Source organism: Xenopus tropicalis, chromosome 5 (genome assembly GCF_000004195.4).
Source record: "Xenopus tropicalis strain Nigerian chromosome 5, UCB_Xtro_10.0, whole genome shotgun sequence".
NCBI classification, from domain to species: Eukaryota; Metazoa; Chordata; class Amphibia; order Anura; family Pipidae; genus Xenopus; species Xenopus tropicalis.
In genome coordinates, this window is record NC_030681.2 from 153650637 (window position 1) to 153794815 (window position 144179).

The 144179-nt window shown below is 47.8% G+C and overlaps 1 protein-coding gene and 1 long non-coding RNA gene across 2 annotated transcripts; one reads left to right on the forward strand and one right to left on the reverse strand.

Annotated features, from left to right (window-relative positions):
• The first annotated feature begins 13126 nt into the window (after window positions 1–13126).
• LOC101733882 (L-gulonolactone oxidase) lies at window positions 13127–88225 on the forward strand. Its single transcript, XM_031903103.1, has 12 exons — window positions 13127–13233; window positions 19976–20077; window positions 23003–23128; window positions 25416–25510; window positions 51709–51799; window positions 55329–55514; window positions 59405–59512; window positions 61222–61298; window positions 85802–85951; window positions 87202–87366; window positions 87625–87715; window positions 87991–88225. Exons 1-12 carry the CDS (start codon window positions 13231–13233, stop codon window positions 88117–88119), a joined length of 1323 nt encoding a protein of 440 aa, XP_031758963.1. The 5' UTR covers window positions 13127–13230; the 3' UTR covers window positions 88120–88225.
• Window positions 88226–117215: 28990 nt separating this feature from the next.
• Window positions 117216–125642, reverse strand: LOC101732065. Its single transcript, XR_004222867.1, has 3 exons — window positions 124395–125642; window positions 123811–123907; window positions 117216–117365 (listed from the first exon to the last, which is right to left on the reverse strand). It is a non-coding gene; the product is annotated as an uncharacterized LOC101732065 (long non-coding RNA).
• Window positions 125643–144179: the final 18537 nt, after the last annotated feature.

Here is a 144179-nt window from a genome sequence, read left to right on the forward strand (position 1 = left end):
TCAAAAAAGGGTAACAAATAAATAATGAAGACCAAATGAAAAGTTGCTTGGAATGGCCATTCTATAACATGCTAAAAGTTAGCTTAAACCCCCCATTAATTCCATGCTCAGTTTGGCCATCTTGATGATTAAACTCCACCCCTGTGTTGTCATGCTCCACCCATTTATGTCACAATCCGCCCCCTTCTGTACCTACCCCCTGCCCGGCCTCCAGAAAAACATGGCCCCCTAGACACAAGGTGCAGGCAACACCCAGGTTGTGGGTGCTCTCTGCATAAACACTAAGGGGCGCACTCTGGCACCCTAAATGCCCCTGCCCTTCTCTCCAGTGTATGGGGCAGATATTTACATATGGATATAATTATCTCTCTGTAAATCTGCAGAAATAAACATTAGTGTGCATAGGTACCTTGGGTCGGACTGGGCCAATGGGACACCAGGAAAAAACCCGGTGGGCCCCGCAGGCCCAGAGCCGATCCCTACTGGGTGCTCCAGGGCCAGCACTTGGGGGAGGGGTGTGGGTGTGTGGGGACCACGGTGGGTGTGTGGGGACCATGGTGGGGGTCCCTTGGGGGGGTGTGTGGGGACCACGGTGGGGGTCCCTTGGGGGGGTGTGTGTGTGGGGACCATGGTGGGGGTCCCTTGGGGGGGTGTGTGTGGGCCCCTTGGGGGGGGGTGTGGGGACCACAGCGGGGGTCCCTTGGGGGGGTGCAGGGCCCCTGCGATGGCAGCCCCAGTGGGACCCGCACCCCCCAACCCCACCCTGTATGTACCATTCCCTAGTCCCTTTCTGTGCCATTTTTGGCTGTAAATTCCCATGACTTTGCTCTATTAGAATAAAAGTTCAAGCAGACAAATAGTGAGCTCCGCTCCCTCCCCAATATCCCAGGAGAAATCAGACAGCGACTCCGCTTCCCCATGTGGTTCTACAGTACCGAGCTCATTTATAGGAAATTAAACTCTTATCTGCCCAACCCCAGAATGAGTGCGGCGCCCGAGCAGCTTGGCAGCCGCTATACATAAATACGGGATACAAACTAATTCAATTTTTTAGGCTGAATTCCATCCATTTCAGCCATTTGGCCGGCACAGCGAGCGTCTCCGGCAACGTTACAGCTCCTGCCCCTAAGAGAGACTTTTCTTGTCTCTTCTCGTTATCCCGACGCTGAGATGTTCCACTTAAATGCGAACCAGGCGCTCGGCGCTGGCATCGTTTAAGGCTTGTCTGCATTTATCAGCGTTTTATTAAGTGAAGGGCCCAATGTGGGCGACATTTCCCAGTGTTTATATACAAACGTGGGAAATATAAGTGTTGGGAAGCGGCTGTCAGTACAGGGAATTTGTAATGCCTGGAATAGGTGCCCCAGGAGCAGCCCAACTCCCTGCATCCTCTGTCACTCACGGCCTCAAGAGTAATTACTATGTATTTATAGATACTTACCCCCTCGTACACTGATTGCTTAGACCAGCGGGAAGGATGCGGCCCTCCGCGGCTATTTACCCGGCCCCCCGGCCCCACTCCCTTCTCCCTAGTTAGTACCTGTGTTGGCGTTCTTCCCCAGCAAGTCACCGCGTCGCTGCGTAACGCCAACACAGGTACTAACTAGGGAGGAGGGAGTGGGACGGGTTTGCCTTGGAGGCTAAGGTGTTAAAGTAATTCCCCAGCCATTAATAATGTATATACTGTATATACTCGAGTATAAGCCTAGTTTTTCAGTACCCAAAATGTGCTGAAAAAGTCACCCTCGGCTTATACTTGAGTCGGGTGCCATGGGTCCCTCCAGGCTAGCACCCTCTGTCCTTGTGTGCAAATTAGGCCCCCCGCAACCAGACCCTCCAGTGCCCTGGCCCACTCCCAAATTCATCTTTATCTACTATCCTCATCTGTCCTGTTCTGCACTAGACATTGCACTTTATATTCTACATAAACCATAGTTTTGAAGGATTTTAACTGAGCTAAGGGGGTAGTACTCTTAAGGTATCATAGCATGTTGTTTTTGTTGACCCTCTTCTCCACTTACAAAGATAGTTTACTATTTTTCTTTGAAATAAATCATTAAAAACTTACACCCCACTGATGCCTCAATTAATATAATTTTATTGGTATTTATTTTGATGAAACTTAGCAGTAGCGGCTGCATTTCCCACCCTAGGCTTATACTCGAGTCAATAAGTTTTTCCAGTTTTCTTAGAGAAAATTAGGTACCTCGGCTTATATTCGGATCGGCTTATACTCGAGTATTTAATGAGTATGACTTTGCTATTGAGAGAAAATAATTATCTAGAGAAGAGAAAAAAAAAGTGCAAAAGATTGTGAAGTGTAACTGAACTGTCATAGGTAGTAATCTGCACATAGGTCACACTTAACAACAAGGGGCTGGAAGATATTTTATAGGTTATATGAATTTCAAAAATGGCACACACATCCTTACTCGCAAGAGATTAATAGCTATAGCCTTAAGGCCTTATTCCATCTAGAGTTCTATGCATGTTAAATTATAGTCTGGTTGGAGCAAAGCAATCAGGGGATTGGATCTGACTACATATTGTGAGCAGATTCTGGTTCTTACAAAAATTAGTTTGGCATCTAAGTAGCTGGGCTTCTAAAAAGAACTGGAGGCTGTGTTACTAAAGGGGGCCATACACGGGCAGATTGAAGCTGCCGATTTGAGACCTTTAGACCAATTTAGCAGCTAATTTGCCCCCTTGACAGGCCTCCCCAAAAATCAGCCAGGTGTTTATCGAGCAGTTTTGATTTTCCCATCAAGGACCACTATTGGCTCATTGACGCAGTCCTCGGTTCATTGGCTCCTATACCCGTTGCTATGAGGTTGCCAAATGGCCACAGTAAGGCAGAGCAGAAGAAAGTAATCTCCAGTTCATTAAAAGGAATTCTCTAATAAAGGTAATTTGTTGAATTTTTTTTTTCCAACCTATAGTCTGGCCCCCCAACAGTCTAAGTGACCATGAACAGGCCCCCTGTTTAAAAAGTTTGAGGACCCCTGGCTTAGAGAGTAAGCTCTTGTGAGCGAGCTCTGTAATGTGCATCCGCTTTAGTGGGATGTTACTGTCTGTATGTGCAACTTCTATGCCTGGAGTCTGTATCCTTAGCTCTTGCACCCAAGAGTGAAAGCCACCATATTGAATCCTCAGAGGGTGCCCAATGGGATGTATGTATTGTATGTGGAGATAACTCTTTCAGAATAATAACATCTGTTTGATTCATGTTAACATGGAGGAAGGAAATGGCTACAATAAGTTGAATATGATTTGATTGTTAGTAGACATTTTGTAGTGAATGGGGGGCTAACCAATGGCTTTATAACAAGTTACAGTTATTACACATGTTCTTCCCAAAATAATGAAACAAATATCTGATATATTCATTGATAATGGTCTAAAATGCCTTCCAAGGTCCATGGTCCATGGTACCAACTAATGGTTCATTTTTAGCTGCCGATCTGACTGAGAATTGAGGCAGTTTTATTAAATAATGGAACAAATATCTGATATATTCATTGATAATGGTCTAAAATGCCATCCAAGGTCCCTTAGTACCAACTAATGGTTCATTTTTAGCTGCCGATCTGGCTGAGAATTGAGGCAGTTTTATTAAATAATGGAACAAATATCTGATATATTCATTGATAATGGTCTAAAATGCCATCCAAGGCCCCTTAGTACCAACTAATGGTTCATTTTTAGCTGCCGACTTGGCTTTTTCAACTGGGCACTTAGACCATATCTGGCTAAGGGTCGAGGCAGGTTTAATAGTTTTATTAAATAATGAAATAAATATCTGATATATTCATTAATAATGGTCTAAAATGCCCTCCAAGGGCCCATGGTACCAACTAATAGTTCATGTTTGGCTGCCGACTTGGCTTTTCCAACTGGGCATTTAGACCAAACCAATGGGCTATTCAACCAATATCCGGCTGAGAATTGGGGCAGTTTTATTAAATAATGGAACAAATATCTGATTTATTCATTGATAATGGTCTAAAATACCCTCCAAGGGCCCACGGTACCAACTAATGGTTCATTTTTAGCTGCCAAATTGCCTTTTCCAAAAGGGCACTTGGAGCATTTATGGAGCAAAATTGATGGGCTATTCAACCAATATCTGACTGAGGATCGGGGCAGGTTTATTAGCCACTGGCCTCTCCTGATGGGCCTGCAAAAGTCCTGTTATAACCCAATCATTAGCCCCGGAACCAAATGGGTCGGATCTGATATGATTTGTCCCAGCGAGAGGCCCAAACCAGGCACAATGGACCCTACCAGAGATGGGTTTATCCCTATTTCAGTACTTATATATAAGATGCCCAACGGCTCGGCTGTGTCTCTTATACTGAATATAAAAAGTCTCTCCCACAAGTGGAAAGATTTCTGGATCTGAACATTTATTTTGTTAAGAAATAGGGATTGGCCGGGGGCCCCTATCAGTGCGTGACACAGATCTGCCATTCATCTGGGTGTGTGTTTAGCGCAGCCCCCAGCAACCTCAGCTGTAACTGGGGGGGTATAGGGAATGAATTATTAATGCACAGTGAATATTTGGTTTATATTGACAATTCCTGCTAATTACTGCTGAGCACAACAATACATACAGGTTATTTCTATATGAGTCTGTACCAGTATCTATATTTGTCTGTGCGTGGCTGCAAGAAATGGAAAGTAAAGCTCCGTCCATGCAGGAGTAATGGGGGTTTTGACTACACTTCATTGCGCTCTTACTCGCGGCACTTCTGGGTGAATGTGCCGTGCTGGCCCCCCGGGGGCGCTAAAACTTACTTTGTGCATTAAAACCCTTTTTGTATTGAGCGGTCAGATAATAATAGAGAGATACAGGGAGTATACTCTGCATTACTGGTCACTTCATTTGCCCACAATAACACTGGGGTTGGCAGTGACACATTTATTCTGTCACAATAATTACACACATTTGCCTGGGAACTCATTAGGGACATTGAAAGAGTCAAATTGATGCTCATATAATTTAGATGCATTGTGATTAATCCCTATGTTTCTTTATTTCTGCAATTGTTGCTAATTACTGGCCACTACTGCTACCACCATAGGTATCCTAGGTTCTTATATCATACCCTGACTTTTGGGGTAGAAAAGAAATGTTTGCCAGCCCAATAATAAGCCAAAAATCTCCCCCTAACTGGCACCCCCACCCTGGCTGGGCCCCTTAGCCCATAACAAGGTTACAATTATATAGAAACATTGGGGTAACCGTCACCCTGCTATAGTTCCAGGGGCACCCAGGGCACAAATAAGCACTCACCCCAAATCCCCCCTAACTGGCCTTCAGGCTGGGCCCCCTTAGCCCATAACAAGGTTACAGATATATAGAAACATTGGGGTAACAGTCACCCTGCTATAGTTCCAGGGGTACCCAGGGCACAAATAAGCACTCACCCCAAATCCCCCCCTAACTGGCCTTCAGGCTGGGCCCCCTTAGCCCATAACAAGGTTACAGATATTTGGAAACATTGGGGTAACAGTCACCCTGCTATAGTTCCAGGGGTACCCAGGGCACAAATAAGCACTCACCCCAAATCCCCCCTAACTGGCCTTCAGGCTGGGCCCCCTTAGCCCATAACAAGGTTACAGATATATAGAAACATTGGGGTAACAGTCACCCTGCTATAGTTCCAGGGGTACCCAGGGCACAAATAAGCACTCACCCCAAATCCCCCCTAACTGGCCTTCAGGCTGGGCCCCCTTAGCCCATAACAAGGTTACAGATATATAGAAACATTGGGGTAACAGTCACCCCGCTATAGTTCCAGGGGTACCCAGGGCACAAATAAGCACTCACCCCAAATCCCCCCCTAACTGGCCTTCAGGCTGGGCCCCCTTAGCCCACAACAAGGTTACAGATATATAGAAACATTGGGGTAACAGTCACCCCGCTATAGTTCCAGGGGTACCCAGGGCACAAATAAGCACTCACCCCAAATCCCCCCCTAACTGGCCTTCAGGCTGGGCCCCTTAGCCCATAACAAGGTTACAGATATATAGAAACATTGGGGTAACAGTCACCCTGCTATAGTTCCAGGGGTACCCAGGGCACAAATAAGCACTCACCCCAAATCCCCCCCTAACTGGCCTTCAGGCTGGGCCCCCTTAGCCCACAACAAGGTTACAGATATATAGAAACATTGGGGTAACAGTCACCCCGCTATAGTTCCAGGGGTACCCAGGCACAAATAAGCACTCACCCCAAATCCCCCCCCTAACTGGCCTTCAGGCTGGGCCCCCTTAGCCCATAACAAGGTTACAGATATATAGAAACATTGGGGTAACAGTCACCCCGCTATAGTTCCAGGGGTACCCAGGGCACAAATAAGCACTCACCCCAAATCCCCCCCTAACTGGCCTTCAGGCTGGGCCCCCTTAGCCCATAACAAGGTTACAGATATATAGAAACATTGGGGTAACAGTCACCCTGCTATAGTTCCAGGGGTACCCAGGGCACAAATAAGCACCCAGTGGGGGCCACTATGGGATATTCCCTGGGACGTTGCCCCCTCTGGATTTTGTGAGCCATAACCACGACTGTATGATGCTGAAAGGAGGCTTCATTGTATCTGAGCCAGTAATGGTATTGGCAACGCGTTTCCAGCCCCAGGCTGTGAGTAGGGCCCAAGGGAACTATAAGTTGCACAACATTTATGCCCACAGTGACCTGGATTTATTGAGCGCAATGTACAGTCGGACTGATGTTAATAAATCTTTTTCCTTGTCAAACTGAAAGGGGATCCGGCAGTTTAAGCTGATTGAAAAGACCTTTGGTTCAATCGATGTGACGCATGGGCTATTCTTTCCATTTACACTCAGTGTTATACAGACTCCGGCTCAGCCTGACGCTCACTTCTATGGGTTCAATATCAAGAGCAGAATTTCTTTTCATCCTTTCAGCAAAACAACTCTAAAGCTTGTTACTCATGTGAAAGTTGTGTATTAAAGGCCCCTCAGTCCCAGAAGCACAAAGGATTCACATCACTAGTAAACTACTTACGGTACCACTTTCCCTTTGCTCCTGTAAATGGTTTATAGGTAAATGGGGTTTCTTGTAAAGAAAGATTTAATTAAGACCAAAAACAGATTGGGTCCCTAGGAACCATCTCTCCCTACTATACCTGCTATCCCACAGCCCCAGTCCCTTCCCAGAGGCTATTATCCCCCCACTGCTACTATAGGCACCATCTCTCCCTACTATACCTGCTATCCCACAGCCCCAGTCCCTTCCCAGAGGCTATTATCCCCCCACTGCTACTATAGGCACCATCTCTCCCTACTATACCTGCTATCCACAGCCCCAGTCCCTTCCCAGAGGCTATTATCCCCCACTGCTACTATAGGCACCATCTCTCCCTACTATACCTGCTATCCCACAGCCCCAGTCCCTTCCCAGAGGCTATTATCCCCCCACTGTTACTATAGGCACCATCTCTCCCTACTATACCTGCTATCCCACAGCCCCAGTCCCTTCCCAGAGGCTATTATCCCCCACTGTTACTATAGGCACCATCTCTCCCTACTATACCTGCTATCCCACAGCCCCAGTCCCTTCCCAGAGGCTATTATCCCCCCACTGCTACTATAGGCACCATCTCTCCCTACTATACCTGCTATCCCACAGCCCCAGTCCCTTCCCAGAGGCTATTATCCCCCCACTGCTACTATAGGCACCATCTCTCCCTACTATACCTGCTATCCCACAGCCCCAGTCCCTTCCCAGAGGCTATTATCCCCCCACTGCTACTATAGGCACCATCTCTCCCTACTATACCTGCTATCCCACAGCCCCAGTCCCTTCCCAGAGGCTATTATCCCCCCACTGCTACTATAGGCACCATCTCTCCCTACTATACCTGCTATCCCACAGCCCCAGTCCCTTCCCAGAGGCTATTATCCCCCCCCACTGCTACTATAGGCACCATCTCTCCCTACTATACCTGCTATCCCACAGCCCCAGTCCCTTCCCAGAGGCTATTATCCCCCCACTGCTACTATAGGCACCATCTCTCCCTACTATACCTGCTATCCCACAGCCCCAGTCCCTTCCCAGAGGCTATTATCCCCCCACTGCTACTATAGGCACCATCTCTCCCTACTATACCTGCTATCCACAGCCCCAGTCCCTTCCCAGAGGCTATTATCCCCCCACTGCTACTATAGGCACCATCTCTCCCTACTATACCTGCTATCCACAGCCCCAGTCCCTTCCCAGAGGCTATTATCCCCCCACTGCTACTATAGGCACCATCTCTCCCTACTATACCTGCTATCCCACAGCCCCAGTCCCTTCCCAGAGGCTATTATCCCCCCACTGCTACTATAGGCACCATCTCTCCCTACTTTACCTGCTATCCCACAGCCCCAGTCCCTTCCCAGAGGCTATTATCCCCCCACTGCTACTATAGGCACCATCTCTCCCTACTATACCTGCTATCCCACAGCCCCAGTCCCTTCCCAGAGGCTATTATCCCCCCACTGCTACTATAGGCACCATCTCTCCCTACTATACCTGCTATCCCACAGCCCCAGTCCCTTCCCAGAGGCTATTATCCCCCCACTGCTACTATAGGCACCATCTCTCCCTACTATACCTGCTATCCCACAGCCCCAGTCCCTTCCCAGAGGCTATTATCCCCCCACTGCTACTATAGGCACCATCTCTCCCTACTGTACCTACTATCCTACAGCCCCAGTCCCTTCCCAGAGGCTATTATCCCCCCACTGCTACTATAGGCACCATCTCTCCCTACTATACCTGCTATCCCACAGCCCCAGTCCCTTCCCAGAGGCTATTATCCCCCACTGCTCCTATAGGCACCATCTCTCCCTACTATACCTGCTATCCCACAGCCCCAGTCCCTTCCCAGTGGCTATTATCCCCCACTGCTACTATAGGCACCATCTCTCCCTACTGTACCTACTATCCTACAGCCCCAGTCCCTTCCCAGAGGCTATTATCCCCCCACTGCTACTATAGGCACCATCTCTCCCTACTATACCTGCTATCCCACAGCCCCAGTCCCTTCCCAGAGGCTATTATCCCCCACTGCTACTATAGGCACCATCTCTCCCTACTATACCTGCTATCCCACAGCCCCAGTCCCTTCCCAGAGGCTATTATCCCCCCACTGCTACTATAGGCACCATCTCTCCCTACTATACCTGCTATCCCACAGCCCCAGTCCCTTCCAGAGGCTATTATCCCCCCACTGCTACTATAGGCACCATCTCTCCCTACTATACCTGCTATCCCACAACCCCAGTCCCTTCCCAGAGGCTATTATCCCCCCACTGCTACTATAGGCACCATCTCTCCCTACTATTACCTGCTATCCCACAGCCCCAGTCCCTTCCCAGAGACTATTATCCCCCCCACTGCTACTATAGGCACCATCTCTCCCTACTATACCTGCTATCCCACAGCCCCAGTCCCTTCCCAGAGGCTATTATCCCCCCACTGCTACTATAGGCACCATCTCTCCCCTACTATACCTGCTATCCCACAGCCCCAGTCCCTTCCCAGAGGCTATTATCCCCCCACTGCTACTATAGGCACCATCTCTCCCTACTATACCTGCTATCCCACAGCCCCAGTCCCTTCCCAGAGGCTATTATCCCCCCACTGCTACTATAGGCACCATCTCTCCCTACTGTACCTACTATCCTAAAGCCACTACAGGGTGTAGTGAGGAAGCACATACTTAAGACAAGTTTGAGACATTTTGTGCTTTTTCCCAGCAGCAGAGTTTTTTATCTATAAAAACAGAAGGAAGAATATTGCAATATGATTGTCCATTTTGGAATGAACACGGGATCAGTCTGTGCCACAGATTATTTCTGTTTAAGATGCTAAATCCCATCTATTTTTGGCTGTGGAATTACCGCTCGTGCCGCGGGGAAATGTTCTATTTTGCATTATCAAATCCATCAAAACAGCGAGCGAGACCAGTCGCCAATCAGATCCGCGTTTCCTTATTATCTCTGTTACCCAACGACGCTCTTTGGATTGAACCCAAGTGGATTATAACAAGGTCTGATTGTGCCATTTTAGGAATGGCCGTAACCAAATGTTGGACCTCAGAATCCAAAAACCAATGGCCAGAACACTAGTTACGGCACTATAAAGGCAATTACCAGTTAGTTGGTGATACCCTAAGGCCTAAGCCATTCAGGTTGGTACCACTGGTAGCAGGTTAGTCCCTATGAGGGTTTATTGCATCTTCATTCCATCTGTCTAATAAATGTCAGATTCCCACCATGGTTTCCTTCTTCTCAGTCACGATCCCTATCCAATTACAGAAGACATATGGGTCCTACAGCCAATCCCAGGTAGGGGTCTCTGGGGGGGGATGGGTTGCCAATACTGTAATGAAACATTAAAGGGCAAGTTCAGGACAAATCAAGGCAGTAATATCCCCAATATTATTTTATTGTGTATCTGGAGTTTCTCGGCACAAACCATGTAGGAAAGTGGCGTGGGAGGGTCGGTTTGGGGCGGCAGATGCAGGAAGCCAATTGGAATTAATTCAAGTTTCCAGCACAGCGATTACATACCCAGCGCTGCTTTATTGCCTATGACAGCTAGAAAATATACCCAGCCCTAAATGTAAATGTTGTGTATTCGCGGCACTTCCATCCTGAATTGGATTCATAGGCAGAGGGCAGTCAATCAAAATAACAGGCTTCTCTCGTCGCTGGAAGTGGCCTCGTTTTTTTGTTTCTGGGTTAAACTGAAGGATTAACGGGAGACTTTCCCCATAAGCAGCAGTCAGTGTGTGAGTGTTAGTTGCACTACAGCGTCTGTGTGTCCTTATGAGCACAGAGACCACCACCTTCTTGGTTTAGATGATAATAAAACCCACCGAACGTTGGCCAGGGTATCAGAAAGCTTGAACTATCCTAGAACATCCTAGAACTAACCTAGACTAGAAATGTTGTGCATTATATTTTGGGTTTCTGTACCAGCCCAAGGCAACCACAACCTTTAAGTAGGGAAGATCAGTGGCCCCCAAGTGCCCATGTAGCCCCCCCATTTTCTTTTCCAGCACATACTGTGTTTGTCAACAGCTGCCCAGAGCCCACTGAGCATGTGCAGTGCCACAGACACTTTCCAAGATGGTGACCCCCTGTGACAAGTTTGAAGTCCTGAATCATTGCTACTATTGCGGGGCAGAAACTTTAGGCTGGTGCAATAGGTTCAGTATATAAAATATGACATTTTTAGGGTTTAGTTCTCCTTTAAAGCCGAGGGAACCCTGACATTCCCAAGACAAATACTCAACTACCAATGAAATAGCTCCAACTCCCAAAAAAAATATGCCCAACACTTATCTGGCCAAAACCCTCCCGGGGGTCTGCCTGAGCTAATAGTTGGGAAAACCTTTACCCTCCTACATTCCTCATCAATAGTCTCACCGGCACCTTCTTTGGGCCCTTGGTTTTGTGCTGAGGTTTATAGGATAATTTGACCCACCTTAGGGTTCCGAGGGTACTAGGTTGCTATAACTGATGGCCAGCTATGGCTATGGGAGGTTTCTAGAATACCATGTATATAGAAGATATTTAGTCAAGGGCAGGCAGTAATCAGGAGATACAAGAGCGTTAACCTACCAAGGTCATCCATGGAACATATATATACAAATAATGGGTCACAAGTAGGCTCAGAGAACCGACACCGCACCAAAACCAAGTCTAAGATCTTTGGGCTCATTGGACTTCACCAACACTGTCCCACCTGAGGAAGATCATGGGTATTGGGGAGATGAAGCTCATAATCCTGGCCAAGTACAGCTCCAGAAGGATTAATGAATGCCATGAATATAGATACAGGTATGGGACCCGTTATCCAGAATGCGGGGGACCTGGGGTTTTCTGGATAAGGGGTCTCTCCGTAATTCGGATCTCCTACCTTAAGTCTGCTAATAAAATTATTTAAACAGTAATTAAACCCAATAGGATTGTTTTGGCTCCAATAAGGATTAATTATATCTTAGTTGGGATCAAGTACAGGTACTGTTTTATTATTACAGAGAAAAGGGAATCATTTAACCATTAAATAAACCCAATAGGGCTGTTCTGCCCCAATAAGGGGTAATTATATCTTAGTTGGGATCAAGTACAGGAACTGTTTTATTATTACAGAGAAAAGGGAATCATTTAACCATGAAATAAACCCAATAGGGCTGTTCTGCCCCCAATAAGGGGTAATTATATCTTAGTTGGGATCAAGTACAGGTACTGTTTTATTATTACAGAGAAAAGGGAATCATTTAACCATTAAATAAACCCAATAGGGCTGTTCTGCCCCCAATAAGGGGTAATTATATCTTAGTTGGGATCAAGTACAGGTACTGTTTTATTATTACAGAGAAAAGGGAATCATTTAACCATGAAATAAACCCAATAGGATTGTTTGCCCCCAATAAGGGGTAATTATATCTTAGTTGGGATCAAGTACAGGTACTGTTTTATTATTACAGAGAAAAGGGAATCATTTAACCATTAAATAAACCCAATAGGGCTGTTCTGCCCCCAATAAGGGGTAATTATATCTTAGTTGGGATCAAGTACAGGTACTGTTTTATTATTACAGAGAAAAGGGAATCATTTAACCATTAAATAAACCCAATAGGACTGTTCTGCCCCAATAAGGGGTAATTATATCTTAGTTGGGATCAAGTACAGGTACTGTTTTATTATTACAGAGAAAAAGGAAACCATTTTTAAAAATGTGAATTATTTCATTAAAATGGAGTCTATGGGAGATGACCTTTCCATAATTTGGAACTTTCTGGATAATGGGTTTCCGGATAAAGGGTCCGATACCTGTAATATAATTATTTATCCCATTTTCTACAGACAAAACTACTAAAAGGCCATTGCAGACCATTTATAAAGGGTCCATTTCATGTCCCTAAGGGGCCCCTACATAACAGCCTGGTAGGGAATCCCTGGGGCTCTGGGTGAGTAGAAGTCGGACAGTTACATATTATCCATGTCCAACATGAATCTCTAACTAACGTCCCCTGACCAGGCACTTAGTCATCAGCTTTCTCTTCCCCCCGTTAAAAGATCCAAGGAGAAAACATTTGATCTCTTGTTCCTCTGTGCGGCTCTGGGAATATCATCACCATCATCATCATCATCATCATCAACGTATTTCAGCTTAAGGGCCGAGGAGCAGAACATACAATGGTAAGTGCAATAGGATTACAAACCCGGCAACGTTTTACTCCTCTGGGCCATTTGGTTTGGGAAAATAGAATGTTCTCTACATTATAAAGTGAGATATTCCTGAAACAAAAGCCAGCACTGGGCATCGCACAGTAGATTGTAAGCTCTTCAGGTCAGGGGAGCAGTGTGTGTATAGGTATAGTTTAACCAACTACTTATTTATTTAATAACAGGGTCTGCTTTATCTGTGGGCAGGTACAGCATCCCTATGGTTCTAGTAGTTCTCGAGAAAGCTAACATTTAGTTATATACATATATGTATATAGGATAGAGCAGTGATCCCCAACCAGTGGCTCGGGGGGAACATGTTGCTCTCAGTGCCCCCAAACCAGGGAGTTATTTTTGAATTCCTGACTTGGGGGCAAGTTTTGGTTGAATAAAAACAAGATTTCCTACCAAATAAAGCCCCTGTAAGCTGATAGGGTGCATAGAGGCCCCTAATAGCCAATCACAGCCCTTATTTGGCTCCTCCGTGAACTTTTATGGTGCTTGTGTTGCTCCCCAAGTCTTTTTATATTTGACTGTGGCTCCCGAGTAAGAAAGGTTGGGGTCCCCTGGGATAGAATATAGCAGCGCTATGTAATACAAAGTAGAGATAAGTGAGAGATAAGAGCAGGGAAAAATGTCCCCCGGGGAATTAACTCCAAGCTGTTCGGCCGCACATTTGCCATTAATAACAGCAGAGAGCGAAGGGCAACGGCACCACTAGAATTTGTCAGTCGCACAACTGCCATCTGTCTATTTGCCTAACAAGTTAGATGGTATTTTCTAAATATGCTGATATTTACTCCCGTGTCATTGCCAATATATTCATTAATATCTGTGCTTATTGGACCTGAGCGCCATTACCTGCATTTCATTCAGACTTTGTTTAATCACCGTTGATGGGAATGTGATAGGGACCTTAGATTGTAAGCTCACTGGGGCAGGGACTGATGGGAATGTGATAGGGACCTTAGATTGTAAGCTCACTGGGGCAGGGACTGATGGGAATGGGATAGGGACATTAGATTGTAAGCTCACTGGGGCAGGGACTGATGGGAATGTGATAGGGACCTTAGATTGTAAGCTCACTGGGGCAGGGACTGATGGGAATGTGATAGGGACCTTAGATTGTAAGCTCACTGGGGCAGGGACTGATGGGAATGTGATAGGGACCTTAGATTGTAAGCTCACTGGGGCAGGGACTGATGGGAATGTGATAGGGACCTTAGATTGTAAGCTCACTGGGGCAGGGACTGATGGGAATGTGATAGGGCCCTTAGATTGTAAGCTCACTGGGGCAGGGACTGATGGGAATGTGATAGGAACCTTAGATTGTAAGCTCACTGGGGCAGGGACTGATGGGAATGGGATAGGGACCTTAGATTGTAAGCTCACTGGGGCAGGGACTGATGGGAATGGGATAGGGACCTTAGATTGTAAGCTCACTGGGGCAGGGGCTGATGGGAATGTGATAGGGACCTTAGATTGTAAGCTCACTGGGGCAGGGACTGATGGGAATGTGATAGGAACCTTAGATTGTAAGCTCACTGGGGCAGGGGCTGATGGGAATGGGATAGGGACCTTAGATTGTAAGCTCACTGGGGCAGGGACTGATGGGAATGATGTATAATCTCTGTAAGGTGCTATATAAATAAAGGATGATTTATACATAGGTTCCGCCATGGTAACAGCCTCCCCCCCCCTCCCCACCATCTCCAGCCATAAAGCAATCCCATCCTCAGAAATTGATCAAATAGTCTCTTCCTGGAAAATGATTCTGCCCCCCCCCCCCCCGCCCCAATTATTTATTATTTCTGCTGAATCCACTGGAAATGAACATTGGGTAATTGAAGCGGCAGTAAAACATCGCTCGTTATCTCGGGGGGCAGCGCTGGGGGGAGCGCTCCCCGTTATGGATTCCGTGTGTGTGAGGGATATCACTTAATAAAATGAAGCCGCGCGTTCCCCGTGTGTAAATCATACGGCCGGATACGCACTAAATATTGACGCGGCCGTAGGGGCGACGCCGGCAGCCATATATCTCGGGGTAATTGCTCCGCCTCCATTACATCTGCTGCTTCAATTCATTTTGGAACTTGAAACTGAAAAATTGATTAAGAACATTATACATTTGGTCAGTACTTCCTTTCAGATAACAACGTACAACTCAGCTTTGCTTTATGGCCGGGATTCTAGAGAGACACTTAGGCAATAGTCTCTGAATTACTGAATTACCCTTTATCTGCCGGGTTTATTTACATTTACTACACCCTCCCCTGGCGGGGTCTTTCTTTCATTTCGCTATGAGTAGTGGGAGTGGCTAAGGCAGGGCAAATGAACCAATTATCTTTAAGAATAAATAAGCATATTACATCTGAACACAGATGTGATCACCCATGGAATGGGGTGCCCATAGCTCCATATGGAAAGGGGGTGCCCATAGCTCCATATGGAATGGGGTGCCCATAGCTCCATATGGAATGGGGTGCCCATAGCTCCATATGGAAGGGGGTGCCCATAGCTCCATATGGAAGGGGGTGCCCATAGCTCCATATGGAAGGGGGTGCCCATAGCTCCATATGGAATGGGGTGCCCATAGCTCCATATGGAAGGGGGTGCCCATAGCTCCATATGGAAGGGGGTGCCCATAGCTCCATATGGAAGGGGGTGCCCATAGCTCCATATGGAAGGGGGTGCCCATAGCTCCATATGGAAGGGGGTGCCCATAGCTCCATATGGAAGGGGGTGCCCATAGCTCCATATGGAAGGGGGTGCCCATAGCTCCATATGGAAGGGGGTGCCCATAGCTCCAAATGGAATGGGGTGCCCATAGCTCCATATGGAAAGGGATGCCCATAGCTCCATATGGAAAGGGGTGCCCATAGCTCCATATGGAACGGGGTGCCCATAGCTCCATATGGAAAGGGATGCCCATAGCTCCATATGGAACGGGGTGCCCATAGCTCCATATGGAAAGGGGTGCCCACAGCTCCATGTGGAAAGGGGTGCCCATAGCTCCATATGGAAAGGGATGCCCACAGCTCCATATGGAAGGGGGTGCCCATAGCTCCATATGGAAAGGGATGCCCACAGCTCCATATGGAAAGGGATGCCCACAGCTCCATATGGAAAGGGGTGCCCAGAGCTCCATATGGAAAGGGATGCCCATAGCTCCATATGGAAAGGGGTGCCCATAGCTCCATATGGAAAGGGATGCCCACAGCTCCATATGGAAAGGGGTGCCCAGAGCTCCATATGGAAAGGGATGCCCATAGCTCCATATGGAAAGGGGTGCCCATAGCTCCATATGGAAAGGGATGCCCATAGCTCCATATGGAAAGGGGTGCCCATAGCTCCATATGGAAAGGGATGCCCACAGCTCCATATGGAAAGGGGTGCCCACAGCTCCATATGGAAAGGGATGCCCATAGCTCCATATGGAAAGGGGTGCCCATATCTCGGGGTAATTGCTCCGCCTCCATTACATAACTCTTCTTGGAATGGGGTGCCCATAGCTCCATGTGGAAAGGGATGCCCATAACTCTTCTTGGAAAGGGATGCCCATATCTCCATGTGGAAAGGGATGCCCATAACTCTTCTTGGAATGGGGTGCCCATAGCTCCATGTGGAAAGGGATGCCCATAACTCTTCTTGGAATGGGGTGCCCATAGCTCCATGTGGAAAGGGATGCCCATAACTCTTCTTGGAAGCGGGTGCCCATAGCTCCATGTGGAAAGGGATGCCCATAACTCTTCTTGGAATGGGGTGCCCATAACTCTTCTTGGAATGGGGTGCCCATAGCTCCATGTGGAAACGGATGCCCATAACTCTTCTTGGAAAGGGATGCCCATATCTCCATGTGGAAAGGGATGCCCATAACTCTTCTTGGAATGGGGTGCCCATATCTCCATGTGGAAAGGGATGCCCATAACTCTTCTTGGAAAGGGATGCCCATATCTCCTTGTGGAAAGGGATGCCCATAACTCTTCTTGGAATGGGGTGCCCATAACTCTTCTTGGAATGGGGTGCCCATAGCTCCATGTGGAAACGGATGCCCATAACTCTTCTTGGAAAGGGATGCCCATATCTCCATGTGGAAAGGGATGCCCATAACTCTTCTTGGAATGGGGTGCCCATATCTCCATGTGGAAAGGGATGCCCATAACTCTTCTTGGAAAGGGATGCCCATATCTCCAAGTGGAAAGGGATGCCCATAACTCTTCTTGGAATGGGGTGCCCATAGCTCCATGTGGAAAGGGATGCCCATAACTCTTCTTGGAAGCGGGTGCCCATAGCTCCATGTGGAAAGGGATGCCCATAACTCTTCTTGGAAGCGGGTGCCTAGAGCTCCACATAGAAGGGTTACCTATAACTTTTGATTGAAAGGTTTAACCAAAGTTCCCAATAGAAGTGCAAGCCCATAATTCATAATTGAATGGGATGCCCATAGCCCCATGTGGAAGGGGATGCCCATATGCCCATAAATCTTTATCGAACATGGTGCCTGTAGCTCCACATTAAACGGTGCCCATTACTAGGGCAATTGGTTTTGGCTCCCAGAAGGTTTTTGAGTCAGAAGAAGAAGGCAAACAATTCAAACACTATAAAAAGCACCCCTTTAATATCTGTCTGCACAGTAAGGATATTCAGCACAAAGCTGCTCCCATTGGAGTTGAGTGAATACGACTCGGCAGAAGCAGAATGGGGCGGGGGGGGCTTATTATCCGCCAGCTCTCGGGGGATCAGTCTGGATTCCACGTCATTTCGAATACAATTTCCATTCTATCAGCGCTTATCATGTTGTGCAAATCCTCGCTGAAATAAGGCGCTTAACTGCCTCCAACACGGAGCGTTCGCTAAGTGATTGAAAGTTCTCCAGTCAACAGCAGCTTTGTTCCTATTACAGTGAGAATGAGCGCGTGGCGGGGCCAATGGGCTCGCCTGTCAGCCGCCTTTGATTTATGGCAGCGTTTGTGCTTTGTCACCGAATACTCGGCTGTTTCTGTAACAAAGGGTTTCATGGAAATTCCATTCTATCCGGGCATAAAAGTGTGAGCGCCAAGCTGTTAGGGACGTATCTCCCTCTCTGTAGATACGCGGCGCATTAAATGCGCAGAAAGGGATACGTATAATCATCTCTCGCCGGCTGGGAAATTCAATTTCCATTCTTATGTGACTGGAGCAAAGGTTGGCGCCGGATCCTACGGCGCGGTGATGGGAAACAAGCGGGAGTCGTATTTACAAGCAAATCCAAATGTTTCACTAGAGGAATACATCTCTGCAACTGTCACCGGCAGACGGGGACACATTTTTTCGTCAGGCATGGATTCGCAGCGAATTTCCACATTTCCCCATTGGCGAATTGTTTTGTTAAACATCCGTGAAAATTTGCCACAGAAAAATTCTTTGCGCATCGAAAAATTTCGATTTAGAAAAATTTCTAATTGGGCGCGGTCGCGACAAAAAAATATACGCGGGCGACAAAAAAATATACGCGGGCAACAAAAAATATACACGGATGACAAAAAATATAGGCGGGCGACAAAAAATATAGGCAGGCGACAAAAAAATATACGCGGGCAACAAAAAATATATGCGGGCGACAAAAATTTTTTTCACTGTTTTGAGAATTTTATTGCCATTTGGTTCGCCATAAAATTCACGAAACGGCGATAACTTTTCGGACAGATTTGCTCATCACTACTCATCACTACTATAGTCTATAAAGCAAAGAGAAAAGGAACAGTTTGTACCTTGTGGGGCGGCACCCAACCCACTATTTTGGGACCCCAAATGCTTCATGGAACATTCGGCTGAATACCGAACCAAATATGCAAACAGGGCTGTGGAAGGGTTAATAATAAGCAAGCGCTAAGCACGGGGTGAAAAAACCTGCCAACAATTGGGTTTCCAGCTCTCCAGTTTGGAATTTTAGCAGCTATCTGGTTGCTAGGGTCTTCTTTACCTTAGCAACCAGGCAGTAGTATAAAATAACAATAATAATAATAATAAAGATCACAGAGCAATCGTTTTTTGGCTGCCGGGGTCAGTGACCCCTATTTGAAAGCTGGAAAGACATATAAAGGAAATAATTGAGAAAAACTATAATAAATAAACAATGAAGACCAATTGCAAAGTTGCTAGGAATAGGACATTCTATGGCATGACTATGTCCTGTGTCCCGAGTCCTATTTGCTATACCCCGGGCTCCATTGGAGTTATGGCGCCTACAACAGAAAGGTCCCTACTCCCTTGACTGTAGCTCACAGGACAAGCACATAAGCTTTGAGACTTGTGGCCCCTGTTGTCCCCAGGAACAGGGTCGGACTGGGCCCCGGTGGGCCCAGGCAGCCCAGACCCCACCCTTGCATCGCTCCCCCCACCCGACCGCTCCTGCCCCGATGCATTCAATTTCCGCACTCGGGTGGGGGGCCCTGTAAGGGGGGTTAGGGGGGCCCCTCCAGGGGGGAAGAGGCTATGGGTGCGGGCCATATGTGCGGGCTATGGGTGCGGGCCCCGGTGGGCCCTTCACCCCCCAGTCCGACCCTGCCTAGGAATGCAGGTTAGCAAGGGGCCCCAGGGGTAATTACCTGGGATAGAGGGTCCCTTTGGAATATTGTATCTAAACCAATAGTTCAATCAGTTGGGGAATAATGCAATAAAGCTCTCTGCCCAGGGCACGGAACGTTCCGCTCAGTTTCAATGGGATTTATTTCAGGTGGTCGGACGCGGAGGCTACAAGTTCCAGAACTGGGCCCAGACCTACGGATCCAGCCCGGAGCTCTACTTCCAGCCCACGTGTGTCGAGGAAATAAAGGAAGTGAGTATAAATATTATATATATATTGACTTATACCTCCCCTGTACATGTCAAACCTTCCCCAGGGCCATAGATTCCAAATCTTAGACATTTTGGCCCAGATTCAATTCCATGAGAAAAAGTTATTTTATGGTTTTTCACGTGAAAACTTCTTGTCCAATATTCTTATGTTATTGGTTAGGAGCTTCTTTATTGCAGCACCTATTAAACCCATGATATTTAAGATTTAATGACATATTATACTGTATTATGATTCTATTGCCCCACCCATTACTTGTCTATATAAAAATGCCTCTTCTGGAGCCAAAGTGTTACTCTTATTGCCTGTGTTTATCTCCCCTGGGGTCTGCAGGCATCATTGACGTGGTCCATAATACAGGTATAGGACCCGTTATCCAGAATACTCGGGACCAAGGGTATTCCGGATAAGGGGTCTTTCCGTTATTTGGATCTCCATACCTTAAGTTTACTAAACAATCAATTAAACATTAATTAAACCCAATAGGATTGTTTTGCATCCAATAAGGGGTAATTATATCTTAGTTGGGATCAAGTACAGGTACTGTTTTATTATCACAGAGAAAAGGGAATCATTTAACCATGAAATAAACCCAATAGGGCTGTTCTGCCCCCAATAAGGGGTAATTATATCTTAGTTGGGATCAAGTACAGGTACTGTTTTATTATTACAGAGAAAAGGGAATCATTTAACCATGAAATAAACCCAATAGGGCTGTTCTGCCCCCAATAAGGGGTAATTATATCTTAGTTGGGATCAAGTACAGGTACTGTTTTATTATTACAGAGAAAAGGGAATCATTTAACCATTAAATAAACCCAATAGGGCTGTTCTGCCCCCAATAAGGGGTAATTATATCTTAGTTGGGATCAAGTACAGGTACTGTTTTATTATTACAGAGAAAAGGGAATCATTTAACCATTAAATAAACCCAATAGGACTGTTCTGCCCCAATAAGGGGTAATTATATCTTAGTTGGGATCAAGTACAGGTACTGTTTTATTATTACAGAGAAAAGGGAATCATTTAACCATTAAATAAACCCAATAGGGCTGTTCTGCCCCAATAAGGGGTAATTATATCTTAGTTGGGATCAAGTACAGGTACTGTTTTATTATTACAGAGAAAAGGGAATCATTTAACCATTAAATAAACCCAATAGGGCTGTTCTGCCCCAATAAGGGGTAATTATATCTTAGTTGGGATCAAGTACAGGTACTGTTTTATTATTACAGAGAAAAGGGAATCATTTAACCATGAAATAAACCCAATAAGGCTGTTCTGCCCCAATAAGGGGTAATTATATCTTAGTTGGGATCAAGTACAGGTACTGTTTTATTATTACAGAGAAAAGGGAATCATTTAACCATGAAATAAACCCAATAGGGCTGTTCTGCCCCAATAAGGGGTAATTATATCTTAGTTGGGATCATTTATAAGGTATTGTATTATTATTACAGAGAAAAGGGAATCATTTTTAAAATTCTGAATTATTTGATTAAAATGGAGTCTATGGGAGACGGGCTTTCCTTAATTCGGAGCTTTCTGGATTACAAATTTCCGGATTAAGGATCCCATACCTGTACCTGAATTATAATTCCTATTAGCACCTTGGTTCCCAGAGCCTGGAGAGACCAGTAGCCTAAAGTGACCAATCAGGGGTTTGCTTTTGGGATTCTAACTGCAATAGTCCAGTAACCCCGAGCAACCAATCAGATATCTGCAATGCATCAAATGTACTTTGTGGGTATTATGGGACTGCTGACGTCTGTTTTGCCATAGGTGACCCCATTCTAAGCAACTCTTCAGTTGGTCTTCATTTTTTTTCTTTTTTTTGTCTTCCTGCTCTTCATCTTCCTTGCAACTAAATATGCAATGATGGACTCCTTGTCTGAAGAGCTGACCCTAAGTTCCAGGCCCCCATCCAAAGACTCTCCTCCCCCATCCCAAGCTGCCATGGGGGGCACCTCTTTCTATGGAGGGGCCCTGGGGTTGTTAGTAGGCTTTAGTTCTCCTTTAATACTTAGTTGGGGGGTTCCCCATTTACAGCTCAGTACAGACCTCACTACACTATTGCACTTTATTGTCCTTGATGGGGGATCCAAGGGTCGTTTGAGCGGTGTTTGCTCTAGAACTGATATATGTTAGAACACTGGGCGCCCCACTAGCGCCAAAAAATCTGCAGAACATTCATTTAAAGAAAAATGGTGTCAAAATATTCAATTATCAGTGCCTATAAAAATCATTTATTAGCCAACATTTAATGAATGAACTTTCTGCTGCGATTATATTGGCTTCATAAGAGAATAATTGTCTTCGTCATCAATTACCCATCCGATTAGGTGAGCGCAACTGTATAACTGTTACCCACAATCCTCCATGTGGCTCAGTAACTCACACAGTATATAGTTAGAGTATTAAAAGACCAGGGAAATCTATTCCATTAACCAGAAACCCTTTTTTAATTAGAGTAGTGCGATTGGATTCAGCTCAGCAGTGTTCCGCCATCTTGGATTTGTTATCTAGGCCCAGCCCAAAGACATAGCTCCCACCCACGGGCCAGTAACTTGTCCACATCCAACCTATCCACCCCAAATCCAAAGCCAATGATTAGATAAAGTTCTGCCCTTTACTCCCACACTACTTCCTGTTACGGTTAGAGCTGCGTCACTTCCTGTCAGGTGATCTCACAGCCCATCACTAAATGGCGGCTCAAGGGAAAGGATGTAAAAGGGCAATATTTACTGATATATATATTCCAGTTTGGGGAGATTCTTTAATAGGTCACTTAACATCATATAAACTGTCTGTTGGTTACGTATTCATTCTGGGGGTGTAGTTTCCCTTTAAAGGCACTGCTGGCCAGCTGATTGGACGCTGATTAACCAGTTTCTGTCTGTATTTCAGATTCTAGATCTGGCTCGTCAGCGAAGCAAAAGAGTCAAGGTGGTGGGAGGAGGTCACTCTCCCTCGGACATCGCCTGCACCGACGACTTTATGATCCGAATGGATAAGATGAACAGAATCCTCAAGGTACAGTCACCGGCAGATAAACTTCAGTCTCACTTTACTGCTGCGCTGCAAGTTGCAGTTCTAATGTGAAGCACCGGCTCCTTCTGAAAGCTCAGACTCAGGCACACTTTACTGCTGCGCTGCAAGTTGGAGTGATATCCCCCCCCCCCCTCACCCCCAGCAGCCGATCAGCAGAACAATGGGAAGGGAGCAAGATAGCAGCTCCCAGTAGGTATCAGAATAGCACTCAATAGTAAGAAATCCAAGTCCGGCTTGGGACTCCTCCAGTTACATGGGAGTAGGAGAAACAATAGGTTAGCTGAAAGCAGTTCTAATGTGTAGCGCTGGCTGAAAGCTCAGACTCAGGCACACTTTACTGCTGCGCTGCAAGTTGGAGTGATATCCCCCCCCCTCACCCCCAGCAGCCGATCAGCAGAACAATGGGAAGGGAGCAAGATAGCAGCTCCCAGTAGGTATCAGAATAGCACTCAATAGTAAGAAATCCAAGTCCGGCTTGGGACTCCTCCAGTTACATGGGAGTAGGAGAAACAATAGGTTAGCTGAAAGCAGTTCTAATGTGTAGCGCTGGCTGAAAGCTCAGACTCAGGCACACTTTACTGCTGCGCTGCAAGTTGGAGTGATATCCCCCCCCTCACCCCCAGCAGCCGATCAGCAGAACAATGGGAAGGGAGCAAGATAGCAGCTCCCAGTAGGTATCAGAATAGCACTCAATAGTAAGAAATCCAAGTCCGGCTTGGGACTCCTCCAGTTACATGGGAGTAGGAGAAACAATAGGTTAGCTGAAAGCAGTTCTAATGTGTAGCGCTGGCTGAAAGCTCAGACTCAGGCACAATGCACTGAGATGGCGCCTACACACCAATATTACAGCTACAAATACATTTGTTGGTTCAAGAATAAAAGGTTAACTGAGCCCAATCCCTTCTATGCAAACAATTATAATTTATAAATGTCATTGCCCAAGAAGCGCTTTGATTTAATGGGAGTGAATGAATCCCATCATTGCTCTACTGAGCCCCCCTGTCCCCCTGTGATTGGTCCGTAAGTAAGGGGTGGGACAGGTGCAGCACTGCGGTGTATAAGCCAATCAGTGCCCGTCGGAGCCATAGAACATCTCGGCAGTAGGAAAGGGAACATTAAGGAGCCGTAATTGGCCGGATGCCCCCTGATGAGTTACATATTCCTGTATCAGCTGCAGGCTAAAGTCCCTCTGTACAGTAACGATGGCAGATAATTCCTCCTTTCAGCTCGTTAGGAGCCAGGTGTAGCTCATTAACTAATTACTCATTCAGATTACAGAAGTCTGTACTGATTCCTGGAGTTAATAAGGAAAGGGGTTTCTTCCGAGGGTCAAACTCTTAAGGCGGCCATACACGGTAAGATCTGAGGGGTCACCAAACGAGCCTCCCCCGATGTGCCCAACTTGGGTGGCCAATATCTGGCTAATGCGATTGTTTGGCCCCAGAGCCAAATAACCCTATTACAATGGAGGGGATATGAAAAGTCAGAGCGAAGACTACGTCAGTGAGCTTAATGGGCTTATGTGGCCCCCAATGTGGCCAAGTTTACACCAGATATGGGTTGGGGAGGATGTCGAAGGGTCACATATACTGCCCGTGTATGGCCGCCTTTGGGTTTCCATGGGATTTGCTTCTAAGAGCAGGAAGGGTGGGATTGAAGGAGGGACAAGGGTTGGTAAGGGGCAAAGTTTGGCAAATAGCCATTTATTATGGTGCTTCCCTAAGCTTGGAACCACGGGGCCCCTTACTACTGAGTTGGCACGTTCCTTCCCACTATGGGGCCCATGGGTACTTGGGCAATGTTCCCAAACAAAAATGGTAGGACATACACATCATGCCCCTAATGTACCCAAAACTTGCCCCATTATACCAAACCTCACCCACAATCCACCCAAACCCTTCACCAGGAATCCCACCTTTACTTCTCTTGGGGCCCCATCTGCCAAGAGGCCCCTGACTGCAGCACCTCTTGCCCCCCCCCTCCGATGGCAGCCCTGGTTGCTATCGGTAACTGCAGGGAACAGATTTGCCCAGTGTTAATAAATGAGCCCAGTTGTGTTTATCTATGAATGTGTCACGAGATTCCTAATAATCCAGAATATGGGAGATAATCAGTCTGCTTACGGCTACACCAGCATTCATTCACTGCTCGTTAGTTATTTTAATTAATTGTAAATGATTCCACTTAACTCGAAGTCATTATAGTAATTAGTGTAGGGTTATTGTATGAAACACAAGTGCAACTGGGTCTGTTTGTTCTGGTTCCGCAGGTGGATAAGGAGAAGAAACAGGTGACAGTGGAAGGGGGGATGCTCCTCACCGATCTGAACAAGGAGCTGGATAAGCGCGGCCTGGCTCTGTCCAAGTGAGTACGGTGGGAATATTGGCAGCTATATACATATATACATGTTGGTTGCTTGAGTGGCCCATAAGGCCAGCAGTTCCAATAGGCTATTACAGGATGATGTTTGAGACTATTCCTGGTTTTCAATTCCACCCAACACCCTTACACCTAGTACAAGAGTTACTGTAGTAGAACATGGACTGGGTCTCAAATCTTCCCCGTCTGTAGGGAACCCAACCATGATGTTCCTTCAGCAGTTTCTTACCTTCATATCAGCAGGACCGGCTGATCTTGTAGAGTGTAAGCTCTTTTGGGCAGGGCTCCCTTCCCCTCCTGTATCGGTTACTGATTGCTTTATATGTTACTCCTTGTAGAGTGTAAGCTCTTTTGGGCAGGGCTCTCTTCCCCTCCTGTATCGGTTATTGGTTGCTTTATATGTTACTCCTTGTAGAGTGTAAGCTCTTTTGGGCAGGGCTCTCTTCCCCTCCTGTATCGGTTATTGGTTGCTTTATATGTTACTCCTTGTAGAGTGTAAGCTCTTTTGGGCAGGGCTCCCTTCCCCTCCTGTATCGGTTATTGATTGCTTTATATGTTACTCCTTGTAGAGTGTAAGCTCTTTTGGGCAGGGCTCTCTTCCCCTCCTGTATCGGTTATTGGTTGCTTTATATGTTACTCCTTGTAGAGTGTAAGCTCTTTTGGGCAGGGCTCCCTTCCCCTCCTGTATCGGTTATTGATTGCTTTATATGTTACTCTGTATGCCCAATGTATGAAACCCACTTATTGTACAGCGCTGCGGGATATGTTGGCGCTTTATAAATAAATGTTAATAATAATAATAATCTTAAACAGAACTGAGCGCTACAAGCCCCAGGCAGGCAGGATGAAGCTCAGTTATCAATCTTAGGGTCACAGAGTTGAGGGGCTCCCAGCAATTTAGAACCAACAAAACTGGGGGACTGAAGGTTAGACATGTACCTGATATATTCAGTACAGTTATAGGACCTGTTATCCAGAATGCTCAGGACCAAGGGTATTCTGGATAAGGGGTCTTTCTGTAAGTTGGATCTCCATACCTTAAGTCTACTAAAAAATCAATAAAACATTAAATAAACCCAATAAGGCTGTTCTGCCCCCAATAAGGGGTAATTATATCTTAGTTGGGATCAAGTACAGGTACTGTTTTATTATTACAGAGAAAAGGGAATCATTTAACCATGAAATAAACCCAATAGGGCTGTTCTGCCCCAATAAGGGGTAATTATATCTTAGTTGGGATCAAGTACAGGTACTGTTTTATTATTACAGAGAAAAGGGAATCATTTAACCATTAAATAAACCCAATAGGGCTGTTCTGCCCCAATAAGGGGTAATTATATCTTAGTTGGGATCAAGTACAGGTACTGTTTTATTATTACAGAGAAAAGGGAATCATTTAACCATGAAATAAACCCAATAGGGCTGTTCTGCCCCAATAAGGGGTAATTATATCTTAGTTGGGATCAAGTACAGGTACTGTTTTATTATTACAGAGAAAAGGGAATCATTTAACCATGAAATAAACCCAATAGGGCTGTTCTGCCCCCAATAAGGGGTAATTATATCTTAGTTGGGATCAAGTACAGGTACTGTTTTATTATTACAGAGAAAAGGGAATCATTTAACCATTAAATAAACCCAATAGGACTGTTCTGCCCCAATAAGGGGTAATTATATCTTAGTTGGGATCAAGTACAGGTACTGTTTTATTATTACAGAGAAAAGGGAATCATTTAACCATGAAATAAACCCAATAGGGCTGTTCTGCCCCAATAAGGGGTAATTATATATTAGTTGGGATCAAGTACAGGTACTGTTTTATTATTACAGAGAAAAAGGAAATCAGTTTTTAAAATCTGAATTATTTGATTAAAATTGAGTCTATGGGAGATGGCCTGTCCGTAATTCAGAGCTTTCTGGATAACGGGTTTCTGGATAAGGGATCCCATACCTGTACTATATATTTTGTTTAGTTACCTGTATGGGTAACCTGGGGTGCCAAGGTCAATAGAACACATGCCATACGCTATAACTGACCCTTCCCATTCTGGGGACCCCAAGCTGAGTCGGGGGGCGCTCACACAGCTCTTTTTCACCCCTTTCTGTCTTTATAGAGAACTGATTCATTTTACACCAGATTTTATGCATGAGTTTGGCATAAATACCTTTATACGTCCCCTTTATCTGACGGGCCGTTCCCATAGGGAAGGGTGACGGGGGGAGAAGCCCAAGGTGACTGAGTCCCCTTATCTAATGGGTTTCGATCTCCAGAAGCCTCTCCGGCACTAAGGGCTCGTCTCTCAGCCTTCAAACCCCCTCTCGGATATAAAAGCACGAACTGTAAAGAAATCAATGATAAAAAAGCAGAGGGCAGAGTAATAAAAAGTGATTGAAAGCCCAGTGAGAATTCCCAGTAAGGGTTCCCAGCAGTGATACCTACTGGGCGGTGCAACTCACAGGATCCCAAGCACATCTAAGGGCAGTGGCCCAAGGATATATCTGAGGGGACTGGAGCCATAACTGGGTTCTGCAAGGCCAATATGGGTTCCTGCCATTCAGCTTAGGCAGTTAGACTGGGAGCTGGAACCAATACGGAACCAGTATGCCAGCTGCCTATTCAGCCTCACAGGGTAAAACATGTTAATGACCCATAAAAACGGAGATCCCCTCTCCACCCCACCCCCAATGTATCACTCATTCCCTCTCTCTGGGTAGGGAACCCCATAACCTGACTGCCCTTACAGTAAGGAACCCCTTCCTATGCTGATGGTGAGATCCCCTTTCCTCCCCACCCCCAATGTATCACTCATTCCCCCTCTCTGGGTAGGGAACCCCATAACCTGACTGCCCTTACAGTAAGGAACCCCTTCCTATGCTGATGGTGAGATCCCCTTTCCACCCCACCCCCAATGTATCACTCATTCCCCCTCTCTTGGTAGGGAATCCCATAACCTGACTGCCCTTACAGTAAGGAACCCCTTCCTATGCTGATGGTGAGATCCCCTCTCCTCCCCACCCCCAATGTATCACTCATTCCCCCTCTCTTGGTAGGGAATCCCATAACCTGACTGCCCTTACAGTAAGGAACCCCTTCCTATGCTGATGGTGAGATCCCCTTTCCTCCCCACCCCCAATGTATCACACATTCCCCCTCTCTGGGTAGGGAATCCCATAACCTGACTGCCCTTACAGTAAGGAACCCCTTCCTATGCTGATGGTGAGATCCCCTCTCCTCCCCACCCCCAATGTATCACACATTCCCCCTCTCTTGGTAGGGAATCCCATAACCTGACTGCCCTTACAGTAAGGAACCCCTTCCTATGCTGATGGTGAGATCCCCTTTCCTCCCCACCCCCAATGTATCACACATTCCCCCTCTCTTGGTAGGGAATCCCATAACCTGACTGCCCTTACAGTAAGGAACCCCTTCCTATGCTGATGGTGAGATCCCCTTTCCTCCCCACCCCCAATGTATCACACATTCCCCCTCTCTGGGTAGGGAACCCCATAACCTGACTGCCCTTACAGTAAGGAACCCCTTCCTATGCTGATGGTGAGATCCCCTTTCCTCCCCACCCCCAATGTATCACTCATTCCCCCTCTCTTGGTAGGGAATCCCATAACCTGACTGCCCTTACAGTAAGGAACCCCTTCCTATGCTGATGGTGAGATCCCCTTTCCTCCCCACCCCCAATGAATCACTCATTCCCCCTCTCTGGGTAGGGAATCCCATAACCTGACTTCCCTTACAGTAAGGAACCCCTTCCTATGCTGATGGTGAGATCCCCTTTCCTCCCCACCCCCAATGTATCACACATTCCCCCTCTCTTGGTAGGGAATCCCATAACCTGACTGCCCTTACAGTAAGGAACCCCTTCCTATGCTGATGGTGAGATCCCCTTTCCTCCCCACCCCCAATGTATCACTCATTCCCTCTCGCTGGGTAGGGAACCCCATAACCTGACTGCCCTTACAGTAAGGAACCCCTTCCTATGCTGATGTTGAGATCTCCTTTCCTCCCCACCCCCAATGTATCACTCATTCCCCCTCTCTTGGTAGGGAATCCCATAACCTGACTGCCCTTACAGTAAGGAACCCCTTCCTATGCTGATGGTGAGATCCCCTTTCCTCCCCACCCCCAATGTATCACTCATTCCCTCTCGCTGGGTAGGGAACCCCATAACCTGACTGCCCTTACAGTAAGGAACCCCTTCCTATGCTGATGTTGAGATCTCCTTTCCTCCCCACCCCCAATGTATCACTCATTCCCCCTCTCTGGGTAGGGAACCCCATAACCTGACTGCCCTTACAGTAAGGAACCCCTTCCTATGCTGATGGTGAGATCCCCTTTCCTCCCCACTCCCAATGTATCACACATTACCCCTCTCTGGGTAGGGAACCCCATAACCTGACTGCCCTTACAGTAAGGAACCCCTTCCTATGCTGATGGTGAGATCCCCTTTCCTCCCCACCCCCAATGTATCACTCATTCCCCCTCTCTTGGTAGGGAATCCCATAACCTGACTGCCCTTACAGTAAGGAACCCCTTCCTATGCTGATGGTGAGATCCCCTTTCCTCCCCACCCCCAATGTATCACACATTACCCCTCTCTGGGTAGGGAACCCCATAACCTGACTGCCCTTACAGTAAGGAACCCCTTCCTATGCTGATGGTGAGATCCCCTTTCCTCCCCACCCCCAATGAATCACTCATTCCCCCTCTCTGGGTAGGGAACCCCATAACCTGACTGCCCTTACAGTAAGGAACCCCTTCCTATGCTGATGGTGAGATCCCCTTTCCTCCCCACCCCCAATGAATCACTCATTCCCCCTCTCTTGGTAGGGAATCCCATAACCTGACTGCCCTTACAGTAAGGAACCCCTTCCTATGCTGATGGTGAGATCCCCTTTCCTCCCCACCCCCAATGTATCACTCATTCCCCCTCTCTGGGTAGGGAATCCCATAACCTGACTGCCCTTACAGTAAAGAACCCCTTCCTATGCTGATGGTGAGATCCCCTTTCCTCCCCACCCCCAATGAATCACTCATTCCCCCTCTCTGGGTAGGGAACCCCATAACCTGACTTCCCTTACAGTAAGGAACCCCTTCCTATGCTGATGGTGAGATCCCCTCTCCTCCCCACCCCCAATGAATCACTCATTCCCCCTCTCTGGGTAGGGAACCCCATAACCTGACTGCCCTTACAGTAAAGAACCCCTTCCTATGCTGATGGTGAGATCCCCTCTCCTCCCCACCCCCAATGAATCACTCATTCCCCCTCTCTGGGTAGGGAACCCCATAACCTGACTTCCCTTACAGTAAAGAACCCCTTCCTATGCTGATGGTGAGATCCCCTTTCCTCCCCACCCCCAATGAATCACTCATTCCCCCTCTCTGGGTAGGGAACCCCATAACCTGACTGCCCTTACAGTAAGGAACCCCTTCCTATGCTGATGGTGAGATCCCCTTTCCTCCCCACCCCCAATGTATCACTCATTCCCCCTCTCTGGGTAGGGAATCCCATAACCTGACTGCCCTTACAGTAAAGAACCCCTTCCTATGCTGATGGTGAGATCCCCTTTCCTCCCCACCCCCAATGAATCACTCATTCCCCCTCTCTGGGTAGGGAACCCCATAACCTGACTTTCCTTACAGTAAGGAACCCCTTCCTATGCTGATGGTGAGATCCCCTCTCCTCCCCACCCCCAATGAATCACTCATTCCCCCTCTCTGGGTAGGGAACCCCATAACCTGACTGCCCTTACAGTAAGGAACCCCTTCCTATGCTGATGGTGAGATGCCCTCTCCTCCCCACCCCCAATGAATCACTCATTCCCCCTCTCTGGGTAGGGAACCCCATAACCTGACTTCCCTTACAGTAAAGAACCCCTTCCTATGCTGATGGTGAGATCCCCTTTCCTCCCCACCCCCAATGAATCACTCATTCCCCCTCTCTGGGTAGGGAACCCCATAACCTGACTGCCCTTACAGTAAGGAACCCCTTCCTATGCTGATGGTGAGATCCCCTTTCCTCCCCACCCCCAATGAATCACTCATTCCCCCTCTCTGGGTAGGGAACCCCATAACCTGACTGCTCTTACAGTAAGGAACCCCTTCCTATGCTGATGGTGAGATCCCCTTTCCTCCCCACCCCCAATGTATCACTCATTCCCCCTCTCTGGGTAGGGAACCCCATAACCTGACTGCTCTTACAGTAAGGAACCCCTTCCTATGCTGATGGTGAGATCCCCTTTCCTCCCCACCCCCAATGTATCACTCATTCCCCCTCTCTGGGTAGGGAACCCCATAACCTGACTTTCCTTACAGTAAGGAACCCCTTCCTATGCTGATGGTGAGATCCCCTTTCCTCCCCACCCCCAATGTATCACTCATTCCCCCTCTCTGGGTAGGGAACCCCATAACCTGACTGCCCTTACAGTAAGGAACCCCTTCCTATGCTGATGGTGAGATCCCCTCTCCTCCCCACCCCCAATGAATCACTCATTCCCCCTCTCTGGGTAGGGAACCCCATAACCTGACTTCCCTTACAGTAAAGAACCCCTTCCTATGCTGATGGTGAGATCCCCTTTCCTCCCCACCCCCAATGAATCACTCATTCCCCCTCTCTGGGTAGGGAACCCCATAACCTGACTGCCCTTACAGTAAGGAACCCCTTCCTATGCTGATGGTGAGATCCCCTTTCCTCCCCACCCCCAATGAATCACTCATTCCCCCTCTCTTGGTAGGGAATCCCATAACCTGACTGCCCTTACAGTAAGGAACCCCTTCCTATGCTGATGGTGAGATCCCCTTTCCTCCCCACCCCCAATGTATCACTCATTCCCCCTCTCTGGGTAGGGAACCCCATAACCTGACTGCCCTTACAGTAAGGAACCCCTTCCTATGCTGATGGTGAGATCCCCTTTCCTCCCCACCCCCAATGTATCACTCATTCCCCCTCTCTGGGTAGGGAATCCCATAACCTGACTGCCCTTACAGTAAAGAACCCCTTCCTATGCTGATGGTGAGATCCCCTTTCCTCCCCACCCCCAATGTATCACTCATTCCCCCTCTCTTGGTAGGGAATCCCATAACCTGACTGCCCTTACAGTAAAGAACCCCTTCCTATGCTGATGGTGAGATCCCCTTTCCTCCCCACCCCCAATGTATCACTCATTCCCCCTCTCTGGGTAGGGAATCCCATAACCTGACTGCCCTTACAGTAAAGAACCCCTTCCTATGCTGATGGTGAGATCCCCTTTCCTCCCCACCCCCAATGAATCACTCATTCCCCCTCTCTGGGTAGGGAACCCCATAACCTGACTTTCCTTACAGTAAGGAACCCCTTCCTATGCTGATGGTGAGATCCCCTTTCCTCCCCACCCCCAATGTATCACTCATTCCCCCTCTCTGGGTAGGGAACCCCATAACCTGACTTTCCTTACAGTAAGGAACCCCTTCCTATGCTGATGGTGAGATCCCCTTTCCTCCCCACCCCCAATGAATCACTCATTCCCCCTCTCTTGGTAGGGAACCCCATAACCTGACTGCCCTTACAGTAAGGAACCCCTTCCTATGCTGATGGTGAGATCCCCTCTCCTCCCCACCCCCAATGAATCACTCATTCCCCCTCTCTGGGTAGGGAACCCCATAACCTGACTGCCCTTACAGTAAAGAACCCCTTCCTATGCTGATGGTGAGATCCCCTCTCCTCCCCACCCCCAATGAATCACTCATTCCCCCTCTCTGGGTAGGGAACCCCATAACCTGACTTCCCTTACAGTAAAGAACCCCTTCCTATGCTGATGGTGAGATCCCCTTTCCTCCCCACCCCCAATGAATCACTCATTCCCCCTCTCTGGGTAGGGAACCCCATAACCTGACTGCCCTTACAGTAAGGAACCCCTTCCTATGCTGATGGTGAGATCCCCTTTCCTCCCCACCCCCAATGAATCACTCATTCCCCCTCTCTGGGTAGGGAACCCCATAACCTGACTGCCCTTACAGTAAGGAACCCCTTCCTATGCTGATGGTGAGATCCCCTTTCCACCCCACCCCCAATGTATCACTCATTCCCCCTCTCTTGGTAGGGAACCCCATAACCTGACTGCCCTTACAGTAAGGAACCCCTTCCTATGCTGATGGTGAGATCCCCTTTCCTCCCCACCCCCAATGAATCACTCATTCCCCCTCTCTGGGTAGGGAATCCCATAACCTGACTGCCCTTACAGTAAGGAACCCCTTCCTATGCTGATGGTGAGATCCCCTTTCCTCCCCACCCCCAATGAATCACTCATTCCCCCTCTCTGGGTAGGGAACCCCATAACCTGACTGCCCTTACAGTAAGGAGAAGCAATTAGAGGACAGGGAATAAAAGTGAAAGCTTTGATACAGAAGCCGCTGAAGGATTCCGATTCCCTTGGAAGGCTCCGGAGTTATAAGCAGAGTTTTCTATCAATCTGCGGGCGAATATGACAGGCCGGGCAGCAGCAGCCATGATAGCTTTATTGCCGTTCCCGGCGAGCTGTCAGCGCAACATGTCAATTTATTGCAGCAACTCGACTCCCCTGGAATTGCGCTGTCCCCGGCGCTCAGGCTTCTCTCCATTGATCTCCTGTCACTTCCCGGGGGCAGTTAAACTGACATATGGGTCACACGTGGGGGCACCTTTCCAGGAAAAGGCGTCAGGGCCCTAACGAAGTGGCCTATTGCACATGTATAAAAGGGCAATTAATGAATTGCTGGGTGGGCGCTAGGCCGGGGGATTTTTTTTGTTCCCTAGATGAATAACACTGATTCAATTAACTAAATACTAACACTCCTGGTTTTATTTACCCACAATGCAGTGTTTTAACCCAGAATTCCACCATAAAGCACCCACAAAATAGCAACACAGAAATTGGCATATAAAATATCCATGTTTCTCCCTAAGGCTTGCACTTGCATTCATGAATGAGCCCCACGCCCCAGACGTAGCCTTAGGGAGGCTCATTAAATGAGTCTGTTTCAGTGGTGGAACCCCGGAACTACCATAACCCCCAAGCTGGCAACGAGTCTCAGGGGGCCCCCCGGCACAGTATTCATCAGAGCAGGTTGTTCCCTGGTGCAAGGGGCATGTATGGGGGCAAGTATCTTTCATGAATGGTGATAATGCAACTCATGGGTCCATTTCATCTCTCTTCATTTGTGGGTGCATTTGTACCTGAGCCCCATTATGGCCGAGGCAAAGAATGAGCTTAGAAGGCTTTGTCCTCCATCCTTTATCCATCCTTTGACCATGTTCTTCTGATTTTTCACACCCACGATCAAACAACATCTCCTTGTTGACATCAAGATTCACCCTCAGAGAGGTTCCTCAGACCTTGAGGTCTGAGGAACCTTGAGGAGAATGAAAACCTTGACTAAAGGTCTCTGAGGGGGTCGCTGAGCGCGTTGCTGTGTTGTTATGGTCTCCTCACAAGCTACAAACAAAGATATTGTCCATTCTACAAACTAGGTCCAATAGCAAGTGGCCACCATGGAACATGGACCCTGCCAACATGAGTTGAGCCATGCTGAGATCATGGATCCTCAACCTACAGGGATCCCCAATCTTTTATATTCATGAGCCACGCTCAGACGTAAAAAGTGTTGGTGAGCCACACAAGCATGAAAAAAGTTCTTTGGGGATACCAATAAGGACTGTAATTGGCTATTTGGTAGCCCCATGTGACTGCTGGCCTTCAGGAGGCTCTGCTTGTAGCAAACCTGTCTCTGTATTTTCACAACTTGCCTTCAAGCAAGGCATTTAAAAATGGCAACTTGCTTTGAGGCCACTACAACATCAAAGGGGGTGGTGAGCAACATGTTCTCCTGAGCCGCTGGTTGGGGGTCACTGGTCTAGATGGCCTATTTGGGCTACTAAATCCTGAACCCCATTTCTCTCCATCTTGCCTAAGGATTTCAAATTTATTCCTGACTCCTAAAGGGCATTTGGACCAGTTCCTGTCCCAGCATTGCAGTAATAACATCAGTAGTCAGTATTCATAAAAACTTTTATAGCTACTGGAGAAAGACCTGCAAAAGGAATATCCTTCCACATTGACCCCTTCCCTGTACATTGGCCTCGTACGCACTCCCATAGGCAAAACATGAACCCAAATTGCACGGGATTCCCCAAGGATTCTAATTGGTCAACGGTTTATCATTTGTGGCACATTATACTAAGCAGGTAGCTGGAATTCTGGGAAATAGCGCTACATTGTGTGTAGTGATGGGCAAAATGTTTCGGCAGGCATGGATTCGCGGCTGAAAAAATTCACAGAGCGTCCAAAAATTGTCACCCGCGTCTTGCGTCAAAATAAATAGTTGTGGGCAGGGCCAGAGCTATGGGTAGGCAGAAGAGGCAGCTGCCTAGGGCGCAATGATTGAGGGGACCAGGCAGGAGCCTCTCCTACCTACCCCTAGTGCTACTTTGTCATTGCCTCCGCCGCTTGTCATTAGCGGCGGAGTCAATGACCAATCTAATCGCACCGCCGGTGCAATTAGATTGGTCATTGCCTCTGCCGCTAATGAGGGGAGGTGGGCGGAGTTGGCCGACCGTGTTGCCTAGGGCGCCCGGTCGGCTTGGACCGCCCCTGGTTGCGGGCATCAAAAGAATAGTCTTGCGTCAAAATAAATAGTCGCGGGCATCAAAAGAATAGTCTTGCGTCAAAAAAAATAGTCGCGAGCATCAAAAAAATAGTCGCGGGCGCCAAAAGAATAGTCTCGCGTCAAAATAAATAGTCGCACGTTAAAAGAATTTTTGGGCGAAGCGAAATGGGACAGATTTGCTCATCACCAATTGTGTGTTTATTAGCACTTGCGCTAGTTAATGAGCCCTGTATATACCACAATAAACTTATATACAGATGGCTGGTACCCGCTATGTATTATATAGATAATTACTGTACGGCATAAAAATAAAAGCACTTTTTTTGCAGAAATTTCGCATTTTGTCTCGTGCTCCCCCCTATATATATGTTTCAATTAATGTACGGCACCCAGACCCGTGCTATTGGGAAGGCGCCACTCACAGTAGGAGATAAACCTGAGATCGACTGTAAATAAACAGACATCAGGCGGGATTTATTAATAGGAGATATCACGTTTTATCGAGAAGGTGTCACGTCTCCCAGCGGGTCCCACCTCTCACCTGCGGAGCTGAACATCTATAAATGTCAGTGTCTGACAGCGATAACATGGAACCGGCAGAGAGAATTCTAAGCTAAACCCCCTGAGTGACAGGGGAAAAAGGCTTAATACTTATAGTATATGTAGGGGGGTACAAGTGTCTCTGTCATATACATGCACTGGTACCAGATCTGTTATCCAGAAGGCTTGGCCATACATACGGCTAAAGCCTGTCCCTATTATATATATATGTATATATTGTATTCTGGGCAGCTAGCAGTCATTGCTGGGAAACTGCCCATTGGGCCATTGGCTTTGCCTCCCTGTGTGACTGTCGGTTCCTACTGAAATACACCGAGAGCCGTGTTCTCCCCGGGCTTCAGGCTGCGAATGTTCTATAGAAAATGTCACCTCTCTGTTTCCTTCTGTGACAAGTTCCCTCGCTAAATATCACACTGGGAATTAAGCCTAAAGCCGAGGGTTCCAGCGCTTGTCAGGTTATTGCCGGAATGAAAAGGTTTCGTTTGAACATAAAAAGTATAGGTTTCTGCAGAGAAATCAGAATGTTTGGAGCCAGGGGGGGGGACAGATTTCTTATATGAACATGGGGGGGGGGTTAAATGTGACCTGGGGGGTATTGTGGGCTATAGGGCATAGTAGGGCAGAAGACATTACAGTATTTCATGACTGTGAGTTCATCGTTGGTCCATCGTTGGGGTATAATGCTGCGCCAATCCTTATCATATGTGCCAGGGGGTAATGAAACACAGTTTTGGCTTCCTATATAATTTGGAACTAGTCCAGCTAAGCCAGTTGGAGGAAGTTGTAGCCCAAACATATTCATATTATTAAGTTGTTCATTTATAGAATGTAAGCTCTTGCGAGCAGGGCCCTCCCCCCAGTGTCTCCTATCCTCATCCAATGTAACTGCTAAGCAATTTTGTGAATTGTATCTGTTATGTCTTTTGTACCCCCCTATTCTGTAAAGCGCTGCGTAAATTGATGGCGCTATATAAATAATAATAATAATAATAATAATTTATCCCAATCTCCAATATTTGCACGGTAGAGTCCGGTTGGCCAGACCCATACCAAACCTGACTGCAAATAGGTAAATTACCTTCCAACCCAGGACCCACAACTACCACAAATCCGGAAGTGATGTCATTGTATACAGGAAGTGATGTCTTTACATAGCCAGTAGGGAAATCAGTAGGGTAAGGGGAAAAAAACTTACGGGGAGTTTCTGCCCAAAACCCGACGGATATTCTGGGGGTACCTGACCCAATTAAGACATCACTCATTGCAAGTGTGGATGGTTGGGGGTAACAGGACCCACAAATACCAATCCGGAAGTGATGTCATTGTATACAGGAAGTGACGTCACTCCATAGCCAGTAGGGAAATCAGTAGGGTAAGGGGAAAAAAACTTACGGGGAGTTTCTGCCCAAAACCCGACGGATATTCTGGGGGTACCTGACCCAATTAAGACATCACTCATTGCAAGTGTGGATGGTTGGGGGTAACAGGACCCACAAATACCAATCCGGAAGTGATGTCATTGTATACAGGAAGTGACGTCACTCCATAGCCAGTAGGGAAATCAGTAGGGTAAGGGGAAAAAAACTTACGGGGAGTTTCTGCCCAAAACCCGACGGATATTCTGGGGGTACCTGACCCGATTAAGACATCAATCATTGCAAGTGTGGATGGTTGGGGGTAACAGGACCCACAAATACCAATCCGGAAGTGATGTCATCGTACACAGGAAGTGACATCACTCCATAGCCAGTAGGGAAACCAGTAGGGTAAAGGGAAAAAAACTTATACGGATATTCTGGGGGTACCTGACCCGATTAAGACATCACACATTGCGGGTGTGAATGGTTGGGGGTAACAGGGTTCCCAATGTCTATGAGACATCACAAAAGAGCAGCTGTGGCCCCTGACTACACATTTGGGGGGCCATACAATAGGCCCAATAAGGCAGCAGAGTTTAGGGGGGCAGTGGGAGAGACTATAATGAAATAACTCATCAATGGGGGGATCCAATATCAACCCTTACGAGACATTGGTATTAATGATATCAGAGCTGCATTATTTCATATTCTCGCTGTATTTTGCCTTTCCGTTCTCTCTGTTTCCGCGGATTTCTCACCCGACTCCTGTTGTTCTCTTATCCCTTTAGCTTATAATTAAAATTTGACATTTGAATTACGGCTGGAGAATTGCACAAAACCTAGCATAGAACATAATTATCTCTCCTCGTTTGGCCAGCAGCTGTTTAACCCCTTGAACATCATTATCACATTGAGCAGCGCAGTTTTGGCCTCCGGTTTTTAAAGGAGAAGTAAAGCTTTATGAGAAAGGTCTGTGTAAATACAGCCATAAGCACTCACAGAAACGCTGCACTGAGTCCTCTGTCAAAAGAAACACAGGATTTCTTGTCTCCTTTTGTGTAAACATGTTGTTGTGTGTCAGACTTCCTTTTCCCAGAAAAATAGTTCAGGGAATGGGCACGAGTCTGCTCAGTTTGTTCCCTGTTAGACAACCCCCATAGCAATTATAATTACTTACCAGATACCTCACACCCCATATTCTGCCGGTGCCCCCGCCGCTGCGTACCCCTAATCCCTCCCCCGCAAGGGCCCCTGTCCAATGTCCTCCCCTGAACGTGTGTATGTGAAACGTGTCAGGAGAGGACATTGGAGGTCAGAGGAAGCGGCAATAGGGTCAGGTCTGAGCCACTGGGGCTCACCAAGTATTTTCCCGGTGTCCCGGCGGCCCAGTCTGACCCTGCAGGTGTTTAAATGATATAGATGTGAAGTGGGGCGCAGAAAGGCAGGAGGGGAGAGAAGGCCAGAGAAAGCATCATACGGGCCATTCTACTTCTTTTCATTTTCAAGCAGGCCGGCAGGGGAGGCCCCACGGGGGGCGCCAAACTTTGGTTGAGAAAGGGGAAAACAATGAATGTTACATAGTTACATAGTTACATAGTTACATAGGGTTGAAAAAAGACCATTGTCCATCAAGTTCAACCCATCCGAGTAAACCCAGCACACAACCTATACTAACCAATCTATACACTCACATACATAAACTATATATATACAACCACTAATACTAACTGTAGATATTAGTATCACAATAGCCTTGGATATGTAACATAAAACAAGTAACAAACAGGAGGGAAAATTAGGCATCCTATATATATATATTTATATGTAATTTAGGCCGGCAACTCATTGTACATCTGGCTACAAACAATTTATTTGCCCACTAAAATCTGGGCTATTGTTTGTACAGGGTTGGACTGGGCCGCCGGGACACCCGGAAAAATCCCGGTGGGCCTCGGTGGCCCAGACCCGACTGTTGCAGCGCTCCCCCTGCCCGACCGCTCCTCCCCTGACGCGTTAAATTTATGTGCTTGGGGTAGGACGTTGGATGGGGGGCCCTTCGAGGGGGGTTAGGGGGGCCCCTGCAAAGGGGGGTTAAGGGACACCTGCAGGGCCCCTGGGACAGGAGCCCCGGTGGGCCCTTCACCCCCCAGTCCGACCCTGTGTTTGTATGTTACTACATAGCATCATGGGTGCAACGAGAGAATAGTAGGGGGCAACGAGAGAATAGTAGGGGGCAACGAGAGAATAGTAGGGCGCAACGAGAGAATAGTAGGGTGCAATGAGAGAATAGTAGGGTGCAACGAGAGAATAGTAGGGCGCAACGAGAGAATAGTAGGGCGCAACGAGAGAATAGTAGGGTGCAATGAGAGAATAGTAGGGTGCAACGAGAGAATAGTAGTGTGCAACGAGAGAATAGTAGGGGGCAACGAGAGAATAGTAGGGGGCAACGAGAGAATAGTAGGGTGCAACGAGAGAATAGTAGGGGGCAACGAGAGAATAGTAGGGGGCAACGAGAGAATAGTAGGGGGCAACGAGAGAATAGTAGGGGGCAACGAGAGAATAGTAGGGTGCAACGAGAGAATAGTAGGGGGCAACGAGAGAATAGTAGGGGGCAACGAGAGAATAGTAGGGGCAACGAGGAGAATAGTAGGGGCAACGAGAGAATAGTAGGGGGCAACGAGAGAATAGTAAGGGGGCAACGAGAGAATAGTAGGGGGCAACGAGAGAATAGTAGGGGGCAACGAGAGAATAGTAGGGTGCAAAGAGAGAATAGTAGGGGGCAACGAGAAAATAGTAGGGCGCAACGAGAGAATAGTAGGGCGCAACGAGAGAATAGTAGGGCGAAACGAGAGAATAGTAGGGCGCAACGAGAGAATAGTAGGGCGCAACGAGAGGATAGTAGGGGGCAACGAGAGAATAGTAGGGTGCAACGAGAGGATAGTAGGGGGCAACGAGAGGATAGTAGGGTGCAACGAGAGGATAGTAGGGGGCAACGAGAGGATAGTAGGGGGCAACGAGAGGATAGTAGGGGGCAACGAGAGGATAGTAGGGTGCAACGAGAGGATAGTAGGGGGCAACGAGAGGATAGTAGGGGGCAACGAGAGAATAGTAGGGTGCAACGAGAGAATAGTAGGGGGCAACGAGAGGATAGTAGGGTGCAACGAGAGAATAGTAGGGTGCAACGAGAGGATAGTAGGGGGCAACGAGAGGATAGTAGGGTGCAACGAGAGAATAGTAGGGTGCAACGAGAGGATAGTAGGGTGCAACGAGAGGATAGTAGGGGGCAACGAGAGAATAGTAGGGGGCAACGAGAGAATAGTAGGGGGCAACGAGAGAATAGTAGGGTGCAATGAGAGAATAGTAGGGCGCAATGAGAGAATAGTAGGGCGCAACGAGAGAATAGTAGGGCGCAACGAGAGAATAGTAGGGCGCAACGAGAGAATAGTAGGGCGCAACGAGAGAATAGTAGGGCGCAACGAGAGAATAGTAGGGCGCAACGAGAGAATAGTAGGGCGCAACGAGAGAATAGTAGGGCGCAACGAGAGAATAGTAGGGTGCAATGAGAGAATAGTAGGGTGCAACGAGAGAATAGTAGTGTGCAACGAGAGAATAGTAGGGGGCAACGAGAGAATAGTAGGGGGCAACGAGAGAATAGTAGGGTGCAACGAGAGAATAGTAGGGGGCAACGAGAGAATAGTAGGGGGCAACGAGAGATAGTAGGGGGCAACGAGAGAATAGTAGGGTGCAACGAGAGAATAGTAGGGGGCAACGAGAGAATAGTAGGGGGCAACGAGAGAATAGTAGGGGGCAACGAGAGAATAGTAGGGGGCAACGAGAGAATAGTAGGGGGCAACGAGAGAATAGTAGGGGCAACGAGAGAATAGTAGGGGGCAACGAGAGAATAGTAGGGTGCAAAGAGAGAATAGTAGGGGCAACGAGAAAATAGTAGGGCGCAACGAGAGAATAGTAGGGCGCAACGAGAGAATAGTAGGGCGAAACGAGAGAATAGTAGGGCGCAACGAGAGAATAGTAGGGCGCAACGAGAGGATAGTAGGGGGCAACGAGAGAATAGTAGGGTGGCAACGAGAGGATAGTAGGGGGCAACGAGAGGATAGTAGGGTGCAACGAGAGGATAGTAGGGGCAACGAGAGGATAGTAGGGGGCAACGAGAGGATAGTAGGGTGCAACGAGAGGATAGTAGGGGCAACGAGAGGATAGTAGGGGGCAACGAGAGAATAGTAGGGTGCAACGAGAGAATAGTAGGGGGGCAACGAGAGGATAGTAGGGTGCAACGAGAGAATAGTAGGGTGCAACGAGAGGATAGTAGGGGGCAACGAGAGGATAGTAGGGCGCAACGAGAGAATAGTAGGGGCGCAATGAGAGAATAGTAGGGGCGCAACGAGAGAATAGTAGGGCGCAACGAGAGAATAGTAGGGTGCAATGAGAGAATAGTAGGGCGCAACGAGAGAATAGTAGGGCGCAACGAGAGAATAGTAGGGGCGCAACGAAGAGAATAGTAGGGTGCAATGAGAGAATAGTAGGGTGCAACGAGAGAATAGTAGTGGGAACGAGAGAATAGTAGGGGGCAACGAGAGAATAGTAGGGGGCAACGAGAGAATAGTAGGGTGCAACGAGAGAATAGTAGGGGGCAACGAGAGAATAGTAGGGGGCAACGAGAGAATAGTAGGGGGCAACGAGAGAATAGTAGGGTGCAACGAGAGAATAGTAGGGGGCAACGAGAGAATAGTAGGGGGCAACGAGAGAATAGTAGGGGGCAACGAGAGAATAGTAGGGGGCAACGAGAGAATAGTAGGGGGCAACGAGAGAATAGTAGGGGGCAACGAGAGAATAGTAGGGGGCAACGAGAGAATAGTAGGGGGCAATGAGAGAATAGTAGGGTGCAAAGAGAGAATAGTAGGGGGCAACGAGAAAATAGTAGGGCGCAACGAGAGAATAGTAGGGCGCAACGAGAGAATAGTAGGGCGAAACGAGAGAATAGTAGGGCGCAACGAGAGAATAGTAGGGCGCAACGAGAGGATAGTAGGGGGCAACGAGAGAATAGTAGGGTGCAACGAGAGGATAGTAGGGGGCAACGAGAGGATAGTAGGGTGCAACGAGAGGATAGTAGGGGGCAACGAGAGGATAGTAGGGGGCAACGAGAGGATAGTAGGGTGCAACGAGAGGATAGTAGGGGGCAACGAGAGGATAGTAGGGGGCAACGAGAGAATAGTAGGGGTGCAACGAGAGAATAGTAGGGGGCAACGAGAGGATAGTAGGGTGGCAACGAGAGAATAGTAGGGTGGCAACGAGAGGATAGTAGGGGGCAACGAGAGGATAGTAGGGTGCAACGAGAGAATCAGTAGGGTGCAACGAGAGGATAGTAGGGTGCAACGAGAGGATAGTAGGGGGCAACGAGAGAATAGTAGGGGGCAACGAGAGAATAGTAGGGGGCAACGAGAGAATAGTAGGGTGCAACGAGAGAATAGTAGGGTGCAACGGAGATAGTAGGGGCAACGAGAGAATAGTAGGGTGCAACGAGAGAATAGTAGGTGCAACGAGAGAATAAGGGTGCAACGAGAGAATAGTAGGGGGCAACGAGAGAATAGTAGGGGGCAACGAGAGAATAGTAGGGTGCAACGAGAGAATAGTAGGGGGCAACGAGAGAATAGTAGGGTGCAACGAGAGAATAGTAGGGTGCAACGAGAGAATAGTAGGGTGCAACGAGAGAATAGTAGGGGGCAACGAGAGAATAGTAGGGGGCAACGAGAGAATAGTAGGGTGCAACGAGAGAATAGTAGGGGGCAACGAGAGAATAGTAGGGTGCAACGAGAGGATAGTAGGGGGCAACGAGAGGATAGTAGGGGGCAACGAGAGAATAGTAGGGTGCAACGAGAGAATAGTAGGGTGCAACGAGAGGATAGTAGGGTGCAACGAGAGGATAGTAGGGGGCAACGAGAGGATAGTAGGGCGAAACGAGAGAATAGTAGGGTGCGACGAGAGAATAGTAGGGTGCAACGAGAGGATAGTAGGGTGCAACGAGAGGATAGTAGGGGGCAACGAGAGAATAGTAGGGCGCAACGAGAGAATAGTAGGGCGCAACGAGAGAATAGTAGGGCGCAACGAGAGAATAGTAGGGTGCAACGAGAGAATAGTAGGGTGCAACGAGAGGATAGTAGGGGGCAACGAGAAAATAGTAGGGCGCAACGAGAGAATAGTAGGGCGCAACGAGAGAATAGTAGGGCGAAACGAGAGAATAGTAGGGCGCAACGAGAGAATAGTAGGGCGCAACGAGAGGATAGTAGGGGGCAACGAGAGGATAGTAGGGGGCAACGAGAGGATAGTAGGGGGCAACGAGAGAATAGTAGGGCGAAACGAGAGAATAGTAGGGCGAAACGAGAGAATAGTAGGGGGCAACGAGAGGATAGTAGGGGGCAACGAGAGGATAGTAGGGTGCAACGAGAGAATAGTAGGGTGCAACGAGAGGATAGTAGGGGGCAACGAGAGAATAGTAGGGTGCAACGAGAGAATAGTAGGGTGCAACGAGAGGATAGTAGGGGGCAACGAGAGGATAGTAGGGGGCAACGAGAGAATAGTAGGGCGCAACGAGAGAATAGTAGGGCGCAACGAGAGAATAGTAGGGCGCAACGAGAGGATAGTAGGGGGCAACGAGAGGATAGTAGGGGGCAACGAGAGAATAGTAGGGTGCAACGAGAGAATAGTAGGGTGCAACGAGAGGATAGTAGGGTGCAACGAGAGGATAGTAGGGGGCAACGAGAGGATAGTAGGGGGCAACGAGAGGATAGTAGGGGGCAACGAGAGGATAGTAGGGTGCAACGAGAGGATAGTAGGGGGCAACGAGAGGATAGTAGGGTGCAACGAGAGGATAGTAGGGGGCAACGAGAGGATAGTAGGGGGCAACGAGAGAATAGTAGGGTGCAACGAGAGGATAGTAGGGTGAAACGAGAGAATAGTAGGGGGCAACGAGAGGATAGTAGGGGGCAACGAGAGGATAGTAGGGGGCAACGAGAGAATAGTAGGGTGCAACGAGAGAATAGTAGGGTGCAACGAGAGGATAGTAGGGTGAAACGAGAGAATAGTAGGGTGCAACGAGAGGATAGTAGGGTGCAACGAGAGGATAGTAGGGGGCAACGAGAGAATAGTAGGGGGCAATGAGAGAATAGTAGGGGGCAACAAGGAGACCCTTTCTATGTTGGTGACGGTAATGCCCTTCCTCAGCGGCTGCAGATCTACTGCTCTATGTGATGTGACCTCTTCTATAGGGTTGTGACCTCTCTCCCCTACTGGAATATTCCCCAATTAGCCGATTGTTCCCAAGGGCCCGGTCTCATCTGCATTATGCAAAGTAGGAACTAATTGCCACTAACACGTACTAATTCCACTGTGCGACCGTGAAGGGCACCAACGGGGAGAAGGGATGGGGCCCAATGAGCAGCGCCACCTGGTTGTACATCAAATAGTCAAGTAAAAGTGAGGTCAAACGTATTTAACGTATTTATTTCATATACAAGTCGTTTGGGAACAGAGTTCTCCGGGGAGAGCTGTATAAATGAATGGAGAGCAGAATACAATGGGTATGTGTATATACAGTATATATATATAAATATAGTGCTATTATATGATTATATATATATAGTGCTATTATATGATTATATATATATAGTGCTATTATATGATTATATATATATAGTGCTATTATACAATTACATTCATATACACAAGAAATGAGCGCAGAGCTTCCCATCTAATCATCGCTATGAATGTTCCCCGTAAGGCACGGAATGTTTTATCCACAAATCTATTATAACATATATATCTGTGTGCGTTATAATAATAACCTGTATATATATATATATATTCACTCTGAATGATATCTTGTTCCTGGGGGAGATGAAGTCGTATTGAATAAACTGACCGACCAGAACAATGCGACATTTCAATAAAGGGAAAATAAATTTCTTTACAAAGCGACATGATGAATAGTTTGCACTCAACATCCCTATTTACATTTAAAGGGCAACTAAAGCCTTGGGCAAGCAAACCCTTGGATTTATAGAGTTGCTTAGATTGTACAACAGCCCAATGGAGTTTATTCAGGGTCGGACTGGGGGGTGCAGCACCAACTGGGACTGCTGCCCCAGGGGCCCGGCATCCCCCAGTCCAACCCTGACTGCTGCCCCAGGGGCCCGGCATCCCCCAGTCCAACCCTGACTGCTGCCCCAGGGGCCCGGCATCCCCCAGTCAAACCCTGACTGCTGCCCCAGGGGCCCGGCATTCCCCCAGTCCAACCCTGACTGCTGCCCCAGGGGCCCGGCATTCCCCCAGTCCGACCCTGACTGCTGCCCCAGGGGCCCGGCATTCCCCCAGTCCGACCCTGACTGCTGCCCCAGGGGCCCGGCATCCCCCAGTCCGACCCTGACTGCTGCCCCAGGGGCCCGGAATCCCCCAGTCCAACCCTGACTGCTGCCCCAGGGGCCCGGCATCCCCCAGTCCAACCCTGACTGCTGCCCCAGGGGCCCGGCATCCCCCAGTCCAACCCTGACTGCTGCCCCAGGGGCCCAGTATCCCCCAGTCCAACCCTGACTGCTGCCCCAGGGGCCCAGAATCCCCCAGTCCAACCCTGACTGCCGCCCCAGGGGCCCAGAATCCCCCAGTCCAACCCTGACTGCTGCCCCAGGGGCCCAGAATCCCCCAGTCCAACCCTGACTGCCGCCCCAGGGGCCCGGCATCCCCCAGTCCGACCCTGACTGCCGCCCCAGGGGCCCAGAATCCCCCAGTCCGACCCTGACTGCTGCCCCAGGGGCCCGGCATCCCCCAGTCCAACCCTGACTGCCGCCCCAGGGGCCCGGCATCCCCCAGTCCAACCCTGACTGCTGCCCCAGGGGCCCATAATCCCCCAGTCCAACCCTGACTGCCGCCCCAGGGGCCCGGCATCCCCCAGTCCAACCCTGACTGCTGCCCCAGGGGCCCTGCATCCCCCAGTCCAACCCTGACTGCTGCCCCAGGGGCCCTGCATCCCCCAGTCCGACCCTGACTGCTGCCACCGGGGCCCAGCATCCCCCAGTCCGACCCTGACTGCTGCCCCAGGGGCCCGGCATTCCCCTAGTCCAACCCTGACTGCTGCCCCAGGGGCCCGGCATCCCCCAGTCCAACCCTGACTGCTGCCCCAGGGGCCCAGTATCCCCCAGTCCAACCCTGACTGCTGCCCCAGGGGCCCAGAATCCCCCAGTCCAACCCTGACTGCCGCCCCAGGGGCCCAGAATCCCCCAGTCCAACCCTGACTGCTGCCCCAGGGGCCCAGAATCCCCCAGTCCAACCCTGACTGCCGCCCCAGGGGCCCGGCATCCCCCAGTCCAACCCTGACTGCTGCCCCAGGGGCCCGGCATCCCCCAGTCCAACCCTGACTGCTGCCCCAGGGGCCCAGTATCCCCCAGTCCAACCCTGACTGCTGCCCCAGGGGCCCAGAATCCCCCAGTCCAACCCTGACTGCCGCCCCAGGGGCCCAGAATCCCCCAGTCCAACCCTGACTGCTGCCCCAGGGGCCCAGAATCCCCCAGTCCAACCCTGACTGCCGCCCCAGGGGCCCTGCATCCCCCAGTCCAACCCTGACTGCTGCCCCAGGGGCCCGGCATCCCCCAGTCCAACCCTGACTGCTGCCCCAGGGGCCCAGTATCCCCCAGTCCAACCCTGACTGCTGCCCCAGGGGCCCAGAATCCCCCAGTCCAACCCTGACTGCCGCCCCAGGGGCCCAGAATCCCCCAGTCCAACCCTGACTGCTGCCCCAGGGGCCCAGAATCCCCCAGTCCAACCCTGACTGCCGCCCCAGGGGCCCGGCATCCCCCAGTCCGACCCTGACTGCCGCCCCAGGGGCCCAGAATCCCCCAGTCCGACCCTGACTGCTGCCCCAGGGGCCCGGCATCCCCCAGTCCAACCCTGACTGCCGCCCCAGGGGCCCGGCATCCCCCAGTCCAACCCTGACTGCTGCCCCAGGGGCCCATAATCCCCCAGTCCAACCCTGACTGCCGCCCCAGGGGCCCGGCATCCCCCAGTCCAACCCTGACTGCTGCCCCAGGGGCCCTGCATCCCCCAGTCCAACCCTGACTGCTGCCCCAGGGGCCCTGCATCCCCCAGTCCGACCCTGACTGCTGCCACCGGGGCCCGGCATCCCCCAGTCCGACCCTGACTGCTGCCCCAGGGGCCCGGCATTCCCCTAGTCCAACCCTGACTGCTGCCCCAGGGGCCCGGCATCCCCCAGTCCGACCCTGACTGCTGCCCCAGGGGCCCAGAATCCCCCAGTCCAACCCTGACTGCCGCCCCAGGGGCCCGGCATCCCCCAGTCCAACCCTGACTGCTGCCCCAGGGGCCCAGAATCCCCCAGTCCAACCCTGACTGCCGCCCCAGGGGCCCGGCATCCCCCAGTCCAACCCTGACTGCTGCCCCAGGGGCCCTGCATCCCCCAGTCCGACCCTGACTGCTGCCACCGGGGCCCGGCATCCCCCAGTCCGACCCTGACTGCTGCCCCAGGGGCCCGGCATTCCCCTAGTCCAACCCTGACTGCTGCCCCAGGGGCCCGGCATCCCCCAGTCCGACCCTGACTGCTGCCCCAGGGGCCCAGAATCCCCCAGTCCAACCCTGACTGCCGCCCCAGGGGCCCAGAATCCCCCAGTCCAACCCTGACTGCTGCCCCAGGGGCCCAGTATCCCCCAGTCCAACCCTGACTGCTGTCCCAGGGGCCCGGCATCCCCCAGTCCGACCCTGACTGCTGCCCCAGGGGCCCGGCATCCCCCAGTCCAACCCTGACTGCCGCCCCAGGGGCCCAGAATCCCCCAGTCCAACCCTGACTGCTGCCCCAGGGGCCCAGAATCCCCCAGTCCAACCCTGACTGCTGCCGCAGGGGCCCGGCATCCCCCAGTCCGACCCTGACTGCTGCCCCAGGGGCCCGGCATCCCCAGTCCAACCCTGACTGCTGCCCCAGGGGCCCAGAATCCCCCAGTCCAACCCTGACTGCCGCCCCAGGGGCCCAGAATCCCCCAGTCCAACCCTGACTGCTGCCCCAGGGGCCCAGTATCCCCCAGTCCGACCCTGACTGCCGCCCCAGGGGCCCAGAATCCCCCAGTCCGACCCTGACTGCTGTCCCAGGGGCCCGGCATCCCCCAGTCCGACCCTGACTGCCGCCCCAGGGGCCCAGAATCCCCCAGTCCAACCCTGACTGCCGCCCCAGGGGCCCAGAATCCCCCAGTCCAACCCTGACTGCTGCCCCAGGGGCCCAGTATCCCCCAGTCCGACCCTGACTGCCGCCCCAGGGGCCCAGAATCCCCCAGTCCGACCCTGACTGCTGTCCCAGGGGCCCGGCATCCCCCAGTCCGACCCTGACTGCTGCCCCAGGGGCCCAGAATCCCCCAGTCCAACCCTGACTGCCGCCCCAGGGGCCCAGAATCCCCCAGTCCAACCCTGACTGCTGCCCCAGGGGCCCAGAATCCCCCAGTCCAACCCTGACTGCCGCCCCAGGGGCCCAGAATCCCCCAGTCCAACCCTGACTGCTGCCGCAGGGGCCCGGCATCCCCCAGTCCAACCCTGACTGCTGCCCCAGGGGCCCAGAATCCCCCAGTCAAACCCTGACTGCCGCCCCAGGGGCCCAGAATCCCCCAGTCCAACCCTGACTGCTGCCCCAGGGGCCCGGCATCCCCCAGTCCAACCCTGACTGCTGCCCCAGGGGCCCTGCATCCCCCAGTCCGACCCTGACTGCTGCCACCGGGGCCCGGCATCCCCCAGTCCAACCCTGACTGCTGCCCCAGGGGCCCGGCATCCCCCAGTCCGACCCTGGACTGCTGCCACCGGGGCCCGGCATCCCCCAGTCCAACCCTGACTGCTGCCCCAGGGGCCCGGCATTCCCCTAGTCCAACCCTGACTGCTGCCCCAGGGGCCCGGCATCCCCCAGTCCAACCCTGACTGCTGCCCCAGGGGCCCGGCATCCCCCAGTCCAACCCTGACTGCTGCCCCAGGGGCCCTGCATCCCCAGTCCAACCCTGACTGCTGCCCAGGGGCCCGGCATCCCCCAGTCCAACCCTGACTGCTGCCCCAGGGGCCCGGCATCCCCCAGTCCAACCCTGACTGCTGCCCCAGGGGCCCTGCATCCCCCAGTCCAACCCTGACTGCTGCCCCAGGGCCCGGCATCCCCCAGTCCAACCCTGACTGCTGCCCCAGGGGCCCGGCATCCCCCAGTCCAACCCTGACTGCTGCCCCAGGGGCCCTGCATCCCCCAGTCCAACCCTGACTGCTGCCCCAGGGGCCCGGCATCCCCCAGTCCAACCCTGACTGCTGCCCCAGGGGCCCGGCATCCCCCAGTCCAACCCTGACTGCCGCCCCAGGGGCCCGGCATCCCCCAGTCCAACCCTGACTGCTGCCCCAGGGGCCCGGCATCCCCCAGTCCAACCCTGACTGCCGCCCCAGGGGCCCTGCAGTTGCCCCCACCAGCTGTGTCCCCCGCACCCCCTAAGGGCCCCTGCTGAGCCTCCCTAACCCCCTGCAGGGGCCCCCACCCAATGTACTCCCCTGTGCACATGTAAGTTTAATGAGTCAGAGGAGGAGCACCATCGGGCAGGAACGCCGGCAAGGGTTGGGTCTGGGCCGTTGGGCCCCCCCAGGTTTTTTCCCGGTGTCCCGGCGGCCCAGTCCGACCCTGAGTTTATTGGGTTTCTTGAAACAACACTAAAGGGGCAATTTACTAACCGTTGGATTTTCTCCCCAATTCAGATTTTTAGCGATAAAAGTTGGCGGAAAAAAAGTCGCAACTTTTTCAACATCTACTAGGGGGCCCATGTACTAAACAATTTTGAGATCATTTCGTTTTTTTTTTTAATTTATAGAACATTTTGGAATGCATGGGAAAAGTGACAAACAAAACCCAGTGGGGGAGCTTTAGCCTATAGGATAAACCCATGGAAATGGCATTTTCTTGGAGCTTGTTTGGGATTCATTCCCAGAATTCCTTTAGTTTAAAAAAAAACTGGAAATGTCAGCGTTTTAGCAAATGTGCCCCTTAGAGGTGAATTTATTAAACTATATCGGTATTACTGGAACTATTGCCAAAAGGCCCTGAGAAATGGGGACTTGAGCCAATCCAACAGCCTCCTTGTATAGAGGGATAAAACCCAAACTGTAATTGGCCAGGAGCCAGGAAGTCATTGTGTATCTAAGACAGTGATCCCCAACCAGTGGCTCGGGGGGAACATGTTGCTCCCCAACCCCTTGGATGTTGCTCTCAGTGCCCCCAAACCAGGGAGTTATTTTTGAATTCCTGACTTGGGGGCAAGTTTTGGTTGAATAAAAACAAGATTTCCTACCAAATAAAGCCCCTGTAAGCTGATAGGGTGCATAGAGGCCCCTAATAGCCAATCACAGCCCTTATTTGGCTCCTCCATGAACTTTTATGGTGCTTGTGTTGCTCTCCAAGTCTTTTTATATTTGACTGTGGCTCCCGAGTAAGAAAGGTTGGGGGCCCCTGGTCTAAGAACTCTGCCCCGGGGCAGTTATATGTGGGCAAGTGGGGCACATAATGGAGGTGAGACTGTGGGCACAACACTGGGGTAAAACCTGATCTTTTGTTTCTGCAGTTTAGGAGCCGTGTCGGAAGTTGCTGCCGCCGGTGTCATTGGGACCGGAACCCACAATACGGGAATCACTCATGGAATATTAGCCACCCAGGTACCAACTCATTCATACACTGTTACTGTTACTATTAAAGAATCTCCCCAAACTGGAATATATATATCAGTAAATATTGCCCTTTTACATCCTTTCCCTTGAGCCGCCATTTAGTGATGGGCTGTGTGCGCCCTCAGAGATCAGCTGACAGGAAGTGATGCAGCTCTAACTGTAACAGGAAGTAGTGTGGGAGCAAAAGGCAGAACTCTGTCCATTCATTGGCTGATGGGGCCTAGCATGTATGTGTGCCTTGGCTTGTTTGTGTGCACTGTGACTCCTATGATCCCAGGGGGCGGCCCTTAGTACATAAAATGGCAGTTTCCTATTTAGGATTACCCAATGGCACATACTGCTAAACAAGTATATTTATATGAAAATGGTTTATTTAGATGAAGCCGGGTTTGTGCAATATATTTTTATAGAGACCTACCTTAAGGTATAAACTATACCCTGGTTTGAAGCTGAGGACTGAGTGGGGGGCCGGTGTAGGTTTAGAGGCAGGGGAACTGACCCAGTAGCACAGTATCACTAACAGCTCAGTTTTAGGCTTTACTTGCCCTTTCATTTCAACTCACATTTTTTGTAATTGGCTCTTTTTTATGCGAAGTCAAAGAATCCATTTGTGTGAAGTGAGAGCCACGTAACGTGCAGAACATACCAATGAGCAGTGAGACCAGGGACGCTCTCAGTAAAACAGCCCCCCCCCCCCGGCGCTGACGCACGCGCTCGCTTACACCGGCTTTACTTTCCCATAAAAGCAGGATATTTCTGCCTTTGAGTGTTAATAAATGGAAACGTATAAAGGCTAAGTGCAAACAGGAGGTAATTCAGAGCCATTAGCATGAAATTCATTGGCTTCCCACGAAAGCGGGTAATTGATGGCGCCGGCGTCACGAAAACAGAAAATTGTTCATTGAAATTTCATTTTCTATCAAATCAGAAACATTTTGAAACGAGTTGGATCCGAGATTTGGGAGAAAAAACTAGAGACTGATTCCAAAAACAATAGAATTAAATTGGGTCGGTGCCAGGGGGGAATGTTTGGTCCCATCGCAGTCACTTGTACTGATGAACGAATCCGGCCCATTTTGCCGAAAAATTCACCAAACCGTGAAAAATTCCCTAACTATGGCTACCGTACGACTTTTTTGACACATGCAACTTTTTTTTGACGTGACTGCGACTCATTTGACGCGACTTTTCCCTTGCGTGTCTTATTTTTGTAGCAGTTCCACAGAAAATTCACCAATGGCGAAATGAGGAATTTCTCAGCGGATCCATGCCTGGCGATTGGCTTATCACTAGTGATAGGGAATCTGTCCCTTTTCGCTTTGCCATAAAAACGACAAGAAAATTCGCAAAACAGCGAAAAATCCCACGTCTTTTTTTTTTGCCGTCCGCGTCTTTTTTTTTACGCAACCACACCCAATTTTGAGGCGCCCGCGATTTTCTTTTGACACGCAATGAATTTTCCAACGGAAGATTCCTAATGGCCAATGGCGAAATGCGGAAATTCCATGGCTGCCGAAAAGATTCGCTCATCACTACTGAGCCCCCCACCAAGCACTTCATCAGGAAATAATGGGGCGCACATCTAACAGCCCAGAACCTTATGGACTCACAAATAGTGATTAGAATAGAATAGAATCTGGCCCATTTCACTTCACCCAAAAATTCACAAATGGTGGAAAATTCCTGAAAAATTATGCGTGTCAAAAAGAATTGTTGCGTGCGTAATTTTTTTTTTTGGCACCAGTGCCAAGCCCAGTTGGTATCACCGGGTAAGACAGGGAACCGTATGCGGAGAGAAACCCACCGACACTCGCTGACTGCATCACATGTAGTTTAATGCTCGGCTCATGTGACTCGCGGCTCCGATCGTTACCAGATTGATGTCCGTCACGCTGGCTGAGCCCCCATTAGACACATTGCCATTTAGCGTGGGAGATCTTTAAATCCTTCATCAATGTGGATTAACTTTTCCCTCCGCTGGTCTCGAACATTCTCCGAGCTGCGCTGACACCCAGCGATTCCGTGCGTTCTGAGATCTCATAGGGGGGATGTATATTTACCATTATTATGGCTTATTTATATTCTATACCAATCTCTGGGTGCTAATTATTAGCAAAGTATAGTGAATTTATATATACCGGTATATACTGTATAGAAATATGGCTAAATGATTCCCTTTTCTCTGTAATAATAAAACAGTACCTGTACTTGATCCCAACTAAGATATAATTACCCCTTATTGGGGGCAGAACAGCCCTATTGGGTTTATTTAATGGTTAAATGATTCCCTTTTCTCTGTAATAATAAAACAGTACCTGTACTTGATCCCAACTAAGATATAATTACCCCTTATTGGGGCAGAACAGCCCTATTGGGTTTATTTAATGGTTAAATGATTCCCTTTTTCTCTGTAATAATAAAACAGTACCTGTACTTGATCCCAACTAAGATATAATTACCCCTTATTGGGGCAGAACAGCCCTATTGGGTTTATTTAATGGTTAAATGATTCCCTTTTCTCTGTAATAATAAAACAGTACCTGTACTTGATCCCAACTAAGATATAATTACCCCTTATTGGGGCAGAACAGCCCTATTGGGTTTATTTAATGGTTAAATGATTCCCTTTTCTCTGTAATAATAAAACAGTACCTGTACTTGATCCCAACTAAGATATAATTACCCCTTATTGGGGCAGAACAGCCCTATTGGGTTTATTTAATGGTTAAATGATTTCCCTTTTCTCTGTAATAATAAAACAGTACCTGTACTTGATCCCAACTAAGATATAATTACCCCTTATTGGGGCAGAACAGCCCTATTGGGTTTATTTAATGGTTAAATGATTCCCTTTTCTCTGTAATAATAAAACAGTACATGTACTTGATCCCAACTAAGATATAATTACCCCTTATTGGGGCAGAACAGCCCTATTGGGTTTATTTCATGGTTAAATGATTCCCTTTTCTCTGTAATAATAAAACAGTACCTGTACTTGATCCCAACTAAGATATAATTACCCCTTATTGGGGCAGAACAGCCCTATTGGGTTTATTTAATGGTTAAATGATTCTCTTTTCTCTGTAATAATAAAACAGTACCTGTACTTGATCCCAACTAAGATATAATTACCCCTTATTGGGGCAGAACAACCCTATTGGGTTTATTTAATGGTTAAATGATTCTCTTTTCTCTGTAATAATAAAACAGTACCTGTACTTGATCCCAACTAAGATATAATTACCCCTTATTGGGGCAGAACAGCCCTATTGGGTTTATTTAATGGTTAAATGATTCCCTTTTCTCTGTAATAATAAAACAGTACCTGTACTTGATCCCAACTAAGATATAATTACCCCTTATTGGGGGCAGAACAGCCCTATTGGGTTTCATGAATGTTTAAATGATTTTTCAGTATACATACAGGGGTTGTCATAGTAAATAGTCCCCTCACTGTATAAAGACCTCATGTCATTATAGAAAAAGCCCATTTATCAGAAATACAATATTCCCCCAGGTGGTAGCCCTGGCGCTGATGACGGCATCGGGGGAGATCCTGGAATGCTCGGAGGCTACAAACCCAGAAATATTCCAGGCAGCGCGGCTCCATCTGGGCTCCCTGGGAGTGATACTCAGCGTCACTATTCAGTGCAGATCTGCCTTCCGCCTGAAGGAGATTCAGTTCTCATCATCTCTCCAAGAGGTAAATACACTGCCCATAACTTCACATTGAGTTTAGCCTTTTCTGTAGGGCAAGGAAAGTAACACTGTCACGTGAAAACCTGTTTGTTACAAACCCATCAGTTAATAGAGCTTCTCCAGCAGAATCCTGCATTGTAATCTGTTTTTCCCATGGGGCTAGCCATATTCTTCATTTCCCAGGGTGCCACAGCCATGTGACCTGTGCTCTGATAAACTTCACTCACACTTTACTGCTGCGCTGCAAGTTGGAGTGATATCCCCCCTCCCCCCCAGCAGCCGATCAGCAGAACAATGGGAAGGGAGCAAGATAGCAGCTCCCAGTAGGTATCAGAATAGCACTCAATAGTAAGAAATCCAAGTCCGGCTTGGGACTCCTCCAGTTACATGGGAGTAGGAGAAACAATAGGTTAGCTGAAAGCAGTTCTAATGTGTAGCGCTGGCTGAAAGCTCAGACTCAGGCACACTTTACTGCTGCGCTGCAAGTTGGAGTGATATCCCCCCTCCCCCCCAACAGCCGATCAGCAGAACAATGGGAAGGGAGCAAGATAGCAGCTCCCAGTAGGTATCAGAATAGCACTCAATAGTAAGAAATCCAAGTCCGGCTTGGGACTCCTCCAGTTACATGGGAGTAGGAGAAACAATAGGTTAGCTGAAAGCAGTTCTAATGTGTAGCGCTGGCTGAAAGCTCAGACTCAGGAACACTTTACTGCTGCGCTGCAAGTTGGAGTGATATCCCCCCCCCCCCTCCCCCCCAGCAGCCGATCAGCAGAACAATGGGAAGGGAGCAAGATAGCAGCTCCCAGTAGGTATCAGAATAGCACTCAATAGTAAGAAATCCAAGTCCGGCTTGGGACTCCTCCAGTTAAATGGGAGTAGGAGAAACAATAGGTTAGCTGAAAGCAGTTCTAATGTGTAGCGCTGGCTGAAAGCTCAGACTCAGGCACAATGCACTAGGTAGTTGTATTAGTGTTTGGATATTGCTGGAACCATAGAGTATCAGGGGACTCTCACTCAGTATTACAAGGGACACAGTTATATTCAGGGTCAGACTGGACGGGCACTTTAAAAAAGATCTGAGGGACCTGTGCACAGGAGCTTACAATCTAAAGGTTCCGGGGGCATTTGAAAGATAAAGGAGACTAACCAATAGGGGGGAGATATTGAGGGCTCGAGGGATTTCCAGAGAGGCAGAAGCCCCCCATTACAGCACTGATCATTCCCAGGGGCGCACATATCACTGTACATACGTGTTGCGGCTTTGCCCATTACATGCCTTGGACACGTCGGGGGTTTTCAATGCATTTTGAGTGCCTCATTGCTGCATCCCCAGCATTAAGCAGCAGCAGCGGCTCATTGGGCCGGTATTTATGTGCATTACGGGCAGAAGGGAAATCAGCATTTTTATTGAAACCTGATAAAAAGGGGACATTTGTTTCCCTTTCCTTAATTTTCACTATTCTCAATTTATCATTAAAAGATAATATAAACAGGATTCCCACTGATTTCATTTATTACTTGTGAATAAATTCACTGCCCCCCCCCATTTATCCAATAAATGTAGCAGGGTTGGTTCTGGGTCGGCGGGACCTACTGGGTTTTTTCCCCAGTGTCCTGCTAGTCCAGTCCCACCCTGCTCATGTATTATATATATATATATATATATTTTTTTTTTTTTTTTTTTTTTTTCCTCTGCACTGGTGATATATATATATATATAATATATATAATATATCTAATATAATCTACTATTCACAATAGATCCGGTGTTGCTGGTCTTTTTTGCAATATTTAAATCTTTTACCGTGCACCCGGGACAAGAATTGAAGCGGTGTGCCATCCTTGGTTCGATATATATATATATATAACTATAACTATAATACCAGACAGTATCCTCCTACTCTAACCAAATGAAAGCTAATGCCCCATGGAGAGATTAGTAGCCAGCAATAAATCTCTGGGGAATTCTGGGAAGGACTCGCTGTGCGCTGGGCCCCCTCTAAAGATTTTTTTGCAGGGGGGCAGTGCCAGCAAGTTACACCACTGAAGTTGAATGTATTTTTTATAGACATCTGGTTGCTAGGGTCCAATGTACCTTAGTAACCAGGGAGTGGTTTGAAAGAGTGACTGGTATATGAATAGTAGAGGGGCTGAATAGAAAGATAAGGAATAAAAAGTAACAATAACAATAAAACTGGAGCCTCACAGAGCAATAGGGTTTGGCTGCCGGGGTCAGTGACCCCCATTTGAAAGCTGGAAAGAGTCAGAAGAAGGAAAATAATTAAAAAATAGTAAAAAATAAATAATGAAGACCAGTTGAAAAGTTGCTCAGAATTGGCCATTCTATAACTTATTGAAAGTTGTTGAAGGTGAACCTCCCCGTTATTATACAGTACGGCATTGGAGTCTGTGCGAGTGTTTGGGGTTAATATATATTTTATGGGATCAGCAGTAACTTTCCCAGAGCTGAATGTGAGCCCGGCTTCTCCTGAGCGCTGCAGGGATCTCATTTAGATTATAGCCGGCCCGGAACGTCTGCGGGAAGAGAACTCACGTTATTCGCTGATTGTTACGATCGGGAACTGGCAGGTCTCCCTGTGATTAAAGGGGAACGTATTAAGCGCTTACACTATGGATTTCTGATGCTGTGTAAGTGATAATTGGTCATTGCTTAAAGCCTGCGCTCTGTGTCAGATACGGTAACTATGCACCGCGACGGCTGGGAACTGCACACAGGGTTTAATGGCTCAAATATATACTACATATGGCTTTAGTTTCATGCATTTTGTTACAGAATCTCAGCCATAAAGCAGGGCAGGACTGCTGCTTACAATGGGGGGATCAGATAGGATCTGTGCCACTGTGACAGAATGCTCTGTTATACAGATAGCTAGAATCTCAGCCATAAAGCAGGGCAGGACTGCTGCTTACAATGGGGGGATCAGATAGGATCTGTGCCACTGTGACAGAATGCTCTGTTATACAGATAGCTAGAATCTCAGCCATAAAGCAGGGCAGGACTGCTGCTTACAATGGGGGGATCAGATAGGATCTGTGCCACTGTGACAGAATGCTCTGTTATACAGATAGCTAGAATCTCAGCCATAAAGCAGGGCAGGACTGCTGCTTACAATGGGGGGATCAGATAGGATGTGAAAGCCTGTTTAAGAGAGTTGTTGCCCCAGTAGAGCAGATCTGCCAGAGCCGTCAGCATGAAACCCAGAAGGCTGGAGTTGGCAGCAGGAATGACGGACAAGTCTCGGCACATGAATATTTCATGAGTACAACGGGACAGAGGTTCAGATGCAGGGAAGATGTATTTGCCACGTCAGATCGGAGGATTTCCAAGCAGCCATAACACACAGCGACACCTCTTTATGTGTCAGATTTATATTCAAACACACGTCTATGGGAAACGCTGGTGTTATGTGCCGTGTGGATCAACCATCAAAGGGGAAACACATCCCATGGTGTCAGTTGCTGATGAGCAGATATGTACACTGGGACCAGAGGGGCCCTAAGGGGCAGATGTACCACTGGGGTATTTGGCTGTGGGGGGGTTTCCCATTGGATGAATCTATAGGGCCTCTCTCACTGTGCCTGGCAGAACCTGAAATCCCATTAAAGAGAGGTGACTCCCACGGGGCTTCTCTTTAATTACAGATTTGCTGATTCCCCTCTGTTTGCCTATAGATTGGCAGGAAACCCTTTAACTGGAGGTGAATGATTTCTCCTTGTGGCGCCAGGAACCCAATCACAGCCTTGTGGCCCCTACATTCATTGGCTGGGGGGGGGGGGGTAGAGAGATTAGGACTGAATACAATCCAACTAATGTTTAATGGAACATCCTTGTATCGTTGTGATCAGAAACCATCCGTCCGTCTCTCCTCCCAGGTCCTCGACAACCTGGACGCCCATTTGAACAGCTCCGAATATTTCCGATTCTTCTGGTTTCCGCACACGGAGAACGTCAGCGTCTTTTATCAGGACCCGACAGACAAGGTATTTGTTAGAATTCCAGTTGTGTTTGGGAAACTCCAATGTCTGGTATGGATTAAGCGCAAAAAACCCAACCACGTGAATGTAAAACTTGCGACTTTCTATAGAAGTCAATGGGAGTTGTCCCGGGCAAAGTCAAGTTATTCCCAAGAGTCTAACACTTTAATTAATAAGCGAGCATTCGATATGAAAGTTTGATCGATTTCGAAGTACAAAATCAAATTCACAAATGTGAAAAACTGATCAATAAGCCCCTAAATGTACAGTAGGGATGCCAATGGGCTTTGCCACAGAGGCGCCTATTCCACAGTGCCAGGTATCTATAGGGCCCCCAAGAGATAAGGAAGACCTAGATGCCATCCTTAAGGCGATGGCTGTTGTTTGTTTGATAGGGCCAAGCAAGCAGACCTTCTTCCAATATGCCCACCTATGGGTGGGCGATATTGGGCTAATTTGATTGTTTGGCCCTAGGGTGCCATTGGATCAGGGGCCACATTAACAAGCCAACGTGGCCCCTGATGCAGTGGAAAAATCAAACCTTCCCGATAGAGTTATGGTCAATTTTATGCCAGATGTCGGTTGGGTAGGTCCATCGGTTGTCCCCATACACGGGCAGATAGGTGTACGGGGTGAAGCCCAAGCTCTTACCTGCTCACCTATGCATTTAACACTACTAGTGCAACTACCTACCTCTATATTTACATCATTTATGGGGTCACTTCTCCCCAACTTCACTAGGGCTTGACTTACCTTTGGGCTTAATCTTCCTACTGGGCTTCCTATCCAATGATACAGAACCACTCCCCTACTACCCCTGGGAACTAGGGTTGCCAAATTTTTCGGTTACTAATACCCGTCTTTGGGTGGGGGCGGGACATGACATCACATTTAGGGCGGGGCTATGATGTAAGGGGTGGGAAATGGGCGAGCTGGGTGGTGGAAAGGTAAATGGGGCAGGTTAATGGGTGGACTGGGTGTGGTTATAGGTGGAGCAGGGGCGGGCCCATGGTTATAAAGGGTGATCGCAGCAGGGAGGGTCGGGAAGGGAGGGATTTATAGACACAAATTTCCCAGCAAGTCCATTAGAATTAGTGAACTTATTCCCCTAAATATTTATAACACATACAGCACTTTATATCTACAACAATGTCCAAGGGCATGACCAGAAAACATAAAGAGATACAGTCCCCCAGGAGCTTACAATCTAGTTTGTTCTGATCCTGTACCTTTAAGGTATAAAAAAAAAAACTCCCGCTAATTTTTAATGTATTTCCTTTTTTCTTTGAATGAGAGGAAACAAAGGAAATGTCCATGATTTGTGAGAATTACAGACGCACAACAATCTTCCCTTCTCGTGCAGCAATTTGAGGTCAAATATTAATATTCCGATAGGGTTCCCAGCGCGGAATTATTCACGCCCCGTGCCGGCATGGCCAGCGCCAAAACACAGAGCAGCGAAGAGTTTTATCCGATTAATTGGAATTATAAATGCCCTCGCTGTGCAAACCATCCCAACAAGCACAACTTGGCCCTAAAACACACAATTAAACGTGACTGCGGATGTGAGAAAAAAATCCCTGTCAGAAAACTTGATTTGCTCGTTACTGACCAATCCCCTCGCTGCCCAATCGCTTGCCGAATATAGAGCCGGAAACATTTATTAGGGAAGAAAACGAGTTCCCCTCTTATGTGTCTCTCTCTGTGTCCTACAGCCCCCGGCTTCCAAAGCAAACTGGTTTCGGGACTCTTTTCTGGGATATTATCTGCTAGAGTTCCTGCTATGGATAAGGTAGGCCCTCCCCCGAGGGGAAGTATTATTTCTTGCACCTAATAGAGTTCCTGCTATGGATAAGGTAGGCCCTCCCCCGAGGGGAAGTATTATTTCTTGCACCTAATAGAGTTCCTGCTATGGATAAGGTAGGCCCTCCCCCGAGGGGAAGTATTATTTCTTGCACCTAATAGAGTTCCTGCTATGGATAAGGTAGGCCCTCCCCCGAGGGGAAGTATTATTTCTTGCACCTAATAGAGTTCCTGCTATGGATAAGGTAGGCCCTCCCCCGAGGGGTGTTGTTATTTCTTGCACCTAATAGAGTTCCTGCTATGGATAAGGTAGGCCCTCCCCCGAGGCGAGTTATTATTTCTTGCACCTAATAGAGTTCCTGCTATGGATAAGGTAGGCCCTCCCCCGAGGGGAAGTATTATTTCTTGCACCTAATAGAGTTCCTGCTATGGATAAGGTAGGCTCTCCCCCGAGGGGAGTTATTATTTCTTGCACCTAATAGAGTTCCTGCTATGGATAAGGTAGGCCCTCCCCCGAGGGGTGTTGTTATTCCTTGCACCTAATAGAGTTCCTGCTATGGATAAGGTAGGCCCTCCCCCGAGGGGTGTTGTTATTCCTTGCACCTAATAGAGTTCCTGCTATGGATAAGGTAGGCCCTCCCCCGAGGGGAAGTATTATTTCTTGCACCTAATAGAGTTCCTGCTATGGATAAGGTAGGCCCTCCCCTGAGGGGAATTATTATTTCTTGCACCTAATAGAGTTCCTGCTATGGATAAGGTAGGCCCTCCCCCGAGGGGTGTTATTATTTCTTGCACCTAATAGAGTTCCTGCTATGGATAAGGTAGGCCCTCCCCCGAGGGGTGTTATTATTTCTTTCACCTAATAGAGTTCCTGCTATGGATAAGGTAGGCCCTCCCCCGAGGGGTGTTATTATTTCTTGCACCTAATAGAGTTCCTGCTATGGATAAGGTAGGCCCTCCCCCGAGGGGAAGTATTATTTCTTGCACCTAATAGAGTTCCTGCTATGGATAAGGTAGGCCCCCCCCGAGGGGTGTTGCACATTGCTCTTATAACCCTTTTATTGTATTATTTATGTCACAATTTCCAAAATTCTGGAATATATGAGAGGGCCACAGGGGCCGCTAGTTCTATAAGGGCCAATGTTTCTTTCAGTACAGTATTTACTTTATCATTTCCCCGTAGTTTCCCTTTAATTCGAAGCTTCCCGCAGTCCCATTCTCTATCCCCAGTGACATTCCTGGAAATCGGATTGAACCAACATTGATTTCTATAATGTTCCTCCCTGTGATGATTTTTGCACCTTCGGGGCAGCGACATGTGTTTAAGATATAAATACTGATATACATAAAGCTCTGGCTTTTCATTATCCCGGGTATTGAAGCTCTTTCTGGAGAGCGTCTGGCTGCGGAGGTGAAACGCGTGGCGCCATTCTATCTCATTGGCCGTCAGGGGACGGAACGCACAGGCCGCTCTTTCATGTTAAGTCAATTTGCACTTCACAAAGAGTCATTTATCTGTCCCAGAAATAATTACATGTCACAGACAAACAGCAAAGCGCCGGGAGATTATCTGACGCACAAGTTCCCGATGCTCCTGGGCTGTGGGAGGAGCTGCCATAGGGGCCGAGCCGCTGTACAAATACACATTTAAAGGACAAATATTAGTGGAAACCCCCCCCCTGGAGGATTTATGGATAAAAGGAACAGTTCTCTTTGCCAGGGATGGGGCTTTGCATGAAAAATTCCCAGGTACAAGCAAAGCTGTTACAGGAACCTTCCAGTATAGACCACTGTCTCCCCCACATTGATTAACACTGTTCACTGTGATTCCAGCAACTTCATAGCACTGCCCCAGAGTGTCCCCGATGGTGCCCCACATTATCCATAGTGTCCCCGATGGTGCCCCACATTATCCATAGTGTCCCCCATGGTGCCCCACATTATCCATAGTGTCCCCGATGGTGCCCTACATTGTCCATAGTGTCCCCGATGGTGCCCTACATTGTCCATAGTGTCCCCGATGGTGCCCCGCATTATCCATAGTGTCCCCGATGGTGCCCCACATTATCCATAGTGTCCCCGATGGTGCCCCACATTATCCAGAGTGTCCCCGATGGTGCCCTACATTGTCCATAGTGTCCCCGATGGTGCCCTACATTGTCCATAGTGTCCCCGATGGTGCCCCACATTATCCATAGTGTCCCCGATGGTGCCCTACATTGTCCATAGTGTCCCCGATGGTGCCCTACATTGTCCATAGTGTCCCCGATGGTGCCCTACATTATCCATAGTGTCCCCGATGGTGCCCTACATTATCCATAGTGTCCCCGATGGTGCCCCACATTATCCAGAGTGTCCCCGATGGTGCCCTGCATTATCCAGAGTGTCCCCGATGGTGCCCCGCATTGTCCATAGTGTCCCTGATGGTGCCCTACATTATACATAGTGTCCTCAATGGTGCCCTGCATTGTCCAGAGTGTCCCCCATGGTGCCCCACATTGTCCAGAGTGTCCCGCATGGTGCCCCACATTGTTCAGAGTAGCCAATCAGTGCCTTGTTTTCATGTATAACAGAAAACTCTCTGCATGCCCTATAATGCCCAGTTTCTTCACTGTTCGGATATGCCATAAGATTCAGTATTTATATCATAGAATAATATATAAGAGATCATAGACCTTTCCTGTAGATAACCGCACGTATCCTGTTATACAAATCTCTCTTCATCCTCAGAACTAGGATGGGGTTTTTATTCCACAGGCAACTGCGTTGTACGGAATTCATTCTATTATATATTTATAATATTTGACTCAAGCAAAATGATTTTCTACTTCAACAAACAGGTCGCAATTGGAAGCCCTTATTAATAGAAGAGATGGAAACAATATAGAAATAAATAGAGGCTTTGTGTATTAAAATGCTTGAGTTGAGGCAGCCAAAGGGCTATTTCAAGCGCCAGAACATTCCTCTGTGTTCTACAGGCTCCTCCAATCAGGCAGGTAGAGCTCATTAATTTCCCACAAAGGGACATGGTGGAGCCATTAATCACTGGCGCTGCCTTCTACAGCCGGCGGGATTGAGTGCTATCAAGGAAACTCATGGTTAACTCTGTCATCGCCGAAAAACATTGATTTACTATGGAATGAACGATGGCTTGCATTGGGATTGGCTGATATTTTGGCCATTTACACTTGGGTTGACCAAGCCCTTTAGATCTTAAGGTGCCATTCCTGGAACCCCCATCAGCTTTCAGCCAACAGGTGTTTACTGGACCTCTTTGATTTAATCTCATAATGTTGGGCTAGCAGACCAGTGGTAGTGACTTGGCTGGGGTAGTAAATGGGGTGGGTGTTATGATGGGTGCTGGTGGGAAGACAAAATCAATCCAATATGATGGGCAGTTGAGTCAGTGAGTTCACACGTCCATTGTGATTGCCTGGTTCTACAAAAGCTGATCAGAAAGCCCTGTTCTACCCTGATGAACCCCAAAAAGTGCAAAACCAGCCTGTGGTTTAGAATCTAATCATCATACTGCCCTGATGAACCCCAAAAAGTTTGGTTTGGAATCTAATCATCATAATGCCCAGGCTGGGCTTTAATAAGGGAAGGTTCCTGAGCTTCAGCCTCTACAGAAGTCCATCTAAATCAGTGCTTCCCAACCTTCCTAATGCCGCGACCCTTGAATACAGTTGCTCATGTTGTGGTGACCCCCAACCATAGAGGGGCAGTGTCTCGGTTCCTAAGACCATTGGAAATATGTGTTTTCCAAAGGTCTTAGGCGAAAGGGCCTTTCGACCCCCAAAGGGGTCCTGACCCACAGGTTGAGAACCGCTGATCTAAAGGGAATTTTAGGAGCAATTCTGATGGACTGAAGCTGGAGGGGTTTGCAAGGACTGGATGGATTGATAAAGGGGGTAAAGGACAAGGGTACAACGTCTGATTGGATTAGTGGAAGGGAAATATGGATCTGCTGGAATGACTGGAGTGAAAGCATGGTTTAGCTTTAAAGGACATGTAACCCCCCCCCCCCACAAAAAGTGTAATTAGTTGTTCAAAGGCTAATAGTAAGGCTGCAGACCCCATAATCACTTGGGGTTTCTTCTCCTCTTCTAACCCAATTGTCCTCCCTCCCTAGGAACTGACTTTGGCTCTTGGCTACTGAGCATGCTCAGTTCTTCTCAACTCAGGTTACCAAACACACCCTTCAGTCTAGTAGCCAATGAAGGGATGGTAATACTGGTTTCCATAGAAACTCTGCTCTAGCTGTCACTCTGTGGGAGAAACATGTTTTTTTTTTCTCACAACCCTTTTCTCCTGATCTCAGCTTAACCAATACAGGGCACTATCCAGGCAGGATTTATAGCAAAGTAAGTTCTGCCTGTGTAAGCCTGCATTCCTCATTGCATGAATGTTACAGCGCACATGTGCTGTTTCACATGTAAATGTCACTGATGATATCAGAGGGAAAAATGTCAGTACAAATGATGCCATTTGGGTGGGGGAGATGCGCCCAACTGATATACATTGTAGGATAATGTAGGGTTTACATGTGCTTTAGATAATTGGTCTGTCAAAGGCACATGGGAAGGAGGTGAAATAGAAGGAAAGGATAATATGGGCAGAGGCTATGGGGGCAGGCAGGGAATGTGCTTAGCTGTGGGAAAGAGACAAATGGAGAGCGCAGATACTACTAAGTGGATTAGAAAGGCGACAGAGAAAGTGAGAAGAACATACAGTCAGTCCGGATACTGATAGGGAGATAGGAACGATGACAGTAAAATCAATGTTCCAACTAATGTGGCTTCCGAATGATGAGGAAATGTTTCAGTGCTTTACTGAGGGTGTAAGAAAAAAGGAGATGCGCTGCAGAGGGTGGAGCCTATTGGGAGGCATCTGGCACATACGGGTCATTTCTATATCTGCAACAACATAGAACAACCAATAGGAACCTCATATTGTAACTTGCTATTTCTGGCTGCGCACATGTAGCGGGGTGCTCAGTGTATCTTAAGCTCCCCTTGCATGGAAATAGGTCTAGATGGGTCTGGATGTGTCTAGATGGGTCTGGATGTGTCTGGGTGGGGTCTAGATGGGACTAGATGGGTGTGGGTGGGTCTGGATGGGTCTGGATGGGTCTAGATGGCTCTGGATATGTCTGGATGGGTCTAGATGGGTCTAGACCAGTATCCATGGGACACTGGTGGTTTTGATCCTTTTCTTCTACTTTCTCAATACTTTCCAGGCCATTTCCTATCAGGCTTTTCCATTATTTGCTCACATCCTTATCTCCCGGGTGCTTCCTCAACATTACATTGACTTCCTTATTGCCTTTGGCTACGGTACCTCCTTGCCTGTGCCGGCGCTAGCCCAGACTGTCAAATTTCATGCCGGTCTCCATTTTACCATCTACTTAGGGTACTTTGGTGAGATTTATTTTAAAGATGTTTATTGCATTCCAATATGTAGATAAAGGAAAAGAATAAATTATTTATCAGTGTGGTTTAGTGCTGAATTCCAGTGCCAATTCCATCTAAACCAGTGCTTCTCAACCTTCCTAATGCCGCGACCCTTTAATACAGTTCCTCATGTTGTGGTGACCCCCAACCATAAAATTATTCCTAAACCATCGGAAATATGTGTTTTCCAAAGGTCTTAGGCGACTCCAACATGGCAGCTCCAACACATATGTTTAAATATACAGTAAAGAAAGGCTGTGTGCGCACAATAGAGCCAATCAGTCAATAGGAGTTGCCAGAGGAGCTGTCTATTCACTTATACACAATAACTTACCATTTGTACTGCATTCTCTTAGTTAATTAATATGGCAGCTCCCACCCATAAGTACAAGCACTAATACAGTACAAGCACTAATACAATATATACAGGAGCAATGATCTAACAAGCTCTGCCTTATTACAAATGGGTTTATTAAAGGGAACATACACAGCAGAGCACAGGAAAAAACACGAAACAAATGTCTTAACATTTTCAGATCTAATTTGCTGGAAATTGCCGGCTGAATTCTGCTCGGTGACATTTACCTTCCAGCGACTGAATATAAATTGTAACCACCAGAACAATAATTGCAAACTGGTCTGGATTATTAGCAGAATCGGTACCCGTGGCCCTCGGCAGGATGAGAGAATATTCTAGAATATTCTAACTGGCCTCCATATGGTCCCTACGATCAAATGAAAGGAATAGTTGGGTTCTACGATCAAATGAAAGGAATAGTTGGGTTCTACGATCAAATGAAAGGAATAGTTGGGTTCTATGACCAAATGAAAGGAATAGTTGGGTTTTACGATCAAATGAAAGGAATAGTTGGGTTCTACGATCAAATGAAAGGAATAGTTGGGTTCTACGACCAAATGAAAGGAATAGTTGGGTTCTACGATCAAATGAAAGGAATAGTTGGGTTCTATGACCAAATGAAAGGAATAGTTGGGTTCTACGATCAAATGAAAAGAATAGTTGGGTTCTACGATCAAATGAAAGGAATAGTTAGGTTCTACGATCAAATGAAAGGAATAGTTGGGTTCTACGATCAAATGAAAGGCATACTGGGGTTCTATGACCAAATGAAAGGAATAGTTGGGTTCTATGACCAAATGAAAGGAATAGTTGGGTTCTACTATCAAATGAAAGGCATACTGGGATTCTATGACACAATGAAAGGAATAGTTGGGTTCTATGACCAAATGAAAGGAATAGTTGGGTTCTACAATCAAATGAAAGGCATACTGGGGTTCTACGACCAAATGAAAGGAATAGTTGGGTTCTATGATCAAATGAAAGGCATACTGCAGTTCTACGACCAAATAAAAGGATTAGTTGGGTTCTACGACCAAATGAAAGGAATAGTTGGGTTCTATGACCAAATGAAAAGAATAGTTGGGTTCTACGATCAAATGAAAGGAATAGTTGGGTTCTACGATCAAATGAAAGGAATAGTTGGGTTCTATGACCAAATTAAAGGAATAGTTGGGTTCTACAATCAAATGAAAGGAATAGTTGGGTTCTATGGGGCACGTATGTGACTGTAGCTAGCAGCATTGGGTACAGTGGGGAGCAGAGAGTGTGCTAGAAGCAGAGAACCCATGAATATCTCAGTTGAACCTTATAGGTCAGAGAACTGAAACCTAACAAGACCAATTATTGATGGTGTATCCATGGTTCCATATGTGTAGCACAGGTCCCAGAACAACTATAGAAATACTGTATGTCTATGGAGTGTCTCACTCATCGAGGTCATGATGTACAGTATCTAGCAGAGTTAAGTCTAAAACAACTGTTTAGTTCTCTCTAAACTGAAGAAACTACTTGAGTGAGTGGTGAAACATTGCTAATAAAACTCAGAAAAGTTCAAGTTGATTTAGACATAGTTCTGCTAGATACTGTATAGAAATGCTCCACATGGAAGGAAGGCCAGATGCATGGCTATAACCTCCTGTCTGTGTGGCTTCTAGAGCAGATGCATTTCCTCATGGGCAACAAGGGGCCCAGCTTTAAATTAGCATCTATTCCATTGGCCAATTTTAGATTATCTGCTATTCTTTTGTGCGCCTTGCCACATGGTGAACCATTAGCCATCTTTAGATTACCTAATATTCCTTTGTGTTTCTAGCCTCAAGGGGAACCACTGGGCAGATTTAGATTACCCACTCCTTTGTGTGCTTTGCCTTATGGGGAACCATTGGTCAGATTTAGATTACCTACTGTACCTTTGTGTGTTTTGCCTTATGGGGAACCATTAGTCAGATGTACATTGCCTATTGTATCTTTGTATGCCTTAACTTATGGGGAACCATTGGCCATCTTTAGGCTACTATACTTTTGTGTTTCTAGCCTCAAGGGGAACCACTGGTCAGCTTTAGATTGCCTACTATTCTTTTGTGTTTCTAGCCTCAAGGGGAAATATTGGCCAGATTTAGATTGCCTACTATACCTTTGTGTGCTTTGACTTATGGGAAACAATTGGCCATTTTAGATTACCTACTATAACTTTGTGTGCTTTGCCTTATGGGGAACCATTGGTCAGATTAAGATTGCCTACTGTACCTTTGCATGCCTTACCTTATGGGGAACCATTGGCCATCTTTAGATTGGCTACTATACTTTTGTGTTTCTAGCCTCAAGGGGAATCACTGGCCAGATTTAGATTACCCACTCCTTTCTGTGCTTTGCCTTATGGGGAACCATTGGTCAGATTTAGATTGCCTACTATTCCTTTGTGTTTCTAGCCTCAAGGGGAACCATTGGTCAGATTTAGTTTGCCTACTGTACCTTTGCATGCCTTACCTTATGGGGAACCATTGGCCATCTTTAGATTGGCTACTATACTTTTGTGTTTCTAGCCTCAAGGGGAATCACTGGCCAGATTTAGATTACCCACTCCTTTCTGTGCTTTGCCTTATGGGGAACCATTGGTCAGATTTAGATTGCCTACTATTCCTTTGTGTTTCTAGCCTCAAGGGGAACCATTGGTCAGATTTAGTTTGCCTACTGTACCTTTGTATGCCTTACCTGATGGGGAACCACTGGCCATCTTTAGATTGCCTACTATTCCTTTGTGTTTCTAGCCTCAAGGGGAACCATTGGTCAGATTTAGATTACCTACTATTCCTTTGTGTGCTTTGCCTTATGGGGAACCATTGGTCAGATTTAGATTACCTACTATTCCTTTGTGTGCTTTGCCTTATGGGGAACCATTGGTCAGATTAAGATTGCCTACTGTACCTTTTCATGCCTTACCTTATGGGGAACCATTGGTCAACTTTAGATTGGCTACTATACTTTTGTGTAGCACTGGACAGCTTTACAATAGCAAGTGTTCCCTTGAGTGCTTTGCCTCAGTGGAACAAAATGGCCGCCTTTGGACAAAAAGAAGCCGTATGTGCCTTATTGTAATGTATGAATGAGATCTTCTTGCCAGAATCTATAACTTATCGACTGCCCTATTTAGAGATGTGACACAGGGACTATACATAGCTCGTTGCCCTTATTCTGCATATTTCGCCGACTGCAGAGGAACGGAGAGGCCGTATTCACTCACTCGGGTGATTAATGTTGCCCCGCTTCCCGCTGCTCCTGCAATTTACCTGTGTGGGAAGCATTAATCAGTGCGCTACTGACTTCCTTCAACCAAGGAGTCGAGGTTGGATCATATTCACGGAGAGTTCCTTTCAGCCCCCAAGGTGACGGATAGACAGGCCGTGGGATAATGAGCCATGTTGGGCCAATATATCTCAAGCACAGAGTGGGAGACATTGCCACCAATGACAACGTTTACGACATGTAAATAATAACAATATATTTTCGATATTTATTTTATCTAAGTCACTTGATATTCTATGTGACAGGGGTTTTTTTCCCTGGAAGTCGGCGGAACGTTTGCAATGAAGCTGTAAATCAGATGCGCTCTGAGCATAATGTTACTGCGCTTCTCCTGTCAGCCATTGCCGGCTTGGTATTAAATTATAATGCCATTCATAACTCTGCAGAACGGATCATTAATGTCACTCTGCGGCCTTATGTAAAGTGCTGGGGAGGCAGGGACCCCCATTTCAGCGCAGTGCTCCTTGGGTTTTGTAATCTTCTGCCAACTCCATTGTACTCGGAGAAAAAGAAAATTCCAATTAATACACAGTATATCACTGCCAAATAGTAAAGTGGAACCGGCACTGGCGGAATAATGGGACTTTATAACAAAGAAAAAGCCAAAATGTGTTTTTGGAAAGCTCAGCAAGAATACACCAGTCTGCAGTGAGGCTGAAAGGTATCATATATGTAGGGCAGGTAAAGGTACATGTAGAAATCTGAAAGATATGGAAGTAAATGGTGGGGCTTTTGGGGACTTTGGAGTTTTATGGAAGCTATAAGGTGCCTGAAATGTGATTTTAGAGAGTCTATGGGGAGCCAGTGAGGGAGTTTTTTGAAAGCTATGGAGAGCCAGTTATATGATGGAGGCTACTGGGAGCCAGTTATATCATGGAAGCCAAGGGGAGCCAGTCATATGATGGAACCTATTGGGAGCCTATGATATGGTAGAGGCTACTGGGAGCCAGTGATATGGTGGAAGTTAGGGGGAGCCAGTGATATGGTGGAAGTTAGGGGGAGCCAGTGATATGATGGAAGCCAGGGGGAGACAGTGATACCACGGAAGCCAAGGGGAGCCAGTCCTATGATGGAACCTATTGGGAGCCTGTGATATGGTAGAGGCAACTGGGAGCCAGTGATATAGTGGAAGCCAGGGGGAGCCAGTGATACCATGGAAGCTACTGGGGGCCAGTGATATGATGGAAGCCAAGGGGAGCCAGTAGTATGATGGGACCTATTGGGAGCCTGTGATATGGTAGAGGCTACTGGGAGCCAGTAATATAGTGGAAGCCAGGGGGAGCCAGTGATACCATGGAAGCTACCGGGGGCCAGTGATATGATGGAGGCCAAAGGGAGCCAGTGATATGATAGAATGCATTGATATGGTGGAAGCTACTGGAAGTCAGTGATATTATGGAAGCCAAGGGGAGCCAGTGATACCATCAAAGCTACTGGAAGCCAGTGATATGATGGAGGCCAAAGGGAGCCAATGCTATAATGGAGGCCAAAGGGAGCCAGTGATATGATAGAATGCAAGGGGGGCCATTGATATGGTGGAAGCTACTGGGAGTCAGTGATATTATGGAAGCAAGGGGAGCCAGTGATATGATGGAAGGTATTGGGAGCAGTGATATAATGGAAGTTATGAGGAACTAATGAGATTTTATGAATGATTTATCTATGGAGATCCAATGATAAACTAGAAGTTATGGGAAGCCGGGGATAGAATTGTATGGAAGATACGGTCACTCAGTGGAAGGTCTGGACAAGCAGTGCATAGGGATTGCCTGGTTAGGTGGGTGAGCCTGACAGCCACATTTGTGTCTATTTATATTTATTCTATAGAGCAGACAGTGTATAGGGTGAAGGCCAGACAGTAGGAGGCTGAAGTTGTCAAGATATGAGATGAGCAATTACTGTGGGACTTTTTACTGTCAAGAGTACGGCGATGTAACGTCTAACAAACAAACACCGGCTACTGTATACTGTATACACAAAATGCTTGTTTTATAACTGAAATATTTAGTTTTTGTCTCGCAGAGATAAAAATTTGACAGTTTTTTGCCTTTAAAGGCGATTGTAGCTTATAATAGGCAGCTCAATATATATTAATGCACTCATTATATTTAATCTGAGCTTATTTTTATTTGAAATATCAAGAACCATGCGGTCCTACTTTGTAGGAAGGGTTTCAACACCAGTTGCAGTTTTATATATTATAATGTATACCTCTGATTGTCTATACATGAATGGATATTGAGTTGGTCCATGAATGATGTCTATGAGGATTCTCATTCATCCTGGCCATGATACACAGTATTTAGTAAAATTACATCTAAAGCAACTGGACTTTCTGTGTTTCCTTGAAAGCCTTTCACTCATCCCTACTGCTCAGTTGACCTGAAGAAGCCACTCGGATGAGTGGTGAAACGTTTTCAAGAAAACTCGGAGTTCAGTTGCTTTAGACTTAATTCTACTAGATACTCTCCATGAATGATGTTTCTGGTGGAGAAAAGGAGGAATGGAAGTTGCTCTTGTTAAATATGGAAGAGGAGAAGGAGAGATGCTATTTGCCCATGCCAATTGTAAAGGAGGAGAAGGATGGATCCTGTTTCATCATGCTATTTGTGGAGGACCAGAAGAGGCAATGGAGTTCATCCATACTAATTGTGGAGGAGAATAAGGAAGAATGGAATTTACCCATGCCAGTTGGGGAGTTATAGAACAAGGGATTCAATTTGTCCAGGAGTAGGATAAACTTTGGCCATGTTAGTTGAGAGGAGGTAGGAGAAGACATGTGTGCCTGAGATAATTGTGAAGGACCAGAAGGAGAGATGTTACTTGTCCATGTTAATTGTAAAGGAGGAGAAGGACAGATTTTGTTTCATCATGCTATTTGTGGAGGACCAGAAGAGCAATGGAGTTCATCATGCTAATTGTGGAGGAGAATAAGGAAGAATGGAATTTGCCCATGCCAGTTGGGGAGATATAGAATAAGTGCTTTTGTTTGTCCAGGAGAGGGATAAACTTTGGCCATGTTAGTTGAGAGGAGGTAGGAGAAGACATGTGTGCCTGGGATCATTGTGAAGGACCAGAAGGAGAGGTGCTCTTTGCCCAAGTTAATTGTGAAGGAGACTAAGGAAGAATGGAATTTTCCCATGCCAGTTGGGGAGATATAGAACAAGTGCTTCTATTTGTCCAGGAGAAGGATACACTTTGGCCATGTTAGTTGAGAGGAGGTAGGAGAAGGCATGTGTGCCTGGGATAATTGTGAAGGACCAGAAGGAGAGATGCTCTTTGCCCATGTTAATTGTGAAATTGTCCATCATAGAACCTGATTTTTCCAAGAAAATTGTTTTTAGTCATTCAAGAACTGATGGGTTAAAAGCAGGAAATAATCTAGAACAATTACGTGGCACAGAAAGAGACTGTTCCAGTACTGTGTGGCCTTAGGAACCTGTTTAATGATTGATATGGAATGTACATCACTCATAACAGCTTGGGGGGGGGGTGTTTAGGGTTATGGATACCCCTAGAATTATAGGATAACTGTCACGTTCATGTATAATATCAGGCCATGCCCCTGGCTGGTTCTTGTAAGGGAACTGTAACACAACAGGGTGACTAATGTCGGCCATAAACACAGAGAGATTGTCCTGAGAGACAAGCCCTATAAATTATATATTATATCCTCCCCACCTCCAAATCCAATAACAATGCTCTTTTTCAGATGTTTTATTTGGTCGACTTGAAAAAAAATCTTGCCCATAACAAACCAATTGGACGCGCTGATGAATAAATAAGAAGAAATAATGTTTTATATGTAAGAACTTTCTAAAGAAGGAGGGAGAAGGTTAGGGGTTAGAGAGTGGGAACAAGGGCATTTTAGGCAAGACTGAAACTGCCGGCTGGAAACCCTCGGGGGGAAGGTTTTACCGTTACACTAAATAGGAAGGAGAGATATAGCCCAGGCTTGGAGTACAGGGTCATGTGTCCCCCCGGGGCTCAGCTGCCTCCCCATAGGGCCAGTGGGGCGCCCAATGGGCTCTTCTCCTTGGTCCGAGCTCCACAGAAGGGTTGTGTTGCGTCTGCGCTGGAGGGAAATCGCCGCCGGCTTGTAAAACAAACATTTATTTGTCTTCTGTGATTCCTCTCAGATCCCCCTGTTACATTCAATTAACATCCAACATTAAATAGCAGCCTAAATACTCTGCAGCGTCCCATTACAATTAGAGATAACAGCTAATAATTAACGGAGACAGCAGCAAATCTCTCTCTCTCTCAGGGTTTTATCCTTATTCTTTCCAGCGAGAACCCACTCATTAAATGAACAAATCATCGGCGCGTTTTCCCCGCGGTAATGCACCCGGCTCGTTATAGGGAGAGCGATGGATAGGGAGTCTCATGTAATAATCATTTCTCTACATATTTACATGAGAAATTAATTGCACTGTATGGCCGTTTTAAAGGGATAGAGACATTTTTGCTTCTATTTCCTGTCACTAATGTGGCCCTCTCGTCCCTATTCCTGCCCTAATCAGATATACAGTAAGGATATGAACAAGACTCATACATGACCTGGGCCCAAAGCAGCACCTAGGGTCTCAGCCTGAAGGCCAGTTAGGGGGGGATTTGAGGTGAGTGCTTATTTGTGCCCTTGGTACCTATGGAACTATAGCGGGGTGACTGTTACCCCAATGTTTCTATATATCTGTAACCTTGTTATGGGCTAAGGGGGCCCAGCCTGAAGGCCAGTTAGGGGGGGATTTGGGGTGAGTGCTTATTTGTGCCCTGGGTACCCCTGGAACTATAGCAGGGTGACTGTTACCCCAATGTTTCTATATATCTGTAACCTTGTTATGGGCTAAGGGGGCCCAGCCTGAAGGCCAGTTAGGGGGGGATTTGGGGTGAGTGCTTATTTGTGCCCTGGGTACCCCTGGAACTATAGCGGGGTGACTGTTACCCCAATGTTTCTATATATCTGTAACCTTGTTATGGGCTAAGGGGGCCCAGCCTGAAGGCCAGTTAGGGGGGGATTTGGGGTGAGTGCTTATTTGTGCCCTGGGTACCCCTGGAACTATAGTGGGGTGACTGTTACCCCAATGTTTCTATATATCTGTAACCTTGTTATGGGCTAAGGGGGCCCAGCCTGAAGGCCAGTTAGGGGGGATTTGGGGTGAGTGCTTATTTGTGCCCTGGGTACCCTGGAACTATAGCGGGGTGACTGTTACCCCAATGTTTCTATATATCTGTAACCTTGTTATGGGCTAAGGGGGCCCAGCCTGAAGGCCAGTTAGGGGGGGATTTGGGGTGAGTGCTTATTTGTGCCCTGGGTACCCCTGGAACTATAGCAGGGTGACTGTTACCCCAATGTTTCTATATATCTGTAACCTTGTTATGGGCTAAGGGGGCCCAGCCTGAAGGCCAGTTAGGGGGGATTTGGGGTGAGTGCTTATTTGTGCCCTGGGTACCCCTGGAACTATAGCAGGGTGACTGTTACCCCAATGTTTCTATATATCTGTAACCTTGTTATGGGCTAAGGGGGCCCAGCCTGAAGGCCAGTTAGGGGGGGATTTGGGGTGAGTGCTTATTTGTGCCCTGGGTACCCCTGGAACTATAGCGGGGTGACTGTTACCCCAATGTTTCTATATATCTGTAACCTTGTTATGGGCTAAGGGGGCCCAGCCTGAAGGCCAGTTAGGGGGGGATTTGGGGTGAGTGCTTATTTGTGCCCTGGGTACCCCTGGAACTATAGCAGGGTGACTGTTACCCCAGTATTTCTATATATGTATGTAACCAGCCTAACAAACTAATTAATAATATAATTAGAAAATGAAGATCCTATTTATTTTGGAACAAACCTCAGGAGAATAAATAACACCAGAGGCAAATGAACTTGAGAAATCCTTATCGTATGTGTGACCTGAAGCTTTGACTCTTTAATGAGTTTTGGAAGAGAAATTGTATAATTGATAGATAAATGATCACTGACGGGGGCGGCAAACGCAGATTATTATCTTATTTTGTACTCGATGCCGCTGTTCTGCCCGGGGAGACCGAATGGATATAATAAATTAGCATTTCAAGGACAACAACAGATTGAATCAAACCATATTTAATATCACCAATGGGACATCTGGTTGCCGGGGTCTCGCTGCTTGGTGTTTAGCGGATCTCCCCCCATATATCCTTGAACACGAGGTAATTCAATTATGAAGGGGACCTCATGTTATGAAAACCAACTGTTTATTGTGACTTGGGTATAGGGGGGTAGGGGGATGCTGGCTTCAGAAAATATTAACCCCTTTACTTCACATATTGGGGAGCCAAGATGTCCCCACCATGACAGCCAGCACAACACAAACACTAGGTGCCCTAATGCCCCTTTGCCCCAGAAGAACATGGGTTACACGTGACCCCTTACACCCAATCACGGCCCTTGGAGGTGGGATAGAATCCTCACTTGCTCCACAGTCTTTTGGTACCGGTGGTTCTTGAGGAGCTCAGTTGGTCCAGAACATGATCAGCTGTAGAAATATGAGTTTATTGAGCCTTAAGTCGCCCCTGATCATCTTACAGGGATAGTTCTCTACCCCTAAACCCAGGGCCACCACCAATTGGGGGGCCCAATTATTAGGACATTTGTCAGCTCCCAGGGTGGAGGACCCTGCTAACAAGTAGAATGGGACCCTAATGAAAGAAAAAAGTCCCATATGCACCATTCTGCCCAAACCCAATCTGCCCAACCCTGCCCATTTCCCATTACCCTGCCACCTTTTTGAACCACAAATCATACCTTTATGTTCCTTGGGGCACCTACTGGAATGGAGTACCCCCTGTACCATCTGGTTGGTGGCTTTGCCTGTCACTAGTAATTATTTGAACTAATACCACTGCCAGTTCTACTTGGGGCTTTGGGCTACTGAGCCCCCCGTATCTGAGCAGAAATCTCGCCCTATCACTGACTGATACCTTGTATACGGGGTCTTCTCTCCATCTTTAACCTACTTAGCTCTAGACGACCTCTCTAGATATCCACCCAACCTCCTTACTGAGACAGATCCAAGAGACCCTAGCATCAACCCAACGTGGGGCACTGCCTTCACTGGTCTTTCAAGGACCTTCATCAGAAAATGGAATTAATCATCAATTAGAAAGGTAGTCAATGGATAACTTCTAATCCCTCCTCTCATTTCATAACTTGACTTCATACCTCTTCCTATGCTGATGGTGAAATCTCCTTTCCCGCCATGTTGGTGTCGCTACAGCCGGTCGCTTGGGCCGTTGCATGGACGCCTTATCCTGCCGGCCTGAGACTTCCCAGCTCCCTATTTGTTTATGCGCTTGTGCCGCTCTCACTAAATGATTATGTCAATTGACTCCCAGCCGGAATGGCACATTTAATGATTCTTGCTCAACAAGCACCTGCTCTCATTATGAGGCCGGAATGTCGGCGTCCCCGGGGGAAGCGCTTAATGTGCAGCATCTGCTCGCGCCACGTCCTGGCTCTTCCCATGCCGCCTATTTATTAGTGTTACTTAACTTCACACCGGCCGAGGGGCCCGAGCCCTTCCCCAACACTCAGTGTAGCAGCTTGTGAAGCAGAGAAAAGCAATTTTCCAAGAGAATCTCGAACCCCGAGAGGAGAACTAAACACATGGAACTAACACATGATGATTAACATCTAATAACGTAGGAATGTGATAGGGGCCTTAGCTTGTAAGCTCACTGGGGCAGGGACTGATGGGAATGTGATAGGGACCTTAGATTGTAAGCTCACTGGGGCAGGGACTGATGGGAATGGGATAGGGACCTTAGATTGTAAGCTCACTGGGGCAGGGGCTGATGGGAATGTGATAGGGGCCTTAGCTTGTAAGCTCACTGGGGCAGGGACTGATGGGAATGTGATAGGGACCTTAGATTGTAAGCTCACTGGGGCAGGGACTGATGGGAATGGGATAGGGACCTTAGATTGTAAGCTCACTGGGGCACGGACTGATGGGAATGGGATAGGGACCTTAGATTGTAAGCTCCACTGGGGCAGGGACTGATGGGAATGGGAAAGGGACCTTAGATTGTAAGCTCACTGGGGCAGGGGCTGATGGGAATGTGATAGGGACCTTAGATTGTAAGCTCACTGGGGCAGGGACTGATGGGAATGGGATAGGGACCTTAGATTGTAAGCTCACTGGGGCAGGGACTGATGGGAATGGGATAGGGGCCTTAGATTGTAAGCTCACTGGGGCAGGGACTGATGGGAATGGGATAGGGACCTTAGATTGTAAGCTCACTGGGGCAGGGACTGATGGGAATGGGATAGGGACCTTAGAGTGTAAGCTCACTGGGGCAGGGACTGATGGGAATGTGATAGGGACCTTAGATTGTAAGCTCACTGGGGCAGGGACTGATGGGAATGGGATAGGGGCCTTAGATTGTAAGCTCACTGGGGCAGGGACTGATGGGAATGTGATAGGGACCTTAGATTGTAAGCTCACTGGGGCAGGGACTGATGGGAATGGGATAGGGACCTTAGATTGTAAGCTCACTGGGGCAGGGACTGATGGGAATGGGATAGGGACCTTAGATTGTAAGCTCACTGGGGCAGGGACTGATGGGAATGGGATAGGGACCTTAGAGTGTAAGCTCCACTGGGGCAGGGACTGATGGGAATGTGATAGGGACCTTAGATTGTAAGCTCACTGGGGCAGGGACTGATGGGAATGGGATAGGGGCCTTAGATTGTAAGCTCACTGGGGCAGGGACTGATGGGAATGGGATAGGGCCCTTAGATTGTAAGCTCACTGGGGCAGGGGCTGATGGGAATGGGATAGGGACCTTAGATTGTAAGCTCACTGGGGCAGGGACTGATGGGAATGTGATAGGGACCTTAGATTGTAAGCTCCACTGGGGTAGGGACTGATGGGAATGGGATAGGGACCTTAGATTGTAAGCTCACTGGTGCAGGGACTGATGGAATGGGATAGGGACCTTAGATTGTAAGCTCACTGGGGCAGGGACTGATGGGAATGGGATAGGGACCTTAGATTGTAAGCTCACTGGGGCAGGGACTGATGGGAATGTGATAGGGACCTTAGATTGTAAGCTCACTGGGGCAGGGACTGATGGGAATGTGATAGGGACCTTAGATTGTAAGCTCACTGGGGCAGGGACTGATGGGAATGTGATAGGGACCTTAGATTGTAAGCTCACTGGGGCAGGGACTGATGGGAATGGGATAGGGGCATTAGATTGTAAGCTCACTGGGGCAGGGACTGATGGGAATGGGATAGGGACCTTAGATTGTAAGCTCACTGGGGCAGGGACTGATGGGAATGGGATAGGGGCCTTAGATTGTAAGCTCACTGGGGCAGGGACTGATGGGAATGGGATAGGCCGGGGCACCACAGAACCTCAGCCATGGGAATTAGAGCTTTGATTGGGCAAATTGGGTCGTAGGGACTGAGCTTAACCACAAAGCCTTCTATCTCCTCCCTACAAACCCCAAATATTTCTGTATTTCTTATATTCTAATCATCATAACGAGAGTTCATCATATTCGTAGTGGAGACAAACTCTTAAAAAAGCAATTAATTACCTAGAAACTCGCTGAATTCCTCTCCGTTATTTCCCTATTAATGTGACGGCTAATTCATTTGTTAAAAACTGTATATCAAGTAAGTGAAAGGGCCAAGTCCTGCGATTGGCTGGAATATAATGAGCATTTATTACTGTACTTTCTCTCTAATGAATTTAATGGTCTCCCATAAAATGGGAATTGGGAAAGGCAGAAGTTTAATGGTAACTCGCACATTTCATATTTTCTCTTTTCTTTTTTAAACTCAAATAGCAGAATTGCAGCCGACAGTTAAAGAGAGGTAAAGGCTGCCCCCTGGGGGTGAGATGTTTAATTGCGGCCAAAGGTTTCCTTTAGATCCATCAAGCAATTATTATTATTATTATTATTAACATTTATTTATAATGCACCAACATATCCCACAGCGCTGTACAATAAGTGGGTTTCATACATTGGGCATACAGAGTAACATATAAAGCAACCAGTAACCGATACAGGAGGGGAAGGGAGCCCTGCCCAAAAGAGCTTACACTCTACAAGGAGTAACATATAAAGCAACCAATAACCGATACAGGAGGGGAAGGGAGCCCTGCCCAAAAGAGCTTACAATCTACAAGGAGTAACATATAAAGCAATCAGTAACCGATACAAGAGGGGAAGGGAGCCCTGCCCAAAAGAGCTTACACTCTACAAGGAGTAACATATAAAGCAATCAGTAACCGATACAAGAGGGGAAGGGAGCCCTGCCCAAAAGAGCTTACACTCTACAAGGAGTAACATATAAAGCAATCAGTAACCGATACAAGAGGGGAAGAGAGCCCTGCCCAAAAGAGCTTACAATCTACAAGGAGTAACATATAAAGCAACCAATAACCGATACAAGAGGGGAAGGGAGCCCTGCCCAAAAGAGCTTACACTCTACAAGGAGTAACATATAAAGCAATCAGTAACCGATACAGGAGGGGAAGAGAGCCCTGCCCAAAAGAGCTTACACTCTACAAGGAGTAACATATAAAGCAATCAGTAACCGATACAAGAGGGGAAGGGAGCCCTGCCCAAAAGAGCTTACACTCTATAAGGAGTAACATATAAAGCAATCAGTAACCGATACAGGAGGGGAAGAGAGCCCTGCCCAAAAGAGCTTACACTCTACAAGGAGTAACATATAAAGCAATCAGTAACCGATACAAGAGGGGAAGGGAGCCCTGCCCAAAAGAGCTTACACTCTACAAGGAGTAACATATAAAGCAACCAATAACCGATACAGGAGGGGAAGAGAGCCCTGCCCAAAAGAGCTTACACTCTACAAGGAGTAACATATAAAGCAACCAATAACCGATACAGGAGGGGAAGGGAGCCCTGCCCAAAAGAGCTTACACTCTACAAGGAGTAACATATAAAGCAACCAATAACCGATACAGGAGGGGAAGGGAGCCCTGCCCAAAAGAGCTTACACTCTACAAGGAGTAACATATAAAGCAATCAGTAACCGATACAAGAGGGGAAGGGAGCCCTGCCCAAAAGAGCTTACACTCTACAAGGAGTAACATATAAAGCAACCAATAACCGATACAGGAGGGGAAGAGAGCCCTGCCCAAAAGAGCTTACACTCTACAAGGAGTAACATATAAAGCAACCAATAACCGATACAGGAGGGGAAGAGAGCCCTGCCCAAAAGAGCTTACACTCTACAAGGAGAAACATATAAAGCAATCAGTAACCGATACAAGAGGGGAAGGGAGCCCTGCCCAAAAGAGCTTACACTCTACAAGGAGTAACATATAAAGCAACCAATAACCGATACAAGAGGGGAAGGGAGCCCTGCCCAAAAGAGCTTACACTCTACAAGGAGTAACATATAAAGCAATCAATAACAGATACAAGAGGGGAAGGGAGCCCTGCCCAAAAGAGCTTACACTCTACAAGGCAATAGAACTCAGCTGTTATTTCTCAAAGGACAATAAAACCTTCCCAAAATGTTATCCAAGATGAATATTCTGTATGTATTTGGCCCCTGGGACTAACATGTCATGTTCCGTGTGTATCCGTGTAGACACGTGTGTATCTGTGAGCGTCAACAACAATCAGAGCCTTTCTGCCCCCCAGCTTCCCGCCGGCACTGACAGACATGTGACCCAGAGAGTAATGACCCCCAAGGCTTTAGCGCTGGAAGGGTTTCTTTTTTAAATCCTGAGTTGAATGTATGTGTATAATATATAATACTGTCCCCCAGGCTTCCCAGTCTCTCCCTACAGTTCTACAGAGATTGGCAGCCCAATCCCCCCTGTATGATCCTCTCCCAGTAGATAAAGCCAGGAAAGGGTTACAGATATTTAGCTAATTAAAGGTTCATTTAAAAAGGCCAATCAGGTTGCATTCAGAGTTACCCCTAGATGGATACTCTGCCCCCCTGGTATAGAGTAATGATTGGGTGCTACTAGGGTCTCAGCTAGACAGGATCCCCCCACCCCACCCTCAGGGTCGGATGGAGGGGGTGCAGGACCCACCAGAGCCCCCCCCCCGCAGGGGCCCCCCTAACCCCCCCGCAGGGTCCCCCCTCACCCCCCCGCAGGGTCCCCCACCCGATGTCCTCCCCCAAGCGTGAGTAAGTTTAACGCGTCAGGGGAGGAACAGGCAAGGGTCGGGTCTGGGCCACCGAGGCCCACTAGGGCCGGGGCCCCCCGGGATTTTTCCTGGTGTCCCGGCGGCCCAGTCCGACCCTGCCCACCCTTATAGTGGGGCTAATGACTGCAAAAGAACTCGGCATCCCCTCTTATGGCATAGAAATTCCGTGATATATGTATATAGAGGGTTCCGTGGAACTATCCATTCCTACACATCATTCACTGGTCTGGGAAAAGCCCAAGTAACTCTATGGGTTCAGCATTATATATTAGCACAGCTTATGGTCCTGTATATGCCAGTCCTTCTTTCCAAGGCATCCCCCAGGTAATTGGCCAATCAGATTACTTCGTTGTCCATAGGCAGGTAAGCGGTGAGCTATGCATTTATATATGTGATATATATATACATACAGTATGCCCCTCAGGTGCTCCAATGCCCCACAAATCTATCCATATCCAACAGCCAAAGCCAAGAAATTTCAAGGAATTTTTTTATTCCCACAGCCAATTCTTTGCATTCTAGCTCCACCTGGTGACAAGTGGCAGTAACTGCAAATTCTTCTCTTATTTAAAAAAATGATTTGTATCCTTTGTATCATTAAATAAATAAGTCTCCAAAAGAAATTATTTCTGTTCCATTCTGTTGTTATAACAAAACAACACAAGGGGACAGACACTGCATTCAGTAACAATGACAGTTACACATAACTATAAACCCAGTGAGAATGAGGAATGAATGGGTATTGGGGAGTTGTATCAGGAGTCAGAACCAGCAGTGCAGAGAAGGGAAAGGGACAGACACAGTGACAGTTACACATAACTATAAACCCAGTGAGAATGAGGAATGAATGGATATTGGGGAGTTGTATCAGGAGTCAGAACCAGCAGTGCAGAGAAGGGAAAGGGACAGACACAGTGACAGTTACACATAACTATCAACCCAGTGAGAATGAGGAATGAATGGATATTGGGGAGTTGTATCAGGAGTCAGAACCAGCAGTGCAGAGAAGGGAAAGGGACAGGCACAGTGACAGTTACACATAACTATAAACCCAGTGAGAATGAGGAATGAATGGATATTGGGGAGTTGTATCAGGAGTCAGAACCAGCAGTGCAGAGAAGGGAAAGGGACAGACACAGTGACAGTTACACATAACTATAAATCCAGTGAGAATGAGGAATGAATGGATATTGGGGAGTTGTATCAGGAGTCAGAACCAGCAGTGCAGAGAAGGGAAAGGGACAGACACAGTGACAGTTACACATAACTATAAACCCAGTGAGAATGAGGAATGAATGGATATTGGGGAGTTGTATCAGGAGTCAGAACCAGCAGTGCAGAGAAGGGAAAGGGACAGACACAGTGACAGTTACACATAACTATAAATCCAGTGAGAATGAGGAATGAATGGATATTGGGGAGTTGTATCAGGAGTCAGAACCAGCAGTGCAGAGAAGGGAAAGGGACAGACACAGTGACAGTTACACATAACTATAAATCCAGTGAGAATGAGGGATGAATGGATATTGGGAAGTTGTATCAGGAGTCAGAACCAGCAGTGCAGGGAAGGGAAAGGGACAGACACAGTGACAGTTACACATAACTATAAACCCAGTGAGAATGAGGAATGAATGGATATTGGGAAGTTGTATCAGGAGTCAGAACCAGCAGTGCAGAGAAGGGAAAGGGGCAGACACAGTGACAGTTACACATAACTATAAACCCAGTGAGAATGAGGAATGAATGGATATTGGGGAGTTGTATCAGGAGTCAGAACCAGCAGTGCAGGGAAGGGAAAGGGACAGACACATTAGTAGGAAGGTAAGAATACCTGGTACCCAAGTTAGTTTATGTGACCTGACTGTTTGCTTCTCCAGACTTGGAAGGAAACATGGCGGCACCTCCCCAGCATTAATTCCCATGGGTCTTAGCGCCAAAGAGATTTGATGGAGGCAAAAACCGGTTTCACTACTGGGTTTCCCAAGCACCTTAACTGCACCCTGTGCCCCATAATAATGGGCTACAATGGAGACCCAAGGGGCTACTAACATGCTCTGAGTTCCTCTAGTTCTTCATACAAGTAATGGCTCATTCTCAGGCTGAGGCACACAGACCCACAGTACATACATTACACTGAAATATGATTTTCCCTTCCAGTCAGTAAGTTCAGACTCATTAATGTTGATCGCTGGAATCCAACAGAACAGCTGCTCATGTGTCTGGCAGATAAATGTCTGTATGTCGAGGTTCTGCCGGTCTCCTATTGCCCCGAAGGTACCAACAACTGTTGCTCCAGATGACGGGAGAGTCTGTAGGGAGCCTGCGAGGGCACAGTCGCCGGGGTTTCCATGACAATATAAATAATGTTACAGGGTCTGTCAGTTAAACTTAGAGGCTTTGGCTCTGTATTACATAACGTGACGGCACATCCTTGCTTTATGGTCAGGTATCTTCCATGGAGATTGTGACCCAACAATGACACGTCTTATAACTGCCCTGTTTAACACAACAGTCTTGATTCCAGCCATTAAAACATTGGGACTGGCCTAAGAGTTGGATGTGACTGAGTAAAGACTGAGCCAAATGTAACCAGACCCCTGCCTGCCCAACATCTCATTCCCAAACCAAGGGGATTCATAAAAATATGCCCCTCCCTTTGCTGCTATAACTGCCCCTGCCCCTCTGGGAAGGTTCCCACTAGATGTTGGAGTTGCTGGGAGTTGCTCCCATTCAGCCACAAGGGCATTAGTGAGGTTGGGCAGTGATGTTGGGGATCAGGCTCACAGTCGGGGTTCCATCCCACAGGGGTTCAGTTGGGTTGGGTCAGAGCTCTGTGCAGGTTCTTCCCATCTCAGCAAACCCATTCTGTAGGGCCCATCTCTGTACATGGGGGACATTATTTTGCTGAAACAGGAAAGGGCCCCCCCAAACTATTCCACAAAGTAGGGAGCACGGAATTGCCGGGAATGTCACTGTACCCTGTAGCCTTAAGGTTTCACTGGAACCAGGGGCCCAAACCATTGAAAGTAATAATATATAAATGATTTATGATATTGCCCGTGACCTGTACAGAACGCCGCGCCAGGCAGCTTGCACTCTAATGGTCGAGAAAGTTCTGGTTCATATTAATTATTCCTCTCTGGATCAAGAAATCTGAACTGTGTCTCATATCAAATGCATTTCCCTTCTGTTTGCAGCACTTTCATGTCAGGGATGGTCCCTTGGATCAACCGGTTCTTCTTCCGGCTGCTGTTTGCCAGTAAAAGCCAACGGGTCAACATCAGTCATAAAGTCTTCAACTTCGACTGTCTGTTCAAGCAGCACGTACAGGACTGGGCTATTCCCATGTAAGTCCCATTGCTCTCCGCTTGCCTCGTTATCTCTGCACGTTCTGTATTGTGTGCGGGAAGGTTCTGCCCCAGAGAGAGGGGATTAAGGTCAATAATTTCACATTTACATGTAAAAGGGTTTAGCAGAGGCAGAATCAAAGGGCTGAAATTCTCTCCTGCCCAATAAAATAGCCATGAACTTCCAAACAAAATATATTATTATCCAGAAAAATGACATTTACTGTTACAGATCCAGTCATTGGCCTGAGGGCTGGATATTCTGGCCAACCAGGAGGACCTTGTGATTTTAGGCTGGGGGCAATGGGCTACTTATTCATAATGATTGGGAAATGGCTACAAACTGTTCAGGGGTATCTGGGCCATTGCCAGACTGGAGCACCACCTGCTGGTTATGGCTAAATGCCATGGCACCGAGTTGCTGGGTGAATGATGGACCCATAGTCAGGGTCAGACTGGGCTGCCGGGACACTGAGAAAAATCCCAGTGGGGCCCGGCGGCCCAGACCCGACCCTTGCTGCGCTCCCTCTGCCCGACAGCTCCTCCCGACCCGTTAAATTATGCGCACTCGGGGGAGGACATCGGGTGGGGGCGCTGCGAGGGGGGGAGACTTAAGGGACGCAAGCGGGGAGCCCCGGTGGGCCCTTCACCCCCCAGTCTAACCCTGCCCATAGTTGACATTGCTGGTGACTGGCAACCCTTGAGCTTTGCCATATTGGTTGATAGGCACAGACCGACCTACAACTCCACCTTCCAATGATGGCATTAAGGCTCTACTTTAGGCACAACCCGGGGCCACCTCTACAGCTGTCACCCTTATCCACCAGGGTGCCCTACCCAACCCTTCCCATAGCTGGTCACATGACATGCATTAATGACACCGGTTCACACTGCTGGTCAATCTGATCCCTCTTACCCCGCCTAGTAGACCTTGGAATGGGCAGAAAATCCAGCCAACATTACCCCAAGTGAGGGTATAGTAGCCATAAGGCACAGATCTGTCTCAGCAGGATTTGTTAATTAGCCGGCCACAGGGCATGTATGGCCATCTTCATTTACCCAGGGGGCCCTGTTTGTACCCACCAGTGAATTGGGTATTAATACAATCCTCCTCCTTGAATTCCAGGCCCATCCTATCCCTTTCTCTGTAATTATTTAATTCAGTGTCCGTTATCTTATCTCATAGGTTCAGCATAGTATTGAATGGAACCAAGAGCAAATCATTAATATTATTATTATTTTGATATCAGAGAAAAGACCAAGGACGCATTAATGCAGCTGAAGGATTGGCTGGAGAAGAACCCGCACGTAGTGGCGCATTTCCCAGTGGAGGTCCGATTTGCCCGCGGGGATGATATACTGATGAGCCCTTGTTACCATCGGGACAGTTGTTACATGAACATTATTATGTACAGGTGAGAGTCATAATGGGCAATTGGGTGCATCTCATTCCCTTTGCATGTGATTTGGGAACCCCTGCTGAAGAGACTAATGGAGAACCGGTTCTTAGGGCCCATTTCCTTTAGGCGGGTCACAGAGCTGATTTGATTGTGGGTGGATATATATGTGTGTGGCCCTGTGTATAGAGCCTGTTATACAATGCTTGGATATACACATCAGGTGTTAATAATATGAGACTCTCTGTCTAATGTTCCCTTTATGACAACCTTTAGGCCTTATGGGAAAGATGTTCCGCACCAAGAATACTGGGTAGAATATGAGAATATCATGAAAAAAGTTGGAGGAAGGCCCCACTGGGCCAAGGTCAGTAATATTCATGATTTATAATGCATCGTATTTCCTGTGTGGTTCATGATTCCTGACTTTTTTCCATATATACTGATATATTTGATTTTGAAAATTTTTCATGAAAAAATACACTGTTACTGGCAAATGAGTTTTGTTTTGTGCCAACACTGCCACCTGGTGCAAAATATTGAATATTACATCTAATTCCAACTGATTCGTTCCCATAGTTACACAGCAGCGCCAGGCTGGTTACCATGATATCAAGTAATGTTCCTATGAATATATTCTAGGCTCACACCTGCACCCGCAAAGACTTTGAAAAGATGTACCCGGCATTCGGCAAATTCAAGGGCATCCGGGAGAAGCTGGACACAACGGGAATGTTCCTAAATGCTTATCTGGAGAAGGTCTTCTACTAATGAGCAGGGGGAGCTGGGGAACGAGAACAATCCTGAGCATTATACCAATATACCCGAGCATTATACCCTTATACCCGAGCCTTATACCATTATACCCGAGCATTATACCAATATACCCGAGCATTATACCCTTATACCCGAGCATTATACCAATATACCCGAGCATTATACCAATATACCCGAGCATTATACCATTATACCCGAGCATTATACCAATATACCCGAGCATTATACCATTATACCCGAGCATTATACCCGAGCATTATACCATTATACCCGAGCATTATACCATTATACCCGAGCATTATACCATTATACCCGAGCATTATACCAATATACCCGAGCATTATACCATTATACCCGAGCATTATACCATTATACCCGAGCATTATACCATTATACCCGAGCATTATACCATTATACCCGAGCATTATACCATTATACCTGAGCATTATACCGTTATACCCGAGCATTATACCGTTATACCCGAGCATTATACCGTTATACCTGAGCATTATACCATTATACCCGAGCATTATACCATTATACCCGAGCATTATACCATTATACCCGAGCATTATACCATTATACCCGAGCATTATACCAATATACCCGAGCATTATACCAATATACCCGAGCATTATACCATTATACCCGAGCATTATACCCGAGCATTATACCATTATACCCGAGCATTATACCATTATACCCGAGCATTATACCATTATACCCGAGCATTATACCAATATACCCGAGCATTATACCATTATACCCGAGCATTATACCATTATACCCGAGCATTATACCATTATACCCGAGCATTATACCATTATACCCGAGCATTATACCATTATACCTGAGCATTATACCATTATACCCGAGCATTATACCATTATACCTGAGCATTATACCAATATACTCCAGCATTATACCCGAACATTATACCATTATACCCGAGCATTATACCATTATACCCGAGCATTATACCATTATACCCGAGCATTATACCAATATACCCGAGCATTATACCATTATACCCGAGCATTATACCACCAGTTTGTGAAGGTCCGGCCTTTGCTGAACCCGGTTTCCCACCAACCATAAACAGCCATTAGCTTGGAATGGAACCAGGTTCCCCAACATTATTCCGTGTACCCCAGAGAGTGAATCCCAGCCTGTGCTTTCTAACATTGCTTCAAGCTGTTATACATGGAAAGGAAAAATGTGAGAATATTCTGTAGTAAAATGCACTTTTACAGAAAAAAACGTTTTTTGTATTTCTTTACAATAATGATTTTATGTAACATAAGGAACAGACTTCCATGTCAGGGGAGCGGCTGCAGGTTATGTACATCGGGGAGATTGGCTGCAAAGGGAAAGGGCCCACTGGTATAACTGGCGTAAGTGCAGTAGCCACAAGCGCTCCCTCCACTGGCATATGTACAGCCAGTCTGCCCCTGTGTGTCCTCTATTCTGTGTGTAATGATAGGCCAAACATCTGGCCGCAATTGTCAGCGCTGTATTGGTGAGGGATAGGCAGGGGAGGCACGTAGGTACCCACCCCTAACTAGTGCATCATTTATATGTACAACGAGCCAATGCGGTCCCTGATCTGACTAAATTTTTAAACCTGCCCTATCGATATCTGGCCGGATATCGGGCAGGCCCGTTGGTAGTGCCCCTACATGGCCGGTAAGCTGGCGAATATGTCTAATGGACCGATATCGGCAGGTAGAATTGGCCCATGTGTGGGCACCGTTAGGGAATGCAGGGTCAGACTGGGCCAGCTGGACAATGTGAAAAAACCCGGTGGGTTCCGCTAGCCCAGGTCCATTCCATGCTTCCTTGAACTTGCGCCTAATAGAATACAATGCAGTGGGACACACATATGCGCCACAAGTGCAGGAACAAGTGCACAACTGGGGTGGGGGCCCTTGTGGTTGCAGCTCCGGTGGGCCCCAGACACTCCAGTCCGACCCTGAGGGAATGGCAGGAGTTGCAACCTCCAACAGGATTTGATGCCTCCTGATGCGCTTTGTTCCTTGCTCGGGATTATAAATCCAGCATGTAAAGGGTCAGCTTACCCTGGGGCAAAAGTGCTTGGTTAGTGAACCCCAAAGGGCGTGTTCTTGTGCCCCATAGTGCTCTAGCACTTGTGCCACGGGGGTACGTCTGCGTGCGCTGCCCCAGAGCCGCAGTTTTACCTCCCCAGAATTAACATTTCAAAGAATCGGAGTCAGGGTTGGACTGGGCTGCTGGGACACCGGGAAAAATGCCCCGCGGCCCAGACCCGACCCTTGCCGGTGCTCCCCCTGCCCGACTGTTACTCCCCTGACGCGTAAAATGTATTGGCGCTGGGGAGGATGTCGGGTGGAGGCCCCTGCAAGGGTTAGGGGGGCCCCTGCGGGGAAGTTAGGAGACGCAGCCGGCTGGGGCACCTGGAGGGCCCCTGGGGCGGGAGCCCCGGTGTACCCTGCAACCCCAAGTCCGACCCTGATCGAAGCTTAAAAATATCTGACGGTGGTGCAGCCTGTCCCAGTATCTCATTCCGTGTGTGACAATCGGTATCCCCTCCCTTTCCCGGTATCTCATTGTGTGTCTGACAATCGGTATCCCCTCCCTTTCCTGGTATCTCATTCTGTTTGTGACAATCAGTATCCCCTCCCTTTCCTGGTATCTCATTCTGTTTGTGACAATCGGTATCCACTCCCTTTCCCGGTATCTCATTCCGTGTGTGACAATTGGTATCCCCTCCCTTTCCTGGTATCTCATTCTGTTTGTGACAATCGGTATCCCCTCCCTTTCCTGGTATCTCATTCCGTGTGTGACAATCGGTATCCCCTCCCTTTCCCGGTATCTCATTGTGTGTCTGACAATCGGTATCCCCTCCCTTTCCTGGTATCTCATTCTGTTTGTGACAATCGGTATCCCCTCCCTTTCCCGGTATCTCATTCTGTTTGTGACAATCGGTATCCCCTCCCTTTCCTGGTACCTCATTCCGTGTCTGACAATCGGTATCCCCTCCCTTTCCTGGTATCTCATTCTGTTTGTGACAATCGGTATCCCCTCCCTTTCCCGGTATCTCATTCTGTTTGTGACAATCGGTATCCACTCCCTTTCCCGGTATCTCATTCCGTGTGTGACAATCAGTATCCCCTCCCTTTCCTAGTATCTCATTCTGTGTGTGACAATCGGTATCCCCTCCCTTTCCCGGTATCTCATTGTGTGTCTGACAATCGGTATCCCCTCCCTTTCCTGGTATCTCATTCCGTGTGTGACAATCTGTATCCCCTCCCTTTCCTGTTATCTTATTCTGTGTGTGACAATCGGTATCCCCTCCCTTTCCTGGTATCTCATTCCGTGTGTGACAATCGGTATCCCCTCCCTTTACCAGTATCTCATTCTGTGTGTGACAATCGGTATCCCCTCCCTTTCCCAGTATCTCATTCCGTGTGTGACAATCGGTATCCCCTCCCTTTCCTGGTATCTCATTCCGTGTGTGACAATCGGTATCCCCTCTCTTTCCCGGAATCTCATTCTGTGTGTGAAAATCGGTATCCCTCCCTTTCCCAGTATCTCATTCCGTGTGTGACAATCGGTATCCCCTCCCTTTCCTGGAATCTCATTCTGTGTGTGACAATCGGTATCCCCTCCCTTTCCCGGTATCTCATTCCGTGAGTGACAATCGGTATCCCCTCCCTTTCCTGGTATCTCATTCTGTTTTTGACAATCGGTATCCCCTCCCTTTCCCGGTATCTCATTCCGTGTGTGACAATCGGTATCCCCTCCCTTTCCTGGTATCTCATTCTGTTTGTGACAATCGGTATCCCCTCCCTTTCCTGGTATCTCATTCTGTTTGTGACAATCGGTATCCCCTCCCTTTCCTGTTATCTTATTCTGTGTGTGACAATCGGTATCCCCTCCCTTTCCCGGTATCTCATTCCGTGTGTGACAATCGGTATCCCCTCCCTTTCCCGGTATCTCATTCTGTGTGTGAAAATCGGTATCCCCTCCCTTTCCCAGTATCTCATTCCGTGTGTGACAATCGGTATCCCCTCCCTTTCCTGGTATCTCATTCTGTGTGTGACAATCGGTATCCCCTCCCTTTCCCGGTATCTCATTCCGTGTGTGACAATCGGTATCCCCTCCCTTTCCTGGTATCTCATTCTGTTTTTGACAATCGGTATCCCCTCCCTTTCCCGGTATCTCATTCCGTGTGTGACAATCGGTATCCCCTCCCTTTCCTGGTATCTCATTCTGTTTGTGACAATCGGTATCCCCTCCCTTTCCTGGTATCTCATTCTGTTTGTGACAATCGGTATCCCCTCCCTTTCCTGTTATCTTATTCTGTGTGTGACAATCGGTATCCCCTCCCTTTCCCGGTATCTCATTCCGTGTGTGACAATCGGTATCCCCTCCCTTTCCTGGTATCTCATTCTGTTTGTGACAATCAGTATCCCCTCCCTTTCCTGGTATCTCATTCCGTGTGTGACAATCAGTATCCCCTCCCTTTCCTGGTATCTCATTCCATGTGTGACAATCGGTATCCCCTCCCTTTCCCGGTATCTCATTCCGTGTGTGACAATCGGTATCCCCTCCCTTTCCCGGTATCTCATTCCATGTGTGACAATCGGTATCCCCTCCCTTTCCTGGTATCTCATTCTGTTTGTGACAATCGGTATCCCCTCCCTTTCCCAGTATCTCATTCCGTGTGTGACAATCGGTATCCCCTCCCTTTCCTGGTATCTCATTCTGTTTGTGACAATCGGTATCCCCTCCCTTTCCCGGTATCTCATTCTGTTTGTGACAATCGGTATCCCCTCCCTTTCCTGGTACCTCATTCCGTGTCTGACAATCGGTATCCCCTCCCTTTCCTGGTATCTCATTCTGTTTGTGACAATCGGTATCCCTCCCTTTCCTGGTATCTCATTCTGTTTGTGACAATCGGTATCCACTCCCTTTCCCGGTATCTCATTCCGTGTGTGACAATCGGTATCCCCTCCCTTTCCTAGTATCTCATTCTGTGTGTGACAATCGGTATCCCCTCCCTTTCCCGGTATCTCATTGTGTGTCTGACAATCGGTATCCCCTCCCTTTCCTGGTATCTCATTCCGTGTGTGACAATCTGTATCCCCTCCCTTTCCTGTTATCTTATTCTGTGTGTGACAATCGGTATCCCCTCCCTTTCCTGGTATCTCATTCCGTGTGTGACAATCGGTATCCCCTCCCTTTACCAGTATCTCATTCTGTGTGTGACAATCGGTATCCCCTCCCTTTCCCAGTATCTCATTCCGTGTGTGACAATCGGTATCCCCTCCCTTTCCTGGTATCTCATTCCGTGTGTGACAATCGGTATCCCCTCCCTTTCCCGGAATCTCATTCTGTGTGTGAAAATCGGTATCCCCTCCCTTTCCCAGTATCTCATTCCGTGTGTGACAATCGGTATCCCCTCCCTTTCCTGGAATCTCATTCTGTGTGTGACAATCGGTATCCCCTCCCTTTCCCGGTATCTCATTCCGTGAGTGACAATCGGTATCCCCTCCCTTTCCTGGTATCTCATTCTGTTTTTGACAATCGGTATCCCCTCCCTTTCCCGGTATCTCATTCCGTGTGTGACAATCGGTATCCCCTCCCTTTCCTGGTATCTCATTCTGTTTGTGACAATCGGTATCCCCTCCCTTTCCTGGTATCTCATTCTGTTTGTGACAATCGGTATCCCTCCCTTTCCTGTTATCTTATTCTGTGTGTGACAATCGGTATCCCCTCCCTTTCCCGGTATCTCATTCCGTGTGTGACAATCGGTATCCCCTCCCTTTCCCGGTATCTCATTCTGTGTGTGAAAATCGGTATCCCCTCCCTTTCCCAGTATCTCATTCCGTGTGTGACAATCGGTATCCCCTCCCTTTCCTGGTATCTCATTCTGTGTGTGACAATCGGTATCCCCTCCCTTTCCCGGTATCTCATTCCGTGTGTGACAATCGGTATCCCCTCCCTTTCCTGGTATCTCATTCTGTTTTTGACAATCGGTATCCCCTCCCTTTCCCGGTATCTCATTCCGTGTGTGACAATCGGTATCCCCTCCCTTTCCTGGTATCTCATTCTGTTTGTGACAATCGGTATCCCCTCCCTTTCCTGGTATCTCATTCTGTTTGTGACAATCGGTATCCCCTCCCTTTCCTGTTATCTTATTCTGTGTGTGACAATCGGTATCCCCTCCCTTTCCCGGTATCTCATTCCGTGTGTGACAATCGGTATCCCCTCCCTTTCCTGGTATCTCATTCTGTTTGTGACAATCAGTATCCCCTCCCTTTCCTGGTATCTCATTCCGTGTGTGACAATCAGTATCCCCTCCCTTTCCTGGTATCTCATTCCATGTGTGACAATCGGTATCCCCTCCCTTTCCCGGTATCTCATTCCGTGTGTGACAATCGGTATCCCCTCCCTTTCCCGGTATCTCATTCCATGTGTGACAATCGGTATCCCCTCCCTTTCCTGGTATCTCATTCTGTTTGTGACAATCAGTATCCCCTCCCTTTCCTGGTATCTCATTCCGTGTGTGACAATCAGTATCCCCTCCCTTTCCTGGTATCTCATTCCATGTGTGACAATCGGTATCCCCTCCCTTTCCCGGTATCTCATTCCGTGTGTGACAATCGGTATCCCCTCCCTTTCCCGGTATCTCATTCCATGTGTGACAATCGGTATCCCCTCCCTTTCCTGGTATCTCATTCTGTTTGTGACAATCGGTATCCCCTCCCTTTCCCAGTATCTCATTCCGTGTGTGACAATCGGTATCCCCTCCCTTTCCTGGTATCTCATTCTGTTTGTGACAATCGGTATCCCCTCCCTTTCCCGGTATCTCATTCTGTTTGTGACAATCGGTATCCCCTCCCTTTCCTGGTACCTCATTCCGTGTCTGACAATCGGTATCCCCTCCCTTTCCTGGTATCTCATTCTGTTTGTGACAATCGGTATCCCCTCCCTTTCCTGGTATCTCATTCTGTTTGTGACAATCGGTATCCACTCCCTTTCCCGGTATCTCATTCCGTGTGTGACAATCGGTATCCCCTCCCTTTCCTAGTATCTCATTCTGTGTGTGACAATCGGTATCCCCTCCCTTTCCCCGGTATCTCATTGTGTGTCTGACAATCGGTATCCCCTCCCTTTCCTGGTATCTCATTCCGTGTGTGACAATCTGTATCCCCTCCCTTTCCTGTTATCTTATTCTGTGTGTGACAATCGGTATCCCCTCCCTTTCCTGGTATCTCATTCCGTGTGTGACAATCGGTATCCCCTCCCTTTACCAGTATCTCATTCTGTGTGTGACAATCGGTATCCCCTCCCTTTCCCAGTATCTCATTCCGTGTGTGACAATCGGTATCCCCTCCCTTTCCTGGTATCTCATTCCGTGTGTGACAATCGGTATCCCCTCCCTTTCCCGGAATCTCATTCTGTGTGTGAAAATCGGTATCCCCTCCCTTTCCCAGTATCTCATTCCGTGTGTGACAATCGGTATCCCCTCCCTTTCCTGGAATCTCATTCTGTGTGTGACAATCGGTATCCCCTCCCTTTCCCGGTATCTCATTCCGTGAGTGACAATCGGTATCCCCTCCCTTTCCTGGTATCTCATTCTGTTTTTGACAATCGGTATCCCCTCCCTTTCCCGGTATCTCATTCCGTGTGTGACAATCGGTATCCCCTCCCTTTCCTGGTATCTCATTCTGTTTGTGACAATCGGTATCCCCTCCCTTTCCTGGTATCTCATTCTGTTTGTGACAATCGGTATCCCCTCCCTTTCCTGTTATCTTATTCTGTGTGTGACAATCGGTATCCCCTCCCTTTCCCGGTATCTCATTCCGTGTGTGACAATCGGTATCCCCTCCCTTCCCGGTATCTCATTCTGTGTGTGAAAATCGGTATCCCCTCCCTTTCCCAGTATCTCATTCCGTGTGTGACAATCGGTATCCCCTCCCTTTCCTGGTATCTCATTCTGTGTGTGACAATCGGTATCCCCTCCCTTTCCCGGTATCTCATTCCGTGTGTGACAATCGGTATCCCCTCCCTTTCCTGGTATCTCATTCTGTTTTTGACAATCGGTATCCCCTCCCTTTCCCGGTATCTCATTCCGTGTGTGACAATCGGTATCCCCTCCCTTTCCTGGTATCTCATTCTGTTTGTGACAATCGGTATCCCTCCCTTTCCTGGTATCTCATTCTGTTTGTGACAATCGTATCCCCTCCCTTTCCTGTTATCTTATTCTGTGTGTGACAATCGGTATCCCCTCCCTTTCCCGGTATCTCATTCCGTGTGTGACAATCGGTATCCCCTCCCTTTCCTGGTATCTCATTCTGTTTGTGACAATCAGTATCCCCTCCCTTTCCTGGTATCTCATTCCGTGTGTGACAATCAGTATCCCCTCCCTTTCCTGGTATCTCATTCCATGTGTGACAATCGGTATCCCCTCCCTTTCCCGGTATCTCATTCCGTGTGTGACAATCGGTATCCCCTCCCTTTCCCGGTATCTCATTCCATGTGTGACAATCGGTATCCCCTCCCTTTCCTGGTATCTCATTCTGTTTGTGACAATCGGTATCCCCTCCCTTTCCCAGTATCTCATTCCGTGTGTGACAATCGGTATCCCCTCCCTTTCCTGGTATCTCATTCTGTTTGTGACAATCGGTATCCCCTCCCTTTCCCGGTATCTCATTCCGTGTGTGACAATTGGTATCCCCTCCCTTTCCTGGTATCTCATTCTGTTTGTGACAATCGGTATCCCCTCCCTTTCCTGGTATCTCATTCCGTGTGTGACAATCGGTATCCCCTCCCTTTCCCGGTATCTCATTCCGTGTGTGACAATCGGTATCCCCTCCCTTTCCCGGTATCTCATTGTGTGTCTGACAATCGGTATCCCCTCCCTTTCCTGGTATCTCATTCTGTTTGTGACAATCGGTATCCCCTCCCTTTCCCGGTATCTCATTCTGTTTGTGACAATCGGTATCCCCTCCCTTTCCTGGTACCTCATTCCGTGTCTGACAATCGGTATCCCCTCCCTTTCCTGGTATCTCATTCTGTTTGTGACAATCGGTATCCCCTCCCTTTCCTGGTATCTCATTCTGTTTGTGACAATCGGTATCCACTCCCTTTCCCGGTATCTCATTCCGTGTGTGACAATCGGTATCCCCTCCCTTTCCTGGTATCTCATTCTGTGTGTGACAATCGGTATCCCCTCCCTTTCCCGGTATCTCATTGTGTGTCTGACAATCGGTATCCCCTCCCTTTCCTGGTATCTCATTCCGTGTGTGACAATCTGTATCCCCTCCCTTTCCTGTTATCTTATTCTGTGTGTGACAATCGGTATCCCCTCCCTTTCCTGGTATCTCATTCCGTGTGTGACAATCGGTATCCCCTCCCTTTACCAGTATCTCATTCTGTGTGTGACAATCGGTATCCCCTCCCTTTCCCAGTATCTCATTCCGTGTGTGACAATCGGTATCCCCTCCCTTTCCTGGTATCTCATTCCGTGTGTGACAATCGGTATCCCCTCCCTTTCCCGGAATCTCATTCTGTGTGTGAGAATCGGTATCCCCTCCCTTTCCCAGTATCTCATTCCGTGTGTGACAATCGGTATCCCCTCCCTTTCCTGGTATCTCATTCTGTGTGTGACAATCGGTATCCCCTCCCTTTCCCGGTATCTCATTCCGTGAGTGACAATCGGTATCCCCTCCCTTTCCTGGTATCTCATTCTGTTTTTGACAATCGGTATCCCCTCCCTTTCCCGGTATCTCATTCCGTGTGTGACAATCGGTATCCCCTCCCTTTCCTGGTATCTCATTCTGTTTGTGACAATCGGTATCCCTCCCTTTCCTGGTATCTCATTCTGTTTGTGACAATCGGTATCCCCTCCCTTTCCTGTTATCTTATTCTGTGTGTGACAATCGGTATCCCCTCCCTTTCCCGGTATCTCATTCCGTGTGTGACAATCGGTATCCCCTCCCTTTCCCGGTATCTCATTCTGTGTGTGAAAATCGGTATCCCCTCCCTTTCCCAGTATCTCATTCCGTGTGTGACAATCGGTATCCCCTCCCTTTCCTGGTATCTCATTCTGTGTGTGACAATCGGTATCCCCTCCCTTTCCCGGTATCTCATTCCGTGTGTGACAATCGGTATCCCCTCCCTTTCCTGGTATCTCATTCTGTTTTTGACAATCGGTATCCCCTCCCTTTCCCGGTATCTCATTCCGTGTGTGACAATCGGTATCCCCTCCCTTTCCTGGTATCTCATTCTGTTTGTGACAATCGGTATCCCCTCCCTTTCCTGGTATCTCATTCTGTTTGTGACAATCGGTATCCCCTCCCTTTCCTGTTATCTTATTCTGTGTGTGACAATCGGTATCCCCTCCCTTTCCCGGTATCTCATTCCGTGTGTGACAATCGGTATCCCCTCCCTTTCCTGGTATCTCATTCTGTTTGTGACAATCAGTATCCCCTCCCTTTCCTGGTATCTCATTCCGTGTGTGACAATCAGTATCCCCTCCCTTTCCTGGTATCTCATTCCATGTGTGACAATCGGTATCCCCTCCCTTTCCCGGTATCTCATTCCGTGTGTGACAATCGGTATCCCCTCCCTTTCCCGGTATCTCATTCCATGTGTGACAATCGGTATCCCCTCCCTTTCCTGGTATCTCATTCTGTTTGTGACAATCGGTATCCCCTCCCTTTCCCAGTATCTCATTCCGTGTGTGACAATCGGTATCCCCTCCCTTTCCTGTTATCTTATTCTGTGTGTGACAATCGGTATCCCCTCCCTTTCCCGGTATCTCATTCCGTGTGTGACAATCGGTATCCCCTCCCTTTCCTGGTATCTTATTTTGTGTGTGACAATCGCTATCCCCTCCCTTTCCCGGTATCTCATTCCGTGTGTGACAATCGGTATCCCCTCCCTTTCCTGGTATCTCATTCTGTGTGTGACAATCGGTATCCCCTCCCTTTCCTGGTATCTCATTCTGTTTGTGACAATCGGTATCCCCTCCCTTTCCTGGTATCTCATTCCGTGTCTGACAATCGGTATCCCCTCCCTTTCCTGGTATCTCATTCTGTTTGCGACAATCGGTATCCCCTCCCTTTCCTGGTATCTCATTCTGTTTGTGACAATCGGTATCCCCTCCCTTTCCTGGTATCTCATTCTGTTTGTGACAATCGGTATCCCCTCCCTTTCCTGGTATCTCATTCCGTGTGTGACAATCGGTATCCCCTCCCTTTCCTGTAAATATGAAGTGCCCCCCCTTGGCTTCCGTTTAACAAGACAGGATAGAACAAGACATATAAACCCAATGGTATAAATTCGAATTAAACTCGATCATTGCTGTATTAATAAAATGACACAATAACGCTTGAATCGCTCATACGAAAATTTCAAGTTTAAATTCGAAAATCCGGAATTTTTTGTGTTGAAAGCATTATTTAAACTCGAAAAATTCAAGTTTAAACGGATATTCTTTTCCATGAAACCTCTTTATTTTTCCCAAACAGGAAGTGCTCCGGCAGCCATTTTAGGAGCATTGGCACTCATCCTTGGAAACTGGGTGAAATAGATCTGGCAAAAACCCATTCATAAATATCAAAAAATCGAGAAGAAAAAATCTGACTTTAACTTAAAAGTTGCTTAGTAAATGTGCCCCTAGACGTACCCCCATAAGGGGGAGGTAATTAGTGAGTTACCCGGCAGGGGGGGGTTCATATAATACAGGTGGCTCAGCAGTCAACTTGCCAGGCTGTTTGTGTGATACACCCTCAGGGTTTCCTTGCCCTTTATATTAACCCTCATTTGGATAAGAAATATCTTCTCTATATTCTCTACACTTCTACTTCTGACCTGGATCCTGACTAGTCACTATTGATTGGGCTGGGGGGGGCTGTTTGTGCCTCTGGGTACTGGGAATGCCAGGGGGGCTATAAGGTGCCACAGACAGTCACTATTGATTGGGCTGGGGGGGCTGTTTGTGCCTCTGGGTACTGGGAATGCCAGAGGGGCTATAAGGTGCCACAGACAGTCACTATTGATTGGGCTGGGGGGGCTGTTTGTGCCTCTGGGTACTGGGAATGCCAGGGGGGCTGTAAGGTGCCACAGACAGTCACTATTGATTGGGCTGGGGGGGGGCTGTTTGTGCCTCTGGGTACTGGGAATGCCAGGGGGGCTGTAAGGTGCCACAGACAGTCACTATTGATTGGGCTGGGGGGGGGGCTGTTTGTGCCTCTGGGTACTGGGAATGCCAGGGGGGCTGTAAGGTGCCACAGACAGTCACTATTTATTGGGCTGGGGGGGCTGTTTGTGCCTCTGGGTACTGGGAATGTCAGGGGGGCTGTAAGGTGCCACAGACAGTCACTATTTATTGGGCTGGGGGGGCTGTTTGTGCCTCTGGGTACTGGAATGTCAGGGGGGCTGTAAGGTGCCACAGACAGTCACTATTTATTGGGCTGGGGGGGCTGTTTGTGCCTCTGGGTACTGGGAATGCCAGGGGGGCTGTAAGGTGCCACAGACAGTCACTATTTATTGGGCTGGAGGGGGCTGTTTGTGCCTCTGGGTACTGGGAATGCAAGGGGGGCTGTAAGGTGCCACAGACAGTCACTATTTATTGGGCTGGGGGGGCTGTTTGTGCCTCTGGGTACTGGGAATGCCGGGGGGGCTGTAAGGTGCAACAGACAGTCACTATTTATTGGGCTGGGGGGCTGTTTGTGCCTCTGGGTACTGGGAATGCCAGGGGGGCTGTAAGGTGCAACAGACAGTCACTATTTATTGGGCTGGGGGGCTGTTTGTGCCTCTGGGTACTGGGAATGCCGGGGGGGCTGTAAGGTGCAACAGACAGTCACTATTTATTGGGCTGGGGGGGGCTGTTTGTGCCTCTGGGTACTGGGAATGCCAGGGGGGCTGTAAGGTGCCACAGACAGTCACTATTTATTGGGCTGGGGGGGGGCTGTTTGTGCCTCTGGGTACTGGGAATGCCAGGGGGGCGGTAAGGTGCCACAGACAGTCACTATTTATTGGGCTGGGGGGGCTGTTTGTGCCTCTGGGTACTGGGAATGCCAGGGGGGCTGTAAGGTGCCACAGACAGTCGCTATTTATTGGGCTGGGGGGGGGGCTGTTTGTGCCTCTGGGTACTGGGAATGCCAGGGGGGCTGTAAGGTGCCACAGACAGTCACTATTTATTGGGCTGGGGGGGGCTGTTTGTGCCTCTGGGTACTGGGAATGCCGGGGGGGCAGTAAGGTGCCACAGACAGTCACTTTATTGGGCTGGGGGGGGCTGTTTGTGCCTCTGGGTACTGGGAATGCCAGGGGGGCTGTAAGGTGCAACAGACAGTCACTATTTATTGGGCTGGGGGGGGGGGCTGTTTGTGCCTCTGGGTACTGGGAATGCCAGGGGGGCTGTAAGATGCCACAGACAGTCACTATTTATTGGGCTGGGGGGGGGCGCTGTTTGTGCCTCTGGGTACTGGGAATGCCAGGGGGGCTGTAAGGTGCCACAGACAGTCACTATTTATTGGGCTGGGGGGGGGCTGTTTGTGCCTCTGGGTACTGGGAATGCCAGGGGGGCGGTAAGGTGCCACAGACAGTCACTATTTATTGGGCTGGGGGGGGGTGTTTGTACCTCTGGGTACTGGGAATGCCAGGGGGGCTGTAAGGTGCCACAGACAGTCACTATTTATTGGGCTGGGGGGGCTGTTTATGCCTCTGGGTACTGGGAATGCCAGGGGGGCTGTAAGGTGCCACAGACAGTCGCTATTTATTGGGCTGGGGGGGGGCTGTTTGTGCCTCTGGGTACTGGGAATGTCAGGGGGGCTGTAAGGTGCCACAGACAGTCACTATTTATTGGGCTGGGGGGGGCTGTTTGTGCCTCTGGGTACTGGGAATGCCAGGGGGGCTGTAAGGTTCAACAGACAGTCACTATTTATTGGGCTGGGGGGCTGTTTGTGCCTCTGGGTACTGGGAATGCCAGGGGGGCTGTAAGGTGCCACAGACAGTCACTATTTATTGGGCTGGGGGGGCTGTTTGTGCCTCTGGGTACTGGGAATGTCAGGGGGGCTGTAAGGTGCCACAGACAGTCACTATTTATTGGGCTGGGGGGGGGCTGTTTGTGCCTCTGGGTACTGGGAATGCCAGGGGGGCTGTAAGGTGCCACAGACAGTCACTATTTATTGGGCTGGGGGGGGCCTGTTTGTGCCTCTGGGTACTGGGAATGCCAGGGGGGCTGTAAGGTGACACAGACAGTCATTATTTATTGGGCTGGGGGGGCTGTTTGTGCCTCTGGGTACTGGGAATGCCGGGGGGGCTGTAAGGTGCAACAGACAGTCACTATTTATTGGGCTGGGGGGGCTGTTTGTGCCTCTGGGTACTGGGAATGCCAGGGGGGCTGTACGGTGACACAGACAGTCACTATTTATTGGGCTGGGGGGGGACTGTTTGTGCCTCTGGGTACTGGGAATGCCAGGGGGGCTGTAAGGTGCCACAGACAGTCACTTTATTGGGCTGGGGGGGGGCTGTTTGTGCCTCTGGGTACTGGGAATGCCAGGGGGGCTGTAAGGTGCCACAGACAGTCACTATTTATTGGGCTGGGGGGGGGCTGTTTGTGCCTCTGGGTACTGGGAATGCCGGGGGGGCTGTAAGGTTCAACAGACAGTCACTATTTATTGGGCTGGGAGGGGCTGTTTGTGCCTCTGGGTACTGGGAATGCCAGGGGGGCTGTAAGGTTCAACAGACAGTCACTATTTATTGGGCTGGGGGGCTGTTTGTGCCTCTGGGTACTGGGAATGCCAGGGGGGCTGTAAGGTTCAACAGACAGTCACTATTTATTGGGCTGGGGGGCCTGTTTGTGCCTCTGGGTACTGGGAATGCCGGGGGGGCTGTAAGGTTCAACAGACAGTCACTATTTACTGGGCTGGGAGGGGCTGTTTGTGCCTCTGGGTACTGGGAATGCCAGGGGGGCTGTAAGGTGACACAGACAGTCATTATTTATTGGGCTGGGGGGGCTGTTCGTGCCTCTGGGTACTGGGAATGCCGGGGGGGCTGTAAGGTGCAACAGACAGTCACTATTTATTGGGCTGGGGGGGCTGTTTGTGCCTCTGGGTACTGGGAATGCCAGGGGGGCTGTACGGTGCCACAGACAGTCACTATTTATTGGGCTGGGGGGGGACTGTTTGTGCCTCTGGGTACTGGGAATGCCAGGGGGGCTGTAAGGTGCCACAGACAGTCACTTTATTGGGCTGGGGGGGGGCTGTTTGTGCCTCTGGGTACTGGGAATGCCAGGGGGGCTGTACGGTGCCACAGACAGTCACTATTTATTGGGCTGGGGGGGGACTGTTTGTGCCTCTGGGTACTGGGAATGCCAGGGGGGCTGTAAGGTGCCACAGACAGTCACTTTATTGGGCTGGGGGGGGGCTGTTTGTGCCTCTGGGTACTGGGAATGCCAGGGGGGCTGTAAGGTGCCACAGACAGTCACTATTTATTGGGCTGGGGGGGCTGTTTGTGCCTCTGGGTACTGGGAATGCCAGGGGGGCTGTAAGGTTCAACAGACAGTCACTATTTATTGGGCTGGGAGGGGCTGTTTGAGCCTCTGGGTACTGGGAATGCCAGGGGGGCTGTAAGGTTCAACAGACAGTCACTATTTATTGGGCTGGGGGGCTGTTTGTGCCTCTGGGTACTGGGAATGCCAGGGGGGCTGTAAGGTTCAACAGACAGTCACTATTTATTGGGCTGGGGGGCCTGTTTGTGCCTCTGGGTACTGGGAATGCCGGGGGGGCTGTAAGGTTCAACAGACAGTCACTATTTATTGGGCTGGGAGGGGCTGTTTGTGCCTCTGGGTACTGGGAATGCCAGGGGGGCTGTAAGGTGACACAGACAGTCATTATTTATTGGGCTGGGGGGCTGTTTGTGCCTCTGGGTACTGGGAATGCCGGGGGGCTGTAAGGTGCAACAGACAGTCACTATTTATTGGGCTGGGGGGCTGTTTGTGCCTCTGGGTACTGGGAATGCCAGGGGGGCTGTAAGGTTCAACAGACAGTCACTATTTATTGGGCTGGGGGGGGCTGTTTGTGCCTCTGGGTACTGGGAATGCCAGGGGGGCTGTAAGGTGCCACAGACAGTCACTATTTATTGGGCTGGGGGGGCTGTTTATGCCTCTGAGTACTGGGAATGCCAGGGGGGCTGTAAGGTGCCACAGACAGTCGCTATTTATTGGGCTGGGGGGGCTGTTTTGTGCTCTGGTACTGGGAATGCCAGGGGGGCTGTAAGGTGCCACAGACAGTCACTATTTATTGGGCTGGGGGGGCTGTTTGTGCCTCTGGGTACTGGGAATGCCGGGGGGGCAGTAAGGTGCCACAGACAGTCACTTTATTGGGCTGGGGGGGGGGCTGTTTGTGCCTCTGGTACTGGGAATGCCAGGGGGGCTGTAAGGTGCCACAGACAGTCACTATTTATTGGGCTGGGGGGGGGCGCTGTTTGTGCCTCTGGGTACTGGGAATGCCAGGGGGGCTGTAAGGTGCCACAGACAGTCACTATTTATTGGGCTGGGGGGGGGCTGTTTGTGCCTCTGGGTACTGGAATGCCAGGGGGGGTAAGGTGCCACAGACAGTCACTATTTATTGGGCTGGGGGGGTGTTTGTACCTCTGGGTACTGGGAATGCCAGGGGGGCTGTAAGGTGCCACAGACAGTCACTATTTATTGGGCTGGGGGGGCTGTTTATGCCTGGGTACTGGGAATGCCAGGGGGGCTGTAAGGTGCCACAGACAGTCGCTATTTATTGGGCTGGGGGGGGGCCTGTTTGTGCCTCTGGGTACTGGGGAATGCCAGGGGCTGTACGGTGCCACAGACAGTCACGTATTTATTGGGCTTGGGGGGGGGGTGTTTGTGCCTCTGGGTAACTGGGATGCCAGGGGGGCTGTAAGGTTGCCCACGACAGTTCACTTTATTTGGGCTGGGGGGGGCCTGTTGGTGCCTCTGGGGTACTGGGAATGCCATGGGGGGCTGTAAGGTGCCACAGACCAATCACTATTTATTTGGGCTGGGGGGGCTGTTTGTGCCTCTGGGTACTGGGGAATGCCAGGGGGGCTGTAGGTGCCACAGACAGTCACATATTTATTGGGCTGGGGGGGTTGTTTGTGCCTCTGGGTACTGGGAATGCCAGGGCGGGCTGGTAAGGTGCCACAGACAGGTCACTATTTTATTGGGCTGGGGGGGGGCTGTTTGTGCCTCTGGGTACTGGGAATGCCAGGGGGGGCTGTAGGTGCCACAGACAGTCACTATTTATTGGGCTGGGGGGGGGGCTGTTTGTGCCTCTGGGTACTGGGAATGTCAGGGGGGCTGTAAGGTGCCACAGACAGTCACTATTTATTGGGCTGGGGGGGGGGGCTGTTTGTGCCTCTGGGTACTGGGAATGCAGGGGGGCTGTAAGGTGCCACAGACAGTCACTATTTTATTGGGCTGGGGGGGGCCTGTTTTGTGCCTCTGGGTACTGGGAATGCCAGGGGGGCTGTAAGGTGACACAGACAGTCATTATTTATTGGGCTGGGGGGGCTGTTTGTGCCTCTGGGTACTGGGGAATGCCGGGGGGGCTGTAAGGTGCAACAGACAGTCACTTATTTATTGGGCTGGGGGGGCTGTTTGTGCCTCTGGGTACTGGGAATGCCAGGGGGGCTGTAAGGTGCACAGACAGTCACTATTTATTGGGCTGGGGGGGGGGCTGTTTGTGGCCTCTGGGTACTGGGAATGCCAGGGGGGCTGTAAGGTGCCACAGACAGTCACTTTATTGGGCTGGGGGGGGGCTGTTTGTGCCTCTGGGTACTGGGAATGCCAGGGGGCTGTAAGGTGCCACAGACAGTCACTATTTATTGGGCTGGGGGGGGGCTGTTTGTGCCTCTGGGGTACTGGAATGTCAGGGGGGGCTGTAAGGTGCCACAGACAGGTCACTATTTATTGGGCTGGAGGGGGCTGTTTGTGCCTCTGGGTACTGGGAATGCCAGGGGGGCTGTAAGGTTCAACAGACAGTCACTATTTATTGGCTGGGGGGCTGTTTGTGCCTCTGGGTACTGGGAATGCCAGGGGGGCTGTAAGGTTCAACAGACAGTCACTATTTATTGGGCTGGGGGGCTGTTTGTGCCTCTGGGTACTGGGAATGCCCGGGGGGGCTGTAAGGTTCAACAGACAGTCACTATTTATTGGGCTGGGAGGGGCTGTTTTGTGCCTCTGGGTACTGGGAATGCCAGGGGGGCTGTAAGGTGACACAGACAGTCATTATTTATTGGGCTGGGGGGGCTGTTTGTGCCTCTGGGTACTGGGAATGCCGGGGGGGCTGTAAGGTGCAACAGACAGTCACTATTTATTGGGCTGGGGGGCTGTTTGTGCCTCTGGGTACTGGGAATGCCAGGGGGGCTGTAAGGTGCCACAGACAGTCACTATTTATTGGGCTGGGGGGGCTGTTTGTGCCTCTGGGTACTGGGAATGCCAGGGGGGCTGTAAGGTGCCCACAGACAGTCACTATTTATTGGGCTGGGGGGGGGCTGTTTGTGCCTCTGGGTACTGGGAATGCCAGGGGGGCGGTAAGGTGCCACAGACAGTCACTATTTATTGGGCTGGGGGGGCTGTTTATGCCTCTGGGTACTGGGAATGCCAGGGGGGCTGTAAGGTGCCACAGACAGTCGCTATTTATTGGGCTGGGGGGGGCTGTTTGTGCCTCTGGGTACTGGGAATGCCAGGGGGGCTGTACGGTGCCACAGACAGTCACTATTTATTGGGCTGGGGGGGCTGTTTATGCCTCTGGGTACTGGGAATGCCGGGGGGGCAGTAAGGTGCCACAGACAGTCACTATTTATTGGGCTGGGGGGAGGGGGCTGTTTGTGCCTCTGGGTACTGGGAATGCCAGGGGGGCTGTAAGGTGCAACAGACAGTCACTATTTATTGGGCTGGGGGGGGGGTCTGTTTGTGCCTCTGGGTACTGGGAATGCCAGGGGGGCTGTAAGATGCCACAGACAGTCACTATTTATTGGGCTGGGGGGGGGCGCTGTTTGTGCCTCTGGGTACTGGGAATGCCAGGGGGGCTGTAAGGTGCCACAGACAGTCACTATTTATTGGGCTGGGGGGGGGCTGTTTGTGCCTCTGGGTACTGGGAATGCCAGGGGGGCTGTAAGGTGCCACAGACAGTCACTATTTATTGGGCTGGGGGGGGGTGTTTGTACCTCTGGGTACTGGGAATGTCAGGGGGGCTGTAAGGTGCCACAGACAGTCGCTATTTATTGGGCTGGGGGGGGGCTGTTTGTGCCTCTGGGTACTGGGAATGCCAGGGGGGCTGTAAGGTGCCACAGACAGTCACTATTTATTGGGCTGGGGGGGCTGTTTGTGCCTCTGGGTACTGGGAATGCCAGGGGGGCTGTAAGGTGCCACAGACAGTCACTTTATTGGGCTGGGGGGGGGCTGTTTGTGCCTCTGGGTACTGGGAATGCCAGGGGGGCTGTAAGTTGCCACAGACAGTCACTATTTATTGGGCTAGGGGGGCTGTTTGTGCCTCTGGGTACTGGGAATGCCAGGGGGGCTGTAAGTTGCCACAGACAGTCACTATATATTGGGCTGGGGGGGCTGTTTGTGCCTCTGGGTACTGGGAATGCCAGGGGGGCTGTAAGGTGCCACAGACAGTCACTATTTATTGGACTGGGGGGGCTGTTTGTGCCTCTGGGTACTGGGAATGCCAGGGGGGCTGTAAGGTGCCACAGACAGTCACTTTATTGGGCTGGGGGGGGGGCTGTTTGTGCCTCTGGGTACTGGGAATGCCAGGGGGGCTGTAAGTTGCCACAGACAGTCACTATTTATTGGGCTAGGGGGGCTGTTTGTGCCTCTGGGTACTGGGAATGCCAGGGGGGCTGTAAGGTGCCACAGACAGTCACTATTTATTGGACTGGGGGGGCTGTTGTGCCTCTCTCTACCTTAAAAGCCAGGTCTGATTCTAAAACCCAGTACAGGTATAGGACTCGTTATCCAGAATGCTTGGGACCAAGGGTATTCCGGATAAGGGGTCTTTCCGTAATTTGGATCTCCATACCTTAAGTCTACTAAAAAATCAATAAAACATTAATTAAACCCAATAGGGCTGTTCTGCCCCCAATAAGGGGTAATTATATCTTAGTTGGGATCAAGTACAGGTACTGTTTTATTATTACAGATAAAAAGGAAATCAGTTTTGAAATTCTAATTTATTTGATTAAAATAGAGTCTATGGGAGATGGGCTTTCCGTAATTCGGGATACCATACCTGTACAGGCCTGGGGGGGGCCAGTTTTCTAACCCTGAGTTAAAATCACCCAGTAACCAACTGAGAAAAGTTTGGGGACGTTGGCGTAAATAGTATGAGAATGGCATCATTTTAAATTTAAACCAATGAAATGTAAAGGGGTTTATCTGATTGACTGTTGGTGGCTCCGCCCACATTTTCAAACCTAAAACTGCAGTCCCCTAGTGGCCAACTGTGAAGAGTTTGGGCACCCTGGGGTTAATACTGTGAGAATGGCAGCAGGTGTAATTGGGTTCCATGGCGAGACAGTTACTGCCAGTAATAGCAGGGACCTGCTGGTATATACAGGGGCAACTGGGCCCATTGCTGTTTGTAAGTGACATTCCCACACAAATTGCAGTTGGTCTTTGTTTTATATATTTTGTGTTTTGTTTTCTGATTTTGCTTTTTGTTTTGGAATTTCAGCCCCCCCCCCCATTAGGGAGAAATGAAGCAGTGACTGGGGGGGCAACCTGGGGGCAGTTAGGATTAGCTTTGCACAGAATGTCTATTTGTTCTCTTCATACTCATGGAAACTAAGTCTGAAGGCCATTTAAGGCGAGATTAGGGGGGGAAATACATTTGCTATTATAGATCTATAGGGAATCATAACAATGTGTTCAAATGTCGCTAAGGTGGGCCCTGACCAATCATCTTACACAGGCACCTAAAGGGTGTTTCACCATTAAATTCCCTGTTTTGCAACTAAGGGCATTTAGCTCAAGGAAGCCTGCAGGTGATGTCATAGTGGGTTCCCATGGCAACACTGAGGTCTTTAGACCCCCCCATGTGGTCAACTCTTATTAGAAAACCTTTGCAACTAAGTCATTGAACTCCAAGAAGCCTGAGGGTGATGTCACAATGGGTTTCCATGGCAACACTGATGTCACAATACCAGCCGTGTGTGCGTAACTGTTACAACTTGGGGAAACACTTCAGATTGCTTTTTAGAGCAGAAGAGGTAAGTTGTCCCTGCTATGGGCTCCTCCCTGTTACAATTCTAATTTGTTTTAATTAACTAGAAAAGATACTTTTTACTCTAAATACTTAGGCCGCTCCTATGAATTAGATTTCAGTATGAAACGTTGCGCTCTACATTGCCCCATATCTAAGCATTTATTTCCATTAAACAAACAGGGATATGTATAAATATATGGGGAACCTAATGCCCCACAGACTGACCCCCAATAATCACTGCCGGGGTTTTTCTCCCATTATTCGCTGTGTTTTTACTTACTAATTGCTGTGTTTCTGTTTCCTTCCATATAACAACAGTTTTGACCGTCTGCAACAATGGCATCAAGACTCTGCGACAGTTTCCTTGACTGTGTCCTTGACTGCGTGCGGGGTCTCTGCACGCGTCTCGGCTACAGCAAGAAGGTGAGATAACAGATTTACCCCCGTCTCTGCACTCTCAGCTTTTAGCAGCTTTTATTCTTTTCTACTTCTACAATGTTTAATGTGTATATGAGCCGGAATGAGCTTCCCAGGATCCTTTATGGCCAAGAATACGCACTATGTGCGCCGTTCTCTTTAACCCTTTCGTTACCTTCATTGCATATGGGAATTGGGATTCAGCTTCAGTTCGGTATTCGCCCGAAGCTTTTAAAAAGGATTCGGTGCCTCCCTAATATAAATCCCAGAAGCCTCCCTGGGTCCCTGAACTGTTATTCTTCAATCCATACTGTGCGGCATCAGTCCAACCCTTTCTTTTTCTCTTCCCTTCGTATTTATCTAGTGAGATGTAGAGATAAACGTGTAACAGTTGCAGCCGCCTCATACTTGGTGGCACCGTTTGCTTTATTTGTATAAAAAACTAACGTTTTTTATTTTCCTTTTTAGACTGAAAAAAATCCTAAATGGGAAGAAGTCTACGTAAGTAGGAAACAACAGATATAAATGTTTGTGAGTAAATGAGCTGCTGGATCAGGGTGTGTGTGTAGGTTACTGAGCGGTTCCGGGGGGGCTGCAGGCATTGCATCAGTAGTTACTGAGGGGCTTATTATTAGTTTATCATCAGTAATAGATGATAAGGCGCGGCGGGTGAGGGATCTACGGGCGACTTAGCGATGCGTATGCCTTTCCCAGTGTGGGAGTGCGACAGATAAAATCATTTGTATCATTGTCCTTTGTGTCAGTCTGTATGTTAAACGGCCATTCCAAGGTTTCCAAAACTAATAATGTCCTGTTTGTTTGTTTTTTTAGATCTTTGAGGATGAATCAAGAATTTTTATCCCTACATATTATGTAGATCTTAAATAGGTTAGGTTAGGAAAAAAAAAATAGGTTAGATTAGGAAATTAGAAAAACAGAAAAAAAACAAAAAAATAGGATAGGAAATTAGACAAAAAATATTTTTATAAAAAAAAAAAAAAATAGGTTAGATTAGGAAATTAGAAAAACAGAAAAAAAACAAAAAAATAGGTTAGGAAATTAGAAAAAAAATATTTTTATAAAAAAACAAAAAAATAGATTATGAAATTAGAAAAAAATATTTTTATAAAAAAAAAAAAAAAAAAAATAGGTTAGGAAATTAGAAAAAAATATTTTTATAAAAAAAAAAAAAAAAAAATAGGTTAGGAAATTAGAAAAAAATATTTTTATAAAAAAAAAATAGGTTAGGAAATTAGAAAAAAATATTTTTATAAAAAAAACAAAAAAAATAGGTTAGGAAATTAGAAAATAAATATTTTTGTAAAACAAAAATATAGGCTAGGAAGTTATAAAATAAAATAAAAAAATCAAGAGGCTCAGCGGAGACAAGAACCAAGACAAAAGAAGAACCAAGAAATTGAGAGGCTCAGCGGGGCCCCTGCTGTGTGGGTTGGTGTGGGAGGCTCAGCAGGGGCCCCGCTGACAGAAGACAGAAAAAACAAAAAAAATAGGTTAGGAAATTAGAAAAAAATATTTTTATAAAAAAAAACAAAAAAACAAAAAAAAAGTTAGGAAATTAGAAAAAACAAAAAAAAATAGGTTAGGAAATTAGAAAAAAAATATTTTTATAAAAAAAAACAAAAATAGGTTAGGAAATTAGAAAAAAATATTTTTATAAAAAAACAAAAAAAATATGTTAGGAAATTAGAAAATAAATATTTTATAAAAAAAACAAAACAAAAAAAAAAATAGGTTAGGAAATTAGAAAAAAAAAAAAAAAAGTTAGGAAATCAGAAAAAAAGATATTTTTATAAAAAAAAACAACAAAAAAATAGGTTAGGAAATTAGAAAAAAATAGGTTAGGTTAGGAAGTTAAAAAATAAAATAAAAAAATCAAGAGGCTCAGCGGAGACAAGAACCAAGACAAAAGAAGAACCAAGAAATTGAGAGGCTCAGCGGGGCCCCTGCTGTGTGGGTTGGTGTGGGAGGCTCAGCAGGGGCCCCGCTGACAGAAGACAACAAAACAATAAAATCAACAAATAACAAACATCCCTGTGTGTGTGTGAGTCTCTCAGGCTGAATCCCATCTCACAAATAGCTTTGCTTTTATTGCTCGGGTATAATGCTCAGGTATAATGGTATAATGCTCAGGTATAATGGTATAATGCTCGGGTATAATGGTATAATGCTCGGGTATAATGGTATAATGCTCGGGTATAATGGTATAATGCTCGGGTATAATGGTATAATGCTCGGGTATAATGGTATAATGCTCGGGTATAATGGTATAATGCTCGGGTATAATGGTATAATGCTCGGGTATAATGGTATAATGCTCGGGTATAATGGTATAATGCTCGGGTATATTGGTATAATGTTCGGGTATAATGGAATAATGCTCGAGTATAATGGTATAATGCTCGGGTATATTGGTATAATGCTCGGGTATATTGGTATAATGCTCGGGTATAATGCTCGGGTATAATGGAATAATGCTCGGGTATATTGGTATAAAGCTCGGGTATATTGGTAAAATGCTCGGGTATAATGGTATAATGCTTGGGTATAATGGTATAATGCTTGGGTATAATGGTATAATGCTCGGGTATAATGGTATAATGCTCAGGTATAATGGTATAATGCTTGGGTATAATGGTATAATGCTCGGGTATATTGGTATAATGCTCGGGTATAATGGTATAATGCTCAGGTATAATGGTATAATGCTCGGGTATATTGGTATAATGCTCGGGTATAATGGTATAATACTCGGGTATAATGGTATAATGCTCGAGTATATTGGTATAAAGCTCGGGTATATTGGTAAAATGCTCAGGTATAATGGTATAATGCTTGGGTATATTGGTATAATGCTCGGGTATATTGGTATAATGCTCAGGTATATTGATATAATGCTTGGAAAAATTGGTATAATGCTCAGGTATAATGGAATAATGCTCGGGTATATTGGTATAAAGCTCGGGAATAATGGTATAATGCTCGGGTATAATGGTATAATACTCGGGTATAATGGTATAATGCTCGGGTATATTGGTATAATGCTCGGATAAATTGGTATAATGCTCGGGTATAATGGTATAATGCTCAGGTATATTGGTATAATTCTCGGGTATATTGGTATAATGCTCGGGTATAATGGTATAATGCTCGGGTATAATGGTATAATGCTCGAGTATAATGGTATAATGCTAAGGTATATTGGTAAAATTCTCGGGAATAATGGTATAATGCTCAGGTATAATGGTATAATGCTCGGGTATATTGGTATAATGCTCAGGTATATTGGTATAAAGCTCGGGTATATTGGTAAAATGCTCAGGTATAATGGTATAATGCTTGGGTATAATGTTATAATGCTAGGGTATAATGGTAAAATGCTCAGGTATATTGGTAAAAGTCTCGGGTATAATGGTATAATGCTCGGGTATATTGGTATAATGCTCGGGTATATTGGTATAATGCTAGGGTATATTGGTATAATGCTCAGGTATATTGGTATAATGCTCGGGTATAATGCTCAGATATAATGGTATAGTGCTCAGGTATAATGGTATAATGCTCGGGTATAATGGTATAATGCTCGGGTAGAATGGTATAATGTTGGGTATAATGCTCGGATATATTGGTATAATGCTCAGGTATATTGGTATAATGCTCGGGTATATTGGTATAATGCTCGGGTATATTGGTATAATGCTCGGGTAGAATGGTATAATGTTGGGTATAATGCTCGGATATATTGGTATAATGCTCAGGTATAATGCTCGGGTATAATGGTATAATGTTCGGGTATAATGCTGGAGTATATTGGTATAATGTTCAGGTATATTGGTATACTGCTAAGGTATAATGGTAGAATGCTCAGGTATAATGCTCGGGTATAATGGTATAATGTTTGGGTATAATGGTATAAAGCTCGGGTATAATTGTATAATGCTCAGGTATATTGGTATAATGCTCGGGTATATTGGTATAATGCTAGGGTATATTGGTATAATGCTCGGGTATATTGGTATAATGCTCGGGTATATTGGTATAATGCTCGGGTATATTGGTATAATGCTCGGGTATATTGGTATAATGCTCGGGTATAATGGTATAATGCTCGGGTATAATGGTATAATGCTCGGGTATAATGGTATAATGCTCGGGTATAATGGTAAAATGCTCGGGTATAATGGTATAATGCTCGGGTATATTGGTATAATGCTCGGGTATAATGGTATAATGCTCGGGTATAATGGTATAATGCTCGGGTATAATGGTGTAATGCTCGAGTATAATGGTATAATGCTCGGGTATATTGGTATAATGCTCGGGTATATTGGTATAATGCTCGGGTATAATGGTATAATGCTCGGGTATAATGGAATAATGCTCGGGTATATTGGTAAAATGCTCAGGTATAATGGTATAATGCTTGGGTATAATGGTATAATGCTCAGGTATAATGGTAAAATGCTCGGGTATAATGGTATAATGCTTGGGTATAATGGTATAATGCTCGGGTATATTGGTATATTGCTCGGGTATAATGGTAAAATGCTCAGGTATAATGGTATAATGCTCGGGTATATTGGTATAATGCTCGGGTATATTGGTATAAAGCTCGGGTATATTGGTAAAATGCTCAGGTATAATGGTATAATGCTTGGGTATATTGGTATAATGCTCGGGTATAATGGTAAAATGCTCAGGTATAATGGTATAATGCTTGGGAATAATGGTATAATGCTCGGGTATATTGGTATAATGCTCGGGTATAATGGTAAAATGCTCAGGTATAATGGTATAATGCTCAGGTATATTGGTATAATGCTCGGGTATAATGGTATAATGCTCGGGTATAATGGTATAAAGCTCGGGTATATTGGTAAAATGCTCAGGTATAATGGTATAATGCTTGGGTATATTGGTATAATGCTCGAGTATATTGGTATAATGCTCAGGTATATTGATATAATGCTTGGAAAAATTGGTATAATGCTCAGGTATAATGGAATAATGCTCGGGTATATTGGTATAAAGCTCGGGAATAATGGTATAATGCTCGGGTATAATGGTATAATACTCGGGTATAATGGTATAATGCTCGGGTATATTGGTATAATGCTCGGATAAATTGGTATAATGCTCGGGTATAATGGTATAATGCTCGGGTATATTGGTATAATTCTCGGGTATATTGGTATAATGCTCGGGTATAATGGTATAATGCTCGAGTATAATGGTATAATGCTCGGGTATATTGGTATAATGCTCGGGTATATTGGTATAATGCTCGGGTATAATGGTATAATGCGCGGGTATAATGGTATAATGCTCGAGTATAATGGTATAATGCTCAGGTATAATGGTATAATGCTCGGGTATATTGGTATAATTCTCAGGTATATTGGTATAATGCTCGGGTATAGTGGTATAATGCTCGGGTATAATGATATAATGCTCGGGTATATTGGTATAGTGCTCCGGTATAATGGTATAATGCTCGGGTATATTGGTATAAAGCTCGGGTATATTGGTAAAATGCTCGGGTATAATGGTAAAATGCTCAGGTATAATGGTATAATGCTTGGATATAATGGTATAATGCTAAGGTATATTGGTAAAATTCTCGGGAATAATGGTATAATGCTCAGGTATAATGGTATAATGCTCGGGTATATTGGTATAATGCTCAGGTATATTGGTATAAAGCTCGGGTATATTGGTAAAATGCTCAGGTATAATGGTATAATGCTTGGGTATAATGTTATAATGCTAGGGTATAATGGTAAAATGCTCAGGTATAATGGTATAATGCTTGGATATAATGGTATAATGCTCAGGTATATTGGTAAAAGTCTCGGGTATAATGGTATAATGCTCGGGTATATTGGTATAATGCTCGGGTATATTGGTATAATGCTAGGGTATATTGGTATAATGCTCAGGTATATTGGTATAATGCTCGGGTATAATGCTCAGATATAATGGTATAGTGCTCAGGTATAATGGTATAATGCTCGGGTATAATGGTATAATGCTCGGGTAGAATGGTATAATGTTGGGTATAATGCTCGGGTATAAGGGTATAATGCTCGGGTATAATGGTATAATGCTCAGGTATATTGGTATAATGCTCGGGTATAATGGTATAATGCTCGGGTATATTGGTATAATGCTCGGGTATAATGGTATAAGGCTCGGGTATAATGGTATAATGCTCAGGATTCTTGTCGTTCCCCAGTTCCCCCTGCTCATTAGTAGAAGACCATCAGCTTAGGGAACTGTAAAGCAGGAAGTAGTGTTCTGGCTATTATGTTAGACATCTGCCCACTCCAGCCTTTACAGATTACATTATTGCCTAACTAACTATATTGAAAACATTTTTTTTAAGACGCGGGCTTGATGGCCAACACAGGTGCCACATCATACAATGACATTCCTACCAATTCCGTGCTCCCTACTTTGTGGAACAGTTTGGGGGGCTCTTTGCTGTTTCAGCACAATAATGCCCCCCATGCACAGAGCCAGGTCCCTACAGAATGGGTTTGCTGAGATGGGAAGAACCTGTCTGCACAGAACCCTGACCCGACCCAACTGAACCCCTGTGGGATGAATTTGAATCATATAGTGTATTTGTGTATCCATATTAACCACTATGCTTTATATCAACCTCCTTCCAGCTGCATCCAATCTGCTTTCCTTATGGTTCCATATGAATAACTGTCGCAGTTGCTGTACATGTCACTTTGTGTAGCAGCTACTCTATAAATACCCAACAATACACTGTACTCGGCACTGCACCCAATTACCCATTATGACTCTCACCTGTACATAATAATGTTCATGTAACAACTGTCCCGATGGTAACAAGGGCTCATCAGTATATCATCCCCGCTGGGTCTGGGCCCCGGGCCCCACTGGGATTTTTCCCAGTGTCCCGGCAGCCCAGTCTGACCCTGACTATGGGTCCATCATTCACCCAGCAACTCGGTGCCATGGCATTTAGCCATAACCAGCAGGTGGTGCTCCAGTCTGGCAATGGCCCAGATACCCCTGAACAGTTTGTAGCCATTTCCCAATCATTATGAATAAGTAGCCCATTGCCCCCAGCCTAAAATCACAAGGTCCTCCTGGTTGGCCAGAATATCCAGCCCTCAGGCCAATGACTGGATCTGTAACAGTAAATGTCATTTTTCTGGATAATAATATATTTTGTTTGGAAGTTCATGGCTATTTTATTGGGCAGGAGAGAATTTCAGCCCTTTGATTCTGCCTCTGCTAAACCCTTTTACATGTAAATGTGAAATTATTGACCTTAATCCCCTCTCTCTGGGGCAGAACCTTCCCGCACACAATACAGAACGTGCAGAGATAACGAGGCAAGCGGAGAGCAATGGGACTTACATGGGAATAGCCCAGTCCTGTACGTGCTGCTTGAACAGACAGTCGAAGTTGAAGACTTTATGACTGATGTTGACCCGTTGGCTTTTACTGGCAAACAGCAGCCGGAAGAAGAACCGGTTGATCCAAGGGACCATCCCTGACATGAAAGTGCTGCAAACAGAAGGGAAATGCATTTGATATGAGACACAGTTCAGATTTCTTGATCCAGAGAGGAATAATTAATATTAACCAGAACTTTCTCGACCATTAGAGTGCAAGCTGCCTGGCGCGGCGTTCTGTACAGGTCACGGGCAATATCATAAATCATTTATATATTATTACTTTCAATGGTTTGGGCCCCTGGTTCCAGTGAAACCTTAAGGCTACAGGGTACAGTGACATTCCCGGCAATTCTGTGCTCCCTACTTTGTGGAATAGTTTGGGGGGGCCCTTTCCTGTTTCAGCACAATAATGTCCCCCATGTACAGAGATGGGCCCTACAGAATGGGTTTGCTGAGATGGGAAGAACCTGCACAGAGCTCTGACCCAACCCAACTGAACCCCTGTGGGATGGAACCCCGACTATGAGCCTGATCCCCAACATCACTGCCCAACCTCACTAATGCCCTTGTGGCTGAATGGGAGCAACTCCCAGCAACTCCAACATCTAGTGGGAACCTTCCCAGAGGGGCAGGGGCAGTTATAGCAGCAAAGGGAGGGGCATATTTTTATGAATCCCCTTGGTTAGGGAATGAGATGTTGGGCAGGCAGGGGTCTGGTTACATATGGCTCAGTCTTTACTCAGTCACATCCAACTCTTAGGCCAGTCCCAATGTTTTAATGGCTGGAATCAAGACTGTTGTGTTAAACAGGGCAGTTATAAGACGTGTCATTGTTGGGTCACAATCTCCATGGAAGATACCTGACCATAAAGCAAGGATGTGCCGTCACGTTATGTAATACAGAGCCAAAGCCTCTCAGTTTAACTGACAGACCCTGTAACATTATTTATATTGTCATGGAAACCCCGGCGACTGTGCCCTCGCAGGCTCCCTACAGACTCTCCCGTCATCTGGAGCAACAGTTGTTGGTACCTTCGGGGCAATAGGAGACCGGCAGAACCTCGACATACAGACATTTATCTGCCAGACACATGAGCAGCTGTTCTGTTGGATTCCAGCGATCAACATTAATGAGTCTGAACTTACTGACTGGAAGGGAAAATCATATTTCAGTGTAATGTATGTACTGTGGGTCTGTGTGCCTCAGCCTGAGAATGAGCAATTACTTGTATGAAGAACTAGAGGAACTCAGAGCATGTTAGTAGCCCCTTGGGTCTCCATTGTAGCCCATTATTACGGGGCACAGGGTGCAGTTAAGGTGCTTGGGAAACCCAGTAGTGAAACCGGTTTTTGCCTCCATCAAATCTCTTTGGCGCTAAGACCCATGGGAATTAATGCTGGGGAGGTGCCGCCATGTTTCCTTCCAAGTCTGGAGAAGCAAACAGGCAGGTCACATAAACTAACTTGGGTACCAGGTATTCTTACCTTCCTACTAATGTGTCTGTCCCTTTCCCTTCCCTGCACTGCTGGTTCTGACTCCTGATACAACTCCCCAATATCCATTAATTCATCATTCTCACTGGGTTTATAGTTATGTGTAACTGTCACTGAGTCTGTCCCTTTCCCTTCTCTGCACTGCTGGTTCTGACTCCTGATACAACTCCCCAATATCCATTCATTCCTCATTCTCACTGGGTTTATAGTTATGTGTAACTGTCACTGTGTCTGTCCCTTTCCCTTCCCTGCACTGCTGGTTCTGACTCCTGATACAACTCCCCAATACCCATTCATTCCTTTTTCTCACTGGGTTTATAGTTATGTGTAACTGTCACTGTGTCTGTCCCTTTCCCTTCCCTGCACTGCTGGTTCTGACTCCTGATACAACTCCCCAATATCCATTCATTCCTCATTCTCACTGGGTTTATAGTTATGTGTAACTGTCACTGTGTCTGTCCCTTTCCCATCTCTGCACTGCTGGTTCTGACTCCTGATACAACTCCCCAATATCCATTCATTCCTCATTCTCACTGGGTTTATAGTTATGTGTAACTGTCACTGTGTCTGTCCCTTTCCCTTCTCTGCACTGCTGGTTCTGACTCCTGATACACCCCCAATATCCATTCATTCCTCATTCTCACTGGGTTTATAGTTATGTGTAACTGTCACTGTGTCTGTCCCTTTCCCTTCTCTGCACTGCTGGTTCTGACTCCTGATACAACTCCCCAATATCCATTCATTCCTCATTCTCACTGGGTTTATAGTTATGTGTAACTGTCACTGTGTCTGTCCCTTTCCCTTCCCTGCACTGCTGGTTGTGACTCCTGATACATCTTCCCAATATCCATTCAGTCCTCATTCTCACTGGGTTTATAGTTATGTGTAACTGTCACTGTGTCTGTCCCTTTCCCTTCTCTGCACTGCTGGTTCTGACTCCTGATACAACTCCCCAATATCCATTAATTCCTCATTCTCACTGGGTTTATAGTTATGTGTAACTGTCACTGTGTCTGTCCCTTTCCCTTCCCTGCACTGCTGGTTCTGACTCCTGATACAACTCCCCAATACCAATTCATTCCTCATTCTCGCTGGGTTTATAGTTATGTGTAACTGTCACTGTGTCTGTCCCTTTCCCTTCTCTGCACTGCTGGTTCTGACTCCTGATACAACTCCCCAATATCCATTAATTCCTCATTCTCACTGGGTTTATAGTTATGTGTAACTGTCACTGTGTCTGTCCCTTTCTCTTCTCTGCACTGCTGGTTCTGACTCCTGATACAACTCCCCAATATCCATTAATTCCTCATTCTCACTGGGTTTATAGTTATGTGTAACTGTCACTGTGTCTGTCCCTTTCCCTTCCCTGCACTGCTGGTTCTGACTCCTGATACAACTCCCCAATATCCATTCATTCCTCATTCTCACTGGGTTGATAGTTATGTGTAACTGTCACTGTGTCTGTCCCTTTCCCTTCCCTGCACTGCTGGTTCTGACTCCTGATACAACTTCCCAATACCCATTCATTCCTCATTCTCACTGGGTTTATAGTTATGTGTAACTGTCACTGTGTCTGTCCCTTTCCCTTCTCTGCACTGCTGGTTCTGACTCCTGATACAACTCCCCAATATCCATTAATTCCTCATTCTCACTGGGTTGATAGTTATGTGTAACTGTCACTGTGTCTGTCCCTTTCCCTTCTCTGCACTGCTGGTTCTGACTCCTGATACAACTCCCCAATATCCATTCATTCCTCATTCTCACTGGGTTTATAGTTATGTGTAACTGTCACTGTGTCTGTCCCTTTCCCTTCTCTGCACTGCTGGTTCTGACTCCTGATACAACTCCCCAATATCCATTCATTCCTCATTCTCACTGGATTTATAGTTATGTTTAACTGTCACTGTGTCTGTCCCTTTCCCTTCTCTGCACTGCTGGTTCTGACTCCTGATACAACTCCCCAATATCCATTCATTCCTCATTCTCACTGGATTTATAGTTATGTTTAACTGTCACTGTGTCTGTCCCTTTCCCTTCTCTGCACTGCTGGTTCTGACTCCTGATACAACTTCCCAATACTCATTCATTCCTCATTCTCACTGGGTTGATAGTTATGTGTAACTGTCACTGTGTCTGTCCCTTTCCCTTCTCTGCACTGCTGGTTCTGACTCCTGATACATCTTCCCAATATCCATTCATTCCTCATTCTCACTGGGTTTATAGTTATGTGTAACTGTCACTGTGTCTGTCCCTTTCCCTTCTCTGCACTGCTGGTTCTGACTCCTGATACATCTTCCCAATATCCATTCATTCCTCATTCTCACTGGGTTTATAGTTATGTGTAATTGTCACTGTGTCTGTCCCTTTACCTTCCCTGCACTGCTGGTTCTGACTCCTGATACAACTCCCCAATACCCATTCATTCCTCATTCTCACTGGGTTTATAGTTATGTGTAACTGTCACTGTGTCTGTCTCTTTCCCTTCTCTGCACTGCTGGTTTTGACTCCTGATACAACTCCCCAATATCCATTCATCCCTCATTCTCACTGGGTTTATAGTTATGTGTAACTGTCACTGTGTCTGTCCCTTTCCCTTCTCTGCACTGCTGGTTCTGACTCCTGATACAACTCCCAATATCCATTTATTCCTCATTCTCACTGGGTTTATAGTTATGTGTAACTGTCACTGTGTCTGTCCCTTTCCCTTCCCTGCACTGCTGGTTCTGACTCCTGATACAACTCTTCAATACCCGTTCATTCCTCATTCTCACTGGGTTTATAGTTATGTGTAACTGTCACTGTGTCTGTCCCTTTCCCTTCCCTGCACTGCTGGTTCTGACTCCTGATACAACTCCCCAATATCCATTCATTCCTCATTCTCACTGGGTTTATAGTTATGTGTAACTGTCACTGTGTCTGTCCCTTTCCCTTCTCTGCACTGCTGGTTCTGACTCCTGATACAACTCCCCAATATCCATTCATTCCTCATTCTCACTGGGTTTATAGTTATGTGTAACTGTCACTGTGTCTGTCCCTTTCCCTTCTCTGCACTGCTGGTTCTGACTCCTGATACAACTCCCCAATATCCATTCATTCCTCATTCTCACTGGGTTTATAGTTATGTGTAACTGTCACTGTGCCTGTCACTTTCCCTTCTTCCAGAGTCTTCCAGAGTCACCCACTCCAGCTGTAGGCCCATTGCTAAGCCAACTTGCGCTTTACTCATCAAAGGTGCTAAAATGAACAACATACATAACTGCTGGAGATTCCGAGTTCTACCCTTGGGACTAGGGGAAGAGAAGGCTTTTTGGTTGCAATCTGCCACTTTTTTACATGGCAGGATATTGTAGTGCTGTTTGGATGGCACAGCTTGAGCCGACAGCCAAAGGACTTCTACTGCACCCAACTTCAACCATCTTTAGAAAGCATTTGTTTGTTTCATTTAAACTGCGGTGTGGGCAGCTGAATTTCCTATTGATCTAAACATTCAGTACGTGCACATAATGCCCAACATTTCAGTATTACCCAGGTGCAATAACAGTGTAACCCTTAGTTTAACATAGAGCTACGGGGAGCAATGTAACAGAGAAACAGACTGGGGGGCTTCTCATATCTACTGAATATCTGTTTAGTTCCATGGGCTGCAGTATGAGTAGGTCCATAAAACAAAAAAACATGTTCTTGGGTTCCTTTACAGCTGTAAATAATATAAGCACAGTATAACATATAAAGTGTATTCATGTGTAATTAGTGTAACAAAGCTCTTAACGCAGCTCCCTTGAGCAAAAGACACAAATGCACCAGCAGCGATACTGCAATTACTGTGATATTCACTGGAAAATGGCCGCTATGTGTGATTTTAAGCAAAGCGCCACGTGTGACACTGCCCTGGGAAATATGGCAAAGGTAAGTACCCAGGAAGCCTTTGCATTCAGCTTTTAATATAAAGAGACGCTTTACGCTACAAATAAAGCCAATTTGGGAAATGAATGGATGTTTTCAATACGCTGGTGCATATCAGTCAGTGTTCCAGGGAACCAATGCTGTGCTCTGGGCAATCTCTCTCCTATTAAAGCTAATGGCAGGGGGGGACTAAGCCCTGACACTGGAACATTTATCCCAAGAAATGCTACAAACAGGCGTCAGTCTTTGGAAAATATGAGCGGGGAATAATAGTTAGGAGCGCCATATTGGGGATACCTTGCCGGTGTCAGCTTTAGGCTCATAACTCTGTAAGTAAAATACACGCGCTGCACATACTACATTACTAGTAAGGGGCCTGGGAATGTGCACTGATCCCCTCTCTTTTGTATGCTCGTTCCAGTGTGAAACTGCCCTGTGCAATAATCTCCCACATTCCCCTTCATTCTATATATTTATGGCATCATTCCATATATTTTAGGTGCCAATAATACAGCAGGAAAAGAAAGGCAACCTGACAGACATCCATAATACACATAAAATAGATTAAAGGGGAACTCCACCCAAACACAACTTAAGCTTTTTGAAAAGTAAACATAATCTCAAGCAACTTTGCAATATACAATCAGTTAAACAACACGCAGACTTTTCATGACTTTTAATGTAATAATACAGTTTGGAACATTTCCCTAAGCCCCGCCCCCTGTTCCCCTGCTGATTGGGTTGGCTACTTTGAGACTCAAATAAAATGTAGCAGTAGTCGGCTGTCCTCAGCCTCCCAATCCCACAATCCCACAATTCCCTGCTGCACACGTAATGTCAATAAGGAAAGGAACATCCCAGTGCAATGCATTGTGGGTTATGTAGTTCCTGCATGCTGTCTGTAAGCTGTGGAGAAGTTGCTACAATTTATAACATCAGTGTTTTAGTCCCTCCTCCCCTGTCAGGATTTCAAATGATGCAGAAAGAGAAGAACTGCTTTGCAGCTGGATTTCAGCATATAAACATGGGATTTATTCCTACTTTTTTGAATGAACAGATTACAGAGATAGGGATATCAGGGATTTCTGTGTTGTGCAGGGCACTAACAACTATATGTAGGAATAAATATAGATTTCAGCAAATCCAAGCACACTCACTCTTTACCCCCTTCTGTTCTTTTTTCCCTTCTTTTTCAGACTCCTGTTTCTTCCTGGTTTTCTCTTTTCCTGTGTCCGTTTTTCTACCTTCTTTTTCCTAAGAATTAAATCAGGCAGTTACCAAGTGCACTCGTAAATATATATTTCATTGCAACTGAAAGATAAGGAAACACTTCAATATTTTAGGTTTTTGTTCAGCAGCTCTACAGTTTAACAACTCTCTCAGGTGTCAGGCTGCTAAGGTCTAATTTACCCCGGCAACCAGGCAGCGGGTTGAACGAGAGATTGGGAGTTGAATAGGAGAAGGTCTGAAAGGGGTCAGTGACCCCTATTTGATGCAAAAAGGAAATATAAACCATTTAACAAATGTTTAAGGAATGATAGCACAAAGGATGTATAGAGCATAGCACATTAATATCTGGTAGAAGAAGAATAAATGTGTAACTAGGGAATAACAGGGAGACATTTAGGCATCCCTCAGATACAGAGCCCACGGGCTGCTTTCCCTTCCGTGCTTGCTCGCGAGCCCTTCTGAAACGGAGCAGGAAGAGGTGCAGCCTTTCCAATACAGAAAGCTCTTTTACCTTCTCAAAGGTTCCTGCTGTTTCTGCTCTTTTTCTCACTCTGCAGCTCGTCACACAGGCCCTTCCTTTCCTCACCTCTCTCAGCTTTTATTTTTTGGGGGGTTTCTTCTTCTTTAACTTTTATCTCCTCATCGTCGCCATCCTCCTCCTCTTCCATACTGGGTAACTCGCTCGGCTTTCCCTCTGGCAGATCCTGAATTGGTTCTTTTTCCTCTCGCTCCTCTATGGGTTGTTTTTTCTCCTCTGTTAAAATGGCTGAACTCACACTAATGGAATGGGAAAGCTCTTCAGAAACCTGCCTGGCATAATCTGGGGGGTCACAGTCCTTCACTTTGTCCTTCTTCTGCTGTTTGTCTCTTAATTCATCTTTTCCCTTGACCTTTAGGTCTTTTACATCTTCTTTCTTTGCCTTTTTTAACTCTTTGAGATCATCCTTCTTTTGCTTTTTGTTACTTAAATCTTCCTTGCTTTCTGATAGTTTCTTCTTTGGTTTTAGGTCTGGGGATGAGCTATCAGACAGCTCTGCTTCTGCCTTAGATTTTGCCTTAGATTTACCAGACTTGGATTTTTTTTCTTTTTCATCTCTTCAAGTGCTAATTCTTCATCTTCCTCTCTGGATTTTTTCTTTGTTTGCGGAGGGGAGTCGGCCTTTTGGTCACTCTGCTCACTCTCAGAATCTGCCTCAAAGAGATCACTTGGAGATCATTTCTGCTGCTAAAAAGAGATTGGGGAGAATAAAGAGCTGACAAAACAAAGTTTTCATCCAAAATGGAAGTGAGGATTAAGGGAAGGGGCAGGCAGAAAGACATGCTCCAGTATATATTAGTGCAGGAAGAGTATCATTCCAACAAAGAGATATCAGACAAAAAAACCATAGAACAATAAGAAGTTCATTTGAATGAAAAATGGCATTATAGGACAGGGCCAAACTACAAGCCTATGGTCAGTAGGGCACAGCCATGTGTGACTCCTGCAGTTCTTTGGCAAAAAAAAGAAAACAGAGCTCAAACTCCCCAGTCCCCCGGCACCAATTTTGATTGAATTGAAATCGCCCAACTGAAAGCAACATGGAGCAGTGACAGACGGACTTTTCTCACTAGGATAGCAGTAACTGTTAATATGCCCCCTGTTGCCATTTGTAGATTGTAAGCTCTTTTGGGCAGGGCTCCCTTCCCCTCCTGTATCGGTTATTGGTTGCTTTATATGTTACTCTTTGTAGAGTGTAAGCTCTTTTGGGCAGGGCTCCCTTCCCCTCCTGTATCGGTTATTGGTTGCTTTATATGTTACTCCTTGTAGATTGTAAGCTCTTTTGGGCAGGGCTCTCTTCCCCTCCTGTATCGGTTACTGATTGCTTTATATATTACTCTGTATGCCCAATGTATGTAACCCACTTATTGTACAGCGCTGCGGGATATGTTGGCGCTTTATAAATAAATTTAAATGATTAAATCCTACCTCCCAACATTTGAAAAACGAAAAGAGGGACAAAAAGATTTGGCGCGCGCAGCTTTTGTGGCCCCGCCCCAATTACCACACCCCATTTATTTATTTATTTTTTAAAAATACTCCTTTTATATAGTTGAAATGGTGGGATCAGACACAAATGTGCTATACCCTCATACTGTACTACCTAAGGGAAACAATATAGCAACTCCTACATATAAAATACATTATAGAGAGAAGGCAGTCAGTTATAACCCAGTTAGTACCCCCCATATAGAGTAACCCTCATACACAGTGCCCCCCATAGAAAGTGCCCCCATAGACAGTAGCCCCCCATAGAAAGTGCCACCAATTGACCCCATAGACAGTAGCCTCCATAGGCAGTAGCCCCCAATTACCCCATACACAGTGCCCCCCCTACACAGTACCCCCAATTACCCCCATAGACAGTGCCCCAATTGCCCCCAGACACAGTAACCCCCCATACACAGCGCCCCCATACACAGTAACCCCAATTGCCCCCATACAGTGTCCCCATAGACAGTAACCCCTATACACAGTACCCCCAATTCCCCCCATAGACAGTAACCCGCATACACAGTACCCCCAATTGCCCCCATACACAGTACCCCCAATTGCCCCCACAGACAGTACCCCCAATTGCCCCCATACACAGTGCCCCCATAGACAGTGCCCCCATACACAGTACTCACAATTGCCCACATACACGCTCCTTCAGCAGCTCCCGCCCCGTATGCAGTGGCGACAGGCCCTTTATAGGGTAGCGCCCGTGGGTGTGACGTCGATACGTAGGGGGCGTAACCTTATAAAAGGGCCTGTCGCCGCCGCCGCACAAGGAACAGAGCCGCGCGAGGAGCCAGAGCGCCTGGGGTCAGCCATCCCGCTATCGCGGAACTATCCGGGCCAGTGGGATGCGCTATTAAAAGCGGGACAGTTGGGGGGATTAAATCAGTACAATTTAGTCCAACACCTTGGGGGCCCAATTCTGTCTCACAGTGCAGCACCTACAAACCAGGTTTGCAAGGAAAGGCCCAGCTACACTGTACCAGCTATTAGGGGTTTTGCTTTCCATTAACATTGAACTATGGGAGCAATTATTACAAACAATGCAAACATAAATAATACATGATAATGTTTAACCCTTTAACAGAGTCTGCACTGATTTGCTCCATCCCCCAACAGGATTTTTAACCCTGTCATTTAAGCCCAATCAACATCTGCCTAATTTTCCTCAATATCCATCGGTCGGGCCCATCTGAGGGCCCCATACATGGGCCGATAAGCCCATAAATTGCCAATTCAAGTCCTTTAGACCAGTTTAGCAGCTAATCTGCCCGTATGGGGCCCCCTGACCAATATCTGCCCGAAAATCAGCCAGGTTTCATTTAGGCAGGTTTCATTTTCCCATTGAACTGGGGGCCACGTCGGCTCATTGATGTGGCCCTCGGGCCGACAGCCCCTATACTCGCCATTTTAATCCGATCGTTGGGTCCTAGAGTCGAACCATCGAATTAGCCCCATATCACCCACCTTAGGTGGGCATTCTGGGGGAAGAGCCACTCACTTGGCAACCTGTATACAGTGCGCAAACAGAAAAAAGAAACCAAAAACTAATAACAGATAAAAGGTGCAGAGGAGCCCCCCCATACAGCTCCGCCCCCGAGATGGATTCCCTCCCTGTGCAACGAGTGTGTATGTTCCCCCCATGTCTGGGCAGCTTTCCCCTGCTTTCCTCCCACCCTCTCCTCCCACACTGTGATAATACTGACAGAGACAGCCCCGCACAGCCCCCCCAGAGACAGCCCGCATCAGCCCCCCCAGAGACAGCCCCGCACAGCCCCCCCCAGAGACAGCCCCGCACAGCCCCCCCAGAGACAGACCCACACAGCCCCCCCAGAGACAGCCCCGCACAGCCCCCCCCAGAGACAGCCCCGCACAGCCCCCCAGAGACAGCCCCGCATAGCCCCCCCCAGAGACAGACCCACACAGCCCCCCCCCAGAGACAGCCCCCCAACAGAGACAGCCCCCCCACAGAGACAGCCCCGCACAGTCCCCCCAGAGACAGCCCCGCACAGCCCCCCAGAGACAGCCCCGCACAGCCCCCCCAGAGACAGCTCCGCACAGCCCCCCCAGAGACAGCCCCGCATAGCCCCCCCAGAGACAGCCCGCATACCCCCCCCCCAGAGACAGACCCACACAGCCCCCCCAGAGACAGCTCCCCAACAGAGAAAGCCCCCCCACAGAGACAGCCCCCCACAGAGACAGCCCCGCACAGCCCCCCTCAGAGACAGCCCCCCACAGAGACAGCCCCGCACAGCCCCCCACAGAGACAGCCCCCCCACAGAGACAGCCCCGCACAGCCCCCCCTCAGAGAAAGCCCCCCCACAGAGACAGCCCGCACAGCCCCCCCACAGAGACAGCCCCCCTCAGAGACAGCCCCGCACAGCCCCCCCTCAGAGACAGCCCCCCACAGAGACAGCCCCGCACAGCCCCCCCTCAGAGACAGCCCCCCACAGAGACAGCCCGCACAGCCCCCCACAGAGACAGCCCCCCCACAGAGACAGCCCCCCACAGAGACAGCCCGCACAGCCCCCCTCAGAGAAAGCCCCCCCACAGAGACAGCCCCGCACAGCCCCCCTCAGAGACAGCCCCCCACAGAGACATCCCCGCACAGCCCCCCCACAGAGACAGCCCCCCCTCAGAGACAGCCCCGCACAGCCCCCCTCAGAGACAGCCCCCCACAGAGACAGCCCCGCACAGCCCCCCCCAGAGACAGCCCCGCACAGCCCCCCCACAGAGACAGCCCCCCCCACAGAGACAGCCCCCCCTCAGAGACAGCCCCCAACAGAGACAGCCCCCCCCCAGAGACAGCACCCCCCACAGAGACAGCCCCCCTCAGAGACAGCCCCCCCCAGAGACAGCCCCCCCGCCCCCAGAGTCAACCCCCCGCCCCCAGAGACAGCCCCGCCCCCCTAGCTGTTCCACCCAATACTCCAGCTGCAGGCTCCGCCCCCGCCATGACGCTCCGGGTTGGACTGACAACTGGCAAATCCCTCCGCTCCGCACTCACACACACCCCTCCCAAATACGTCACTAAGGGGGCGAGGGGGGCTCAACCAATCAGCAACTAAAGCCCAAGTGACGGACACGTTCACTCGGCCAATCAACGTCACTGAATGAAAGGCGTTCTTGAAAGGGAAATAGATTCCCTGTGATTGGTTGGAATAGCTAATGAGAGAAGCGCTAAGCCAATCGGAGAGCCCCGAGCTCCCTGTTGGGCGGGAGGTATTGGAATAAAAGGTAAATAGAGGCAATGCTGCCCGTCTGGCTCTGGTTGCGCATGCGCGAATCCTTTTGCGTGGGTACGTGGGGCGGGCTCACCGGGCACCGTGCGGCTGGGGTTACCGCTAGGGCTCCGGCCAATTACTCCGCTAAGCGGCAGCTTTAGAAGAAGCATACCTTGGCTTGGGCCGGGGGGGGCACATCAGCCCTTATTTTACTCACACAAATCCCCCACTTTTGGAAGGTTTGGGTGTGGGAAAGGCTGCAAGCTCCGTGGGTCAGAATCCTACTTCTTACTGTCTCACCCCCCCCCCCTTACATCTGTGTATTTATAGGGAGTTATTATTCTCTGCCTTTATTTTCTGCCTTTAATTCTCTTGATGCAATGAAATGTTTTCTTACAATGGAAAACGGGAATAAAGTTATTTTTAATCCAATTTTTGTAGCCCAGTTACCTCCTCCCATTCATTTAGGCACCCAAATAAACTGATTATGAAATCCTTCCCTGGGGTAAAGTCCCACTGATTTGGCTCCGCCTCTCCCGGCGGGGGTTGGTTTGTAGCCACGCCTCCATCCCACTAACAGTTACTGGCACTGCCGCTAGCGAACCCACTATAAACCCCCACTGGGGGGATTTAGCCATAAAACTGACTGGGAATGGAACAAATGACATAAGAACCCCTTACTGGGAAACCAATAGTTAATTGGGAACAGGTTGGGACTGGCCCGCCGGCCACTGTGGGAAATCCCGGTAGCCCCAGGCCCTTGGGGCCCTGCTACATGCCCAGGGTGTGCAGCGACATCGGACGGGTTGACAGAAGGGAAAGTTCACCTTGGGGGGCTTCGCTCCTGGGCCAGGGGGGGGCGGCAGGGTCTTTGTCACCAGTTGGCGTCAGGGTTTGGGCCACTGACATCGCGGGGGTGGGGCTAGGGCATGGGGATCAATCTGGGAGAATTCTGCCCTATTTACCAAACTGGGACACTGGGCAGGCAGTTCTGAATGGAACAGCCCTACTGAAACCGGGCTGTCTGGGTCAGAACCAAACAGGTGGCAACCCTAGTTATTTCCCCTAGGGCATAGGGGATCAGCCAATCACACATCGTCACGTCATAGCCCCACCCACATCATGTCACCAACCCGCCCCTTTGTGATGTCACCGCCTGCCCCCTGCCCGGAGATAGAAGCCGGCAGAGGGGGGAACCCTAACCCCTAATACCTGCCTGTTGCTCTACATTCCCCTGTATGTGAATAATTGTTACTAATGGCCCCGACGTGTTTGCTCTGTGTGCCCCCCCTACATTTATAGCATTGTGTTTCCTCCTACCCACAAAGTACTCTTACAATAGCCCCCCAACCTCTCTCTACTTCTCCTGAAAATAACACTGCTTTCTATTAGCTGTACCCCCTACACCTATTCTGCCCCCGCTCTACTCCCCACTCAGCATACAAAGTGCCTGCAGGGTATTAATATGGGCGCCCTGCAGGCATATATTTAATATCCAATAGGAATGAGCATATGCACAAGGGAACAGCCATTTTACCCAACAGGGGGGTAAACATACAGGGTTCCCTTGTGCCAATTGTAGTTATTATTACTCAGTAGCACATTGGGATTTGCTTTTGAATAACACTAGTGGGTGAGTTGGTGCGTAGGGGTTTGTGCAATGCACTATTCACTCTATATGACAGTTGCATAGTGTAAATACTATTTGTATGGCATTTTATGGGCACTAATGTCACACAGAATGTATGTGCCACACCGAGTCTGTCCGGGGTCGAACTGGGCCAGGGGGGGCACTGGGAATAAACCTGGTGGGTTCTGCTGGCCTGCTGGGGGGGGGGGGGGGCTGTTGGAAATCAGGGAAAGCTCAGCATGCCTCCAGCACTGCATGGGGTCAGCTTTTATATGTAAGAATCCCCCTTTATCATTAAGTGACTTCATTCAAAGCAATAAACTCTGTTTGCTGAAATGTATTGCATTTCTGTACTGACACTCCCATAGCGCTTCAGCAGTTCTACCCCCTGCAAATACAGTTTCTCTCTCGCCCCCCCCCCACCCCCCGACATATTTTAGCCGCTGCCGGGCCCCGTGAGTTGTATTTATGCCTACCCCATACCTCCCAACGTTTGAAAAATAAAGACGGACAATTTTTTGACCACGCCCACCTTTGTGGCCCCACCTCAATTACCACACCTCATTTATTTTTATTTTTTTTTAAAAAATACTGCTTTTATATAGTTGAAATGGTGGGATCAGACACAAATATGCTATACCCTCATACTGTACTACCTAAGGAAAACAATATAGCAACTCCAACGTATAAAATACAAATATAGAAAGAAGGCAGTCAGTTATAACTATGTACCAGTTTTTCCCCCCCATTTACAGTGCCCCCATAGACAGTACCCCCCATACACAGTGTCCCCATAGACCCAACCCCCCATACACAGTACCCCAATTGCCCCCATAGACAATACCCCCCATAGACAGTACCCCCATACACAGTGCCCCCAATTGCCCCATAGTCAGTACCCCCATAGAAAGTGCCCTCATAGACAGTACCCCTATAGAAAGTGCCCACATAAACAGTACCCCCAATTGAAAGTTCCCTCAATTGACCCCATAGACAGTGCCCCTAATTGCCCCATAGACAGATCTATTACGGAAATGTGGTACATTCATTGAACTATCCGGGACAGCGGGATGCGCTATTAAAACCAGGACAGTCCCGTGGAAAGCGGGACAGTTGGGGGGTATGGCCTACCCCATCCACTTTTGGTGATATGAATGTATCATAAAGCACTTTCCCACACAAGGCTTTTTAGCATTGTATCATGTAGCCCCGCTCTGTTCCCCCCTCAGCTTTACTTGACATGCAGGGGCGCGTGACTTGTGCGGCAGAGCGCGGCGCGAGGGAGGAGCTAGTGCGGGCGCAGAAGAGCGCACTAACAGCCGCAGGTACCTGGGGGGTCCGGGGTTGGCGGGGGCAGCAGGAATGGGGCAGCTAGAGGGGATCTGGAGGGACTAGAGTAGAAGCCGAGGGGGGTGAAAAAGTGTTGTTATACTGGAGTATATACGGGAGTAAAATGCTATTCTATTTGTGAGATGGGATTCAGCCTGAGAGACTCACACACACACAGGGATGTTTGTTATTTGTTGTTTTTATTGTTTTGTTGTCTTCTGTCAGCGGGGCCCCTGCTGAGCCTCCCACACCAACCCACACAGCAGGGGCCCCGCTGAGCCTCTCAATTTCTTGGTTCTTCTTTTGTCTTGGTTCTTGTCTCCGCTGAGCCTCTTGATTTTTTTATTTTATTTTTTAACTTCCTAACCTAACCTATTTTTTTCTAATTTCCTAACCTATTTTTTTGTTGTTTTTTTTTATAAAAATATCTTTTTTTCTGATTTCCTAACTTTTTTTTTTTTTTCTAATTTCCTAACCTATTTTTTTTTTTTGTTTTGTTTTTTTTTATAAAAATATTTATTTTCTAATTTCCTAACATATTTTTTTTGTTTTTTTTATAAAAATATTTTTTTCTAATTTCCTAACCTATTTTTGTTTTTTTTTTATAAAAATATTTTTTTTCTAATTTCCTAACCTATTTTTTTTGTTTTTTCTAATTTCCTAACTTTTTTTTTGTTTTTTTGTTTTTTTTTATAAAAATATTTTTTTCTAATTTCCTAACCTATTTTTTTTGTTTTTTCTGTCTTCTGTCAGCGGGGCCCCTGCTGAGCCTCCCACACCAACCCACACAGCAGGGGCCCCGCTGAGCCTCTCAATTTCTTGGTTCTTCTTTTGTCTTGGTTCTTGTCTCCGCTGAGCCTCTTGATTTTTTTATTTTATTTTATAACTTCCTAGCCTATATTTTTGTTTTACAAAAATATTTATTTTCTAATTTCCTAACCTATTTTTTTTGTTTTTTTTATAAAAATATTTTTTTCTAATTTCCTAACCTATTTTTTTTTTTATAAAAATATTTTTTTTCTAATTTCCTAACCTATTTTTTTTTTTTTTTTTATAAAAATATTTTTTTCTAATTTCCTAACCTATTTTTTTTTTTTTTTTTTTTTTTTTTTATAAAAATATTTTTTTTCTAATTTCCTAATCTATTTTTTTTGTTTTTTTTATAAAAATATTTTTTTTCTAATTTCCTAACCTATTTTTTTGTTTTTTTTTCTGTTTTTCTAATTTCCTAATCTAACCTATTTTTTTTTTTTTTATAAAAATATTTTTTGTCTAATTTCCTATCCTATTTTTTTGTTTTTTTTCTGTTTTTCTAATTTCCTAATCTAACCTATTTTTTTTTTTTTTTTTTTTTTTTCCTAACCTAACCTATTTAAGATCTACATAATATGTAGGGATAAAAATTCTTGATTCATCCTCAAAGATCTAAAAAAACAAACAAAAAGGACATTATTAGTTTTGGAAACCTTGGAATGGCCGTTTAACATACAGACTGACACAAAGGACAATGATACAAATGATTTTATCTGTCGCACTCCCACACTGGGAAAGGCATACGCATCGCTAAGTCGCCCGTAGATCCCTCACCCGCCGCGCCTTATCATCTATTACTGATGATAAACTAATAATAAGCCCCTCAGTAACTACTGATGCAATGCCTGCAGCCCCCCCGGAGCCGCTCAGTAACCTACACACACACCCTGATCCAGCAGCTCATTTACTCACAAACATTTATATCTGTTGTTTCCTACTTACGTAGACTTCTTCCCATTTAGGATTTTTTTCAGTCTAAAAAGGAAAATAAAAAACGTTAGTTTTTTATACAAATAAAGCAAACGGTGCCACCAAGTATGAGGCGGCTGCAACTGTTACACGTTTATCTCTACATCTCACTAGATAAATACGAAGGGAAGAGAAAAAGAAAGGGTTGGACTGATGCCGCACAGTATGGATTGAAGAATAACAGTTCAGGGACCCAGGGAGGCTTCTGGGATTTATATTAGGGAGGCACCGAATCCTTTTTAAAAGCTTCGGGCGAATACCGAACTGAAGCTGAATCCCAATTCCCATATGCAATGAAGGTAACGGAAGGGTTAAAGAGAACGGCGCACATAGTGCGTATTCTTGGCCATAAAGGATCCTGGGAAGCTCATTCCGGCTCATATACACATTAAACATTGTAGAAGTAGAAAAGAATAAAAGCTGCTAAAAGCTGAGAGTGCAGAGACGGGGGTAAATCTGTTATCTCACCTTCTTGCTGTAGCCGAGACGCGTGCAGAGACCCCGCACGCAGTCAAGGACACAGTCAAGGAAACTGTCGCAGAGTCTTGATGCCATTGTTGCAGACGGTCAAAACTGTTGTTATATGGAAGGAAAGAGAAACACAGCAATTAGTAAGTAAAAACACAGCGAATAATGTGAGAAAAACCCCGGCAGTGATTATTGGGGGTCAGTCTGTGGGGCATTAGGTTCCCCATATATTTATACATATCCCTGTTTGTTTAATGGAAATAAATGCTTAGATATGGGGCAATGTAGAGCGCAACGTTTCATACTGAAATCTAATTCATAGGAGCGGCCTAAGTATTTAGAGTAAAAAGTATCTTTTCTAGTTAATTAAAACAAATTAGAATTGTAACAGGGAGGAGCCCATAGCAGGGACAACTTACCTCTTCTGCTCTAAAAAGCAATCTGAAGTGTTTCCCCAAGTTGTAACAGTTACGTACACACGGCTGGTATTGTGACATCAGTGTTGCCATGGGAACCCGTTGTGACATCACCCTCAGGTTCCTTGGAGTTCAATGACTTAGTTGCAAAGGTTTTCTGATAAGAGTTGACCACATGGGGGGGTCTAAAGACCTCAGTGTTGCCATGGGAACCCACTATGACATCACCTGCAGGCTTCCTTGAGCAAAATGCCCTTAGTTGCAAAACAGGGAATTTAATGGTGAAACACCCTTTAGGTGCCTGTGTAAGATGATTGGTCAGGGCCCACCTTAGCGACATTTGAACACATTGTTATGATTCCCTATAGATCTATAATAGCAAATGTATTTCCCCCCCCCAATCTCGCCTTAAATGGCCTTCAGACTTAGTTTCCATGAGTATCAAGAGAAGAAATAGACATTCTGTGCAAAGCTAATCCTAACTGCCCCCAGGTTGCCCCCCCAGTCACTGCTTCATTTCTCCCTAATGGGGGGGGGGGGGGGCTAAAATTCCAAAACAAAAAGCAAAATCAGTAAACAAAGCACAAAATAAAAAACAAAGACCAACTGCAATTTGTGTGGGAATGTCACTTACAAACAGCAATGGGCCCAGTTGCCCCTGTATATACCAGCAGGTCCCTGCTATTACTGGCAGTAACTGTCTCGCCATGGAACCCAATTACACCTGCTGCCATTCTCACAGTATTAACCCCAGGGTGCCCAAACTCTTCACAGTTGGCCACTAGGGGACTGCAGTTTCGGGTTTGAAAAAGTGGGCGGAGCCACCAACAGTCAATCAGATAAACCCCATTACATTTCATTGGTTTAACTTTAAAATGATGCCATTCTCATACTATTTACGCCAACGTCCCCAAACTTTTCTCAGTTGGTTACGGGGTGATTTTAACTCAGGGTTAGAAAACTGGCCCCCCCCAGGCCTGTACTGGGTTTCAGACCCAGAGGCACAAACAGTCCCCCCAGCCCAATAAATAGTGACTGTCTGTGGCACCTTACAGCCCCCCTGGCATTCCCAGTACCCAGAGGCACAAACAGCCCCCCCAGCCCAATAAATAGTGACTGTCTATGGCACCTTACAGCCCCCCTGGCATTTGCCAGATTGCCATTCCGGGCATAGGCACACCCACTAATCGCCAATCACAATTCAACTTTTAGTCAAAAAATGACTTTCAGTGGAATGGAAATGGAAACTGCTGCCATTCTGACACTATTAAAACCAGGGTCCCCAAACTTTGCACAGTTCCTGACTCGGGAGAAGGACAGGGAGTCGAACCCCAGTCCCTGTTCCCTCTGAGCTGTTGCATCGCACTCAGCACGTTGGCACCGAGGCCGTGGGCACATGGGAAACACGGAAATGTTGTTACTGTGCATATTGAGTGCCCCAGCCTTTGCCCCATAATTCAAACCTCCCAACATTTAAAAAGCAGAAAGAGGGACAAAAACATCTGCCACGTGTAGCGTGGTCAAAAATGTTCAGGCCACACCCACTTTATGGCCACGCCCCAAACAAAAAGCCCATTTTACAAAACTACACCTGAAAAGCATAAGATGCACAAAGTGCGCCAGAAGACGGACACGGTGGCCCCAATCAGTTTATGGCATATTGTGGCCTTCATATTGTGGGTTTCATTACGCACTGTGGCAGCTCCGTATCATGGCAGACTCAGAAAGGACAAATAAATCAGGAGATATAACGCACGACACCATGGTTGCCATTGGCAGGTAAAACGCCAGCTGAGCCAGGGGCAGTATTACAGATTTAGTAGTAGTAGTCCTGTAATTCCCCCTGGTTCTGCTGCTGGCCCACCGACTTACACCACTGATTTGCCCCTATCCCTGCTCTCAGCTGAGCCCCCATTCACTAGACCCGTTTAGTTCAGCTCTATTTCCACTACAATATTGGGGATTTTTGTTGGTGCCGTTGCAAAGACAAAACTAATAAATACCTACTAACATTTGAAAAATAAATAAATAAATAAATGACCCCGCCCACTTTGTAGCCACACTCCCCAAATGCCTTGCCCAGGAAATAAAAGTTCATCCCATCTTTGCTTGGTTGGAATATCAGCTTTTTTATTGTACATTAGTATAATTACAATGAGCAGTGTATCAGTGCATTATTATATTTAATCATGGGCAATTATCCTCACTTTATATTACCAATACGTTCAGTAATAATAGTTATAAATATAATTCTTCCCCAAACAACTCACTAAAGTTGCCCCCCCCCCCCCCCCCCCCACTATACAGTTTGCAGCAGTATTTCACAGAATGGCGCTATCTGGGTGCTGATAGGAGTAAATCTGCCCGTGATTTGGGGATAATTCTGGTGCGAGACCTTATTGGCTCATGGGAAACAGAACCTAATGTGAAAGTGATAAGAGGTGATAATGTGAGATCTCAGTTTAGTGAATAGAGTAGGCTCTGATGTTATTTCTGCCGCAGTATCGCCCCCTATAGCATGGAACGTCTTCAGCTGCCAATACCGCTCCTTTATTTAGGATACTGGAGGGCACTCCGGGCTAAGATATTCTTGCCCTTTAGAAACAATCAAAAAGAATAAATATATAGAATATTTGAAATATCCAGGTGCTAGGGTTTCAACAATGCCCCCATTAGAGGATTATATATCCCAATAAAACCCCAAACAAACCCTGCACACCAGAAAACACTTTCCCAGGGAGGTATTATAGTAAAAAAAACATTTTTATTTAACAACTCATTATGCAGCCAAAATATTGGATCTTAAACAGAACATATATATATTAAAGTGTTGCTTAGCAACCAATTTACTTAACTCGGACCTTTTTTATAAGTGCATTATACTTCCAAAGCAGTATGTTCACGCATACGTATATAATAAGCATATATAAACATTCTCTATAGTAAGCCTTCATTTCATAATAGAACAAGTGATCATGTGACTAAAGTGCTCAAGTGCCATATAAATAAATAAATACAGCAAAATATCGCCTCGTACCAAAACATCAAATAGAATGATAGCGGAAGTGATGTATGCGGAAGTGATGTCACGGTACTCGAGCAGAGGAGAACGCGCGCTTTTGCGTTAATTTTTTGGCGCCATACAGGGTTTGTACTACACTATGGACACTAGAGCTCCCTTGATAAAGGCGTTTGAGCGGAAACGTTGGGGAATTCTCTCATCCAGAGTATCTGCCTTCATATCCTTTTGTTCGGTTTTTTCACTGGGGGGTATGTATTGTTTATTGATGGATATTGTACTGTTTAAGATGCAATACTGCTCCATTAGACAGATTATCTGCCCGTGTATGGGCCCCCCCGATGGGCCTTCCCCCCCCCCCCCATTAACCAGATCTCGATTGGGTAGTTTTGATTGTTCTGTTGGATCAGGGGCTGCATTGGCCAGCTGATGTGGCCCCCTAACCGGCGGCGCCTATACCCCGTAGGTGGGCATATCGGGAGAAGATGCGCTTGCTTGGCGGCCTTGCCAAATGAGCGGATGGTACAGTGTATGGGCACCTTTACAGGTAATAAAGGTTCAGCTACAGCAAGTAATCTTATATGTTTATTTACAATCTGCCTTTACAGGAGAATTTGATGAAGTGGAGACAAGGTTATTACTGCCAGGCAAACACTGTGTCAGGGGAAACCTTGTGTGTACATAGCACTGACACTGAGGGGCAGATTCATCCACGTGTGAGATTAGTTTTTAATACATAAGAACTCACCCATGTTCTATTTATTATTTGATAAATTTGCTTCTAAAATTCCCATAGAACGGATAGAAACTGGGTGAAACTGGGTTTTCTGCAGTGAATTCCGCCTGCCTTTACATTAAGTCTGCTGTTTCTCTTTCCACCCCTGAATATTACCCCCACGTGACACCCAGACATGTTCCCGTCACCATCACCTGGCCGCTATAAATTCCGGGAGCGGGGAGGCGCTGGGCAGTGAGAGGTAAGGATGGGTGCTGGGGAGAATGGCACTGAGCTGGGCACCGAACTGCAGCCATTGGCCAATGGAGATTCCACCCACGATGCCCCAGCCAGACAGGCAACTGAAGGGAGCAACAGGGATCCGGAGACACAGGTACAGTATGGGGGTCAGAACTGACAGCTAAGGGGAGATATTACAGTATGGGGGGTGGGAACTAACAGCTGGGGGGGAGATTACAGTTATGGGGGGTCGGAACTGACAGCTGGGGGAGATATTACAGTATGGGTGGGAACTACAGCTGGGGGAGATTACAGTATGGGGATCGGAACTGACAGCTGGGGGAGATATTACAGTATGGGGGGGTCGGAACTGACAGCTGGGGGAGATATTACAGTATGGGGGGGTCGGAACTGACAGCTAAGGGAAGATATTACAGTATGGGGGGTCGGAACTGACAGCTGAGGGGAGATATTACAGTATGGAGGGGTCAGAACTGACAGCTGGGGGACATATTACAGTATGGGGGGGTCGGAACTGACAGCTAAGGGAAGATATTACAGTATGGGGTGTCGGAACTGACAGCTGGGGGAGATATTACAGTATGGAGGGGTCGGAACTGACAGCTGGGGGAGATATTACAGTATGGGGGGGTCGGAACTGACAGCTAAGGGGAGATATTAGGGGAGCCTACTTTCTGTTCCAAACCCATGAAACTAGAGATATGCCCCCGGTACCCCCAGCAGTGCTTCCCCCATAGCTGCTTATCACTCTGTATAGGAATGAGCCCTACCCCTCCTGCCCCACTCCCTGCAACTCCCTGCTGGCTGAGTGAGGTACAGCTGGGCATGGGGTACTTACATAGAGATATAATACACATCTGTAGGAAGTATTGCCCTAACCTGCTTTTCTGAATGTACGATGGAGAATGAGGCTGATCTATGTAGAGCAGCCATTTTGGTGAGTGACGTTGTTAATAATACGGCCCCTTTCCCAGGCAGCATTATGGGTGATCCAATATGGCACCTTGGACTCGCCCAACTCCTTGAAATCGTTGAAAAAAACTCGTTCGAGTTGCTCTTCTTACTTATCTCTTGACTGCCCTCTGCCTGTTGATGTGCTGCAGTGCAGCTGCAATTACTGGTATCTATTTGCTTCTCTAGTGGGATCTTCTCGATGCCCTTGTGGGCCTAATACCCCTCTCCCCAGGTACAACTTAATGGGCCTAATACCCCCCCCCCCAGGTACAACCTCATGGGCTTAATACCCCCCAGGTACAATCTCATGGGCTTATTACCCCCCCCCCCAGGTACAATCTCATGGGCCTAATACCCCCCAGGTACAATCTCATGGGCCTAATACCCCCCAGGTACAATCTCATGGGCCTAATACCCCCCCAGGTACAACCTCATGGGCCTAATACCCGCCCAGGTACAACCCTCATAGGCCTAATACCCCCCCCCAGGTACAATCTCATGGGCCTAATACACCCCCAGGTACAATCTCATGGGCCTAATACCCCCCAGGTACAATCTCATGGGCCTAATACCCCCCCAGGTACAACCTCGTGGGCCTAATACCCCCCCAGGTACAACATCGTGGGCTTAATACCCCCCCAGGTACAACCTCATGGGCCTAATACCCCCCCAGGTACAACCTCATAGGCCTAATACCCCACCCCCAGGTATGACCTCATGGGCCTCATACCCCCCCAGGTACAACCTCATAGGCCTAATACCCCACCCCCAGGTACAACCTCATAGGCCTAATACCCCCCCCCCAGGTACGACCTCATGGGCCTAATACTCCTCTCAAGTACAACCTCATGGGCCTAATAACCCCCCCCCCAGGTATGACCTTGTCACTGACTGGTGCAGGAATGATTTTACAGAACTACAACTCCCAGCATACTTATCTATCTGCTGCCAGCTAGGAGGGGTTCATGGGAATTGTTGCCCAAAGCAGCTGCTGGAAATTCTCCCTGTTGTGGAACCACTGATCCAAACACCTTCCATATGCCACATGGCTCTTATTCGCAGGGGCCGATTAGAATGACTGGCCCTGGATCATAAAAACTGACAAACTGCATTTACCGGGGGCCACAATGCTCCTCCCACTGTCAGCTGCTTATTGTTGGGCAGTTTTGCTGTGTGCCCACCGGCACTAAGGTGCACAATGTTCTGGCAATCTTGTTTGCTCTGTGCCAACTGTGCCACAGTCCTGAGCAGTGGCATAACTAGATGTTACTGGGCCCCCCCACAGCAAAGTCGTTTTAGGGCCCCCTTAAATGTCAAGAGGTTGGCCGGTTTTACCAACATTTATTCAAATTGTTCCTTAATTAGGACCTGATGGGGCCCCCTGTACCTTCTGGGCCCCCCTATAGTTAGTCCCCTGGCGCTGAGCCCAGCTAGCCAAAGCCGCCCCACATAGGGCCACATCATCCTATTGAGCAGAACAGAGCGTAGCTGAATATAAGGGGAGAGTCACTTACCCTGCTTGGGTACATAGAGGGGCTTCTCTACTGGTTCCAGCTCTGCCCCCCACATTCTCCCAGTCTGTCTGTGCCCAGCAGAAGAAAAACATCATTATAATCCTGTCCGGATGGGACATTTCTCTTGTATTTGTCCGTCAGACTCCTCAGCGCTGGGCTTGTAAATAAACAGGAAACATTAGAAACAAAAGTGTAACTTGCACAGACAGGGCTTGTTTTTCCAGGGTGTATAATTGACAGCAATGTGGGAAGGAACAGATTTAGGGTGAAGACACACAGAGCTACTTAGTAGCAGCTACTTTTTCACGGCTACTAAACGCCAGAAAATCCCCTGCCATAGACAGTACTGAGAATTGCCCCTGCTAAACACACGTAGAGACAATTATCAATAAATGATCAGCATTGTCTGTTTTAGTAGCTGCTACTAGTAGCTCCGTGTGTCGTCACCATACCGTAAAGTGACACTGACAAGTTGCTGTGAATAATAGGAACATTCTTGGAACCCTGTGTAAGTGGCAACCTGATAGATCTGACTGTCATCTGCACAGTATCGCCGGGCCCTTAGGTAAGCAGGGTTGGGGTTAATTTATATTAAGGCTGTTTCTGCATTCCTATTTGCTGGGGCGCAGGGGCCGGGCTGCTTTCTTCCAATCAGGTGATTCCATGCCAGCCTCACTTTAAGGCAGTGTTGCGCAGTAAGGTTTCTGCCCCTCCCTGAGGCAAATCAGACATGGCTGCACATTATCCCCTTACTCTGGATCAGGCAGACACTGGGTTACAGTTATTTGAGCTTTGTTTATAGCAATAGCCATTCCCAGGTAACTTGTCGTTTGTATATAACGTCTGTATTACATTTTACCTAAAAACTCCATTTATGTATGTGAAATTGCTGTACTTCCTGGTTACCTCACAGGGCACTTCCCCCCTCGCTCATTCATTCACTGTACGTACTTCCTGGTTACATCACAGGGCACTTCCCCCCTCGCTCATTCATTAGCCGTTAGTACTTCCTGGTTACCTCACAGGGCACAATGTGATGTATTGTTGATGCCATTATTTCTTTGCTTTTTGTGCCTCTGGGTACTGGGAATGCCAGGGGGGCTGTAAGGTGCCACAGACAGTCACTATTTATTGGGCTGGGGGGGGGCTGTTTGTGCCTCTGGGTACTGGGAATGCCAGGGGGGCTGTAAGGTGCCACAGACAGTCACTATTTATTGGGCTGGGGGGGGCTGTTTGTGCCTCTGGGGTACTGGGAATGCCAGGGGGGCTGTAAGGTGCCACAGACAGTCACTATTTATTGGGCTGGGGGGCTGTTTGTGCCTCTGGGTACTGGGAATGCCAGGGGGGCTGTAGGTGCAACAGACAGTCACTATTTATTGGGGCTAAGGGGGGCTGTTTCTGCCTCTGGGTACTGGGAATGCCAGGGGGGCTGTAAGTTGCCACAGACAGTCACTATTTATTGGGCTGGGGGGTGCTGTTTGTGCCTCTGGGTACTGGGAATGCCAGGGGGGCTGTAAGGTGCCACAGACAGTCACTATTTATTGGGCTGGGGGGGCTGTTTGTTCCTCTGGGTATTAGGAATGCCAGGGGGGCTGTAAGTTGCCACAGACAGTCACTATTTATTGGGCTGGGGGGTGCTGTTTGTGCCTCTGGGTACTGGGAATGCCAGGGGGGCTGTAAGGTGCCACAGACAATCACTATTTATTGCCCAGCTGCCCCTTCTCTCCGTACCCCGACTGCCCCTGTCTCCCTATACCCCGGCTGCCCCTTCTCTCCGTACCCCGGCTCCCCCTGTCTCCCTATACCCCGGCTGCCCCTTCTCTCCGTACCCCGGCTCCCCCTGTCTCCCTATACCCCGGCTGCTCCTTCTCTCCGTACCCCGGCTGCCCCTGTCTCCCTATACCCCGGCTGCTCCTTCTCTCCGTACCCCGGCTGCCCCTGTCTCCCTATACCCCGGCTGCCCCTTCTCTCCGTACCCCGGCTGCCCCTGTCTCCCTATACCCCGGCTGCCCCTTCTCTCCGTACCCCGGCTCCCCCTGTCTCCCTATACCCCGGCTGCCCCTTCTCTCCGTACCCCGGCTGCCCCTGACTCCCTATACCCCGGCTGCTCATTCTCTCCGTACCCCGGCTGCCCCTGTCTCCCTATACCCCGGCTGCTCCTTCTCTCCGTACCCCGGCTGCCCCTGTCTCCCTATTCCCCGGCTGCTCCTTCTCTCCGTACCCCGGCTGCCCCGTCTCCCTATACTCCGGCTGCTCCTTCACTCCGTACCCCGGCTGCCCCTGTCTCCCTATACCCCGGCTGCCCCTTCTCTCTGTACCCCGGCTGCCCCTTCTCTCCGTACCCCGGCTCCCCGTTTCCCTATACCCCGGCTGCTCCTTCTCTCCGTACCCCGGCTGCCCCTGTCTCCCTATACCCCGGCTGCTCCTTCTCTCCGTACCCCGGCTGCCCCTGTCTCCCTATACCCCGGCTGCCCCTGTCTCCCTATACCCCGGCTGCCCCTTCTCTCCGTACCCCGGCTCCCCGTTTCCCTATACCCCGGCTGCTCCTTCTCTCCGTACCCCGGCTGCCCCTGTCTCCCTATACCCCGGCTGCTCCTTCTCTCCGTACCCCGGCTGCCCCTGTCTCCCTATACCCCGGCCGCCCCTTCTCTCCGTACCCCGGCTGCCCCTGTCTCCCTATACCCCGGCTGCTCCTTCTCTCCGTACCCCGGCTGCCCCTGTCTCCCTATACCCCGGCTGCCCCTTCTCTCCATACCCCGGCTGCCCCTGTCTCCCTATTCCCCGGCTGCTCCTTCTCTCCGTACCCCGGCTGCCCCTGTCTCCCTATACCCCGGCTGCTCTTTCACTCCGTACCCCGGCTGCCCCTGTCTCCCTATACCCCGGCTGCCCCTTCTCTCCCTATACCCCGGCTGCTCCTTCTCTCCGTACCCCGGCTGCCCCTGTCTC

What these genes read in the sequence shown, in the direction of transcription:
- LOC101733882 (XM_031903103.1), top strand. An exon ending in CGCGGCCTGGCTCTGTCCAA is followed by an intron (nt 25,511 to 51,708) that starts GTGAGTACGGTG and finishes TTGTTTCTGCAG; the next exon opens with TTTAGGAGCCGTGTCGGAAG. An exon ending in ATGAACATTATTATGTACAG is followed by an intron (nt 87,367 to 87,624) that starts GTGAGAGTCATA and finishes GACAACCTTTAG; the next exon opens with GCCTTATGGGAAAGATGTTC.